Source organism: Salmo trutta, chromosome 20, assembly GCF_901001165.1.
Source record: "Salmo trutta chromosome 20, fSalTru1.1, whole genome shotgun sequence".
Lineage (NCBI taxonomy): Eukaryota > Metazoa > Chordata > Actinopteri > Salmoniformes > Salmonidae > Salmo > Salmo trutta.
The window spans coordinates 41,487,863-41,599,179 of NC_042976.1; the positions used below are offsets into that span (position 1 = coordinate 41,487,863).

Below are 111,317 nucleotides of genomic sequence, written 5' to 3' on the forward strand. Positions count from 1 at the left end.
CTTCTCAGAAAGACAGAGAGAGGTCTCAGTAACTACAGGGCAACAGGCAGTGACCGTAGCTGAAGCAGAGAGTAGCTTTTCAAAGCTGAAGCCATTCAAATCCTACCTGAGGTCCACCATGTCACAGGAACACCTTAGTGGGATTGCTGTCATCAGTATTAACCATGCAATTGTTGGGGCAGATTTCTTATGATGATGTAATTGATGACTTTGCATCACGGAAGGCAAGAAAGGTCAGAGTTTAGATGGCAGTTGTGCAATTTAGTTTGTGTGTTTCTTGTTTGAAGTGCAATAGTGTAATAATCAGGTTCTCTTCTTTGTAAGTGTGTTATTCTATTATTTGTGTATTTGTGTGATAGGATTTGTGCAATTTCGTTTTATTTGTTTTTTATAGTTTTAAATGTTATGATACATTTTGGTGGGGGGGTTCGCCCAGGGAGCCATACACGCTAGAACCGCCACTGACGTGACAAATATACGTTGAAACGATTTATAAACTAGTTTATAGATGGTGAAATGGGAAAACAAAATATTGCATATATTGCTTTTTTTATATAGGCTTTTATCTTCGATGTTTGACTGGTGACAATATTGCTGTACTGCAAGGCAATATTGTCTTCTGAAATACCCAAATAGGTAAATGAGAAAAGGAGAATGCAGCTGATTGTGGTGCCAGATGCGAAGGTGGGTCATCAGTCCTCCACAAACATGTTTTAATTGTACTGCTATGATTTTTTGGGGGAAAACCAAGCACAGGACAATTTATAAATGGTAAAGTTATTGAATGTAGGCGCCAATTTTGGTTTATGACAGACAAGTGTGCTCCACGATTAAATGGTTGCTATTGACATGGGCTATAGACGACAATTTATCAGACATTCGTCAGTTAAGGGGCGTTCGTATCTCATTCGCATGTCTTTATCAGTGGGCTGGAGCGCTAATCCCTTTACATTCTAGTCGACAGAGGCGGAGCAAATCACCCGACTGCGTATTCAGTTCTCTCTCTCTCTGGTTATTTAGAGTGGAGCAATGCGAAGTGTGCACATGACGGATTTACCACGAAAGTAATGATTTACTCTAGAAAAACGGTATAGACAGGCGTCCGCGAACCAAGCAGATGGTGCACCTCCTGCCATGACTCGTACCAGGCTCCCCACGGTTGAAGCGGCATTGATATTTCTATCTGTCGCACAGCTGTGCACAGGTAGGCTATATGACAAACGTTCTCTGGGTTTCTTATTTAAACTGTGCGACCACTGCATGTATCGTGGGTTGTTTAGGCGGTAATTGTAGGCTCCTTTGCTGTGTCCTATGCTCAGTGCTTGACGGGCAGGAGCTCACCGGGGTACTGGCAAACGTTATACTGCTCGAGCTCCTGTTCCTTTTATAGAATATTAGCTCAAAAGCATTGTGCCACCCCTGCAACTAAATATAAACCGTACCGGCACCCAAAATTATCACCGGGACCTATTTCAGTCCAAGTCGAGTACTGCTTATGCTTGTAACGTTCGTTAGTTGGACTTCAAATGTACAGCCTGACAGTTTGAGTAGACTTAGTAATTTTGATGACGGCCGTTCATGTATGATAACAGTTCGCTACATATCTTTTTGTGAACACATTTTGTGCCCTGAACGTTATGCAATATCTACACTGTGTAATCATCTGAAAAATAGCTCTTGTCAAAAGATCAGTCTAAAATCTTGGTTTATTTTGAATCAACGTGATAGACGTTCACAGGTTCATGGTCAAAATGACTTGCGTCCGTTGTAGGCTGCTATGTCATAAACCTAATTTACTCTATAGTGTTACAATGAATTGTATTTTTCCGAGGCTCAATTTGTCCCACCTTTGTAAAATGAACCAAACACAAATGTTAATAACTTTTACATGTTTATTTATTATTATTATGTTGCTTTTAAAACGTTTTATTTACAGTACTATGATGAACGTATATTCTCTATGAATGGGTAGATGTAATGTTAACTCATGAATAGAGGCTCTTTACATTCAACAGTAAAGCCCCTGATAAAGTAGGAGTTTTTTTTTCTTACTTAGGCCTATTTACATAAAAGTTAGATATTACGCATTCATCTTCACTCATTTTCAAATACCAAACATTTTCAAAGGTTTTGGTTGGACCATATCCTACCACAATGTTGTATGGTCTGTGCCTTGATGGTGCAGACTGTTTAAGAGACTTTACAGAAGCTATGTCATATTATAGTGTAATATGATCTAAAAATCCAGGCATTGGCACTTATTCTGCTGATGGCTATGTCGAAGAAGGGTCTACTTGAGTAAAAGACATCACGGTGCTTGCTTAGTGAGTACCGCTCCTTCTTTTGAATCGGGCCACACGAGGCTCGAACCCAGGACCTCTGCATTGCTAGCACACGTGAAGATGTTTCTGAACACGTTTACATTTATGTGGATGCTACCATCATGAATGATGAGAGGGTAAGAGGGACAAAGGTTAGCATGTTTGGTTGTAGCCTCTGTAACTTTCTCACTCATCATTATTAATGAATTATTCATAATTTTTCTTAGTCATGGCATCCCCCATATAGCCTAACACTCACATATTTAGTTTTTCTTCTTCTTGTGATACTTTTTTTTACATTTATAATTAGTAGGTTTTATCTGTTTTAACAAACCATTTTTATTTTTGTACTTATATATTGAATATTGCACTGGAGGCTGATGAGGGGAGGACGGCTCATAATAATGGCTGGAAAAGAGCAAACAGAATGGCATCAAACACATGGAAACCATGGAAACCATGTGTTTGATGGATTTGATACCATTCCACCTATTCTGCTCCAGCCATTACCACGAGCCCGTCCTCCCCAATTAAGGTACCACCAACCTCCTGTGGTATATATATATTTTTTTTTTTTGTGGTGTGGTTTTCATATAAACCCTTGAGCTTCCAACCACACCTTCACACTGTTAAAAAAAATAATTATAAAGTTTTGTCTGTTGTTTTATAACTTGTTTTCTTTTGTGCAAATAAGTTAATCTTAAAGTAAATACTAAACTTTTGACTACTTTAATACACTATAAGTGAATTGTCCAAATATACTTATGACTTCTTCAAATAGGGGGACTAGATATAAGTGCTTTCATTTCTAAACAGTGAAACAGATATGAATGAAAATACCCTCAAATAATAAATAAAATTACGTGTTTTGATCATTTTAGTATTTTTGTCTTCAAAATTATTCTTAATTGTTTCAATTACAATTTATATCAAATGTTTGGTCAGTGTCAGGTAGCCAGACCCATTTGATGCCTACTTCTGCAACAAAAAGGTTGCTTGCTTTGTCAGGAATGGGCGCAATCTGGGAAACGGGCTCAAAGACTTTTGTGACAGTGTGTGTATATATACAAAAAAATTAATTCATACTCTTATTAAAAAGTGAAATTCCAACTTAGTGATGGAGGAAGTCACCCAGGAATCTTGTAAAGGCATATGTAAAATATGGACAAGTGAAGTCATTACCACATTTCACTGTTTTGAACACAACATACATTTGGAATGGATTAGTCTATTCATCTTCCCATCAGTAGTGTTGGCGGACATCTGATATTCAGAGAAATCGAGCTTCGCTCAGACATGTAGCAGGGACCTGAGAGAATGATCTGAGAGATTCCCTACAGGTCCAACCAGGCAAACCTCTGTGCCCTTACAAAAGATGGACACCGACCGATAGTATAGACCTACCTCCTTATAAGTAGGAGAGCCATGCTGTCCTCATCGCTTTATCAAATCAGGACAGGAGTGGGTAGAATCTCCAAGAAGAGCACAAGATTATCTGGGGGTTAATATCTGGGTTCTAAATGAACAGGCATTATACTTGTTTCCCCTGCCACGGAATTGATAAAAAAAAGACTGTTTTCCATGCTGTAGCTGAGATGGCTTGTCCTAAAACACGAGTTATACAGTAGTTCATGTTCTTCAGAAGCCTGGCAAGAAAGGCTCTAGAAAATCACAAATGTAGGAGTGTACTAAAATCAGACGTCTGGTGATGTCCCCCTGTTGTTTCAGCTCTGAAGTGTGTGTGCCAGCTATGTGCCAACGACACCTGTGAGACGGGCGCGGACGGGGCCTGCTGGAACTCTGTGATGCTGATCAACGGGAAGGAGGAGGCCGTCAAGTCCTGTCTGTCCCCGGCCGAGATGAGGGGACAGGTCTTCTGCTACAGCTCCCGGAACGTCTCCAAGAGGCACTGCTGCTTCACAGACTTCTGCAACAACGAGACCCTGCATCTGCACCCAGGTACTTATGAAGCTGTGGTAGTTTAGTTTCATTTGTTAGCGCTTTTGGTGCAATTTTTGCAAGTATGTGGTCAATTTTCACAACTTTTAGTCAAATTCAAAACAGATAATCAGAAAGGCAATTGACTAAGTACAACACACAATTATAGACTCACTCTTCACCACTGCTTTCCTAAACTTGCATTGGCCAATACAGCACAGTACTACTGTAATATATGCCATTTACAGTCCACACATTTTGGTATGTGTCCCCAGTGGGAAAACTGGTGTTGCTAGTGCCATGCTCTTATGAACTGAGCCACGTACAGGACCACTACAATACATAAGTACAATAAAATACAATACACAATTACAATACAGGTGGAAGATGTATGATTGCCATCCCGATGAGCGTACCACCCTGCTTCAGGCCGTGGGTGAGGCATGCAGTGATTTCAATCCAAACCTACAGTGCCTTCAGAAAGTATTCACACATCTTGGCATTTACCACATTTTGTTATGTTACAGCCTGAATTTAAAATGGTTTACATTGAGATTTCTTTTGTCACTAAGCCTACACACAATACCCCATAATGTCAAAGTGGAATTATGTTATTAGATTTTTTTTAAACATAAAAAAAAAATGAAAACCTGAAGTGTCTTGAGGCAATTAGTATTCAACCCCTTTATTACCTCATCTCTGTACCCCGCACATACAATTATCTGTAAGGTCGCTCAGTCGAGCAGTGCATTTCAAACAGTTTCAACCACAAAGACCAGGGAGGTTTTCCAATGTCTCTCAAAGAAGGGCACCTATTGGTAGATGGGTAAAAATAAAAAGCTGACATTGAATATCCCCTTTTCTTTCTTTCTTTATATATTGTTTTGAGCATGGTGAAGTTACTAATTACACTTTGGATGGTCACTATAAAGATACAGGTGTCCTTCCTAAATCAGTTGCTGGAGAGGCCAATGGTGACTTTAAAACAGTTAGAGTTTAATGGCTGTGATAGAAACTGAGGATGGATCAACAACGTAGTAGTTACTCCACAATACTAACCTAACTGACAGAGTGAAAAGAAGGAAGCTTGTACAAAATAAAAAATATTCCATAACATGCATCCTGTTTGCAACAAGGCACTAAAGTACTGCAAAATAATGGGGCAAAGCAATTAACATTTTGTCCTGAAAACAAAGTGTTATGTTTGGGGCAAATCCAATACAACACGTTAGAGTACCACTCTCCATATTTTTAAGCATACTGGTGGCTGCATCATGTTATGGGTATGCTTGTATTCATTAAGGACTGGGGAGTTTCTCAGGATAAAAAAGAAACGGAATGGAGTTAAGCACAGGCAAACTCAGAGAGGAAAACCTGGTTGTCTGCTTTCAACCAGACACTGGGAGATGAACTTGCCTTTCAGCAGGACAATAACCTAAAACACAAGGCCAAATCTACACTGGAGTTGCTTACCAAGAAGACAGTGAATGTTCCTGAGTTAGAGTTTTGACTTAAATCTGTTTGAAAATCTATGGCAAGACCTGAAAATGGTTGCCTAGCAAGGATAAACAACCACAAATTTGCCAGAGCTTGAAGAATTGGACAAATGTTGCACAGTCTAGGTTTGGAAAGCTCTTAGAGACTTACCCAGAAAGATTCACAGCTGTAATCACTGCCAAAGGTGATTATAACCTGTATTGACTCAGAGGGTTGTATAATTATCTAACCAAAATATAATAGTGTTTTATTTTCCATATACAGTACCAGTCAGAAGTTTGGACACACCTACTCATTCAAAGGTTTTTCTTTATTTGTACTATTTTATACATTGTAGAATAATAGTGACAACATCAACACTATGAAATAACACATGGAATCATGTAGTAACCAAAAAAATACATATTATATTTGAAATTCTTCAAAGTAGCCACCCTTTGCCTGATGACAGCTCTGCACACTCTTGGCATTCTCTCAACCAGCTGCATGAGGTAGTCACCTGGAATGCATTTCAATTAACAGGTGTGCCTTGTTAAAAGTTAATTTGCAGATTTTTTTCCCTTCTTAATGCGTTTGAGCAAATCAGTTGTGTTGTGACAAGGTAGCAGTGGTATACAGAAGATAGCCCTGTTTGGTAAAATACCAAGTCCATATTATGGCAAGAACAGCTCAAATAAGCAAAGAGAAACAACAGTCCACTCACTCACTACCGGTCAAAAGTTTTAGAACACCTACTCATTCAAGGGTTTTTCTTTAATTTTACTATTTTCTATATTGTAGAATAATAGTGATGACATCAAAACTCTGAAATAGCACATGAAATGGCACATGTAGTAACAAAAAAAAAGTGTTAAAACAAATCAAAATATATTTTATATTCTTCAAGGTAGCCACACTTTGCCTTGATGACATCTTTGCACAGTCGTGGAATTATCTCAACCAGCTTCATGATGAATGCTTTTCCAACAGTCTTGAAGGAGTTCCCACATATGCTGAACACTTGTTTTCCTTCACTCTGCAGTCCAACTCATCCCAAACCATCTCAATTAGGTTGAGGTCAGGTGATTGTGGAGGCCATGTCATCCGATGTAGCACTCCATCACTCTTCTTCTTGGTCAAATAGCCTTTACACAGCCTGGAGGTGTGTTTTGGGTCATTGTCCTGTTGAAAAACAAAAGATAGTCCCACTAAGCGCAAACCAGATGGGATATCGCTGCAGAAAGCTGTGGTAGCCATGCTGGTTAAGTGTGCCTTGAATTCTAAATAAATCACAGACCGTGTCACCAGCAAAGCACCCCCACACCATAAAACCTCCTCCGTGCTTTACGGTGGGAAATACACATGCGGAGATCATCCGTTCACCCACACCGCGTCTCACAAAGACACAGCGGTTGGAATCAGAAATCTCAAATTTGGACAGATTTCCACCTGTGTAATGTCCATTTCTCAGGTTTCTTGGCCCAAGCAAGTCTCTTCTTATTATTGGGGTCCTTTAGTAGTGGTTTCTTTGCAGCAATTCGACCATGAAGGCCTGATTCACACAGTCTCCTCTGAACAGTTGATGTTGAGATGTCTGTTACTTTGGACTCTGAAGCATTTATTTGGTCTGCAATTTCTGAGGCTTGTAACTCTAATGAACTTATCCTCTGCAGCAGAGGTAACTCTGGGTCTTCTATTCCTGTGGCGGTCCTCATGAGAGCCAGTTTCATCATAGCGCTTGATGGTTTTTTGGACTGCACTTGAAGAAACTTTCAAAGTCAAGGGGCGTGTACTTTCTGAAGGCATTGTATGTCAGGCTTAGACCCGTCGTGACAAAAGGTTTTCCCCCAGGTTCATGAACAATGAGGATGTTTACTGAGCTTTCGATGAGCACCTATGGCCAAATACTCAAGACAGGCTTGATGCAAACTAGTGCCTGCTAAACATTGCCTCTTTTAATTTCTTTCATTTGATTACATTGTGAATGATGTCTTCTTTGATCACACATGGGATAGAAATTATGGAAATGTGATTTTCAGTCCAATTTTAATTGGTAGTGCAAGTGTATTGCCTAATGTGAAACGGTGTAATTTAGCATACTACATTCAAAGGGCTATTTTTAAACATGTATCTAAAAAATGTTTGCTTTTGGATTAACTGGTTGTTAAAATAACTAAATTGCGAAGATATCATTACGTTGTGTTTTGGTGATTTAACCAAAGTCCTCATCATATTTCCCAGTAAATCTATATTTTGGATCAATAGGTTGTGTGGTGAAAGATGTCTACAAACAAAATGTATGCACAATGAAGGTTTTGAATGTAAGACTGGCTGCCTTACAAGTGTTACTTTGTGAAAATGGTACCAAAGCTATTAAAACAAACATTATGAAGTTATGATATTGCCAAATACTGTTCGAATATATTACCATGTCATTATGGTTTCAATTCCTGCTCAAGGTTTCGAGAGATTGGGCAAGATACCCTGTGAGAAAAGACTATGGCCATGTCCGAATACAGGTACTTGCATTCTAAATAGTAGGCATTTTGGGAATGCAATTAAAAAAAAAAATTATAGTATGTGAAATTTCGAAAAATGTATTGTGCTTTAAATGCCAGGATGTCATACTCCTTCTGGATTTTCACGTAGTAGAATTCGCTGCACACTATTGAGGAAGAGAATCATATTTTGAGGCCCATGTCTGTCTGACAATAGTTGATAATCAGCTGAGGGGACGCTCTGTACCTAAATGAACGAATGGCGGGAATCAACGCAATTGCGTATTAGATGACACATTCTCAGAAGGAGGAGCCTAGTATGCTGTTATTTATTGCCTAATGCATTAAATGTATACTAAACAGAATGTTATAAATGGTATGTAGTACGATTAGTACACAGTATGCATTTTAAGTAGTAGGCAAGACAGATTTCAGAATATTTTTTTTTGGAATCCCTAAATAGCCCAATATCCTAGAATAGATCTTGTACTCTTCATATCCTCTGATTTGACATATCTGACTTGTTCTGTACAAGTATTATATACAGTGAGTGTCATGAGGCGCTTAGAGTAGTTGAATCAGGTGTTTTAGTGCTGGGCTTGAACATCCTTTAGTTCTTCAGGTCCAGGGTTAGTAATGAGAATCCAATATACATGTAAGTACATCACATACCAATTATCATTTTAGACCCTGTTGTTTTATGTGAAAAATAATCAAACGCATAGAGAAAGCAACATTCTCCAAAGTAACATCCATCAATTGTTGATCCCCTTTGGCTATGAATGGATTGGATTAGGGTGTTGAATTGCCTGCTGATGTTTTGGAAAATAAACTGTACACTTGCTGAGGCCGCTCAATTTAAGAGATGTACTGACTACACTCTATCCTCTATTCATCAGTGCCTGTCCTCAGCCCTTAATAACAGTTCCCCTGGTTACCAGATTGATTATATGTGCTGAAGCAGAGCGGTCCAACTGCTTCCGAATTGCCCGAGCTCAGTGGCAACCCGTCATTTATTTATGTCTGTCCCTCATTTTAAGGTCAACCCTGTTATGTGAACTAAACTCTCATTTTAATATATTCCTTTTTAAATATTTTTTTTTCAAACGAGACTTTGAACATCTAATAGTCAAATCATAGTGTAAAAGCAGGTGAGCTGATTCTACCATTTTTGGTCATTTTCTGATGCTTTGTGGTGGGAAACTGAGCGGGTCGAGCATAACATGTCAACCCTGTTACCCATAGGCTAGAAATATTTGTAATTATTTTTTTTGTTAAGCTTGCATTCAATTGCCACTCCCTGTTGTACACAGCAAGCTTCCATTCCCCCTGTCACAAGGGGGTTTATGGCTGATTTTAAGGTGAAATGGTCAACCCTGTTACCTTTATTTGGCACATAATAGGCACTTACTATAGTACATTTTGAGATGGGAAAACTAGTTTTTTTATGAAGTTGATAAGCAACTGCTTGCTAATGTTACGATTAGGGGTAGGTCTAGAATAAGGGTTAAAGAGGGTAAGTTTAGGGCTAGGGTTAGTAAATGGTTAGTTAAAATGTTACTATTCAAATAAAGTGTTACTGCTATGCAGTGGAGGAAAAAGTACCCAATTGTCATACTTGAGTAAAAGTAAAGATACCTTAATAGAAAATGACTCAAGTAAAAGTGAGTCACCCAGTGAAATTCTACTTGCTTAAAAGTCCTGAAGTATTTGGTTTTAAATATACTTAAGTATCAAAAGTAAATGTAATTGCTAAAATATACTTAAGTAGTAAAACAAAAGTATAAATAAATTCAAATTCCTTATAAACTCAGCAAAAAAATTAACATCCTCTCACTGTCGGCTGCATTTATTTACATGTATGTGTAAATATTTGTATGAACATAAGATTCAACAACTGAGACATGTGACCTACGGAAATTGAATAATGTGTCCCTGAACAAAGGGGGGGGGGGGGTCAAAATCAAAAGTAACAGTCAGTATCTGGTGTGGCCACCAGCTGCATTAAGTACTGCAGTGCATCTCCTCATGGACTGCACCAGATTTGCCAGTTCTTGCTGTGAGATGTTACCCCACTTTTCCACCAAGGCACCTGCAAGTTTCCGGACATTTCTAGGGGAAATGGCCCTAGCCCTCACCCTCCGATCCAAAAGGTCCCAGATGTGCTCAATGTGATTGAGATCCGGGCTCTTCGCTGGCCATGGCAGAACACTGACGTTCCTGTCTTGCAGGAAATCATGCACAGAACGAGCAGTATGGCTGTTGACATTGTTATGCTATGACACACCGCCCCAGACCATGACGGACCCTCCACCTCCGAATTAAGCCCGCTCCAGAGTACAGGCATCGGTGTAATGCTCATTCCTTCGACAATAAACGCGAATCTGACCATCACCCCTGGTGAGACACAACCGTGACTCGTCACTGAAGAGCACTTTTTGCCAGTCCTGTCTGGTCCAGCAACGGTGTGTTTTTGCCCATAGGCGACGTTGTTGCCAGTGATGTCTGGTGAGGACCTGCCTTACAACAGGCCTACAAGCCTTTAGTCCAGCCTCTCTCAGCCTATTGCGGACAGTCTGAGTGCTGATGGAGGGATTGTGCGTTCCTGGTGTAACTCGGGCAGTTGTTATTGCCATCCTGTCCCGCAGGTGTGCTGTTCGGATGTACCGATCCTGTGCAGGTGTTGTTACACGTGGTCTGCCACTGTGAGGACGATTAGCTGTCCGACCTGTCTCCCTGTAGCGTTGTCTTAGGCGTCTCACAGTACGGACATTGCAATTTATTGCCCTGACCACATCTGCAGTCCTTGTGCTTCCTTGCAGCATGCCTAAGGCACGTTCACGCAGATGAGCAGGGACCCTGAGCATCTTTCTTTTGGTGTTTTTCAGAGACAGTAGAAAGGCCTCTTTAGTGTCCTAAGTTTTCATAACTGTGACCTTAATTGCCTACCGTCTGTAAGCTGTTAGTGTCTTAACGACCTTTCCACATTTGCATGTTCATTAATTGTTTACGGTTCGTTGAACAAGCATGGGAATCAGTGTTTAAACCCTTTACAATGAAGATCTGGGAAGTTATTTGGGTTTTTACGAATTATCTTTGAAAGACAGGGTCCTGACAAAGTTTATTAAGCAAACCAGTTGGCTCCATATTCTTTTCTTTTTTTAAGTTACGGACAGCCAGGGGCACACTGCAACACTCAGACATAATTTACAAACTCAGCATTTGTGTTTAGTGAGTCCGCCAGATCAGAGGCAGTAGGGATGACAGGGATGTTCTCTTGATAAGTGTGTGAATTGGACCATTTTCCTGTCCTGCTAAGCATTCAAAATGTAACGAGTACTTGGAGTAGAAAGCACATCATTTTCTTTAGGAATGTAGTGAAGTAAAAGTTGTCAAGAAATATAAATAGTGAAGTACAGATACCCCAAAAACTACTAAAGTAGTACTTTCAAGTATTTTTACTTAAGTACTTTACACAACTGCTGCTATGTTTATGGTTCTTATTGTAAAGAGTAGATCACATGACTGAAAGTGCAAAGTGCAGATGAGATGACGTTAGCCCATTACAGTTGGAATGTTAGACGTTTTATTTTATTAGGATCATTTTTAGCCCACCTAGGGCTGGTCTTCAAAGAGTCCTTTAGAAATGTAAAAACATACAGAAAATCTATAGTAACATGTCTCTGTGCGTGTAAAATACTGTATCTGTCTTGTCAGAATGACTGCCTCCATGTTGAGGCAAACCATTGGAGCCGTCTGTGTTTTGGGGAAAAATGAAACAAGGTACTCTTTATTTCAAACAGCTGACGGTGATTTCTATAAATGTGCTTACTTTCATGCCATCTCATAAATATTGAGATAGAGGTATTGTGATTTGGATATGAACGTTTTGAATTTGTCAAAAATGATGAATGACTCGAGATTGCTTCCCGAACACATGCCGCCCCCAAAGTAGCCTCCCAACCTTAGACAAAAAAGATTAGTGGCCTACTTAAAGCACATGGGGAAGTAGATATGTCCCAAGTGCATCCAGCTGATATGCATGTTGGAAAAACATTCCAGTATCTTTTAACCAGTAGAGCAATGGAGGTTAGAGGCTGATTTCCTGTTGTTTTGCACTTTTTGTTGAGTGATTTTTCTTTGCTCTACTGGGACATGTGGTAGAATAGGCTTTTAGGTAAAAGGGAAAGACATGTTATGAAATACTGGACTTGGGTTGTCAACTTGTGTTCACATATCTGACTCTGTGTACAGTTCTCACTCTGTCGATGTTGCAAGACATCTTACTAGATGAGGACACAAAGACTATTGCTGTAATGGGGATAGCTAAGACCACCAGGTCAAACAAACATGACACCACTTAAGCTTTCGCCTGGGGTCACACAAAGCAACGTCACACAATTTTAGTTGCATTTATTACCACAAGCCCTTCCTCCCCAATTAAGGTGCCACCAACCTCCTATGGTTGCAAGTGACATCATCTCAAGCAACTTTGCTGTTACATGAAGCAACTCATTTTTAAAAATGTAACCTTTATTTAACTAGGCAAGTCAGTTAAGAACAAATTCTTATTTACAATGACGGCCTACCGGTGAACAGTGGGTTAACTGCCTTGTTCAGGGGCAGAACGACAGATTTTTACTTTGTCAGCTCGTGGATTCGATCCAGCAACCTTTCGGTTACTCGCCCAACGCTCTAACCACTAGGCTTCCTGCTGCAACTCAAACGCGATTAAAATTGCATGCACGAGCCAATCAAATTGAAGCTGCTTGTTTGAGAATTCTAAACTCACCCCAAGTCATCTGCTGCATTACATTGTGGTTATTTGTTTATCCAACCATTTAGTTATTGTAACAGCAAGGATATATAAGACATGCAGCCTGTAAAATGTTGCTAGCTAGCCAAAATGACATTGCAAACACTAAGACAGCTAGCTAGCTAGCAACAAGCTAACCAAACTAGCAACGAACTAAGATGGCTAACACAGTTAACAGTTCAATTAGCAGAATGTCAGCCAAAATCCATCTCAATACAGTCAAGTCCATCTTCACCCATTGCCGGCCAGTGGGTTTCCTCTCACTACCACATTTGGTAGTGAGTGGAAACGCCAAGCGGATGCTTCACATCTATACATCCGGTGAAATATCTGTCTCATTGTTCTATCTGTGGTGCTAGTCTCTGTTCTGTCAACGCAGATCGTGGGTTGTGCTGCACAGCACTGACAGCTGTGTTGACATGACAACTTGGTCAATTCTGAACCTTCGAATGGATCATGTGACAAAAGAGTTTGTTTTGATTGGCTGTTGCTTGCAATTAGTTGCGCAAAGTTGAAGTTTCATCTGGATGCATCCAAGTTGCAGATGAGAAGCTTATTCGTGTCAGGGGGGTGTCTTGTTTTGCACGCTTTGAATAAAATGCAGTACGACAGGATCTTTATAAAACACACAGCTCTGTATTAGCTAGCTATAACTGGCATGTTCATGTGTCTTCGGTCATGATCAACGGAAAATAACCTCATGACCTGGGTGGTCTTAACCAATCATAGCGCAGTATGATATGACGGTAGAATGCAACCAATTACAATTGAGTATGTTGACACAAATGAATATTACAGGGGGTGTTTCACAAAGCAATAGAAAATAAACTCTATTGCGAGCAGCTAAAATTACGCGCAAGTTGTGTAACAGCAGCTCTACGCTGAGTGCAGTTCCTGTATTGTTGATATTAAGCTATACAGTGAAAAATAACTGTTCAACATAGAAAGAATAATGCTTTAGAACATTATTTTGTATTACTTTATTATGACATCATTTTGTATTACTTTATTACACTAGTATCTCCCATGGTAATTCCAGCATTCTAATCAGTGGAAGCAAAATAGCGGTGGAAGCAAAATAGCCCCATATCGTCAAAGATACGCAACCATATGTGACCTTAAGTGCTTTTCTGCACATGCTTCCATTTTTCGACGCCAGACTCACCACTGGTGTGCGTGGCCAAAGAGCTCTATTTTCATGTCATCTGACCATAGCACCGCCTGGAGTTTGATAAAAAACATTAGCACTTGGATTGGAAACGGTGCTATGCTTATCCTTACAAGGGGAGTGTGTTAGGGTTGAAAACAAGGGTGCCAATAATCCCCTGTCATGACGTTGCCCTCTTTGGACACTGCGAGCACCATCCCCCGACCTCTATACTTCTGACACCAGGCTCTGTAAGAGCGGTCGTAAATTCCTATGAGGAGACCCTCTCCTCATGGCCCCAGTATAGAGAGAACAAAGGAGTTATTCCACCTCACAGAACTGGAGAACCGAACAACATTTATGTTCTGGAGAAGGTATAAAAGATCGGTGAAGAATCCAGCTACGAACTGGTCCATTTGGTACAATTTTGTGAAACTCATGAGAGACAATACCGCCACATTACCATAATCATGTTTATACAATAGCCTCAGCTATGAGACTTACATCTAAATGGTTGTATAAAATGAATGAATAAGGATGGAACTGTTTGTGAAATTGTGTAATGTGATTTTGGACTGTTTAATGAAGGAAACTCTAATTCCCTTTGGAGTCTTAACTAAATCAGAGGACCGCCCATGAGCACACTTATGGTCTGGCGTCATAGGACAGGCCCTTTTCTGCTCTTCCGAAGAAAACCAAGGTGGGGGTTTTATATCACCAGACCGAGCTTACCTCAATTACGAGATGGCTAAAGGTTGGAGACCAGCTTACCTCGATAACGAGAGGGCCAAGGTTTGACCATGCATTCCTCTTTCTGAACTTTTAACCATACCACGTGGTTAAACTTTTAGACTATCGATACCGACAGAATAAGAACAAGTCTTTAATATTAATTACTAGTCTGCAGCTAGGAATTCGGTACTGAACGCGAAGACCGACAACCGCCGAAACATCTGCCCTATAACGACATTAATGAATGTCACTCTGAACTACCCATTCTAACCACGACAGAGAGGGCGGACAGACTCTCCAACAGAAACAAACTTTTCAACAGAGATCCCGACGACACACTGAGCGTAAATATATATATATATATATATTGATTGCAATTGTTCCCGAATGAGTGAGTGTTCAAGTGCAAAAGATTAGTATTTCAATTGTTATAATTATCAACTCTGTAGTGCCTTCTCAGCTGACACCCCCCACTCCCCTTTTGTCTAACAAGCCGCCATGCTGGTTTAGCCCACTAGGGCACATTCCTCTATCATTTCTTTGTAACGATATCTACTGTTTGTTATGCATTTCTGTGAATTACCTAGTTAGTAAATAAATTATTTTAAGACAATTGATGTATGGATGACTCATAGTGAAGACTGGGTTCGTGCAGATAACCAACAATTTACAACGTTTGGAATGAGACTGACGAGGTAAAGAATACGTCATTAATCAGAAGACTAAGTGATCAGATATTAAAATATTTGAAAGTTATATTAGGAAAATTATAACTTTAATCTGAATATTTTCCTTGGTGGCCCGACTTCCTAGTTAATTACAGTTACATGATTAATCAGGTTAATCGCGTAATAATAATTAGTTATTTGATAAATATGTCTTCAGTTTAATGATGCCAAAGACATGACACCCCTATATATTTTTTTATCTTTATCAAGGGTGCCAATAATTATGGACCTGACTGGACATAGCACCAAGATGCATTTTGAGTTGTCCTTTGCAATGCATGACTCCATGGTATGTATTGTTGGCAAAACAAGCTTCACCATCAGGATGCTTTGCTGTTCCCCCCACTCGGTTTGGCTTGTGCTATCGAGTTTTGGTTTTCGTCCTTGTTTTTATTACTTGTGACAGTGTACCAACCTGGGCGGTACTCGGTTTGGTCTACCAGTATTGCGGCGCTGAGGGTTTGTCTTAGTTGTCTGTGTAACTTGTCTGTCCACCGGAATCCTCCCAGTTATAGCCTTCGGGTTTGAGGACCGCGCCTACCCCGCAAGATTTGGAGACTATGTTTCGCTCCAGCAGGCTTGCAGTTCTTCACTGAGTGAACTAGGTGTCGCGAGGTGCACCACGTTTCATCTCTCACAGGGCGCAGCCATCTTGCCTTGACTCATGTGTGTACCACGGTGAACCACGGTGAACGAGCTATGCAAAGTAGCTAGATTAACGAGAGGTGACCATTGCAGGACTAAGCACTGTTATAAACACACTTCCCCTTAAGTCCTGCCAACAATGTACAGTTGAAGTCGGAAGTTTACATACACTTAGGTTGGAGACATTAAAACTCGTTTTTCAACCACTCCACAAATGTCTTGTTACCAAACTATAGTTTTGGCAAGTCGGTTAGGACATCTACTTTGTGCATGACACAAGTCATTTTTCCAACAATTGTTTACAAATAGATTATTTCACTTATAATTCACTGTATCACAATTCCAGTGGGTCAGAAGTTTACATACACTAAGTTGACTGTGCCTTTAAACAGCTTGGAAAATTCCAGAAAATGTTGTCATGGCTTTAGAAGCTTCTGAAGTCAATTGGAGGTGTACCTGTGGATGTATTTCAAGGCCTACCTTCAAACTCAGTGCCTCTTTTGCTTGACGTCATGGGAAAATCAAAATAAATCAGCCAAGACCTCACACAAAAATGGTAGACCTCCACAAGTCTGGTTCATCCTTGGGAGCAATTTCCAAACGCCTGAAGGTACCACATTCATCTGTACAAACAATAGTATGCAAGTATAAACGCCAATGGGTTCACGCAGCTGTCATACCGCTCAGGAAGGAGATGCGTTCTTTCTCCTAGAGATGAACGTACTTTGGTGGGAAAAGTGCAAATCAATCCCAGAACAACAGCAAAGGACCTTGTGAAGATGCTGGAGGAAACGGGTACAAAAGTATCTATATCCACAGTAAAACGAGTCCTATATCGACATAACCTGAAAGGCCGCTCAGCAAGGAAGAAGCCACGGCTCCAAAACCGCCATTAAAAAAGCCAGACTACATTTTGCAACTGCACATGGGGACAAAGATCGTACTTTTTGGAGAAATGTCCTCTAGTCTGATGAAACAAAAATAGAACTGTTTGGCCATAATGACGATCGTTATGTTTGGAGGAAAAAGGGAGAGGCTTGCAAGCTGAAGAACACCATCCCAAACGTGAAGCACAGGGGTGGCAGCATCATGTTGTGGGGGTGCTTTGCTGCAGGAGGGACTCGTGCACTTCACAAAATAGATGGCATCATGAGGATGGAAAATAATGTGAATAAATTGAAGCAAAATCTCAAGACATCAGTCAGGAAGTTAAAGCTTGGTCGCAAATGGGTCTTCCAAATGGACAATGACACAAGCATACTTCCAAAGTTGTGGCAAAATGGCTTAAGGACAACAAAGTCAAGGTATTGGAGTGGCCATCACAAAGCCCTGACATCAATCCTATAGAAAATTTGTGGGCAGAACTGAAAAAGCGTGTGTGAGCAAGGAGGCCTACAAACATGACTCAGTTACACCAGCTCTGTCAGGAGTAATGGGCCAAAACCTATTGTGTGAAGCTTGTGGAAGGCTACCCGTAACATTTGACCCAAGTTAAACAATTTAAAGGCAATGCTAACAAATACTAATTGAGTGTATGTGACCCACTGGGAATGTGATGAAAGAAATAAAAGCTGAAATAAATCATTCTCTCTGCTATTATTCTGACATTTCACATTCTTAAAATAAAGTGGTGATCCTAACTGACCTAAGACAGGGAATTTTTACTAGGATTAAATGTCAGGAATTGTGAAAACTGAGTTTAAATGAATTTGGCTAAGGTGTATGTAAACTTCCGACTTCAACTGTATATAGCAAGAGATTAGCTATAAACATAGCGTGAGTTAAAGCCGACCCACACATAAAGCAAGAAATAAGCTATAAATGTGTGTCAGGTAGAATGCCCTGCCTCTTCATGGTCAAGCAGTTTACACTGTTGGCTTAATTATTTAAAAAAGCTACAGCCATTCATGTCTCCTCTCCTTCATTCAGATAGTGTGTGTGTGTGTGTGAGACAAAAACTGATACTGGGTCCGTGATAATCTTTACTATTTTACAGTATTGCACAGTGCTTACTGCAAACAGTATATTCAGAGCGGCTTGTTATAATCCAATCGTTGCAGCAGGCTCAACCGATACCCCGCCCATTTCTTTACAGACAGAAGAACTAGCCAATAGTTGTTTATAGCACACAGCACTTCACACTGAATGAAAGGCACATGCGTGCTGGCAGCTGAAAATCACGATCATGGATAATTACAAAACATACTTGTGTAAAAATCGTATTCGGAGAATTCCCCATATCCGTTACTACTGTGTACTCATTTTGTCCGAATCCTCGGCACTCCCCTACTGTACATGTAAATAGGGCTGAAAAGTGACTGGTCGCAGGAATATATACTGTAAATACTGTGCCTTCAAAGTATTCACACCCCTTGACATTTTCCACATTTTGTAGCGTTACGAAGTGGGTTTCAAATGGATTTAATTGTATTTTTTTGTCAACAATCTACACAAAATACTCTAATGTCAAAGTGTATGAAAAATTCAAACATTTGTGAAAAAGAAAACACTAAAATACAGTATCTTGATAAGTAATCAACCCCCTGAGTCAATACATGTTAGAATCACATTTGGCAGCGATTCCAGCTGTGCGTCTTTCTTGGTAAGTCTGTAAGAGCTTTCCACACCTGGATTGTTCAACATTTGCCCATTTTTTTATTTTTTATTATCTTCAAAATTCTTCAAGCTCTGTCAAATTGGTTATTGATCATTGCTAGACAACCATTTTCAGGCTTTGCCATACATTTTCAAGCAGATTTAAGTAAAAGCTGTAACTGGGCCACTCAGGAACATTCACTGTCTTCTTGGTTAGCAACTCCAGTGTATATTTAGCCTTGTGTTTTAGGTCATTGTCCTGCTGAAAGGTGAATTAATCTCCCAGTGTCTGGTGGAAAGCAGACAAACTGGTTTACCTCTAGGATTTTGCCTGTGCGTAGCTCCATATAATGTATTTGTTATCCTGGAAAACCCCCCAGTCCTTAATGATTACAAGCATACCCCTAACATGATGTAGCCACCACTATGCTTGAAAATATGGAGAGTGGTACTCAGTAATGTTTTGTATTGGATTTATCCCAAACATAACACCTTGTATTCAGGACAAAATGTTAATTGCTTTGCCACATTTTTGCAGTAGTACTCTAGTGCCATGTTGCAAACAGGATGCATGTTTTGGAATATTTGTATTCTGTATAGGCCTCCTCATTTTCACTCTGTCAATTAGGTTATTATTGTGTAGTAACTACGTTATTGATTCATCCAAAGTTTTCTCCTACCACAGCCATTTAAACTCTAACTGTTTTAAAGTCACCATTGGCCTCATGGTGAAATCCCTGAGGGGTTAATTTCCTCACTAGCAACTGAGTTAGGAAGGACGCCTGCATCTTTTGTAGTGACTCTGTGTATTGATACACCATACAAAGTGTAATTAATAACTTCACCATGCTCAAAAGTGAAATGATCTCCCAATAAGTAGATGCCCTTCTTTGCGTATCATTGGAAACCTCCCTGGTCTTTGTGGTTGAATTTGTTTGAAATTCGGTGTATGTTGTAGACCCTATTTTATTTGTTGTGCCCACCATCGGTTGAGACACTGCATGCTCTTGAATACAGGGTGGGTGTCATGTTTTGTTTGATTTAATGTACTAAAATGTGAATAACATTTTAATTTCAACTTTCAAATAGTACCACGAAGATGGAGGTCAACACATCAGCCACTGTTGATTTGAGTGAGAATATATATTGTTTTAAATTAAACTGTCAATCTTCCATAGGAAACCTTTTGAAATCATAGAAATATAGATGATAGAATCGACATTCCCATTCAAGTTTAAATGAAACAGAGGGTGGACCGGTGGCCATCTTTCTGGTAGTAATTAGGGGTTCACAGAGAAGTTATGAACCTATTGTTATCCTTAGATTATAATTGGCACACAGAAACTAGATGCCTATGAGTTACTTGGTAAAAAAGAGTGGCACCGATTGGCCAATAGGTGGCGCTTGTATAAGCAGTCTCTCTTAAACCCTCATATCTGCCCGTGTAACCTAGAGACTTGAAACTATGTATGTAGGTGCGGAAGAAATTTGCATCAAGAACCCGTAACGTCTATCAGGATAGATTTTCCTCCATCTTGGACATTTTGGAAAACCTTAGAAAAACATCTTCTCAAAAACCATAGGACCAAATGGCACCAAATTCTGAATGTAGACCCATGATACGTATTAACTTAGTTTGGGTAAAAAGATGGCTGACTTATCTACAAATCAAAAATATGATTTTTATGTGTCCATTTAAATCCACTCCACAGTGGCGTATCAACTTGAAACTTATCATCGCTATCATGGACATCCCTAAGATGAACCACGCTGAATTTGATATTTATGTAAAAAAACAAAAACAAAGCAGGGAAACTATTAACACATTCTTTGCATATGTAACGCTAAGGCTGAAAATCACCTGCAATCATCTTCTCCTGTACCATACGTCAGATTCACCACATATTTTGTATTCAGACTCACTAGATCAGTGTTTAATGGTTTTGAGATTTGTTTTTGCTGCATTCAAATATGGCCGCACTGTACCTAATAGATGCACATATGCTAATGAAAAAATGTATACTTAAAAAATATTTCATGAACCATCAATCAGATTGACTCAATTATACTGAAAAATATATATAAACGCAACTTGCAACAATTTCAAAAATGTTCATGAGTTACAGTTCATATAAGGAAATCAGTGAATTGAAATAAATTCATTAGGTCCTGATCTATAGATTTCACATAACTGAGCAGGGGTGCAGCCATGGGTGGGCCTTGGAGGGCATAGGTCCACCTACTTGGCAGCCAGCCCCCCCCTCCCTCCCCCCAGATGATCCCGCAGGTGAAGAAGCCGGATGTGGAGGTCCTGGGCTGGCGTGGTCTGTGGTTGTGAGGCTGGTTGGACGTACTGCCAAATTCTCTAAAACGACATTGGAGGCAGCTTATGGTAGTGAAATCAACATTCAATTCTCTGGGAACAGCTCTGGTGGACATTTCTGCAATCAGCATGCCAATTGCACACTCCCTCAATGCTGGAGAATGTGTGGCATTGTGTTGTGTAACAAAACTGCACATTTTTAAAGTGTCCTTTTTATTGTCCCCAGCACAAGGTGCACCTGTATAATGACATGCTGTTTAATCAGCTTCTTGATATGCCACACCTGTCAGGTGGATGGATTATCTTGGCAAAGGAGAAATACTCACTAACAGGAACGTAAACAAATGTGTGCACAACATTTGAGAGAAATAATATTTTGTGCGTATGGAACATTTCAGGGACTTTTCATTTCAGCTCATGAAACATGGGACACTTTACATGTTCCATTCATATTTTGGTTCAGTGTAATTAGCCTCTAATGAATTTGAGAAGGATTAGTTGCTGCATTCAAAGTGGGCCACGCTATACACCACTAGATGGCACCATATCACACCAGGGATATAAGAACTGAACCGATGGACATGGGGACAAGAAATTTGGTATGTAAACCTTATGTATATGTCCTTAGAAGCTGTGTGAATATAAATTCGCTGCAACCTTAGCTGCACCAGACCAGTTGGTGGCACTATAGATTTAATTGGCACCAGTGGCACCATAGGATACTATAGCAATAACTATAGATCAAGTAGACTGTCTCATGCAAATTAATGTTAGATTAAAATTATGCAGATGAACAATGTGAAACATTTTGAAAATAACACTGAAATATTTCCTAAATCTTATCATAAACCATTAGTCAAATTGACCACAGAATTGGTATATAAACTCAATACATTATAAGTAATGATTTGAACAATGATTACCTGCTAGACTAAACTTCACTAGACTTTACTTCACTAGCGTCATCCTTGTGGTATTGCGAGATAAACATGGTAATGCTTCCGCTGATTGTAAATAAAGGGAGGAAGCGCCTACATGCTAGAGTTTGTCCTTTCTGTCATCCTGTGAATCCTGTTCATTGCTGCCCACAGCTATATTTAGAAGTTAACATTTACATTTAATTTATATTTCAATAGTGTACCGGCTAAATTGCAGTGGTCTGAACTTGTGATAAGTTTGTTCTACCGATGACGGGCACAACACGGACACCACAGATGATGTAAAATAGGTTCTTCGCTACAACATGCGCGTTTACACTTTTTTTCGTAAAAAAAGATTTTTTTGTCGATAAATTATACAACTGTTTGATAACCCTGTTTTGTAAGCTTTCAAATGGTATAAAACTCAACCGTTTTTCAGTGATGACGACATGGGTGTGGTATGCAAAATGGTTCAACTTCGAGCGCCTCTATTTTGGCATTCAGGTCATTTGCATTGACCCATTTTTGCACTGACTCGATGCACACTCACTGGACTCTGCCCACACACTCAGACATACTTACGCTGACACTCCAACAGACAAACGCGCACACACACACACACTGCTGCTACTCTGTTTATTATCTGTCCTGATTGCCTAATACATTTGAACCCTTACCTACATGTACGTATTACCTCAACTACCTTGTATCCCTGCAGATTGACTCGGTACTGGTACTCCTTGTATATAGCCTCCTTTTCTATTGTGTTACTGTTTTCTATTTGCTCATTTTCTTACATTTGAAAAAGAGCTCGTAAGCATTTCAGGGTAGAGTCTACACCTGTTGGATTCTGCGCATTTCACAAATACAATTTAATTTGTTTTGGTAGAGATTTCAGCTTCACATTTTGATCACAAGCTGCAACAGCATGTAACGACTACATTATTGGCAGTAATGGGTTAATTACTAGTGGTTGGAAATCACCACTAGAGGGCATGGGAATAATGAGAAGTATTAGCCTATGTATGATTTGGGTTCAGGAAGTCTTTTTTTTATCCCTAATGTAAAAATCCCCATCCACCTTTTTAAATCTTATATAACACATGTGTGGGCCATTGCACATTCATCTACTGATCAAGTCTTGTTATTGCATAAGACCCTCTGTTTCTTACATAGTGTGTAGTGTACTTAGAGTATGTTGCTGTGTCTGTGTTGTGTAGGCTATGTAGAGAGGCCTTCGGAGGAGGCCGGCTGGGGCAGGCTGGAGCTGGCAGCAGTCATCCTGGTGCCCTCTACCCTGCTATGTGTGAGCATCCTGCTGGGTGTGTGCGTGGTGCAGGGCCAGCCCTGTGCCTACAACCGGGCCCACAAGAATGACGTGGAGGAGCCCCTGGACGACCAAAGTCTTATGTCCCCCGATAAGTGTCTTAAAGACCTCATCTACGATATGAGCACCTCCGGCTCAGGCTCCGGTAAGAGAGAGTCTATACGTGTATGGTTCAATGTACAGTCATAGAAACATAATCACTAGAATGGGTGTCCCCCATCAAGTCAATGGGTCGCTAATGGGGATTTCTATTTAGGCATGCACCAGAGGAGAGCAGGTAATGGTGCTCTGATAGATTGGACCTCATCACGAATTTAGCATTTTAAATCAATTTGATGTTTTAATATTGAAAATTGGGCAGCAAGTGAGAGTAACAACACACTGAGTTCAGAGTTTATAATTGGATTATGTTCCTGACAGAGCATTTGTAACAGATTTTTTTTTTTTGTTTTACAGGGCTACCACTGCTAGTACAACGGACAATAGCTCGGACCATCGTGCTGCAGGAGACCATTGGGAAGGGCCGCTTCGGGGAGGTGTGGCGAGGGAAGTGGCGAGGGGAGGACGTTGCGGTGAAGATCTTCTCATCCCGTGACGAGAGGTCCTGGTTCAGAGAGGCAGAGATCTATCAGACCATCATGCTCCGACACGAGAGTATCCTGGGATTCATTGCAGCTGATAACAAAGGAACTTATTGACATATTTGGTCCAAATGGCACCCTATTCCCTATATAGTGCACTACTTTTCACCAGAGCCCTATATACTATATAGGGAATAGGGTGCCATTTGGGAGGCATCCTTGATATAACTGCCCTTGATATGCTATTTTGACTATGTAGCGACTTAAGCAGGAAAAGCTCCTGGCCCTAACTACATTTCATGTCATGTACATTGTTTTAATGTGTGACTAGAAGCGCTCTCAAGTATGACTGTACACGTACACTAACCCTAGGTGTGTGACCATGCCCTTTTGCTGTCTTCTGCAGATAACGGCTCTTGGACCCAGCTGTGGCTGGTGACAGAGTACCACGAGCACGGCTCCCTGTTCGACTACCTGAACAGGTACACAGTGTCTGTGGACGGCATGATCGTTCTGGCCTTGTCCATCGCCAGCGGCCTGGCACACCTCCACATGGAGATCATTGGCACGCAGGGTGAGGTGTTGGCACCGCACATCCTTTCAGCCTAGATCTTTAACTTCCTGTAATGGGAATTTAAGACGACTATCATTTTTAGATTCAGAGTGATTGATATAATGTAGAATATTTAGAGTCTTATTTGTAGTGTGGTATAGGCTTCAATAACAATAGAAAACCTGTGTATCTGGCAGTCTAGTTTTGGACTGATGCCATTCCCACTTTAGATATTCTATTGAACATCCCACAGGATTGACATGTATTCTTGTAGTGGAAATAATGATTCACCAAAGGTCAGAACTATAATTACAGGGACTTGGCGAGGGCCTCCTTTTTTATAACAGAACAACCATAGAAAATCCTCTTTCTAATCTTAGAAAAGCTACTTTCCAAAGCACACTTCTTTATGTTGCTAGTTACTTGCTGATGTGAGCTTGTTGCATTCACAACGATAGCCTTATTTCTATGCAAATTGTTTCTTCTGAATTCTTTTTTTTTCTGTCACGTTTGCACAGTACTACTGTTAATCTATTGTTAGCATCTATTTTGCAAGGGCTATATAACAGTTACAACAAACATCTACCCATGTTAGCAAGTTATTGAATAGACATTAAATATAACCAGGGTTGGGGAGTAACAGATTACATGTACATGTAGTCCGTTACATGTAAGGGATTACAAAAAACTGGTAACTGTAAATATTGTAATCAGATTACAGATACTTTTGAAAAACTAGATTACTTTGAGGATTACTTCGCAGATTACTTCGCGGATTACTTTTAAATTCGGTAAGGATGTTTGCGAAAAAAAATCTTTGACACTTCTCTGTTTTCTCAATGACATTCAAATCAGCATTGAAAGAAGGTCCAAGTTTAAATTTGTTCCATCCTGAGTGAGTCTGACCACAAGTCAGAGACCACTGTGATGACACACCAAATGTGTTTGATGGATCGTGGGAAAAGCGCAGGAATAGGCTTTTGTAGGCTACAGTCCATGCTGTCTTCCAATGGTGCAACTGCTGTCGGCATCCAAAGATTATTCAACTTGAATAAACACTTGGAGGTAAGGATGACAGCAGTGGTGTAGTCTACGGCAATAAGTATATCACTTATTATTGATATCTACATAGTGCATTGATGTGAATCACACTGCTGCTCTCTCATTTAGCTATTTGCGCCTTATGGATTGTGGTTGTTGTGGATGGCTGTTCACAAATCTGAATGTGTATTTGAACCCAATAATGGTTGAATTCAAAAAGTTTAAGCTGCCTATCAATCATTGTTTTTGAAACCAGTGGACAGCCAGTGAAATATGTGCTCTTGCAACAGCTGCATAGTGTTGCATAGTGTGCATAGATCCCAGCCTATGGAATAAAAGTGGGGCTTTTACTACTCAATCTAATTCATGCTGATAAAAATCAATAATCCATAGGCCTAATGAACACATGCTCAAACTCACACACTTTTGATAGACTTAAAGGGGCAATCTGTAGTTGCTACATCCATTTTTGGACTTATAAATGATATATACATTACCAGTCAAAAGTTTGGACACACTCATTCCAGGTTTTTTCTTTATGTGAAGACATCAAAATGATGAAACAGTACATATGGAATCATGTAGTAACCAAAAAGTGTTAAACAAATCAAAATATATTAAATATAATATTCAAGGTAGCCACCCTTTGCCTTGATGACAGCTTCGCATACTCTTGGCATTCTCTCAACCAACTTCATGAGGAATGCTTTTCCAACGGTTCCCACATATGCTGAGCACTTATTGGCTGTTTTTCCATCACTCTGCGGTCCAACTCAACCCAAACATCCCAATTGGGTTGAGGTCTGTGGAGGCCAGGTCATCTGATGTAGCACTCCATCACTCTCCTTCTTGGTCAAATAGCCCTTACACAGCCTGGAGGTGTGTTGGGTGATTGTCCTGTTGAAAAACAAATGATAGTCCCACTAAGTGCAAACCAGATGGGATGGTGTATTGCTGCAGAATGCTGTGGTAGCCATGCTGTTTAAGTGTGCCTTGAATTCTAAATAAATCCCAGACAGTGTCACCATCAAAGCATAATCACATTATGGATGGTCAGTCCTTGCATCCATAGCTCCGACTATTAATCTGAGAGTGGTTACATTTCTCCAGGCCCATCCCTCAGCTTTTTACCAAAACAGGGACGACCATTTTGTTATTGTTTCATCTGTGGATTTGCCCTTTTTAAACAGCTGTACATTATCAAGATATCAAATTGTCACCAACAAATATGTAAACAATAGGCCTATAGCATATGGCATTCGTTTTTTCACATGAAAATAGCACTATTCTTGAAGATCAAGGGGTATAACATTTATTGGAATGACTGAAATTCTGATAGACTTTGGTTTTTAATGTAAAGATATAATGTAATCGTATTATTATATGTAGTAGAAAGTGATGGGTTAGAAGAAGCCTACATAAACCAACCCATAAAGTAAAATTTAACATCCGTATATGGCCAGCTATGTAAACTTTAACATTGATTTATCCTGCAATAAATGTTGTTCAATTGGTAATATAAATGTTTGTCTTCTTCTAATGCCTCTTAAGGGGAAAGTCATCTAAAAGTAACTGAATGTAATCAGATTATATTACTGAGTTTGGGTAATCCAAAAGTTACGTTACTGATTACAATTTTGGACAGATAACTAGTAACTGTAACAGGTTACATTTAGAAAGTAACCTACCCAACCCTGAATAACTATGTTGTAGTGTGTGCATCCATTCTTAGCACTAGACATGTATTTTGCAAGGGCTATACAACAGTGACAATAAACCCATGTATCACTTTAGCAAGTTATTGAAATTACATGTAATAAAACTATGAGTTGTGATGTGTTTTACAGGGAAACCTGCCATTGCCCACAGAGACATGAAGTCTAAAAACATTCTGGTGAAGAAGAATGGGACGGCTGTCATAGCAGACCTCGGATTGGCTGTGAAACACGACTCCAGTACCAACATCATTGATATACCGTCCAATCACAGAGTAGGAACAAAGAGGTAACTAGGCAGCTTTTAACTGAGAGAAAAGAGCATGGGCATGTCTATTGGCCACTTTGATGGACCTTTTTCAATTATTAGTATTTAATCTTTTTATATCCTTTTAGAGAGATGGAGGGAGCAGTATTGGCTGACGATCAGGAAGGTCTCACATTGACTTTGAGTGTGTCCAAAATGCCACAGCGCTAGTCAGAAATGGCGCACTAGGGAATAGGGTGCCATTTGCGACGCATCCAAGTCTTTTACATCTCCCTTGCCCTCGTTTGTTTATGAAATTGATGGCTAGCCGACAGGTATCCTCTTCCACGTGCTACCTTCATCATTCAGAGCTCCTGTTTTTAGGACACCGTGTGCTGTTAACTGTTAATATAGTGATGGGACCGCTGCTCACACAGAGCCCTGTCTTCTGTCTATATAATAATAATAACATGTCTGTGTGCCTGCTGCCTGTCTGCAGGGTGGGAAATTAACTTTTTGGTCCAGCAGCCACTGGTGGAACATTCTTTTACTTGCCTAAATATGTTTTTCTCCATAATTACACCACAAATCACCCCCCCCCCCCCCCCAAAAAAATGTATTACTACTAAGAAGTAATGGGTTATATTTCTTAATTTCATAACATTTTTGTGACCTGCGTCTTTTAAGCAATGTATGTTTAAAATGAATCATTTCGATCCAATAATAAAAACGGGTAAACAGTTCTACAACTGAACATCAAGAATCAACAAAGTGCCTGCCCTGCCACAAAACGCTGAGTGATACAGCTTATTTATTATTATAGTTCAGGGCTCAATGCTGACATTTTTTACAAGAAGTACATGATGTTCTCATAAGTAGAAATGTAGAAGCACAAAAATAAATCAAGGAGAGCAATGACTAAAGGTTAATGAATAAACGTTTTTGGGAGTGATCCATCCTCAATCAAGCACAGTCACTAGGTGAGACAAAAATGTTCAGCTGGCCCTTTAAGGGACCAGCTGTGGCAACTAAGGCACTCGCTTGTCAGTGATGGAAAAAAAATCTCAGACTGCGATGTCTTCCTAGCAGCGGGCAGTTGCAGCAAACTCAAACTAACTTTGATAAACAACCTAGCATGTGAACAGAACGATCTAACTGTCCAAGAAACACAACGACAAAGTCACACTTTTAGTAGCCTTTCTTGTCAGTTCGACAAACCACTACATGTGGGCTTTGGATGGGGGAAAAAACAGTTCCCAAATGCTCTGTGTGACCACCCGCCAACATGGCTGGTGAAATATAGCTATAGTACATTCTTACCCGCCGATGACAAACTATGCTCTCATTTGGCGGGTGGATGGTGATAATTTCCAACCCTGCCTGTCTGTGTATCTCTGCCAGGACATTGAGTGCCTTCAGATGCATCAGTGTTGACTCACTCACCCTAATACCCCGTTGGTTAGTAGTTAACGAGTTCTTCCTCCCTCGGCAGGTACATGGCTCCAGAACTGCTGGATGACACGATCAATATTGGCAGCTTTGAGTCATTCAAGCGGGCAGATATATACTCCCTGGGCCTTGTATTCTGGGAACTGGCACGGAGGTGTTCCATCAGGGGTACGTCTTTTTAAACTCTTAGTACAAAAGCAACCGGAAGCAAATACAATGGAAGGCTACTAGAAATGACAGTATTTAAAGCTGAAGCTAATATTGTATTCCCTGTATGCACTATAGGGTGCCATTTTGGGACACCTTCAAGTTATTTAATTCTTAGTACAAAAGCAACATTAAGCAAATGAAATGGAAGTCGGGAAGTCTGGTCTGTTCAGCTAATGCACTCAGAGAAATGACATTGGAGTAGTGATTGATGCAGTTATTGGTTTATTGGGTAGGCGATGCATATACTTTATTCAGTGATTCATCATTTAATGAATATTAATGAGTCATTAATTTTACCACTGATATTAAGTAAACACAATTTCTCACATTGCCATGGAACTGATGAAGGATGGTACATTTGTGCCAGGGAAATGAAGAAATGTGCTCGTTTTTCTCCCCACACAGGACTTCAAGAAGATTTTCAGTTGCCTTACTATGATATGGTGCCTTCAGATCCTTCTGTGGAGGACATGAGAAAGATAGTCTGTGACCAGAAACTGAGACCTAACATTCCCAACCAGTGGCAGAGCTGTGAGGTGAGATACATTTTTTTTGGGCTGTGATAGGGTTGAAACTTTCCCAGGTTTTCCAGAAACCCCGGTTGGAAGATTCCTGGAATCGGTAGGGAATAAGCAGGAACTCTGTGAATCCTCAGAACGGGAAGCCTCGGAATTTTTGGACAAATTTTACAACCCTTGACTTAAAAAAATTAAATGTAGCTTCCAGTATATTGCCATAGGGCCGACTGAAGTCAGATTGGGAATACAATATACTTATTGTATGTTAGCTTGGTTAGCATTTAGAATTGTACCTCTGTAAATTGAACTGCTGTTTTTGAGGAAGGTTTTACTTGCAATGACTGATATGGGGTTGTCTAACCTACCATATTTGAATGCACTTACTGTAATTCTAAGTTGCTCTGCTCTGGACAAGAGTGTCTGCTAAATAGCCAAAATGTACCTTTTTGACCTGTTGATTGAACATGATCCTTCTTGATTCACCAGGCACTGCGGGTGATAGGCAAGCTGATGCGTGAGTGCTGGTATGCCAATGCTGCAGCTCGCCTCACCGCGCTGAGGGTCAAGAAAACTGTCTCTCAGGTGACTGTACTCAAGGACATCAAAGATTAGCTAGCCCACTGGCTGGCGCACCTGAACGTCCTGTCATTGGTCTGGAGCAAAGCATCCTCAAGACCACACTGAAACAGGAAACGCTCAGCTGGGTCGTATTAATTAGAAACCAAAACAGAAGAGAATGGGGAGGGACTACCTAAACCTATCCAATAAGACATTCTCATTACAAAATGTTTTGTTGTGGTTAGTAAATGTAGGTTTTAGCACGATGTTCCAAATGCCTGTATCGCAAGAATCAAGATTTTTGTTTTGTTTTATGAGCGTTCATGTCCGCATGTTCTCATGAAGTCTTTTTGGTCTCATCTCCTTCGCTCCTTCTGTGCTGTTTGCACCTTCCCACTTGCACACACACACACACCAAGCCTCTCCCCATGCCACTCACATCGAACATTAAAGATCACTTCTATTTGCATTTGAGGGTTGGTCCAAAAGAATTGGTCACATGGACACCCAAACACATTGAGACATTATTTTACTGTAACAGAGGAGAAGTTAGCTTTTCTAACGATACCCTTTTTATGTCTCGACTCCCAGACCGTCCTAAAACTGGAGTATCAATGAACATGATTGTGGAACATTTATGCACAGTTTCTGTCACACTGTGACAAAAATGCAGTACTTGGTACCAAGTACCGCTAGGAACATTTTATCCACATACTGTTAATGTGCTAGCTGTCTAGTCTGTGTTTTTATAAATGTGCAATGAGCATAAGAAGCATTTTATATAAGGTAGGCCACTTGATTCCAACATCTGAACAAAGTGGACAGGCTAGCATGCTGTTTAAACAGTTGGAGACGGACAGGAGCTTGTGTTCAGAACTGTTCTAGCTACCTTGCTAGCAAGCAAATAGATCCAAATTGGCTAGACTTTAAATGTAGAGATTAGCTGGCTACTCACTAGCATTTGGGCTTGTGCTTGAGAGAATGAGACCTGTTTTTAATTTTCTATAATGCCTGTTAAGACAAGTTGGTCATTATTAGTGCATGGTTCGGGTAAAAAAATAAAATAACAAAAAGGGCATTTTTATAGACAGACTTGAAAGCCAGATCAGTGATTATTGCAAACAAGCAGGTTAAATACTATTTGATAAAACAATGTAATTATTAGTGGGTGTTATGGTTGTGGAAGGCTTATACTTACCCATATGTATAACTTTAGAAGCCCTGAATTCATTTGATTATTCCTGACCATTTGAAATGCGGTGTATTGACCTTTAGTTGTGCAACAAAGCTTATTTAAAGAAAACATGAAGAAAAAAAAATCAAGATGTGAATCGGCCATAGGATCGGAAACATTTAGATGATTTTTAGGCCATATCGCCCAGTCCTACATGGTGTGCGCTAATGAATACGACCCAGCAGTGAGCACGCTCAGCTTGTGATGCCAAAAGAGCCTGCTGCTGTTCAGCAGGGAACACTCCTGTCCTGCGCTGCAGTGTGTGTGGCTGGAACTGGATCAACCAATCCAGAGGAACGGGACACGAAACTGACCTATCAGAAGAAGATGGATGATTTACAATGTACCGATTTCCTCTGCTACCTCAAGATGTTTTTAAGTGCCCAAAGCTTGAAGTTGCACATTGAACGCTTCGTGCCATATTATACTGTATGTAGTGCTAGGCAACATGCAAAATGACTGTAAATGTTACTGAGTAACGCACTCACTGCTATGCCTGATTTGTACAGGAAACACAAGGTCTATACCCATAAAGATAATTGTTACTTGAGAGCTCCTCCTCCCTCCCCCAACCTATTATATTTGTCATCTATATATATTTTTTTATATAAGACTTGAAAATAATGCCTATTTCAACTACACTATGTATTTAAGTCAAACATAGTCCAATATGTTGTATAATAAAATAGATCATTTTTAAAGGGGCAATCTGCAGGTTTAACAATAACAAAGCCGGCACCCCACCGCTGTTTTTGTCAACAGCTGAGAGATGGAGAAATGTAACTACTCTCCAATTCATAGACGGGTGTGGATGCAACGACTGATCATCCATGATATCAAAATGATAGTTTTCCACCATGTTTTGAGGCTGTACAATGCAAACGATTGCATTGTTTACAAACAATGGAGTAAAACAAGCTTGCATTTTCGGTTCTGATGTGGTACGACAGTCTTACTAAGCTCATGACAAAATGTATAAATGATGTTCTTCAAGAGTCAATGGGTATATATCATCAATTGAATAAAAGTTAAAAAACAACTACGTAGCAAACACAGATTCTCTTTTAAACACAACCGTACACAATGTATGACTTAGAAGTATTTTCCCTAACAACCGCATCTTCTCTGAGAAGCACAACTTTTGTGATATTACAGAAAAGAGAACTACACCAAACAAAAATGTACATGCCACAATTTCAAAGATTTTACTGAGTTAGAGTTCATAGTAGGAAATCAGTCAATTGAAATGAATAGATTCGGCCCTAATCTATGGATTTCCCATGACTGGGATAATATATATGCATCTGTTGGTCACAGATACCTTGGGGGAAAAAAGTAGGGGCGTGGATCAGAAAACGAGTCACTATCTGGTGTGACCACCATTTGCCTCATGCAGCGCGACACATTTCTTTCGAGTTGATCAGGAAACATGAGGTGATGGATGAAGGGCAAGACAATGGGCCTCAGGATCTCGTCACGGTATTTCTACATTCAAATTGCCATTGATGAAATGCAATTGTGTTTGTTGTCCTTAGCCTATGCCTGGCCATATCATAACCCCACCGAAACCATGGGGCACTCTGTTCACAACGTTGACATCAGGAAACCGCTCGCCCACACAATGCCATCTTCCCGGTACAGTTGAAACTGGGACTCATCTGTGAAGGGTACACATTTCCAGCCTGCCAGTGGCCATCGAAGATGAACATTTTCCCACTGAAGTCTGTTACGCCCCCGAAGTGCAGTCAGGTCAAGACCCTGGTGAGGACAAGGAGCACGCAGATGAGCTTCCCTGAGATGGTTCTGACAGTTTGTACAGAACATTCTTTCGTTGTGCAAACCCACAGTTTCATCAGCTGTCCGGGTGGCTGGTCTCAGACCATCCCGCAGGTGAAGAAGCCAGATGTGGAAGTCCTGGGCTGGCATGGTCTGTGGTTGTGAGGCCGGTTCAACATACTACCAAATTCTCTAAAATTACGTTGGAGGCGGCTTATAGTAGAGAAATTAACATTCAATTATCTGGGCACAGCTCTGGTGGACATTCCTGCAGTTAGCATGCCAATTGCAACGCTCCCTCAAAACTTGAGACATCTGTGGCGTTGTGTGACAAAACGGCACATTTTAGAGTGGCCTTTTGTTGCACCTGTGTAATGATCATGGTGTTTAATCAGCTTCTTGATATGCCACTCCTGTTAGGTGGATGGATTATCATGGCAAAGAAGAAACGCTCTCTAACAGGGATGTAAACAAATTTGTGCACAGAATTTGAGAGAAATATGCTTTTTTGTGCGTATGGGAACATTTCTGGGATCTTTTATTTCAGCTCATGAAACGTGGACCAACACCTTACATGTTCCATTGTGTTTTATATTTTTGTTCAGTATATTTAGATGTTTATGGAAACACTTATTTCATAGGGATATATTTATACTGTATATCCAAAGCCTTTAATTGAATGCTGCACGATGTAGAGACACTATGAAAGGCCAATGTGAAAATATATACATTTTGTACTTTATTTTTATATATTTTTTCATTTAGATCATTTTTTCATGCAGTACATTGTTGGTATAAGTTACTCAAGCAGTACACCCTTTACCCAAGATAATATACATGACTGAACATTTTCAAATTGTTCACATGAAGTAGTTTAACTAGAGCTCACGTGTTATCAACAAACACGGTCGCTTTTTATTGACATTTGTTAATCACCTGGAAAATGATGAGCCCCTTGTATGTTTTTCAGTCCAAAATGTGTTTTTAATTCATTGTTGGTTATCTACTAAAGAGGGATTTTACATTGAGTCGTCAGCACAGCCGTAAGTTTCAACAAGGACTGTGTTCAGGCTGCTCATGTGAACACTAATACCATTGTGATACCTGGCTTGAGAAACCCTTGCCATAACAGGCTTAGGAATGGAAATATTGTGTGGGTGTCTACTGTACACCACATGGTAGGCCTGGTGCTCTGTTTGTTTAGGCCTGAAGCATGTTCAATCAGAATTACAGCACAGACATGTTGCCAATGTACATATGTATTGTCTGTGGTGTCATTTGACTTAAAAACAAAGTCTCCAGTTCATTACAGAGATTGTTTTAAGACGAGTGCTGTTTAGAATAATACACTTTACTGATCCATATCCACCCTGGCTTTTAATGACTTGTATGTAGATTTACTCTTATTGTTGCTTATGCAACTAAGCTTTTTAACATGTTTTTGTTCTGTCTGTGTAGTGTTGTGGATGGGATGGTGGCAGTACAGTATCTATGAAGCATGGTCAATGTAGCCTCTGTAGTTGCTTCATGGGTGTAAATGACCGGTTCGCTGCTCTGCTGCACATATAACTGTATCATTTAGTCAATGTTACAATGACATTTTGTATGTAAAAACAATGATTTGTTTCACTCAATATCTGTGTAATTATTTTACAAATTATGTAACAACAGAAAAAACTCAAATATATATTGACATTGCAGTATTTAGTGCTCTGCCTGTATCCTGTGGACAAACAAATGTTATTTGTCTATGTTGGAATTCAGTCATGCTTTTGTCATGTGTGGAGGCCTACAGTCGAGTCAGTTTCTATGGCTGAGTTTACACAGGCATCCCAATACTGGTATTTTCTCCCACTAATTAGTCTTTTGACCAATCATATCAGATCTTTTCACATCGGCTGTTTTTCAGAGCTGATCTGATTGGTCAAAACACCAGTTAGTGAAAAAAATATCAGAATTGATTTGCTTCTGTTAAGACCATCAGTCATTCCAAAGAAAATATCATCGTTTTGTAATTCCCGTTCAAATATCTTTTTTGAAGATTGTGTATGACACGATTGTACGTTTTGCCTGCTCTGGGAATGTGATGTTACTTTTATAAAGAACGATTAATACTGGGAAATGTCATCCTCCAATCAATTAGCATCGTTCTTTCTGTTGACAAGAGTAACTAGTAACTGGGGGCGGCAGGTAGCCTAGTGGTTAGAGCGTTGGACTTGTAACCGAAATGTTGCTAGATCGAATCCCCGACCTGACGAGATAAAAATCTGTCGTTCTGCCCCTGAACAAAGCAGAACAACAATTTCACTGTTCATAGGCTGTCATTGTAAATAAGAATGTGTTCTTAACTGACATGCCTAGTTAAATAAACAACGATTTAGTGTTGTGAATTCAGATATGGGTCTCTTGTCAATATGATGTGTCTTTCCGTCTTATACTATTTATTATAAATACGTGACAACAGTGAATCAATAAACAACTTTTCATTGAACATGAGATTTTTCTGAGTAGTTTAATATTTCATCATGTTTACCAAATGTAATTCCCATGACAGATTATGATATAATCAGGGCATGATTTGATCTTCCTGAATGAGAGCATTTTCGTTAGTTTACCTCAAATGACAATTTATTGTGTATGCCATCTATTTTTCCCTGCAATGATTCATAATTGTACTGTGGTTCAGAAAGCACTACAGCATACTTAACAATTATAGAGATTTTTGTCCGTTAACTGGAGGAAATAAGCCATGCCACCTTGGCTGTTTGCAGCACTACTCAGATGAGTCAGGCGCTCCTGAATGTGCTGTGCTTGGGTTTAACTGACTCTCCATTCGATTCTACGGCACAGTGACTGAGAACATGGACAGTCATAACGTGTTCGTTTTAGATGTGGCTTTTTTTTTTAGACATTTCAGAACTCAGGCTTGGTTTTTCTCAATGGTGAAGTGACTTACTGAGAAAAGTGTTAACGTGCTCAAAATAATTGATTTGAATGTTCTGCAGAGTTGAGATAAAACGTTGTCATAAAACCCCGTCCAGTAGTACACACACTGTATAAGACTCCACTGCTCCAGTCTCACACTGAAGGGCAGGACAGGAGTGAATCTCCAACTAGGCAAGCCTATTTCAACAACTGACTGTAAACTTCCTACATTCAGATAATCGGTCAATTAATATCCCAGCAACTTAAAGCCGATCAGCGTCATCTAAAATTTGAAACATTAGTGAGGATATGTTGGGAGTTTTTTTTTAGTTTGTTCTACACATTTGTCTTGATGGTGAGGTATTGCAATATGTTAAGGGTGACAACCATTATAATTACATTTCTAATTGCAACTCATGGGATGCGTCGCAAATGGCACCCTATTTCTGACTGAGGCTGCGTTTAGACAGGCAGCTCAATTCTGATTGTTTTCCCCCCACTAATTGGAATTTTGACCAATCAGATCAGCTGTGACAAAGATCTGTAGTGAAAAGATCTGATGTGATTGGTCAAAAGAACAATAAGTGGAAAACAATATCAGAATTGGGCTGCCAGTGTAAACAGCCATAGTGCACTACTTTTGACCAGAGCCCTTTGGGCCCTGGTCAAAAGAAGTGCACTATATAGGGAATAGGGTGCCATTTGGGAAGATCTCCTTGTCTGTACACAGTGTTACAGTGGAGGGAGATTCTACTGGCCAGACAGTCCCGTGGGAGCTTGGTCGCTGGCACTGCTAAGGGCCACGCATGTTCAATGGGCCAGAGGGGAATGCAGTGAGGCAACACTGCTGTTCATTGGTCTGTTTCGTGAGGAGGGTATTACCAGGGGGTTCATATTGGGCCTGTCCCAAATGGAAACCTATTCCTTACATAATCCATTACTTTTGACCAGAGCCCGTCCATAGGGTGAACTTCATAGGGAATAGGGTTCCGTTTGGGATGGAGTTTTTTTTAGGTGTGGGACATTCTGATGTTCCTATTTGACTAATTCCTAATTCATTTGTTTTGTGTCCCAAACACAAAGTTCTGGGGTGCTTGAATGGATAAGTACTGTCTGTACGATCATAAAATACATATTGTTTATCTTGTAAAAAATACTTCTATCAAAGAACAATAGAAAAATTGTCAACACATCACATATCTGACATTGATTTTAGCCTTGACTGTTGGCCTGTGTGTGATTTCCTCTCGGATCAAACCCCGTCCGATGCCTTCTAGCCATTGACCCATGCTGTGTGTTTGTAAAGCAAGTCTCTAGCCCCGAGCGAAAGCCTGCTTTCGTCTGTCCTCACAAGACAAATCTCTTTGCTTGGCGGACCAGAGAGGCTCAGGTTGACTCCAACCCATTCAGAAAACAGAAAGTGGAGTGAGTGGAAGCAGGTGCTGATGCTAGTCTAGACCACAGAGGTGGCAGTTTTTCATGCATTGCTGATTTCTGACAGACCATAAATCAAATCGCACAGACGGCACAAAAAAAAGGGGGCTGTTTGAAAAGAGAGAGAAAAAAGTATGCCGATTTCCTTTTCCTGGCCACAGCAGAGCAGACAAACGGTACACAAAAAAAATAAAAAGAAGGGTGAAAAGAAAATAAGCAAAGGGCTGTGATCCGCTAACATAGGAGCATCATAATCGCATGGTGTGAATTTCCGCTTTAGCACATTTATTTTAAGCTGCACAGCAGTGGCAGGGACACACCACATATACAACACATGCAGAGTTACTCTACTGTACTAGCTGTACCAGAGCTACACTATGGCGCTGTGAAGAGAGAGTGAGCTCCACTCCACCATGCAATCCACCACGAACTTCAATGGGCTCCTGCGACAGGGCAACCAGGACAGTTACATTACGGAGGGCTCTCTGAGGAAGAAGAGTCATCTATGGTATCGGCGCTCTCTGAGGGGACACCATGACAAACCCAGTCAGAATGGGGGGACTACTCCCGGGACTCTGCCAAGAGGCTGGAAACAGGTAAGCGAGAAACCTCGGAGAGAAACAGGAAAGAGTTAACAGTTTCACTGTATATCAATTGTCATGTAAGCTATAAGTATTCTTAGAGGTCATTGATGTCAGTAGAGACGACATAAGACGGTTTCAGAGTGGCATCAGAGAGGTTTGCATTAACATGTACTGTACAACCACAACAAAACCGAGAACGTGCGATGACAAAAAGCCTTTTGACAAATACATTTTTTTTTTGGTTGACATAGGAGACAAACTAGTTCACTAGCAGGAAAAATACCTGGAAACGTAGTGTGATGTATATGTTTACGATGAAAATATGTCAAATTTCTTACCGAGAATATAAAGAGACTGGTGTCCATCTAGTCTATTTTGCATGGAATGAAATACATGTGCTGTGACCAGATTGAGAATAGCTATTTTCAACTGTTGTAATTCATAAAATATATACTGTACAAATATATGAAATATACATTTAACTTTCCAGTCCAACAGAACCCGCTCAAACTCCTTGGTGGATTACTCTGACCCTCAGAGGTAAATACAAGCCTTCTGTCATTTGTAATAACATTCACACTGTTAACACTATGATACATACAACGTCTGTGCTTTAATGACCCAAGTTAGGACAAGTCTGTAACCCCATTTCCCCTGAACATATAGGACTACTGTTATAATGCAAAAACAAGACAATGAGACGTTTGGATTTGAAATTCAGGTAAGACATTTCATCCGTTTTCAAATTCAATTCTGTTTAGAATTTATGAAGAAATCCGTTCTTCAACAACAACAAAAAAGTGCTTTAACCGCGTTGTCAGTCTTGCCGAGTGACCGTGTGACTCCTCTTGTTGTAGACATATGGTGTACAGCTGAAGAACAGCACTGCGGTGGAGATGTGCACATTTGTGTGCAAGGTGCAGGACGATAGCTCGGCTGAGAGTGCAGGCCTGACCACCGGTGAGACACCCACCCACTTCCTCTCCCTATGACCCAGACTCAGCTTCAACGCTGTGCAGTATGGTTTTCACACAGAGAGATGTCCTCGTTACACTCATTACAAAACACCTAACTTTCACATATAGAAACGGCCAACAAGTCGACGCCTAACTAATCACATTCTCTGTCTCTCTTTAGCTCTCCCACGCACATTTATTGTGGTCGACGTTTTTCGTACAATACCTTTACCGAGAAATAATAATAAAATGCTGATTTCGGGTCAGTCAAACTCCCAGCACCGCAGCCCGAGATTAAGATTGGTTGTTTGCGTGTTAACCCTTTGAACATATCTCCCACGCTCTCGCTTTCTCTCTTTCTATCTTCCTCTCGCTGTCGTTGTGCATGTAGGTGATGTTATCGTCACCATCAATGGGGTCAGCATTGAGGGCTTGAGCCATCAGCACATCGTTGACCTGATTCGAAAATCCACCAACTTTCTACAGTGAGTAAAACCAAGGGGTTACTGCCTGTAACTCCGAAGAATGTGAGAAAAACATTGGAACATAGAAGCATTTTTTATAAAACCTTGACATTGGCATTAACCTTGGTTTCAACCTTGGTATAGTATACTGAATAGCTTTCTCTAGGAAACATAAAGCTACTCTATTCTCTAGAAGGGTCAGTATTATCCGTGCTTGTGCTCATCTTGCCTCTGTGTAATCCCAGGATGGAGACGGTGTGTGGGACGGTGGTGAAGAGGATTGAACTGGAGAAGAAGATGAGCTTGCTCAAGGTGTGTCTCTCTTACAGGGCGGATGTTTGGCTTCAGTAACACGTCATAGTGGGAAATATGGGTGGTGTGCACTGTGCAGTACCACATAACCCCACCCCACAAAAAAAAGAGCACACATTACAAAACTATAGACCGGTTCCCCATAGCTATTAATAAATTGGGTTGTGCAAGCCCTGAAGGCTGATTGGCTGAAAGCCATGGTCTATCAGACCATATACACCACAGGTATAATAAAAACATTGCTTTTTACTGTTCTAATTACGTTGGTAACCAGTTTATAATAGCAATAAGGCACCTCAGGGGGTTGTGATATATGGCCAATATACTGTACCACACGTCTAAGGGCTGGATCCAGGCACTCCGCGTTGCGTCGTGCTTAAGAACAGCCCTTAGCCGTGGTATATTGGTCATATACCACACTCCTGGGCCTTACTGCTTAAGTATACTACACAATTCCATGCACAAATCCTAATGTAGATGAATTGGGTCACAGGGAAACACTATAATAAAGGCTATGTTAAGTACTGTATAGCTGACCTCAATCATGTCTAATGAATAGTGGAGTCAATCATGTTTAATTGGCATGTCATTCTATGTTTTTTGTCCACACAGCATACCCTGGGAGAGAAATGGGTGGAGTTGCAAGCGCTCACATTACAGGAAAAACGCCTTACGCGAGGTGAGGGGTTTTGCCCAGCTGTGAAACCACACAACTTCCTGTCTCATTAGCTGATGTGAAAATGACAAGTAAAACGCTGAGCTGCATTAACGAGCTTCGTTTACTGTCTTTGTGACGCATTAACTGAGAAGTAATTGATATAAAAAAAATGTCCTGTCAAATCAACCACATCCGTTACAGTGCACATGAATACTGCGTTTGTTGAAGTCAACTAACTGCCCTTCCCTTGTCTCCAGGTAACCTGAATGACAGTTCTCTACACCCCTCTATGGACTCCCTGATGTCTCTACTGTCTCCGTCTGGACACAGTGACCACTGTGGCCACCGTTTCTCCAGTGACAGTAGCTGCCGGAGTGGGATGACAGAGGACAGTGACCTGGCCAGTGTGTTTGGGGACCTGAGCTCTCCCAGCCCCTGCAATGTGGCCAGTCCAGATGATAGCTGCTTCTTCTCCACAGACTTCCCCCAGGAAATGCCCAGGGCCCCGGCCAGCCTCAGCCGTCCCCGCAGCGATAGCCTGGCTGGCAGCAGTGGCTCCCTCGCCTCCCCTTCTTGGGACCCCTCCAGAGCCTCCTCCTCCCTGTTCGGGACACTCCCCAGGAAGGCTAGGAGAGCCAGCGTCCGGAAACACATCCTGAAGTTCATCCCTGGATTCAACCACTCAGTGGAGGAGGAGGACACCTGACCTGAGCAATGAACGAACACTACAGTAGGTCTGTGTCTGATGTGATGTTCAATACAAACATTTCCTGCTGAGACTGAAGCATTGCCAATATGGACACCGTGCCCCTGGCTCAGGAGTAGCCACTCAATTAACATTATTGGGATGAGAAGCATTAGGAGGTAAAGAGAAATCTCCCTTTGTCAAAGGCCTTCGGTTATCTATAGATACTGTATACGCGATGGACTGCTTATGTGGCTGTCTGGCTGTTGCACAATTTCCATAATGAGAAAACAGCATTAATCCTTATAACGGTAACAATTATTTGGAATATAGAACACGGGAACTCCATGTGTGGGCAGACATGGCAACAAAGATTGTGCTTGCCATTTCTAAAAATGTTATCATTGTATGTAGGGTGATAACTATGCATGAAAAGCCATGATTTCCCTCAATTCAATATTTTGCTTGTATATAACTTGAGAAGTGTTATGCTTTGCATATTTGATACATTTGATTTTAATTTCACCTTTATTTAACCAGGTACATACATGCAATGAAAGAATTTACCAGCAACAGTTTGTCACCTAAAAAAGTGTGAGGTCTTAACCAGGTAGCTAACTTCATAGTTCAAAACAGGATGTGGGCAGAGAAGGAGCTACTTTCGTACCCATACCCAAGTTTCAGGTTATCTACAACTTACTTTCAGTCTTGATAGTTATACTACAAATAAGAACCGCCTTTGCTCTAATTCATGGTATTTTAACAGAGTGCCGTGGAATGTTACTCGACTGTTTTGAATGTATGCTTGATGTGTGCCATTTGCTGCTTTCATTGAGATTCAAAAAGACGTGTTTGAAATTCCCTGAAGACAAGTGACTAAAGGTTTACACAAATAAAAGTGTATAGTGACAGTTTAGGAACCAACTATTTACATATTCTCTCTCTCTCTTACTGCTTTCTATTATTTAAGTACATCTCTGTGAGAGTGAAAAAAATAACTGGTGAACAACCACTAGATGGCATTAAATGCTTAGGACTTTGAATTATATCGGAAGATATGGTACAATGCCACACTGTAAAAGGAGAATGAGGTTCACAATATCTTGCCAAATGTGATGCCAGTGGGGTTCTGAAGTGGGGCGGCAGGTATCCTGGTGGTTAAGAGCGGTGGACTAGTAACCAGAAGGTTTCTGGTTCGAATTCCCAAGCTGACTAGGTGAAACATCTTTCATTGTGCCCTTGAGCAAGGCACTGAACCCTATTTGCTCCTGTAAGTTGCTGTTGATAAGTGTGTCTGAGATATAAGTAGGACAGTTAAAGGAAATGTACATATACTGTTGACCTACGCCAGAAGATTGGAATCCCAAAGCACAACATTGGGGCACTCAGGGGACTCGTCTGAAGGTAACCCCTAGTAACAAATAAGGGGTTAAATATGGAGAAAAAAAAGTTACACACAAAGTTACACACACACACACTTCCTGAGCTTTCTTATATTTCCTAGATATTAGGACAGACACTTCAAAACCTTATTCTTCATGATTTTGTTTTTGTTGCTATTTACGAATGTTATTCAATGCGATTCTATGGGCTATAGTAGTAAAGTCCAAATTATTTTAATCAAATAACTTTAAAATATATATTTTTTTTTGGGGGGGGGGCTAAAGGGGTCTTAAATTCAAATAACGAAATGATCCAATTCCATTTGTTAACGTAGAAGAGATGGGAGGGCACTAACGGCTTAGACTGAGGTTAACAGGAAGGTCAGCGCTACAGCTCTATAGTGAAAAAGACTATCCTTCCTTTCTCTTATGTTCTCCGTTAGCTTGGAGTCAAATGAGAAGACAGTAAAAAGAGCTGCTAAAAAGAGAATTAGAGAGGGACAGAGCATACAGAATGTAAACCTTATTCTCTTTTTACACCGCTATATGATAACATATCCCATTTAGCAGACGCTTTTATACAAAGCGACTTACTGCCATACGTGATATGATCTGATGCAATGGTAGGTGTTCTTGTTGCCATCTCTTAAGGGACCCTTAAGCATGCAACATGTGCTCTCTTAACTCCGTAGCTTACCCTGCTTTCCACTTGAGTAAACCTACAGGAGAACGTTCATCTGGTCTCAGAATGGCACAGGGAGGTGGTCACTCAGGATGGATTATACCAAACAATCAGTACACTTGTCCAAGTCACACAGACAAAGAGCCATTTGTTGGTCCAACACAAAACCTCTGTTCTTCATTGGCTCAAACATGCTTAAAAGAATTACATCGCACACTAGCACAAAAAAGACAGCTCGGCCTCACATCATTGATTAAAAATGCAGGATGGTACTCTCCCTTACCAGCCAACGGGATAACTCGGAACGAGAATGAGTATTTTGATTGGATGACTGCGGTGGGTGACCGCATTGGCCGGCTGAAGACGCTCGAACTGTCTGGCAACTGATACGACAAAATGCTCGTCGGGAAAAATCAAAAGAGGTGGACAATTGACGAAGTCAGAGAAGTCTGATTATTTCAGCACCACAAAAACTATTTTGAACAAACAAAAAAAACATGGACAGAGAAAAGAGCATTCCTCCTCCACTGGACCTGGACGGGACGGAGGGGAATACGAACAGGGTGGCATCCCAGGTGGTGGAGATCATCAGTGGGATGAGTCTGGGAGCCATCCAGTCTCTGGAGCAGGCTGTGGAGAGAGCTATGGAGGAGGAGGAGGAGGGAGATGACTCTGTGTTCTACGATGAGGGTGATGCTCCATTAGATGGGGAAGGAAGGTCTTGTCCCTTGCTCCGTGAGTCCACAGAGAAATCAGCTCAACCACAGAATGGGAAGGTGAGCCTACTCAAGGCTGAGACAGCCAGTGTAGTCATGGAGAATGGAACAGGGAAAGATCCCATCACGGACGGAGGAGACCGCCGGAGCGCTGCCCTTTCGGGCAAGGGTGATACTGGGTCACATCAGCACACCGACAGTGGCCTAACTAAGCCCCAGACAGTCCAGACAGAAACATTGGCACAAATCCCAACTCAAACACTTGCAGAGCCACAAAAACATACAGGACAGGACACAATGATGAACAAAGGTAAGGAAATCGGCATTATACGGAGAATATTCTATACAATCAAAGTAAAATTGTCAGTATCGATAATCCAGCATTCATTCCACAATGAATATTTTTGGTAAAATTACCATATAACCACATTTATAAGCAGATTTTACATTATTTAGTACACTACAATGAGAGAACTCAGAATATTAAAAATTGTTCTGAGAACAAGTAACAAAATGTGTACTTCTGCATTTAAGCTTCTGCTTCACACAAGATGGAGGTGAAAGATACACAGGATCAGACACCTGTTCCCACTCCTGTACCTGAGGAGGCTCAGCTATACAGGGAGGCCGAGGCCCCATGCTCCTCTGGTGACGAGCCCAACAGTGCGAGTCAGGATGAGGAGGACACAGATATAGGTTCCCAGGATTCCCTGGCCTGTCAGGGTACAAGTTCCCAGTCCTCAGAAGGACAGAAGTCTGGCCAGCCCCGTCATAAGAAATCCTCCGACCACAGCGCCAGCTCCAAATATAGCACTGTCTCCTACAGGAAGATACGCAAAGGTAACACTCGCCAGAAGATCGACGAGTTTGAGTCCAGGATGATGAATCTATGACGTTACATCAAGTTAATATCTGGAAGATATTGCAGCTTTACTTCAACTGCATGGAGCTGGATGGGGGCACGCTAAACCAGTCGCTATGCACATTGGAATAACAATCACCTGTCGTCATTGGTTGCGTCTCTGTCTAATACACAATCATAACAGATTTTTCAGTGTATCATATTTCAAATGTTGACATTTCACTGTAACGTTAAGTCCCTGCTGAAGCCAAAAGAATGATTGACATGAAGAGTTCTCACAGACTTGGAATGACTACTGAGAGGAGCTCAATGTGCATAGTAGTATTGTTATTTAATTTGAAAATTAGTGGGGAACATTTGATTATGTAAGGCAGGTATTTGATAAGCAGATAAAAAAGAAAGGCTTGGACCTAATAATCCTACTACTAAACATTACAATTTGCATCCCCCAGGGGCCCCTGGCCTGTAAAAAGATTTCAATACACTTCGCTAAGCACTGCAAGTATGAATTTCAGGTGATCAGCCCTATATGTGAAGTTCTGCTATTTAAAATGTACACACACACACACCCCCCTTAAGCTATAAGAACTGAACCAACTAATAATGTTAACCCCTAAAACGCTGTAACAGACATACCTTTCATACTGTAATATTTCCATGAGTACAGTGTACATGTTCTCGTGAAATATCTGTTGCATAAATGTGGAAAAAGAAAACAGAATAAAATGATCTTTAATATCTATTCATTAAAGGAAATTAAACATTGATGTGTGTGAATTTGGAGAAAGAAAATCCCATCGTTCATCTTTGGTATCAACAGTCCCCTCTATTGTTAAAGAAATGTATATACAGTACGCACTAAACCTACAACCATAGTAAACAAAAAAAACAAGCAGCTCTTATTATACCAGGCGAGCCATATAGTGTAGGGTAAAGCTTCCCCTAGACACTGATCTTGGGTCAGTTTGAAATGTCCCCCACTAATCATTGAAGTTAGAATTGGGGAGGGGAAGCTGATCATAGATCTGTGCCTAGGGAAAACTTCAACCCGGAGCTGACTCATAATACAATTCAATTTTTATCTCAATAAAGAAATGTCAGATGTCTTTAGCAAAGCTGTGATATGTAATGCCTACACAGACTCATGCACACTGCATGCATTTAAATTTGTACATCAAATGATATTTCAAACAGTAAGAATGGTACAAGGACAGAACAGATCTATTTACATTAAATCAAAGTGGCATAAAATATCCAGCCATCTGGCACTGAAACAGAAAGAGATATGGGCAATTGTGCGGTCAAATGGAATGCTAAAATACAGTTGAAGTCAGAAGTTTACATACACCTAGGTTGGAATCATAAAAACTCATTTTTCAACCACTCCACAAATTTCTTGTTAACAAACTATAGTTTTGGCAAGTCGGTTAGCACATCTACTTTGTGCATGACAAGTAATTTTTCCAACCATTTTTTAGATAGATTAATTCACTGTAACATAATTCCAGTGGTTCAGAAGTTTACATACACTACGTTGACTGTGCCTTTAAACAGCATGGAAAATTCCAGAAAATGATGTCATGGCTTTAGAAGCTTCTGATAGGCTAATTGACATAATTTGAGGTGTACCTGTGGATGTATTTCAAGGCCTACCTTCAAACTCAGTGCCTCTTTTGCTTGACACCATGGGAAAATCAAAAGAAATCAGCCAAGACCTCAACAAGTCTGGTTCATCCTTGGGAGCAATTTCCAAACGCCTAAAGGTACCACGTTCATCTGTACAAACAATAGTACGCAAGTATAAACACCATGGGACCACGCAGCTGTCATACCGCTCAGGAAGGAGACACGTTCTGTCTCCTAGAGATGAACGTACTTTGGTGCGAAAAGTGCAAATCAATCCCATAACAGCAAAAGGACCTTGTGAAGATGCTGGAGGAAAGAGGTACAAAAGTATCTACATCCACAGTAAAACGAGTCCTATATCAACAACCTGAAAGGCCACTCAGCAAGGAAGAAGCCACTGGAAGCCACTGCTCCAAAACCACCATAAAGAAAGCCAGACTACGGTTTGCAACTGCACATGGGTACAAACATCATACTTTTTGGAGAAATGTCCTCTGGTCTGATGAAACAAAAATAGAACTGTTTGTCCATAATGACCATCGTTATGTTTGGAGGAAAAAGGGGGAGGCTTGCAAGCCGAAGAACATCATCCCAACCGTGAAGCACGGGGGGTGGCAGCATCATGTTGTGGTGGTGCTTTGCTGCAGGAGGGACTGGTGCACTTCACAAAATAGATGGCATCATGAGGATGGAAAGTTGTGTGGAAATATTGAAGCAACAGCTCAAGACATCAGTTAGGAAGTTAAAGCTTGGTCGCAAATGGGTCTTTCAAATGGACAATGACCAAGCATACTTCCAAAGTTATGGCAAAATGGCTTAAGGACAGCAAAGTCAAGGTATTGGAGTGGCCATCAAAGCCCTGACCTCAATCCTATAGAAAATTTGTGGGCAGAACTGAAAAAGCGTGTGTGAGCAATGAGGCCTACAAACCTGACTCAGTTACACCAGCTCTGTCAGGAGGAATGGGCCAAAATTCACCCAACTTATTGTGGGAAGGTTGTGGAAGGCTACCCGAAACGTTTGACCCAAGTTAAACAATTTAAAGGCAATGAAACAAAATACGAATTGAGTGTGTAAACTTCTGACCCACTGGGAATGTGATGAAAGAAATAAAAGCTGAAATAAATAATTCTCAACAATTATTCTGACATTTCACATTCTTAATTAAGTGGTGATCCTAACTGACCTAAGACAGGGCATTTTTACTAGGATTAAATGTCAGGAATTGTGAAAAACTGAGTTTAAATGCATTTGGCTAAGATGCATGTAAACTTCCAATTTCAACTGTATACAGGACATCTGCAGGAAACAAATACTTGGTACAAGTCCTCATGTAAATAATCAAGGCACATTCGTGATTGATTTGTCAAGGCATGAGAATTCATTTTTTTTGCAAAGCTGGTGAACATGCATGTAAAACCAAAGACCTCAAAAAGTGAGAGCAACAGTATACTAGTGAAAAGCATGAGCTGGCACACACACAAGTTAGTGGAGGTGTTGACTAACGGCAAGTAAACTGTTGGCTATAAAGCTAAAGAGAGTCACACCCTCTATATACAAGCTCACAGTAATTTGAGTAAACCACAGAGCTTATATACACATACATACGTACACACAGTGCCTTGTAAAAGTATTCACCCCCTTGGCATTTTTCCAATTTTGTTGCATTACCTGTAATTTAAGTGGATTTTTATTTGTGTTTCATGTAATGAACAGACAAAATAGTTCAACGAAAAAGTGGTGCGTGCATATGTATTCATCCCCTTTGTTATGAAGCCCCTAAATAAGATCTGGTGCAACCAATTACCTTCAGAAGTCACATATTTAGTTTTTTTTTTAAGTTCAACTGTGTGCAATCTGTGTCACATGATCTTAGTGTATATACAGGATATATAGACACACGCACACACACACACACACACACACACACAGGGTTGGGTTAAAAGAAAAAACTGAAACTTTGAACATCCCACTGAGCACCATCAAATCCATTATTAAAGAACACGGCACCACAACAAACCTGCCAAGAGAGGGCCACCCACAAACTCACAGACCAGGCAAGGAGGGCATTAAATCAGAGGCAACAAAGAACCCCGAAGGAGCTGCAAAGCGCCAAAGCGGAGATTGGAGCATCTGTCCATAGGACCACTTTAAGCTGTACACTCCACAGAGCTGGGCTTTACAGAAGAGTGGCCTGAAAAAAGCCATTTCTTAAAGAAAAAAAACAAGCAAACATGTTTGGTGTTCACCAAAAGGCATGTGGGAGACTCCCCAAACATATGGAAGAAGGTACTCTGGTCAGATGATACTAAAATTGAGCTTTTTGGCCATCAAGGAAAACACTATGTCTGGGGCAAACCCAACACCCCGAGAATACCATCCCCACAGTGAAGCATGGTGGTGGCAGCATCATGCTGTGGGGATGTTTTTCCATCGGCAGGGACTGGGAAACTGGTCAGAATAGAAGGAATGATGGATGGCGCTAAATGCAGGAAAATTGAGGGAAACCTGTTTCAGTCTTCCAGAGATTTGAGACTGGGATGGAGGTTCACCTTCCAGGACAATGACCCTAAGCATTCTGCTAAAGCAACACTTGAATGGTTTAAGGGGAAACATTTAAATGTCTTGGAATGGCCTAGTCAAAGCCCGGACCTCAATCCAATTGAGAATCTGTGGTATGACTTAAAGATTGCTGTACACCAGCGGAACCCATCCAACTTGAAGGAGCTGGAGCAGTTTTGCCTTGAAGAATGGGCAAAAATCCCAGTGGCTAGACGTGCCAAGCTTATGGAGACATACACCAAGAGACTTGCAGCTGTAATTGCTGCAAAAGGTGGCTCTACAAAGTATTGACTTTGGGGGGTGAATAGTTATGCACGCTCAAGTTCTGTTTTTTTGTCTGTTTCACACGGAAAAATATTTTGCATCTTCAAAGTGGTAGGCATGTTGTGTAAATCAAATGATACAAACCCCCCCATAAAATCCATTTTAATTCCAGGTTGTAAGGCAACAAAATAGGAAAAATGCCAAGGGGGGGGTGAATACTTTCACAAGCCACTGCATACGAGTATGCAACAATTATTTAGTTGTATAGCCTACACCAGTAAACTATGCCACCAAATACAAACCTGTAATTACACAGTGTAACAGCTGTCCTTTCAAATCATTCCGGGGCCCTCAGTCATGCAAAAATTCAAAATTCCAAGTGAAGGTCAATCATGATAAAAAGGAGAAGTAAAAAAAAAAAAAAAAAAAGCATTGCACGTCCCAACACCACCCTCACACCAGCAGCACCATGCATATCCCATTGCAGAAACACACTGAAAACATCCAAATGCATACAGTACAGTCAAGTTCTTTAGTGTCAATCTCTAATGCAGGAACAGTGCTGTAGTCCTGTACTCCCATCACACAGTGTGGTAGTGTGTGAACTGCCACTTCTGGTAGTGACTGGTAGACTCGCACTCCTTCAGCTGTATGCTGTCATCCAGAGCCCCAGCCTCCAGGCACATACGCCGGGGACTATTCTCCGCTATGAGGTGCTCCACCTGAGCAAAGAGAACACAGGGGAATACCACCGAATCACCATCTGCATAATGGCGACTTTCATCCAGCAACTGAAAGGAACACTGCTGGCTACCTCCCGCTCCAACCAAGGTGTCGTGAATTCAGGTGCTAAACCCTGATGAAAGCTACGGGCCGAAAATAGTTGGTTTCAACCGTAAAAGACACCGTTCTCAACTTCTGCCATCCTCCAAGAGTTGCTGAATTTCCTCCTCGCACACTGTAAATATGCCGCATGCAACGCCGACACTTATAAGCGGCTCGGCTCAGGAATGACTTAACACTCTCCTCAAAACCAAGATTCAGAAAACCACCATTGTAAAGTGAACCTACCAGAGCCGAGTTGGTGGCCTTGTGGAGCCAGCGTAGCTGTGGCTTAGTGTTGTCACACGGCTGCAGAGCCAGACTGGTCCCTTTGCCATGAGCAGTGACGCAGACATCCTTCTGACGAACGTGCCTCATCCAGGTGTAATTGAAGTGTTGACTCTGAGGTTTAGGGACAGAGGGGAAGAGTTTGCCATTTGGGATGCAGGCTCTCTTATTACCTATTTACTGCACTGCTTTTGACCAGGGCCCGTAGGGTAGGGCACCATCTAGGGAATTGGGTTTAATTTGGGACGCATCCTTAGTGTCGGTCATATAAATCAGACTTCATGACAACTATGGGGGTTTTCAAGACCGGTTGGGTGTGTGTTGAATTAAAACAGGAATTCCATAGTGAGCACACATCTGGAGCTATGCAATGTGTTATAGCCATAAAAAAAAAACATTTCCTATCAAATGGGGGAAGCTGTGAGTATTTACCAGCTTGCTGAGATCACATATCTCAAAGACAAGGGAGCCATCCTGCAGAGCGAGGCATTTTCTGACTCCACGATTGAAAACCTAGCAGAGGAGGATCACAGGTATAACATTACATGACAATGCCTAGAGCCGTCATAACATTTGCTTTACATAGGTAGTGTCACTGCGCCATATTGACAGTAGAAAGGCTTCTCTTTTCTTTCACTCTGCCTTCAACAAATGCTGACAGAACTGTCACAAGCCTGACGAGACAGTCACTCTTTGTTCAGATAAGAGGACAATTGACATCTCTGTCTGAGTTGCAGAGGCATTGAGAGGAGACAAGAAAACAACCCCCCCCCCACCACAGGAAAAAAAGTACAATTGTCTCAACATCAAGATGAGGGATAATTTAACTGGAGATATAAACAAAGTAAGAGTAACAATTGTTTGCCAGAAAAAGAGAAACAATGCGATATATTCTAAGGGTAAACAGCCTAAAAGCAAAAACTGGATTCCTATTGATGAATCAATCAATCGCTTAATAAAGACAATGATTAGAAGTGTGTCAAACGTAGTTATAAACTGCAGCAATAAGGTACATACCATGTAAACCCTTTGAGCATCTGGAAAAGCACCATATACTGTAAATCCAATCCATCCATTAATATCATTTATTACTGTAAAAAAGTACACCTACCAGCCCCTCAGCTTTGACCAGCGGAGCGACCATGTCTGGGTACACGTTGTCCAGGTACCACTTGAAGCTCTTGCACTCAAGCTTCTTCCGGAGTTCGATCTGGTCTGTGAGGTTGCCGATGTCGATGACACTCCTATCCAACAGATGGAGGTATCCATGGCCGTAGAACAGGTCCCTGTACTCATCCAGCCACACCTCTGCCACCCTGGCCAGGTTACGCTCAACCGTCTTCTGCCTGTCCTTGGGAAACTTGTACGGGTTCTCGCCTCGGAAAATATGCCCCACTCGGGAACACGGGATGATCTCAATCTCACCTCCACACATCCAAATCTGCAACAACAAAAAAATCATAAAATCAACAACGTAAGGTGTGATCAGATCATTTGAGAAGCATCCCAAATGGCACCCTATTTTTGCTCATAGGGCTCTGGGCGAAAGTAGTGCACCATGTAGGGAATAGGATGCCATTTGCGAAGCAGCCTTGATCATGAGTCAGAGTTAAGGGCAGAGCTTACGGTGTAATCCTAAACCAGGTTGTCGAATATCAAACCTCTCGTTCAAATCGATCTGCAAACAGACTAATCTCTAATAAAACACGGGAAAATGTGTCCCAATTACTAGAGCTGGGACGATAAACCGGCAATTAGACACATTTAACGCAGTCATTTTGCTGATATCGTTCATTACAATAAGAAGCAGTATAACAAACTCTGGTTTAAATTACCATTAAAAAAAACAACTGGGGTGCACATTAATGTTAATATCCTTCCATTTATCGTTATCGCATCAATTCAGGCAATTTATCGCGATATGGATTTTTGTCCATATCGCCCAGCTCTACAACTTACCTTAAAAGAGATTTCCATGTTCTCTCCACCCCATACATCCAGGCCAGGATCATAAGAGCCCAGTTCATAGAAGTACTTCTTATCGATGGAGAAAAGGCCTCCTGCCATGACAGGACATCTGAGGAACAAAACACAGTCCAGGGTTGTATTCATTAGGCACCAAACAGAAGAAAATGGACTGAAACAGGGAAGGACTACCTGAACTTGTCCAATTAGAAACACTTGTTTTCATTTTCTGTTGCAAAACATTTTGCTACAGTGCACACTAATGAATACAACCCAGTTAGCACAAAGATTGAGAAAGTGAAGAACACAAAAACATTCCTCCTAGGTCTTATCAACTCTCACAAAGGAATCAGGATATGAGTCAGACCTTGGCCCCTTCAAGTAATCTCTGATCTCATTTGGTTGGATTGGTGAAAGTAATAAGTAAGCGTAACCTAGCTTTGACCTATTCAATCATGTATAGATCGATGATTACCTCAAGGAAATGGAGGAGGAATGCATTCCTGAAGTTTTGGAACAGGGCCCTTATGTTGTTGAACTCATCCGCAACCATCACTATGTGAATGAACAGTCACGAGGGGGTGTAATGAAATACAGCACTACCTGATGGGATCTGAATCCTTCATGTGATTCTTCTTGATGGTGTCCTTTGATAACGTGCTCCACCCAAACACCAAGGGCCATTTGAACACCCCTCTTTGGAAGTTGTCAACCAACACATAGCTGTAAAAACACAAAACATAATTAACCAAATGTTACATTACTGGAGGAATAATGCATGTGGGAATTAAATGCACAAAACTCAGATGAATCTGATTAAATCACACAGGAGCCTGAAATCAACATTACAAGGACTGACTTCCAGTAAACAGGATGTTGCATCAAACCTGGATGTATCAAAAGAAGCTGAGAACTGTAGGGTTATCAGTTTTTCTTTTAAACACCAGTGTATACAGGTAATTCCAATATGAACCCTTAGGGTCAAAGGTCTGTTGAAAACGTGTCAGACGGATAGCTGTGAATCGAAGCGTTCTGATGATATGTTACGTGTAGGTAACACACAGAAAGCTACCATTGCTGTCGCACATTTAGCAACACTAGGGACATTGTCAGCTAAGTGAGCTTTGTCCGAGCGAGAATGGCCCACTAGGTGCATAGACCTTTAGAAATATCACCATGAGACATTGTGCCCCCCACAGGGTACCGACAGACCAAAATTTGGACAATGAGGTTGAATAATAACTCAAACTGGGACCATAAACCGAAAATGATCAACGCCGACCGAACCAACTACAGAGGACATTATACTCATAATTACGATAAGCAGCCTACACCAGAGAATGGAATAAGGCTGCTAATATGGGCTGCTAATATGGGATATTACTAAATGGGACAATTGATAGCTACAACATTCAGAGGCACCTAGAAAAGTAACTGATGCACGTCAATGTTATACATTTATCGCTCAACTTATCATTAGTTATGATAATTCAGTCAATTTATCCTGATATGCATTTTTGTCCATATGACCCAGGAGGCGTCCCAAATGATTCCCTAGTCCCTATATAGTGCACTACTTTTGACCAGGGCCCATGGGGCTCTGGGACGCAGGCATAATGTATAAGTGGTAATAAACACATTACCTCATGTCCTTGTCACTGATGACTTCGATGACTGGGCAGGCCACTTTCCTCCGGTCCATGTACACTCTCTCCAGCAGAGGTTCCAGCCAGCCCACGTTGCATTCGATATGCGAGTCAAGAAAGGTCAAAACGTCACCTGTGAGAAATGCAAACAAACCCGCTGGAGACAAACTCAAAACCACCGGGACGCTTGGCTGCCACATATATGGGAGGACAGGATTGAGATTATTTGTATAGGATATTTTGTTTATACAGCAAACAAATGTATGAGATAGCGGTGACAGCAGGATGTGGTTGGTTACCTTTGGCAATGGCGGCTCCTGCCAGCCTAGCTCGGATCAAGCCCTGCCTCTCCTTCAGACGGACGATCCGTACTTTGGGATACTGGGACATATACACGTCCAGATGGTCCTTGAGATATTCTGAGAGAGTGGATGAGGGCAAGTAAGCTTACGGCCTTGAGTTTATCCTCCCGACCATGAAACCTGGCCAGGAAAAACTCCAGGCCCTAATGGTAAGCTATAAGTCATTTGGGCAGAGTGCGACATCATCTGTTCAGGAAAAACTCTTAGGATGTCTCCAAGACTAATAAAGTTTATATTTAATTTATAGCGATTAAAGAGAATGAACAGGATTTTGAAAACCTCGTCTGTATTTTTTTTTTTAAACCTTATGTTTTGAACTCCATGTGTACAGAACTCCACTCTACAATGTACAGTTCATACATGCATAACAAAACATCTGTAATCGTCGCCTGGTGGAGAAAGCCAAGCAATCCTTACAATCAATACTTCAAATATTTTGTTCAATTGAGTTGCACGCTCATACCTTTCATAGTGAAAGCACTTAGACATTTGTAAAATATTGTATAAATTGGAATTGGTAACAGGTCATACGAATTGCTGGACGTAACATATACGAAATGGATGACATCGTACACAATTTTCAGGGACCCGTTTTGGCTTGTGAGCACTACTTTCAAAACTACTGGCTGAAAATATACAAACTTCTATAGAAAAACAACACTTTAACACAATGTTAAGCATATTTATACAGTTCCCCTTCCTGTAAGACATAATTTCCAGTGTTCTGTTTGTGAAACTCAAGGTGCGGGTTGATGGTCACTAGACTTGCTGAATGTTAAGGACTATTCTCTGTAGTATCTCTTGATAATGATTGACGCAGACTGGAGGTACAAGGACGGAGAACACACTGATTTTAAATGCACTTTATTTTAGTCACTGACTTTGTTGTGGACTTCCTACACTCTTCTCAGGCTGGTGTTTGCAGAACATTTGGTGCTGTCTGATTAGTATATAGAAAAGGGCCTGTCTCCAAGAGGCCAGTTAGACATTTGCTCTCTTTCGGTTTACCAGGAAAGCCCCTCCCAAAGACATCCTATTAAATGTTGTGTACACACACAGTCAAAAGTTTGAACACACCTACTCATTCAAGGGTTATTTTATTTTTTACATTGTAGAATAATAGTGAAGACATCAAAACTCTGAAATAACACATCATGTAGTAACCAACTAAAAGTAAATAAATTGTTAAACAAACCAAAATATATTTTAGATTCTTCAAAGTAGGCACCCGTTGCATTGATGACAGCTTTGCACACTCTTGGCATTCTCTCAACCAGCTTCAGGAGGTAGTCACCTGGAATGCATTTCAATTAACCGGTGTGCCTTGTAAAAGATAATTTGTGGCATTTCTTTCCTTCTTAATGCGTTTGAGCCAATCAGTTGTGTTGTGACAAGTTAGGGTTGGTATACAGAAAATAGCTCTATTTGGTAAAAGACCAAGTCCATATTATGGCAAGAAGAGCTCAAATAAGCAACGAGAAACGACAGTCCATCATTACTTTAAGACATGAAGGTCAGTCAATCTGGAACATTTCAAGAACTTTGAAAGTTTCTTCAAGTGCAGTAGCAAAAACCATCAAGCGCTATGATGAAACTGGCTCTCATGAGGACCGCCACAGGAAAGGAAGACCCAGAGTTACCTCTGCTGCAGAGGATAAGTTCATTAGAGTTACCAGCCTCAGAAATTGCAGCCCAAATAACTGCTTCACAGAGTTCAAGTAATAGACATCAACTGTTCCGAGGACATTGTGAATCAGGCCTTCATAGTCAAATTGCTGCAAAGAAACCACTACTAAAAGGACACCAATAATAATAATAATAAGAGACGTGCTTGGGCCAAGAAACACGAGCAATGGACATTAGACTGGTGGAAATCTGTCCTTTGATTTGAGAATGACATTTTTGGTTCCAACCGCTGTGCCTTTGTGAGATGCAGAGTAGGTGAATGGATGATCGCTGCATGTGTGGTTCCCATTGTGAAGCATGGAGGAGGTGGTGTGATGATGCTTTGCTGGTGACACCGTCTGATTTATTTCGAATTCATGGCACATTTAACCAGCATGGCTACCACGGCATTCTGCAGCGATACGCCATCCTATCTGGTTTGCGCTTAGTGGGACTATCATTTATTTTTCAACAGGACAATGTAAAGGCTGTACAATGGCTATTTGACCAAGGAGGAGTGTGCTGGAGTGCTGCATCAGATGACCTGGCCTCCACAATCACCCGACCTCAACCCAATTGAGATGGTTTGGGATGAGTTGGACCACAGAGTGAAGGAAAGTGCTCAGCATATGTGGGAACTCCTTCAAGACTGTTGGAAAAGCATTCCAGGTGAAGCTGGTTGAGAGAATGCCAAGAGTGTGTAAAGCTGTCATCAAGGCAAAGGATGGCTACTTTGAAGAATCTACAATATATTTTCATTTGTTTAACTTTTTTTGGTTACTACAAGATTCCATGTGTTATTTCATAGTTTATAAGTCTTCACTATTATTCTACAACATAGAAGACAGTGAAAATTAATTTAAAAAAAATCCTTGAATGAGTAGGTGTCCAAACTTTTGACTGGTACTGTATATCTAAACAATTGTATAGCTTTTGCCCATTCTTACCTTTGGTACTAAAGTCATCCACCAGAATGATCTCTTTGAGAAGGTGTGGTGGAGACCGGTTGAGGACACTGTGGACAGACCGGAGCAAAGTGGACCATACCTCGTCCACAAAGCAGAAGATCACACTGGTGGTGGGCAAGTAATCATGGACCACACTCTCAGAACACCTGCAGAACAACAATGGAAAGAGAGGTTACTTCATACTAACCATTAGTATACTGTACGAGTGAGGGAGTGAGTAAGTAATCATGGTGTGGTCCAGGCAACCGTTTGACTCACGTATGAGGTCTGGTGTCTGGGATGGCTCGGTCCACAGGGATCTGGTCACTCAGGTAGACGTTGAAATGGCCCTCATTCCAACGGTTCCTCACCTCCTGCTCTTTGTCACTGGGCACCATGGCTGCTTGCCCAAATTGCCCAATTGCGTTGACATCTCTAGGCGCTTGGGTCATGTCTAATGCCAGCACTTTGTGGACGCCTGTGTTTCGAACAACTGTAGAATTTGTGGGGACTCCTTGTTGGCGTTTCAGCTTTGCTGTAGGTGGTAAGGACTCCTTTAGGGCTTCAGGGTTACCTTTATCAAGCTCATTGATCTGTTTGTCCTCTTTGTTGACAATCACCTCTTCTCCTTTGAGTACATCCTTTTTGACAGGTTTAACTGTATAGTCCACTGCAACCTTGTCTTTAATAAAGCTTTCTTGTTTGCCAGGCTCAAGTGAGTTTTTCACTTTCTTCTGTGTCTTGGAGTCAATATTTTCTTTGCCTTTTTGCACTAGGCCTATATTTCCCTCTTGGTTCTCTCCTGTATTTTTTGAGGCAGGCGTTTCAACATGTTTTCCTTCCTGAACACCAGGTGGCACTTTGGTAAAGTTCGAGCCCACTGCTGCAGGGAATGCCACAATCTTATCCCTCTCCGTAGGTCCTACTTTCCCATCCTCCAGCACCAAGTCCACTGCCTTTTTTGACACATCTTTGACGGGCAAAGGATCTTTGACAGGTGCTTTCGTATTCAAAGGCACACTCAATTGTACTGTGACATGATGCACAGGCTCGATTTGGTTATGCTTAAAGATGACAGCATGTTCTAACTTTGGTTGGGCATTCCCTCCTTGTTGCTCATGCGAGTTCACGTTGTCCTTAAACTGTGGGTCATTTTTGACAGCGGGTCCTCGCTTCCTGTACACTTCAAGGACTTTATTGTCATTCTGGAGTGGATCTTTATTACCTGCCTCGTCCAGGTCCAAGTCTACTCTCTGTACTGGATGTTTAAACCCCCTATGCACTAACTTCGTACGTTTCGTGGCCTGCTGTCTGACAGCCTGCCTTTCCTTTACTACGCTTTCTTTTAAAAGTTGGCTGTTAACATCATTTAATGACAGGCGAAGCGCTGCCATATCGAACAGCAGCCAAATAATAGACGCAATGAAAACAAATGCAAGTACCCTCCCACTACCCCGAAAGTATTTCCTTATCTTTATCGCCCTCATTTTATTTGGCCTAAAATCTAGATATGATGTCACAATATCTTATTAATGCATTCGCGGGTCATAGCCTACTTATCAACCCCCATTCAACTTCGTTTCTTTAGTTTGGGTAGTAGTATAGTAGTACTAGGCTATTGCCTGCGTGGCATTCCACGCCGAGAAGATTGCTTTGGCCAAACTACTTTCGGAATCTTCTGTCAAATATCCTTAATTGAACTAGTGTGCATCTTGTAGCAAAAAAACAACAACATTTAAACAATAACGCAAAAATGTATAAGTAAAACTTACTTGTGAAATTCCATGCTGTCCATTTACTTCCCTGAATGTTACAATGTATCAAGTTGCTTATCCGTGCGCTGTCCACTTTTCTGGGAATGCAATGCAAGGATCTTGCATTTTGTTACTTGCCCTCTACTAATGTCTTTTGAATGGGAAATGAAATGATTTCCTTGAAGAGAATGCGAAAACCACAGACATCCATTCAATTCTTAGCCACATTTGCCCTTACTCTGTCGTGGAAGTACCTCCCGTCTACGACATATTTCAACTTTGCACTTTGAGAGCACACACAGTGATTGGACAGATAGCTTAATTGTATGCAAACCGTTTCAGTGCACAGGAAAGGTGGCGTGGAAGAGGGTGTGGCCCAGGTCCCAGGTCCTCCTTGCCCCCTTCAAATAAAATATTGAAATATTCATTTGTTTGACCAAGACGCGCCCGGACAGAAGAAAAAAAGCATACATCGCAGTTTGAAGCATGCGAGTGAGCGAAACAGCGCCTCTCTGTCTCAGTATGTTTAGACCATGTATCTGATGCTATCTGGACCAAACGATTATGGGATGTCATACTAATTCTGTCCAGACAGCATCAGATACATGGGCTAGCGGTCTAAGGCACTACATCTTAGTGCTAGAGGTGTTACTACAGACCTGGTTCAATTCCAGACCGTGATTGGGAGTCCAATAGAGCGGTGCACAATTATCCCAGCGTCCGGGTTAGGGTTTGGCCGCGGGCGGCAGTCTTTGTAAATAAGAACTTGTTGTTAACTGACCTGCCTAGTTAAATAAAGGTAAAATATAATCTCATCATTATATACAGTTATCTGGTTTTAACCTCTTGTGAACTGGAAAGTGAATTTAGCGGGTGCACAGTGCACTGTTAGGATGCTGGATTCCCCTAAAGTAAATTGCTTCAGCATGATTTAGCCACAGAGGGTCATTAGCTTCTTTAAACATCTGTATAATTCTAATTGTTTTAATTCATGGACTTCACCTTCCCTATACCTCTGATGAATATAACAGGAAACCTGTTTTTACATTTTAGTCATTTAGCAGACGCTCTTATCCAGATCGACTTACAGTAGTGAATGCATACATTTCATACATTTTTTTTTCTTCTTTTCCTGTGCTGGCCCCCCGTGGGAATCGAACCCACAACCCTGGCGTTGCAAACACCATGCTCTACCAACTGAGCTACAGGGAAGGCCATCATCATGCACTGATCATGATGCACTGCAAAATCACTCTGGCTATGGATACGGAGAACATCAACACATTAACATCAACAAGCCAGAGGATATACCCATTGGACTTGGGGCTCTGCTGGGAGTTTACCTCATATTTTGATGTTTTATTCTGCTTTGCCTCTAAAATCATAATAAACACTGAGAACTAAAATATTGTGTTATTGTTGTTATTGTTATGCATGTTATCATTAATAATAATGGGGGGGGGGTAGTTAAAAAATGTACCTCAAAAGGTTTTTCAAATGTTCTTCGAGGATCCATTAAAAGGGGTCCTTTTAATTATTTCTGAAAAATGTATAGGGGTTTCAATTTGAAGAACCCCTAAGTGGTACGCGCAATGCCGTCGGAGGTACAAAATTTAAAAAATGTGATTCATTTTCTGGGTGATGTTTTTTCTCGCCTGAATGAGCTGAATCTAGGATTACAGGGACTCTCCGCAACTATATTCAATGTGCGGGACAAAATTGAGGCTATGATTAAGAAGTTGGAGCTCTTCTCTGTCTGCATTAACATGGACAACACACAGGTCTTTCCATCATTGTATGATTTTTGTGTGCAAAGGAACTCAAGCTTAGGGACAATGTCAAATGTGATATAGCGAAGCACCTGAGGGAGTTGGGTTCGCAATTACGCAAGTTACTTTCCTGAAACGGATGACACAAACAACTGGATTCGTTATCCCTTTCATGCCCTGCCTCCAGTCCACTTACCGATATCTGAACAAGAGAGCCTCATGCAAATTGCAACAAACGGTTCTGTGAAAATTGAAATTGATCAGAAGCCACTGCCAGATTTCTGGATTGGGCTGCGCTCAGAGTATCCTGCCTTGGTAAATCAAGCTGTTAAGACACTGATACCCTTCGCAACCACGTACCTACAGTATGTGAAAGTGGATTCTCGGCCCTCACTAGCATTAAAACTAAATACAGGCACAGACTGTGTGTGGAAAATGTTTTAAAACTGAGACTCCAATACAACCCAACATTGCAGATGTATGTGTATCCTTTCAAGCACACCCTTCTCATTAACCTGTGGTCAGTTTTTATATGTAAAATGGTTAAATAAAAAGCAAAATTATTGATTATTATTATATTATTATTTGTGCCCTGGTCCTATAAGAGCTATTTGTCACTTCCCACAAGCCGGGTTGACAAAAACTCACACTCATTCTTATGTTTAATAAATGTTTTGTATAGTGCGTGTGTGGCAGACTGACAATGATGGCAAAAAACAACATTTGAGAGTGCGCTGACCCTAGTGCCAGAGGGGGTATGCAGCTGGAGGTTGAATGTTCGAAGGGGTACGGAACTATAAAAAGTTTGGGAACAATTTCCCTAAAGGATCCTCCAGGAACCTTTACTTTTTTAGAGTTCAAGCGACCTAAGGTTCTTCGAAGAACATTGAGGAGCTTAGAAGAACCTTGTTGTGTCAGGTTTCACACCCTATATTTGCATATGGAGTGACGTGTCTATCCAGACAAAGAATCGATTTGTCCTCCCTCGGAGCGACGGAGCCGGTCTAGTGAAACCAGCAGCGGTGGTTTCAACTCGCTGTGATATTCTTAGCCGGATTATGAGCTCCCAACATGAAAAAACACGAAATCATTTTGTAGCATTAAAACACAACCACTTTCTCTTGGTCACAACGGGACGAAATCATTTCTATCGTAAAGTTGAGGTTGTAACGAGTCCACAGGCATTCACATAGTGTCAGTGCGTCACTCAGAGGAGGCTTGGCAGAACATGCTCTGTCATCAGTTATATGAAATGGGGCCAAATTTGCAAAATTTCACTAAATATGATCATATAATTTTTTTTAACAGTTATAAGAAAGATACAATCTTATAGTAAGGCGTTTATAAGTTGATTGCTACAATGTTTAGAAAGCATTTCAGTAATTTCAAGCCCTATTTCTTCACTTTTGTTGAATGGAAAAAAATCATATTTGATTTTTTATATTTTCATGATTTTTGCACTTGAGCTTGTGTCCTCAAAAGTGATTACACCTAATACATTTATATAAATTTTTATCAGAAAGGTGAGTTCCAGACCTTTCTAGAACTATGCAGCATTACTAGATATTGTTTATGACCATCTCATGAAAAATAATAACTTTTGGGTATTATAAATTTCCCTTATTGTTCAAATGAGAGTTAGCACTTCTTCAGCAGGCATCACTTAGGAGCCCTATTGGGTCCATCCAGAACATTAAGTGTCACCAACATTTGGAGAGAGAGAGAGAGAGAGCGGGGAGGCAGGCGGGATGGGTGTTGTGTTGTCTCCCCTGGTTGCTGCTCTTAGCAGGAGCGGACTGGGACAAGAATTCGGCCCTGGCATTTTTATCCACACCAGTCCACTTCACTGTCTGTCTGCCTTTCTGCTTAAGATTTATACGTTATAAAAGGCAAGGTAACGACTTTGGCTATATTGCAAATTAGTGCCTGTCATACGTTTTCCCCTGAATCAACACCTCCTGTAACTGTTGATTAGTACAGTGCTCCAGACTAACATTTTCCCTTGGTGTCACTGGTGCCACTCACTCTTACAGTTGGTTGCACCAGTCATATCATCTTATATAGTAATTTATAGTGCTTTATTAAGAAGTGTAATAAATAAACTGTTGAGGTATTCAAGACATAAATTGTTTAATCTTACACATCCAAGCACGAATGCATGACTCAACACATTTTGACGTGCAACTTAATCCAGTGATTGGCATGCATTTTAGGTTGATAATTAGACTATAGTTGCTATATTCTACTCTCGAAATAGGACTCCAGAATTTCCAGATTTTTGTTCTGTTCAATAAAAATGAATGACATCTTTATGTGCACTAACTAATATCATAGGCTAATTCCTTTGGGGTTCCACCCCTGAGGAAGTGGAAAATCAGAACTCATGAACTAGATTGCTAAATTTAAATATAATGGACTACCCACTGCTAGTAGCCATGTATTCATCCAACAGTAAATGTAATGTCCTAAAAACACTTTACAGTTGAAGGCTACTACCCCGGAGATCTATAGGCCTATGCCCACGCCGCTCCATATCTCAAAGCCATATCATATCTTTGTTCTTATATAGTTGCAACTGAGCTGAATATTGAAAGTTGAGAAATAAAAATGATACCTACAGAAAGCTATGACCCCCTCTCTTTGACAGAGACGAGGGGAAGAAGCTTCCAAAGCTGTGTTTTTCCCAAAATTGCATGTAGAAATGTTATACGATCAGAAGAACCCATTTTTCTATTAAGCGCATGGGGAAAAGGAGAGTGGCTCGATCATCACAGCGAAACAGGCACAGGGGCAGACACTTTCAGTTCAAGAATCATGAGGATAATGCACTCTGATGCCGCAATTGACTTTGAATGTAAGTTTGCGTGACCTCAGCTCAGGCTATCAGAATATCAGGCCGGCTCATCCTTCCATTTCCCACTGATCAAGAAGGGTCAATTGCACTGATCAGCCAAAGTCTCACTGTCGATTAGTATAACAGAGAAATGTAGCATATTTTTAATATTTTTTACAATGTTTTTTACATAGTCTGCCGGCCATGACACCGTTTTCATCTTTTATTTTGATATAAAAAAAATATTTGTGTGTCTGTTTCAATTTCGACCAGACCACCCAATTAAAAAATGGTCCAGCCCATCTGGCATTTGCCAGAATTGCCAGATGGCCAATCCGCCCCTGGCCCTTAGCCACAGTACATGGGCTTTCATTAGTGGCTTGGCTAAATGATTGGTCCCAGGAAAGCCCTGAAGCCTCACAATGCATGTGTCAGTTTATATGTCCTATTCATTGGACAAGTTATTCATGTATTCATTATTATTTTTTATTGCGGCACCCACAAACATGCAGTGATTATTGGGGGATAGATTGGCCTTTTGGTTCAAGGTGAATATACAGTCTATGTTGTGTTATAGGGAAAGGTACAGTACTAAATTCTGGATATGCTCTAGGTTGTCCTTGTTTACTGGTAGGCATTTTCTTTAAAACTGAGAGGGATTATGCACAAAACATTACTGAAGCTCTTAATTTGACACTGGCATGTGTAAAAAAAAAAATAGTATGATATCTTTAGGACATGCTAATCAGACCTTGGAATTAAAATGACAACAGTTGGTCTCTGTAATTTACATAGAGGTCATGTTTTGCTAATATGTCTCTTGTTGAAACAGACAGCGAGTAAGAATATGGTTAAGTCTGACCCATTGACATTTTCAGTGCCAAATTATGCACAATGTGTGAATTAAATTAATTAGAGAATTCATTAAGAAATATGGCTGGGGGAAATGAGTGTAATATTTAGTTATGTGATGTAATTTTCTTTCATTGTTAAACCTAATTTGTTTCATAACAGTTCTTGCAGTAGTTTCTCCCTGTGTTAACTATGATGTATGTAATTTGCTAGCCGTTTAATTAATTATGATTAGATTTACTGAACGTACAGCTTGTTTTGACAGATGGTACCCATCAGGGAGACCTTTGCACAATTAATTTGAAATCAATTACTTCCCTTTTTTCTCTTTGTATCATCTTTTCCATTTGTGTGAAAAATGTACATGGCACATGCATCAACTGGGTTTTTACTCCAGCTTCATTTAATGGTCTATTATCTAAAATTCCCCTAACAATGTACAAGTCAGATAAATGATCCAGACTAAATTTAAGTTAGCAGTTTATCTCTTAACTAAGCACTGAGATAGTTGACTTAATGACTGTCAACTCAAGAGATTGTAAATCTCCTGCATCTCTACCACTACAGTGGTTGTCTGGCTTTAATCAACCTTTAAGCATTTCATATACACTGAACAAAAATATAAACGCAACATGTAAGTGCTGGTCCCATGTTTCATCAGATGAAATCTATAGATTAGGGCCTAATTTATTCATTTCAATTGACTGATTTCCTTATGTGCAATATAGGCCTTCATAATGATGAAACTAGGCCTTCAACCAGGTAGAACATTGTCTGCCGTATCATTCACAACTCACATGGGCCCATTACATATGCTAACTTTTTTGCTCCCGGGGGGATATTTGATTCCCCGTTAATTAGCCGAATTCATTTGCATTAATTGTTTTTGTTCTATAAACATTTGAAAGGGGGAGGTTCCTTACAACACTTTCAGTTTTTTTAACCTCTCCTGCACACATGCTCTTTTCGTTCGTTTTGTAATTTCTTGTGTGCAAGAATATTATCATTGGTATCAGGTCCCACAATAGTTTCCTGTACTCAATCTCACAGCTTGATATGAACCAATATCTTGCCTGCATGTAGTATTTTTCCACTTGCTGAATACTAATAGTTCTAATAATTATATTATCAGAGGCTTAATATAGTATCCAGACTACTCACAGTAGTATCCCCTCACAATAGAGTATCTGAGAATGTAGCCTACTGGTTTGTTCTGACGTTCCATTCTCATTTCACACCACAAGATGGCGCTTTTGTGCTTTTCATGTTCTTTCTTTTGGTTGAGTGGTCCAAAATCCAACCCCTACCTTTTATGAGAAATTCCAGCACTTTGTTAGACAAATCATAGTCCCATTGTACCCCATTAAAATATAAAAATGAAGGTGTTTTCAAAGAAATCTGTCTCGTTCTCTCGTCTCAGTCCTCTGTCTTCATATGAATAGTTGGACTAGTTTCAAAATGTAGAATGGTCAAACATATTCAATATCATTATACTTAGATGAAGATGATGTAATTTAAGATAAAATAGGTTATGCCGTCAGAGGAGAAACAATTACATGTATTTTTGTTCATTAGTTTTCTTATGTCTCTCTTTTATTTCTCATTTTAGAGGAACATCATCACATTTTACTCAGGTAAAGTTGAACAACTTGTCAGTCATATTTTAAAAAATGAACGTTGAACATTCGGTCGCCTCCTTACAAAGATGAGTTTTAACGATACATGATCGCTTAATGTGCATCTATAGTTTATTGCTTGATTCTATAGGGTTTGTCACATAACAGAAGGAATTTACCATTCTTAGGGGCTGCTTCCCGGACACAGGGAATGTGGCTGATAGGACACGTATTTAGTCTGCTTATGTGAATAAAACTTCACATACATCATCCAGAAAAGGAGGCAAGAAGCATAACACCATGGTCAAATCCATTTCCTTTAACCAGGTGATATGAAGGTGATGCAAATGTGGCTCCCACTGGACATGAGTTAATGTGTGACATAAAAAATAACTACATAATTTGTCTCAATCCAGTGGGCTGACTTGGCATGGGCAGCAAGTCCTAAATGTCAGGCTGTAATGAGTTCTGGCCAAAGGTACACAGTTAGGACATGGAGCCTGCTGGCACCTGGGATGCCCACTGGCCAGCCAGCCACATACCCCTTAGCCGTTTGGACTCCACGTGCATCCAAACAAAGTTTTAGCCAATTCGGGGAGTGAGTTTGGTTTAGGTTTATTTGAACATACTGTTACATAAGCAGAAACATCATAGGATGTGATGTCATACAATATAAAACACAAGTAAAAAGACATGATCTGCCTAAATATATGGACAGTGTATCATAAGTACTGCTAAGTATTTCCAATCATATGCATAAGGATATATAGACTGATTTCTTAAAGGCCCGGTGCAGTCAAAAACTTGATAATTCTGTGTTTTATATATTTCCACACTATAAGGTTGGATTAATACTGTGAAATTGAGAAAATTATGATAATGCCCTTTTAGTGTAAGAGCTGTTTGAAATGACCTCCTGAAATGTCAGCCTGTTTTGGTGGGATGGAGTTTTGGCCTGCCTGGTGACATCACCAGTTGGTAAATTAGTTAATAGACAAATAAGAAATAGAGTTCCAAATCTCTCTGCCAATAACAGCTAGTTTCAGTTTTCCCCTCCCCAATAAGAACACTCCCAGACAGTCTTAGCTACATTTTTTGCCTGAGAAATTGTTGTTTGTTAAAAAGCTATTTAGTTTATTTTGGACGATTTTAATTGAAAACGATCACAGTAAGATATTCACAATATTTTTCAATCACTTTGGCACAATTTTCTTATGTAAGTGGTATATTTTCAAAACTCAAAGGGGTCTATTCTCATTGACGAGAATGAAAGAGAATTTCTCGAGAGATTCTCGATAGGTATCGATTCTCGAGAGACATTACTGTAATGTAAACTTGCGTATTTCTCAGGTCTCGAAGGCTACCTCCAGTGGTCGCGCACGACACTACTCTGACAGTTGCTCCCCTCTAAGCAGAGCAGTGTAAACAGAATTGTCTCGTTGAGCCCAACATTCATACAGTAAAAATACGAATAGGAGACAACGTTTTTGAAACTGCTGAAATGTATAGACATTTGAATTATATTTGAGACTTGAGTTTTCACCTGAAATTGCAGTAAGAACCTGAAATTGTCGCCATAGTTCAACAATCCCTTGGTTGCTCTAAGCCACCGCCCAGGCAAATGCAGCAAAAAGCTGATCAACTTAGGGAAAGATCAACGTTTTCAGTCACAATTTTGCGTTCACCTCATATAATGACTTCCATGATATTGATACAATTAAGTCTGGTTTGTTCAAAGGTAACTTTAATATACTGAAACTGTAGTTTTATATTCTTATGAGAGGGGTAAACGTTAATGCTTCATATACTAACGTATTTAGCTAGCATGCTACCTGCGTTATTACCTTGCAAGCTACATTTAGCTAATGTGTGTGAACAAGAAAATAAACCCTTTAATTGTCTGCACCTGCATGTGAAATGTTGCATTATTCAAGAGTGTGATATGGTTTGGTTGCATTAGCTCATATGTTTTAGAGGAAAAGTTGCTCACAGTGTTGAATAGTTTGCGAGCTTAAAATATGTTAAATAAAGCTTAAATAAAAATCAAATGTTACTAGCCAGTCAATGGCTACTGATATTTACGGTAAATTTGGAGCTGCAAAGCAAGAACGTCACGTTGCCAGCCACAATGAAAGGTAAGGCAAGGATGTCATGTAAATTGAAAAGTTTATGTACATACTATATCAATTGAAATCTCGTCGCGCTGCCTCTCCTTAAATGTTCATCAATGAGAAGTGCAAAACTCTAAAGTGATAACACTTATAATATCCCCTATCTTATGTTCAGAACCTTTGCTTGGGCATAGATTGGCGTTGCCACATCTTTCACCCCTGAGTCAATAATGCAAAATCAAAGTTGTCTGTGAAATACAATGACAACATTTTGTTCTAGTAACTAATACATCGGATAATGATAGGCTCACCATTTAGTCATTTCCACCAACATTACCATTTAATCAAATAGCAAAAAATACAAGATACACATTTCAAAAGTGTTCTTTTTGAAGTGCTGGTTGAACAATATATCAGTATTACAGTTTCATTATCCTTATACAGTACATACGTAGGACAAATCATCAGAAATTGGGTATTGTAAAGCGGTTGGCTACTGTAAAAACGTAGCACAGTGTTGTATGCTATTTCTGCCCAATGCAACATTGTACAAGATTGCCTTTTCTACTTGACATGTCAACTGATCTGTCTCCTTGAAATTCATCAGCTTACAGTGTATCAATGAAATTCACATAATGAGTGGAATATTGTTATATACAACCCAGGTATTTCAGCGGTGCATTGTACATTACATTATAATTCCAAATGGTAATTCATAGTGACTCTTTCCACTTTGTCCTATTGAAGCACACTGGCTGATGGAGAATGATCTAGTATTTACAGCCACATCCATTATGGATTTGGTTTTACCTTCCAACATAAATCGATGTCAAATTGATACATTTATTTATCAATTTACAGTGTTCAGCGGTTATCAAACTATATACACTGCTCAAAAAAATAAAGGGAACACTTAAACAACACAATGTAACTCCAAGTCAATCACACTTCTGTGAAATCAAACTGTCCACTTAGGAAGCAACACTGATTGACAATAAATTTCACATGCTGTTGTGCAAATGGAATAGACAACAGGTGGAAATGATAGGCAATTAGCAAGACACCCCCAATAAAGGAGTGGTTCTGCAGGTGGTAACCACAGATCACTTCTCAGTTCCTATGCTTCCTGGCTGATGTTTTGGTCACTTTTGAATGCTGGCGGTGCTTTCACTCTAGTGGTAGCATGAGACGAAGTCTACAACCCACACAAGTGGCTCAGGTAGTGCATCTCATCCAGGATGGCACATCAATGCGAGCTGTGGCAAGAAGGTTTGCTGTGTCTGTCAGCGTAGTGTCCAGAGCATGGAGGCGCTACCAGGAGACAGGCCAGTACATCAGGAGACGTGGAGGAGGCCGTAGGAGGGCAACAACCCAGCAGCAGGACCGCTACCTCCGCCTTTGTGCAAGGTGGAACAGGAGAAGCACTGCCAGAGCCCTGCAAAATGACCTCCAGCAGGCCACAAATGTGCATGTGTCTGCTCAAACGGTCAGAAACAGACTCCATGAGGGTGGTTTGAGGGCTCGACATCCACAGGTGGGGGTTGTGCTTACAGCCCAACACCGTGCAGGACGTTGGCATTGCCAGAGAACACCAAGATTGGCAAATTCGCCACTGGCGCCCTGTGCTCTTCACAGATGAAAGCAGGTTCACACTGAGCACGTGACAGAGTCTGGAGACGCCGTGGAGAACGTTCTGCTGCCTGCAACATCCTCCAGCATGACCGGTTTGGCGGTGGGTCAGTCATGGTGTGGGGTGGCATTTCAGCCCTCCATGTGCTCGCCAGAGGTAGCCTGACTGCCATTAGGTACCGAGATGAGATCCTCAGACCCCTTGTGAGACCATATGCTGGTGCGGTTGGCCCTGGGTTCCTCCTAATGCAAGACAATGCTAGACCTCATGTGGCTGGAGTGTGTCAGCAGTTCCTGCAAGAGGAAGGCATTGATGCTATGGACTGGCCCGCCCGTTCCCCAGACCTGAATCCAATTGAGCACATCTGGGACATCATGTCTCGCTCCATCCACCTACTCCACGTTGCACCACAGACTGTCCAGGAGTTGGCGGATGCTTTAGTCCAGGTCTGGGAGGAGATCCCTCAGGAGACCATCCGCCACCTCATCAGGAGCATGCCCAGGCGTTGTAGGGAGGTCATACAGGCACGTGGAGGCCACACACACTACTGAGCTTCATTTTGACTTGTTTTAAGGACATTACATCAAAGTTGGATCAGCCTGTAGTGTGGTTTTCCACTTTAATTTTGAGTGTGACTCCAAATCCAGACCTCCATGGGTTGATAAATTGGATTTCCATTGATTATTTTGGGGTGATTTTGTTGTCAGCGCATTCAACTATGTAAAGAAAAAAGTATTTCATAAGATTATTTCTTTCATTCAGATCTAGGATGTGTTGTTTAAGTGTTCCCTTTATTTTTTTGAGCAGTATATGTTAACTAGCCAATACATAATTTTGGTTCAGAAGTTACTGAATCAGTTTTGAGCAGTTTGACTAAGTGATAGTTCATTGCATTGTTAACAAATTACAAGAAAATCATATCAAAAGTAAAGGGAATATTGCATTTTGAAAAGCAGATACTTAGAATGAATTTGCATCCAGATTGAAAGAGTGATTTGGTGCAGTGAACAAGTGACTTTGTGGATTTGATTTGTTGTACTTAGTCAATTGAAAATGTGCTTAGTTTTAGATTTTTGTGCTTAGAGTTGTGAAAATGTACCACATACATGTGAAAATTGCTCCAAAGTGATAAAAAAAACCTGAATTGTTAGCCAGAAGATTTGATATTGAGGTAAAAATGGCTGCATTGGACTTTTATTTAAGGCTGTCCATCAGTGAGAGCGTTAAATGAAGTTTTGCATCCTAACTAACTTTTACCTAAATCGTGCACTGACGCTAATAAGAGATTTGCACCAGACGGGTTCTTGCCAGTGATCACCCAACGTTTTGAAACGTTTCGCACAGTCACAATGCTCGGGAAATGAATGCGCGGAGACGGCGGGTTTTTGAGGAACTTGACTCCTTTTGTTAGATTTGTATGAGACCTATTGGCAAACACGCTTCTTTATTATCTCACGACGGCAAAGAAGATGAGGGAACACTGTATCTAAATGAACTTTTTCTATTTCCCGGTAAATGAGCTCAATTCCATTCTTTATGTTACTTTTCATCTGCCTTTTGTCTTGTTGCGGAATCTTCTCTCTTTCTCCCCCGTTCATCTGTTTTGCCCTTTCCTTGATCTGATAACATTAAACATATAATTAAGTCATAAAGGAGGGAACTGATGAGTGTAGCAGATGGTAATTGCGTCCTACATTTGAATGAGATGATATGCATTGCAACAATTTACAGCTTTCGCCTCATATTTTATTCAGCAGCCTTTTATCTCTTTTCCTGCGGAATTATTCTGCAATACATTTAGACATCTTATCAATAGCTGGAGTGATAGTGGGAGAAACATGGGAAAAACTGAGCCTCCAACATTTGACGCTGTTTAAAATAATTTTCCATAATAAAGGACTTATCAGCCTTGCTCTATCACAGTGGAGGGGCGGATAGTCCTATTTCTAGAAGTCTCCCTTTGGTTTGTGGACAAGCTGTCGCTCTTCTCCTGGTATCCAGAGGAAATGCAAAAAGGACTGAAGAAGATAGTTTCGGGTTAAGTTCAGGCAAGGCTTCTTAACATGGTCAAAGGGTTTTATTTCAGTTGACCTGGACAGATAGTATCGAGAACATTGGACAGCTTTTTACTAAGGATGGAACAATTACACCACAGTTCTTCTCAGGCACCAGGCAAAGGCACCTTCTATGGCGTCATGTCAACCAAACGTGTCATTTCCTGTGGTATAGTCTGTATCTCTTTGTTTACAGTATCTGGATCTGTCTTTAAGCTCATTCAGGTATTTAAGAGGTCATGATCACAAAGAGTCCTATGGAATTTCATAAGAATGTCAACTGAATCATGTTTTTATTGGATAAAACTCACCCCCAACCTTTGAGTTTTACTAGTACTGTATGAATGACTTTGATACTACTGATATTTGGGTTGAACGGCTTCTGTTTGTTTAGAAGAAGGGAATGAATGCATTTCTGGGCTATGAGCCATGGTTGTACTGAAAGAGGGGGGGGGGGGGGGGGCACCCAATAGTTGAGAAGGCTGCTTTAGTGGGGTTACAGAACAACATCATGCTTTCCCCTGTCTGGTCAGTGCAGTAGAGGTGGCAGAGGGTTTACTGTAGCAGTTCAGAACGTTGGTAATGAAAGGATGAAATGCTAAGCCTGTTAGTGACAGGAATTATGGAGAGTCACTATTCCCCCTCCTCCTACGGTGTTTTTGGAGAAACCATTACCTGTCCTGCCTGTGCCTTTCCAGCAACTCTACCAGCACGTTTGCCCATGAATTAGAGCACAAATATTAGTTATGGTCTGATGGTTCCATCCATGTAATCCATCTTTGAAAAACGCTTGTGAAGGATGTGCAGTGTACACTTTCTTATGAAAACTTTATGAACAGCTCAGTGAAGCTCTGCCAGGATGGACTATTCATGTGTACTGTTGACATGCTTTCATCCCACTAGTCCCTTGTGAAGTGCTGGACTCCACTGATATTTGAGAACTGGTAGCTGGTGCGATATAGGTTTAATTCTCATGTTCCTCCCCCAACCTGCCAAGCACAGCAGCATGCCAGCTGGAAGGCTTACACAGTGGTGAGAGAGAGATATTAGCAGGGGCAAAAAGAGAGACAAACAAACACAAGTGTCTGCAGACAGACCTTGGAGGTGCTACAGAGCTGCATCCTGTATCCTACCTCGAGCACTTAACGTTTAGTCATGATACAGGTCCATTACCTTTAAGTACAAGTGCTTATGTTTGGCCCCCTGTTTTTACAGCCCTCTGGCTGCAGAGGGAATCTATGCTGGGTGACCAGGCTATATTTATTGATGCCTCTTGAGTTTCCACTTGCTAGTAATAGACTGGGGAAAAAACAGATAATGTGTTCGATCGATCAGCGTGAACTAATTTCATTTGTTGGGATCAATAACAGTTTACAGTTGACAGAGCCAAAGAACTATGTTCATTTGAGCTTTTTTGATTGAAGGTGTCTCACTTTTACAGAGAGTCGGCTATATGAAGCAATCCTGGCTGTGGTTTGTGTACCAGACAGAGACCCCTCTGCTGTGTTATTGCCAGCAATCTGTATTTAAAACTAATATCAGTGTGCGCTGCATGGCTGCGGGCGAAAGGCGCCAAACCAATCTGATAGATGTGTTTCTTTTGGGTTCCTTGTGATGTGAATTAGAATGTGAAAAATAACAATTCCCCCACATTCCGCTCACCGGCTATCCATTTTTTCGTTTGAGGGTAATGATTAGATTTTGTGAGCAAAACAATGATTTGTATGATGTTGCCAATGTGGCTGACTCATAATAGAAAAGTGATGTGGAACAAAAGGGAAAAGGGAAAGGAAATGGACTGACGCGCAGGAGAAATACGGTCACCGTGCTCAACCTTTTACCATCTGCTCCATGTTTCTCCTTTTCATGATCATGCTCTGTGAAACGCCCTGAAGACATGAGAGCCCTTGCTCTGTGTCATATGGTTATCAGCCACCCCTTTACCTTCAGCACAGAGAACAAACAGCATGAGATGGGAAGTCTACATGGATAAACATTTACGGTGGAAGGTAATGCTCCGGGCAAACGCAATTCAGAGGGAATTTACTGTGTATAAACCTGTATTATGGCACTAGCACTTTAATGTGTATAAACCTGTATTATGGCACTTTACTGTGTATAAACCTGTATTATGGCACTTTACTGTGTATAAACCTGTATTATGGCACTTTACTGTGTATAAACCTGTATTATGGCACTTTACTGTGTATAAACCTGTATTATGGCACTTTACTGTGTATAAACCTGTATTATGGCACTTTACTGTGTATAAACCTGTATTATGGCACTTTACTGTGTATAAACCTGTATTATGGCACTTTACTGTGTATAAACCTGTATTATGGCACTAGCACTTTACTGTGTATAAATCTGTATTATGGCACTAGTACTTTACTGTGTATAAACCTGTATTATGGCACTTTACTGTGTATAAACCTGTATTATGGCACTTTACTGTGTATAAACCTGTATTATGGCACTAGCACTTTACTGTGTATAAATCTGTATTATGGCACTAGTACTTTACTGTGTATAAACCTGTATTATGGCACTTTACTGTGTATAAACCTGTATTATGGCACTAGCACTTTACTGTGTATAAACCTGTATTATGGCACTAGCACTTTACTGTGTATAAATCTGTATTATGGCACTAGTACTTTACTGTGTATAAACCTGTATTATGACACTTTACTGTGTATAAACCTGTATTATGGCACTAGCACTTTACTGTGTATAAACCTGTATTATGGCACTAGCACTTTACTGTGTATAAACCTGTATTATGGCACTTTACTGTGTATAAACCTGTATTATGACACTAGCACTTTACTGTGTATAAACCTGTATTATGGCACTTTACTATGTATAAACCTGTATTATGACACTTTACTGTGTATAAACGTGTATTATGGCACTAGCACTTTACTGTGTATAAACCTGTATTATGGCACTTTACTGTGTATAAACCTGTATTATGGCACTAGCACTTTACTGTGTATAAACCTGTATTATGGCACTTTACTGTGTATAAACCTGTATTATGGCACGAGCACTTTACTGTGTATAAACCTGTATTATGGCACTTTACTGTGTATAAACCTGTATTATGGCACTAGCACTTTAATGTGTATAAACCTGTATTATGACACTCTACTGTGTATAAACCTGTATTATGGCACTTTACTGTGTATAAACCTGTATTATGGCACTTTACTGTGTAGAAACCTGTATTATGGCACTTTACTGTGTATAAACCTGTATTATGGCACTTTACTGTGTAGAAACCTGTATTATGGCACTTTACTGTGTAGAAACCTGTATTATGGCACTAGCACTTTACTGTGTATGTACCTGTATTATGGCACTAGCACTTTACTGTGTATAAACCTGTATTATGGCACTCTACTGTGTATAAACCTGTATTATGGCACTAGCACTTTAATGAGTATAAACCTGTATTATGGCACTTTAATGTGTATAAACCTGTATTATGACACTCTACTGTGTATAAACCTGTATTATGGCACTTTACTGTGTATAAACCTGTATTATGGCCCTCTACTGTGTATAAACCTGTATTATGGCACTTTACTGTGTATAAACCTGTATTATGGCACTTTACTGTGTATAAACCTGTATTATGGCACTAACACTTTACTGTGTATAAACCTGTATTATGGCACTAGCACTTTAATGTGTATAAACCTGTATTATGGCACTAGCACTTTAATGTGTATAAACCTGTATTATGGCACTTTACTGTGTCTAAACCTGTATTATGGCACTTTACTGTGTATAAACCTGTATTATGGCACTATCACTTTTTAAAATGTATTTTAACCTTTATTTAACTAGGCAAGTCAGTTAAGAACAAATTCTTATTTTCGATGACGGCCTAGGAACAGTGGGTTAACTGCCTTGTTCAGGGGCAGAATGACCGATTTTTACCTTGTCAGCTCGGGGATTCGATCTTGCAACCTTTCGGTTACAAGTCCAACGCTTTAACCACTAGGCTACCTGCCCCAGGCGGCAGGTAACACTTTTCTGTTGACACTTTACAGGTACCACTTTACTGTGTTTAAACCTGTATTATGGAACTTTACTGTGTATAAACCTGTATTATGGCACTAGCACTTTACTGTGTATAAACCTGTATTATGGCACTAGCACTTAACTGTGTATAAACCTGTATTATGGCACTCTACTGTGTATAAACCTGTATTATGACACTAAACTGTGTATAAACCTGTATTATGGCACTCTACTGTGGAGAATCCTGTATTATTACACTTTACTGTGTAGAAACCTGTGTTATGACACTATACTGTGTATAAACCTGTATTATGACACTTTACTGTGTAGAAACCTGTGTTATGACACTATACTGTGTATAAACCTGTATTATGGCACTTTACTGTGTATAAACCTGTATTATGACACTTTACTGTGTAGAAACCTGTGTTATGACACTATACTGTGTATAACCCTGTATTATGGCACTCTACTACGTAGAAACCTGTATTATGGCACTTTACTGTGGGGAAACCTGTATTTTTACACTATACTGAGTATAAACCTGTATTATTACACTATACAGTGTATAAACCTGTATTATGGCACAATACTGTGTATAAACCTGTATTATGGCACAATACTGTGTATAAACCTGTATTATGCCACTCTACTGCGTAGAAACCTGTATGATGGCACTAGCACTTTAATGTGTATAAATCTGTATTATGACACTATACTGTGTATAAACCTGTACTTTGGCACTTTACTGTGTATAAACCTGTATTATGGCACAAGCACTTTACTGTGTATAAACCTGTATTATGGCACAAGCACTTTACTGTGTATAAACCTGTATTATAGTACTTTACTGTGTATAAACCTGTATTGTGGCACTCTACTGAGTATAAACTTGTATTATGGCACTTTACTATGTATAAACCTGTATTATGGCACTCTACTGTGTATAAACCTGTATTATTGCACTTTACTATGTATAAACCTGTATTATGACACTTTACTATGTATAAACCTATGTTATGGCACTCTACTGTCTATAACCTGTATTATGGCACTCTACTATGTATAAACCTGAATTATGGCACTTTACTGTGTATAAACCTGTATTATGGCACTAGCACTTTACTGTGTATAAACCTGTATTATGGCACTTTACTGTGTATAAACCTGTATTATGGCACTTTACTGTGTATAAACCTGTATTATGGCACTAGCACTTTACTGTGTATAAACCTGTATTATGGCACTTTACTGTGTATAAACCTGTATTATGGCACTTTACTGTGTATAAACCTGTATTATGGCACTTTACTGAGTATAAACCTGTATTATGGCACTAGCACTTTACTGTGTATAAACCTGTATTATGGCACTTTACTGTGTATAAACCTGTATTATGGCACTAGCACTTTACTGTGTATAAACCTGTATTATGGCACTTTACTGTGTATAAACCTGTATTATGGCACTTTACTATGTATAAACCTGTATTATGGCACTTTACTGTGTATAAACCTGTATTATGGCACTTTACTGTGTATAAACCTGTATTATAGCACTTTACTGTGTAGAAACCTGTATTATGGCACTAGCACTCTGTGGTATATTTGCTCCATTTTTACTAATTCTGTGGTAAATGTGGACAACATTTATCCCACTACAGTGTGAGTGCTATGCTGTAAGTGTGCATTCCGTTAATAGTATACTATATGCTACCAAATTTAGGCGAAAATAACTTTGCACTCAATGCTTATTAAATCTGCCCATAGCATTGTCTGATGTAAACAAATCCAACCAGAACCTAATTTCCAAAGTGTAAAAACTGGCATCATGTATCTTCTGTATCAATGTTATTGCTGGTTGGTTTTATTCGGAGGGAAAGACTCAAACATGTTTGGAGGACATTTGGAAATAGATTGCTGGTCCCCATGTCTTGTGTTTGGCACAGGTTAGGGAAAGGCCTGAGATGCATATTGTTTGTGTTCATTTGAATAAGGACAAATGTCAGATTTCCATGGCTGCAGGCAGCGTGCATGTTAGATGATCAACTCTTTGGGGCCCCTGGATGTGGGGTCATCAGTACTGCTTCCAGGTCATTGTCACTGCATGGCGGTTTGGGGCCATAATTGACCTTTTGACAGAGCGCAGGGAGACAGCCGTTCTTTCAAGGCTGGAATAATCATGTTAGATTTTCTGGGAGCGCTCATCCAAAGTCATTAAAATGTTTGGTCACAGATTGGGTTGAAAATAAGTAACATATATATAAAATGGATTACTTTATTTATTACACAACAAGCTCTGTTTGTATGTTTCTAACTGTATCATTCAACTGATATTCGTCTGTAATGAACAGAATGTTGAACATTTTATGTGAAGAGTGGGAAGGCGTACTGTGTTCAAAGTCAAATACCTGTGTTCAAGTTACAGAACTTAATCTATTTTCATATGTTGTCTTATCATGTCGGCTGTATTGTTTTCTATTGGTATGTTACTGCTTACTTTCCCATCACGCACATGCATTTATGAGAGTATATGAAATGAGTCATTACTTAAGCAGTAAAGAAGTCACATCTGTTTTGGGTGCACTCCGTGAGACTGGAGAAAGAGAAAGGTTGAACACAGCCCATCTCCCAATACCCCAGGGCTCCCCCAGGGCTCCTTCCGGTTCAACCTCTCCACACATGCGTGCTTTTTACCCTTCACTGTTTTTGTTATTCCTCACAATTTGGCACCCACGGCCATGTCTCCGTGTTAATAGCCCCAGACGTTAAGTTACTATCACACCATGCACTTCTGGTTTTCTCCTCTCCTCCTTTTTCTTTCTTTCATTCTCTTCCTTTTTTTAATCCTTCCTTGAGTTTTTCTTGTTCTTGTTGTTGTTGTTGTTCTTCTTCTTCACCCTCCTCTTCCTCCCACGGAATATGTCCCTGGGCTTGCTCAATGCCCGCATCTTGTAAAGAAGAAGACAAATGTGCCTTTTCTACATTTTCATCAATTGCCACTGTTGATTTATGGGGCTAACGCAGTTTGTTGTTAAAAAACGACTTCCCATTTGCTGATACGTCTTGTAGTCACAAAAGAGTCAGAGCTCATGGTGTTATAGATCACAAGCAGTTTGCATGGGGAGAAACTGCCCTGATTTTTTCTTTCTAGCATCTTTGTTGGTTTACAAGAAAAAAAGAAAAAGCAGCTCAGAACGCCACAGGCCTAGCCGTTGAGAATATGGTATTACATTATTAATTAAAATACAAGTCGCCCTGTAGCCCATGGGTATACATTGTAGCACACTTGATTGAATCAGGTAGTGGCAGCCTAGGCTTTTTATATTTTGCGCTTGAAGGGATGAGAGAAATTTGAGCTTGGCCGTATTACTTCACATGAGAATAAAATGTTTTCAGGAAAGTGTTTTAAGCTGTAATGGGAAGTAGCAGAGTTAAAACTCTGTTGAATTCTCTGACAGAAATCAGATTTGTTCCATGGATGAACATCCTATTTCACTTTATTTACAGCTCTAGGATTGTTAAATAGAATTGTATGTAATGCGATGATTGATACAAAACCATTGCTGAGGTTTTGCCCCATGGTAGAACATTTAACTCCTCTGTCCTCGCTAGACTCAACAGCTAACCCTATAGTGTGCTTTGGTACTATCCTTTTCAGGTTTCAAGTTTTAATGTCACATGCACAAGTACAGTGAAATGCCTTTCTTGCAAACTAACAATGCAGTAATCAATAACAATGTTCTGGCCTCTGATTTCGTGAGCACATAGTTCATTAGCAACCTATAATTTATAATTTTCCTAAATTAACTGGAAAATATTGTGTCTCTATTTCATAATTGATATCAAGGGGGAGATACTGCAGAGGGGATCTGTTGGATCTGGATCACAGTCAGATACAACAGCCGGATGGTCACTACAATGCATGCTGGCTCTGACCTCACACTTACACTCAAAGTTTTGCTCCCGTTCGTCTTTTGAAATCGTTGAGCTTGAACGTTAAGCTGAGGTTGAAGATTAGCCCTTGAGCACTTTGAGTGAGCGTGTACCCTGCTCTTATTAAATCTGTGTATCATTTGTATGGTGCAGGTACAACATTTGTATCATTTATTTCTTGGCATTCACATGCTTTCATTCCCCCAGTTTTCTTGTTGTGACATATCTGTAGTCTTCTGATAGACGCTGGCTTAGACCCAGAGTAGAGGGGATCTGTTTCCTTATCTCCACTCCCCCCAGCTCATTATTGCTCATAGTTAATGTCATAAAAAAGGGAGGGAAAAAAACGACATTAGTCTCCCTGGATCCTCATTAAAAGGCTGTCCTACAGAGGTGTGAACAGGTAATGTTCTAATACGGACTGTGACACAATGAAGGTGCTTCTAATGGTTTTAATGCTGGGGAGGGAGAGGTAACAGAACACAATACTGGACAAAGGTGTCTGTAATGAGGCCGCGATGTGTCCGGTGTCTCCCACATCTCTCCCATACTGCCACCACAGGGGCACGAGAGACGGAGGAGGGAATCTTTAAGATACTATTTCTATCGTCCGTTCGTTCGTTCTTTCCCCACTGCTCACACACTGGTTGAATTGACGTCTGTGCCCAGTGGGTCGACTGTTCGTTTGTTCTTTTTAAAAAAAAATGTGTTCTTTCTTTCTTTCTTTCTTTAATTCTTTCTTTCTAACTTTCATTTGTTCTTTCGTCCTTTTTTATTTTCCTTCCACCCCTCCTCCTCTGATTCCCATTGACCTCCAGTCTAGGTCTGTTAGATATAGTCCAGGTCATAGCAGACGAACGGCTGAAATATCAAAGCCTGCCGAAGGCCTTTGCTTTTCTGTTCCAGGTAGTCAGAGTGGGGAGATCAGCCGGGATAGGACAGTCTTCTTCTCCATGTCTTGTCTTCACCACGGCCCCCCATCCTCTGTAGAGCTGAATTCAGATGCTTCATTTCTTCTGTCACAAGCAAATCTCAGGGTTAATTAGCTCATAATCTGGAGTAGCTACCAATATATACAACGGTGCATTCTCTAATGGGATTTAATTAATTGAAATAGTGTTCAGTCAGATAATATACGAGCCAAAAGAAGCCCAGTGCTTAGGCACGGGCCTGGCCGATCCATTTGAAACAGATTAAAAAAAGAATCCATCTGGAAAGAAAGGATCTGTCAGTGAAGATGCCCAATTGTGTGAGATCATGGCTGGCTGTTCAGCATGCGAGGTTCTGAAGTGTATCGAGAGGCACAGCTGAGTGACTGGAATAGTCTGTGTTGTATTGATAACTAGCAGCCTGTTTTAAAACCCTGGCAGAACAATGAAACCAAGGCCTGCTGTGCTCTGCTGAGTAACAATACCTGTTTTCACTGGAGGGTTCAAACGTGACAAACAACAACAACAAAAGAGCTCTTTTCATTTTATTCTGGCACATTTGGATATTAATATTTTGTTTGAAAAAAATATTCATTCCCAAATGTTGTACCTGCTTAAAACAGTTAGGCCTATATAGGCTATATAAGAATTGAAAACCTAGACTCTAACAAACACAGCATAATAAATCCCAGGACAATAGCAAAAGCTTTGAATAACAATAAGAAAATCACATTGTGCTTGACCACACACTCAGGTCTCCCGTTCCCTCCTTCCCTCCCTACCTCCTTCACCCCTCTGCCTCTCTCTAGCCGTGTATGTTGTGCTGAGAGAGGGGAGCAGCCGTGGCGTGGAGTAGAAGGAGACAGTAGCTCAGAGCTATGGTGGAGTGTAAACTGTGTTGATGTGGATGGCCTCTGGTCAGGAGCCAGAGCCTGGCTGTAAAAAGGCTTGGTCTTTTGTGCATCAGAGGCATGCTTGCCAGTCCCAGTCCTCCATGTCGCTGGGGGTAGGGAGGCATTTACTCACCACATGCATTCATTGCAATGGCATGGCTTGATGTGGGGCTAAATGGCATTGTTACAACGCGCCTCCGAGAAGTGTTGACGGGTCCATATGCTAATTTTAATGAATACAACAGGGCTGTGAATTTATTTACCTCAACTCGGCCGCAGAATGTCTATCTGTACCCAGACTACAGATATAATTGCAGCAAACTCAAATTAGCTCATTAGGAAATGTATTGAATTTACACGTTATTTCCAGTAGTTAAGCTGAATTATTTTCCCTAAGGACTCAATTACACACGAATTTGTGACTCAGGTAAATGCTGTTCCATTGACTTCCACCACGGCAAAATTGAAGTCACTGAATAATTTGTAAGAAATATGGAGTACAGGCAAATCTATTGACATTCATTTGTGTTAAAAATTCAAAATAAAAGAACAGAAGATGAGAAACCAATTGCTTTTGTTCTCCTATTCAGTTAGTTTGGTTCACTCATTTAAGATGTTGGAATGTCTGAACATACTCTACATGACCAAAAGTATGTGGACACCTGCTCGTCGAACATCTCATTCCAAAATCAAGGGCATTAATATGGAGTTGGTCCCCCCTTTGCTACTATAATAGCCTCCACTCTTCTGGGAAGGCTTTCCACTAGATGTTGGAACATGCGCTGCGGGGACTTGCTTCCATTCAGCCACAAGAGCATTAGTGAGGTCTGGCACTGATGTTGGGGGATTAGGCCTGGCTCGGAGTCAGTGTTCCAATTCATCCGAAAGGTGTTCGATGGGGTTGAGGTCAGGAATCTGTGCAGGCCAATCAAGTTCTTCCCACAGATCTTGACAAACCATTTCTTTGTGCACCTCACTTTGTGCACATGGGTATTGTCATGCTGAAACAGGAAAGGGTCTTCCCCAAACTGTTGCCACAAAGTTGGAAGCACAGAATTGTCTAGAATGTCATTGTATGCTGTAGCGTAAAGATTTCCATTCACTGGAACTAAGGGGCCTAGCCCGAACCATGAAAAACAGCAACAGACCATAATTCCTCCTCCACCAAACTTTGCATTTGGCACCATGCATTGGGGCAGGTAGCGTTCTCCTGGCAACCGCCAAACCCAGATTAGTCTGTCGGACTACCAGATGCTGAAGCGTGATTCATCATTCCAGAGAACGCGCTTCCACTGATCAAGAGTCCAATGGCGGTGAGCTTTACAACACTCCAGCCGACGCTTGGCATTGCGCATGGTGATCTTAGACTTGTGTGCGGCTGCTTGACCATGGAAACGCCTTTCATGAAGCTCCTGATGAACAGTTCTTCTGCTGACGTTGCTTCCATTGGACAGACGATTTTTACGCACTTCAGTACTCGGCAGTCCCGTTCTGTGAGCTTGTGTGGCCCACCACTTCGTGACTGAGCCGTTGTTGCTCCTTGACGTTTCCACTTCCACAATAATAGCAATTACAGTTGACCTGTGGGCAGCTCTAGCAGGGCAGAAATTTGACAAACTGACTTGTTGGAAAGGTGGCATCCTATGATGGTGCCACGTTGAAAGTCACTGAGCTCTTCAGTAAAGCCTGTAAAGTACTGCCACTGTTTGTCTATGGAGATTGCATGGCTGTGTGCTTGGTTTTATACACCTGTCAGCAACGGGTGTGGCTGAAATAGCCAAATCCACTCATTTGAAGGGTGTCCACACACTTTTATATATATAGTGTACAGTGCATTCAGAAAGTATTCAGACCTGTAACGTATACTCTTGGAATCAGGAAGCAGAAGGTAAAATTAATGATAAGATGGGTAGATAAACAAAAACAGGAGAAGAAATACTGAACATGACAAAACCCAATACTGCCTTAACACTGAAGGTACTGAGGGCTAAATAAAGGGAGAGTAATCATGGTGATGATGAGGTCCAGGTGTGCGTAACGATGGGGAGCAGGTGTGCATAATGATGATTGCCAGGGCCGGTGGTTAGTAGACCAGCGACGTCGAGCGCCAGAGCGGGGAAGCGGAAGAAGGCGTGACAAGACTCCTTTCCTTTTTCCACATTTTGTTATGTTACAGCCTTATTCAAAAATGTATAACGTTTTTTTTTCTCATCAATCAACACACAATACCCCATAATGACAAAGCGAAAAACTGTTTTTTAGACATTTTTGCAAATGTATTACAAATAAAAAACAGAAATACCTTATTTACAGAAGTATTCAGCCCCTTTCCTATGAGACTCGCAATTGAGCTCAGGTACATCCTGTTTCCATTGATTATCCTTGAGATGTTTCTATAACGTGATTGGTGTCCACCTGTGGTAAATTCAATTGATTGGACATGATTTAGAAAGGCACACACCTGCCTATATAAGGTCCCACAGTTTACAGTGCCTGTCAGAGCAAAAACCAAGCCATGAGGTCGAAGGAATTGTCCGCAGAGCTCCGAGACAGGATTGTGTCGAAGTACAGATCTGGGAAAGGGTACCAAAAAATGTCTGCAGCATTGAAGGTCCCCAAGAACACAGTGGCCTCCATCACCATTCTTAAATGAAAGACATTTCTAACCACCAAGACTCTTCCTAGAGCTGGCTGCCCGGTCAAACTGAGAAGGGCCTTGGTCAGGCAGCTGACCAAGAACCAGATGGTCACTCTAAAAGAGCTCCAGAGATCCTCTGTGGAGATGGGAGAACCTTCCAGAAGGACAACCATCTCTGCAGTACTCCACCAATTAGGCCTTTATGGTAGAGTGGCCAGACGGAAGCCACTCATCAGTAAAAGGCACATGACAGCCGCTTGGAGTTTGCCAAAAGACACCTAAAGCCTCTCAGACCATGAGAAACAAGGTTCTCTGGTCTGATGAAACCAAGATTGAACTCTTTGGCCTGAATGCCAAGCATCATGTCTTGAGGAAACCTGGCGCCATCCCTACGGTGAAGCATGGTGGTGGCAGCATCATGCTGTGGGGATGTTTTTCAGTGGCAGGGACTGGGAGACTAGTCAGGATCGAGGGAAAGATGAACGGAGCAAAGTACAGAGAGATGCGTGATGAAAACCTGCTTCAGAGCACTTAGGACCTCAGACTGGGTCGAAGGTTCACCTTCCAACAGGACAATGACCCTAAGCACACAGCCAAGACAACGCATGAGTGGCTTCAAGACAAGTCTCTGAATGTCCTTGAGTGGCCCAGCCAGGGTCTGAACTTGAACCCAATCGAACCTCTTTGGAGAGACCTGAAAATAGCTTTGCAGCCAACCTGACAGAGCTTGAGAGGATCTGCAGAGAAGAATCTCCCAAAATACTGATGTGATAAGTTTGTAGCATAATACCCAAGAAGACTTGAGGCTGTAATCTCTGCCAAAGGTGCTTCAACAAAGTACTGAGTAAAGGGTCTGAATACTTAGGCAAATGTGATATTTCATAATTATCTTTTTTATACATTTACAGAATTTTCAAAAAAAAATTCAAAAAAATTGTTGAGGGGAAAAAATGCACTGTAGCTGTGCAGCAATGCTCACCATCCAACCTGACAGAGCTTGAGAGGATCTGCAGACAATAATGGGAGAAACTCCCCAAGTACAGGTGTGCCAAGCGTGTAGCATAATACCCAAGAAAACTTGAGTCGGTAATTGCTGCCAAGGATGCTTTAACAAAGTACTGAGTAAAGGGTCTGAAAACGTATGCAAATGTAATGTTTCATTTTCTCATTCTTTATACATTTGTAAACGTTTCTAAAAACCTGTTTTTGTATTGTCATTATGAAGGTATTGCATGTAGATTGATGAGGAATGTACTGTATATCTGTGGAATGCTTCATTATTAAATGTCTTTGTTCATAACCACAACATTTGGTGTTTTTATAAAGCCGGAACCAGGTGGTTGTTGACTCTCTGTGGTGATATAGCTAGCATCATGTTGAAAGCTTGATGCGAGCCATTTTCAGGCAATGAAAAGGACAAAAAAAAGCGAAGAGGACCCGAAAACACCACAACACAAAGCAGGAAACGTGAGTCATGGCTCAACATCAGTGATTGTTCATGCATACAGGAGTCTGAAATGAAAGTGAATATTCATGGACAGATTCACTTGTTGAGCCATGTCCTCCTGTGCGACAACGAGAAGATTGTTCAGAGGAACGAGATGGCGTGGAAACTGTGTGAGAGAAAGGAGTGTCAAAAAAATCTAAATAAATCTGTGTATGTCCTTGTCTGATATTTGCTGGAAAACAGCTAGGAATTTTGGATGGCTAAGCATTCTCATTCTGTACTTTCCACAACGCTCTGCATATTCTTATGGTAGATGACCTAAAATGACACTGGTCATTGGCTTTGTTCCAGTATGCAAATTGCACCACTGTTTCACTGACTTGTGATACAGTTCAGCATTTAGTGTCGACTCGTTGTGTGCTGTAATGGTGCCTAATGTGACTGTGATTGGTTTAGGCCATTTATCATTCTGGGATGAGCTTACAATATCTTGCTTAATGCATATTTATTATTTTAGTTAGGTTCAATTATGCTTTTCCACTCTCAAGCCACTTCAAGCCGCTTTAGGCACTTCACACGAGTCAATTTAAGAAAACTGATATGTTCTGCATCCATTTAGTGGTATGTGTATTTGCGTGTCTGTGTGTGACCCTAACAAGGCCATTTTAATTTTGTAACATGTTTTACAATATCTTTCTTTCTTGGCCCTGATAAAGACCCTTGTATTCATAGATGTGGTGTGAGTGGAGGATGGAGGAGGGGAAGGTTGAGGATGGAGGTTGTCTTGGCCCATGGTGTGCCCATAGGGCAACTGGGACCAGGCCCAGTCCAGTATGCATGCTGGGGTCCAAACACACATCCTCCTCTGCGTTGGACTGTAAATGCCAATGACAGCTAGTGGCACACAAGTTACTCGTGCTTAACAAATTACTGGCCTACATCAGGGGTGGGCAACTTTGATGGGGTTGGGGGCCACAAAACGTCGGAACTCATCATGAAGGGCCGCAGTAGCTCGCAATTCTACACGTTTTGCCATAGGTTGGAGAGAAATGCTTGCAGTTTTGAATATGATATCTGAGTGAGCGTGACTAACATAATCAATTTGACCATGATTACTTACTTACTAAGTTTAGATAGCTGTTCGCAAAAGGTATTTTTATGTGAACTACGTCCTCACGCACAGCCTTCAGTCACAGGTCTACACAGCAAATTGGCCAGTGTTACCTAGTGTTGATTTTTCAGTGTAACATTTCTAGTGTTGACTCGGTAAGTGATAAATTAACACTCATTGGTGTAAAATTATCCCCAGAGTTGGTGTTAATAATACGCGTTAAAACAAAACCATGCCCATCATTATAATATTTCCCAGCATGCTCTATTGCAGGTTGATTTTTAGAAGTGTTTGTTTCAATATCAATGTTTTTGCATGTACATTGATTGATTCATTAATCTTATGCTACTCAAATATAAATAACATACATTTTTCTAAACTAATCTCATCTGTTACTTGGACTTAGGGAAATGGTTTCTCCAGTTTAGATATGTCACGCCCTGACCATAGAGAGCCTTTCTATTTCTCTATTTGGTTAGGTCAGGGTGTGATTTGGGTGGGCATTGTAGATTATGTATTTCTATGTTTTTGTATTTCTATGTTGGCCTGATATGGTTCCCAATCAGAGGCAGCTGTCTTTCGTTGTCTCTGATTGGGGATCATATTTAGGCAACCTTTTCCCACTGGGTTTTTGTGGGATCTTGTTTTTTTATAGTTACTTTGTAGCCTGCAGAACTTTACGTTCGTTTTGTATTTTTTCTTTGTTTTGTTCGGTGTTCCTCTATTAAAAGTAAGATGTACACTTACCACGCTGCACCTTGGTCTCCTTCTTATGACGGACGTGACAGAAGATCCCACCAAAAACCGACCAAGCAGCGTGGCCAGGGTAGTTGGACATGGGAAGAGATCATGAGGGGAGCAGGATCCTGGATGCGGATTGGGGAATATCGCCGTTCAAGGGAGCAGATGAAGGCAGCAATAGACGAACGGCGACGATACGAGGAATGAGCACGGCAACGACGGAAGCCCGAGAGGCAGCTCCCCAATTTTTTTAGGGGGGGCACACGGGGAGATTGGCGGAGTCAGGGTGTAGACCTGAGCCAACTCCCCGTGCTTACCGTGGGGAGTGTGTGACCAGTCAGGCACCGTGTTATGTGGTGATGCGCACTGTGTCTCCAGTGCGCATTCACAGCCCGGTGCGCTCGTTGCCTGTGCCCAACATTTGTCATGCTAGAGTGGGCATTCAGCCAGGACGGGTTGTGCCGGCTCAGCGCTCCTGGTCTCCAGTACACCTCCTCGGTCCAGGATATCCTGCGCCGGCTCTACGCATTGTGTCGCCAGTGCGCCTTCACAGCCCAGTGCATCCTGTGCCAGCGCCCCGCACTTGCCGGGCTAAAGTGAGCATCCAGCCAGGACGGGTTGTGTCAGCCCTATGCTCCAGACCTCCAGTGCGCCTCCACGGCCCAGTATATCCTGTGCCTACTCCACGCACCCGGCCTCCAGTGCGTCTCTCCAGCCTGGTAAGCCCTGTGCCTGCTCCACGCACCAGGTTTCCAGTGCATCTCCCCAGTCTGGTGAGACCTGTTCCGGCTCCACGTACTAGGCCTCCAGTGTGTCTCCCCAGCCTGGTAAGCCCTGTGGCAGTTCCACGCACCAGGCTGCCAGTACGTCTCCTCAGTCCAGTGAGACCTGTTCCGGCTCCACGTACGAAGCCTCTAGTGATGATCCATGGTCCGAAGCCTCCAGTGATGATCCATGGCACAAAGCCTCCAGTGATGATCCATGGCCCGGAGCCTGTAGTGATGATCCATGGCACGAAGCCTCCAGTGATAATCCATGGCCCGGAGCCTCCAGTGATAATCCATGGCACGAAGCCTCCAGTGATGATCCATGGCCCGGAGCCTGTAGTGATGATCCATTGCACGAAGCCTTCAGTGATGATCCATGGCCCGGAGCCTGTAGTGATGATCCATGGCACAGAGCCTGCAGCGACGGTCAACAATCCGGAGCCTGCAGCGACGGTCCCCAGTCCGGAGCCTGCAGCGACGGTCCCCAGTCCGGAGCCTCCAGCGACGGTCCGCAGTCCGGAGTCTCCAGCGACGATCCGCAGTCCAGAGTCTCCAGCGGCGGTCGGCAGTCCAGAGCCTCCAGCGGCGGTCGGCAGTCCAGAGCCTCCAGCGGCGGTCGGCAGTCCAGAGCCTCCAGCGGCGGTCGGCAGTCCAGAGCCTCCAGCGGGGGTTCCCAGTTCATATCCTCCGGCGACGATCCACGATCCGGAGCTTCCGGCGACGACCCCCGAAATAGAGTCGCCACCGAGGATGGCGGATCCGCGAGCAGAGCGGGGTCTATGTCCCGCACCGGAGCCGCCACCGAGGCTAGATGCCCACCTGGACCCTCCCCTATTGAGTCAGGTTTTGAGGCCGGAGTCCGCACCTTTGGGGGGGGGGGGTACAGTCACGCCCTGACCATAGAGAGCCTTTCTATTTCTCTATTTGGTTAGGTCAGGGTGTGATTTGGGTGGGCATTGTAGATTATGTATTTCTATGTTTTTGTATTTCTATGTTTACATTTAAGTCATTTAGCAGACGCTCTTATCCAGAGCGACTTACAAATTGGTGCATTCACCTATAATATCCAGTAGAACAACCACTTTACAATAGTGCATCTAAATCAACCTATGTTGGCCTGATAGTAACCTATGTTGGCCTGATATGGTTCCCAATCAGAGGCAGCTGTCTTTCGTTGTCTCTGATTGGGGATCATATTTAGGCAGCCTTTCCCACTGGGTTTTTGTGGGATCTTGTTTTTGTGTAGTTACTGTGTAGCCTACAGAATTTTATGTTCATTTTGTATTTTTTCTTTGTTTTGTTCGGTGTTCATCTATTAAAAGTAAGATGTACACTTACCACGCTGCACCTTGGTCTCCTTCTTATGACGGACGTGACAAGATAGTCTCATCTCTTAGTCTTCCCAACCCGGCAGTCATTCTGAATGTAGGTTGCGGGTGAATAAAAGTTCTAAATGTTGGATATCCCCATTCTGTCTGGCTTACAGGCCTGATGTTGCCTGTAAACCATGAGTTTCAGGCCACTGTATTAGGGTTAAACTAGGCCCTCAAAATAAGGCCTCATGATAATGTGTTGTATTGTGTTAAAGATTTTTATTTTAATGATAACCTATTCTCTTAGGATCTCACTTGGTGAAGGCCACAGAACTGAACATGGATGAATGCAACAACCATGTCTCTGTCACAAACAATTACAGTCATGGGTGGTAACTTAACAATTCACTCGAAAGGCAAGTCACTCTGGACAATATGCAAATAAGGCTTTACAGTAAGCAGGTTGTTAATTTAACAACAAAAAATTGTGGACCCGTATAGGTACTGGACCAGTTTTAAATAAAACATTCTCAGTGTAGATTTAACATTGGAGAATTTGCTGTGTAGGAGTCTAGGAGTGTTGAGTTGGAGGCATGTTTTGACACTGCATTTGACAAAATTTCTAAATTTGAAATGTTATTGTTTTTTCCCTGCGTACTCTAATGTACTTATGTGTTTGGCGTGACCTAATTTCTGCTCATGATCGGTCCTATGGACTCAACACAGTGGCAGGTAGCCTAGTGGTTAGAGCGTTGGGCCAGTAACCGAAAGGTTGCTAGATTGAATCCCTGAGCTGACAAAGTAAATATCTGTTCTTCCCCTGAACAAGGCACTGTTCCTAGGCTGTCGTTGTAAATAAGAATTTGTTCTTAACTGACTTGCCTAGTTAAATGAAGGTTACATTTAAAAAAACACATCTGAGGTTTGAGTGGTAAAACACACAAGAAGTTTGATGGATAAACTTGTTTGATCCCACACATTTCTAACTCATAGTCAACATCTCCCACACAGGACTGTGTTTGGAGAGATAGGAATTATCAATGTTACCTTTGAGCTCCAAAGCCCGCCTGGTGTTCATAGTATCAAGCATAATGACATTCAGTGTCGCCCAGATCACATTTATGATCGCATATTTGATACAGTTGTAAACCAGCAAAGAATAAGCCTGCCTAAGAGAATAAACCATTTTTTTTTGTTTAAACACAATCTATTTTCCAGTGTAAATCACTTGTCACTCTATTGCAAATGTAACTGTTACAATCTGAAAGAGAAGGGGGAAAAAAAGATAGAGAGAGAGCAAAGATTATCTTCTTGACCATTTCCCAGGCACCGGTGCATGACAGAGACTGACAGGTCTTTGAGATGACTGACAGGTGTCCTTTGAAATGCCGTTGAACCAGCTTCTGTTCAGACTGTTGAAATGCATATTTGGAGCTCTTATCATAAAGCCATGGATGGCCCAGATAGGTGCCGTTAACATTGCAAATGGCTCCGGAATTATTCATTGTCGGCGTGGCTGGGAAGAATAGGAGGGGTAAGTTTGATTATTCCGCTCACACAATGGCAGGGTGCTTAATGATTCCTCTCCACCTTGGCAGCGCTGTGTGCCGACTTCAGGCAGCTAGCAGGGGGTGACACAGGTCTGGCCAAGTGTTAGAGCAAGATCATACGTCCAGGCCCCATTTTAATTTCTAATACATTAATCTTTCCCGTGCAGATCCTCCATGAATATTCCGGGGCTCCTTGTTTGTCGAGGAAGCCTGTCTCGCTTTCATCTATTCAGGTGGTTTCATTCACTGTGAAAGGCGGCTAAATGGGCCCGATCAGTCAATGACAACTGTGGCACAATAGAGCCCAGTAACACGTCCCTTTTCTCCTTTCAGCCTTCTGATAGACAACTCTGACACCTGGTCCTCGGGGATGCCCGCAGCCAAGTCACCGCGCCGCTGCTCCTTGAGAGACTTCCCGTACTTTATCGGCCCATAAAGGATTGTCACAGGTGAATGTATCAGCGGCGCTGTGGAGCTGCACCCCCTGACCTGCCCGGCGCCAGTCCGGGTCGGGCTCGGCGGCAGCCATTGCACCGTCTCTGCATCACAAATGGATTAAGGTGACTTAAACGCTGTCACACAAGCGGGCTCAATTTTTGAATCCATTGTCTCTTCATTCTCGTCCATTAATTAGCATTGTCTTAAGTTCATTAAAGCAGGGCTTGTGTTGTTTCTAATGAGGCGGTGTGGCCTTCATACAACGTTCTGGGCTTTGTAGCGTCTGACCTAACACTGACTCTGTACTTGCATTCCTGTTCGCAGTGAAATGACACACACTGAGGGATGCTGTAACCATAGCCACAGGAAGTAGGGGTGCTGAGGGTGCTGTAGCACCCCCTGAAATATCTGAATTAAAAAAGAAACATCAATAAAAAAATAGATATACTGTATTTGAAAAAATATTTAGTAGTACACTGGGCTTTTTCTAGTCCTGTATTAGTGGACCAATGTAGCCTTCTGTAGCTAATTTTTACACTCATGGATTTGGAAATCACCACCATTTTTCAAGTTCTGTTATTAGGCCTACATTGATTATAGGTACATTATGTTGTTTGTTGCATTGTACCTACTGAAGAATGTTTTCTTATACAATCCCTCTAGTGGCTTCCAAGTTGAGTAGGAAAGTTTCTTCTCCTCTTTTCTTAGGATATTTCAGAACAATGTGGTTGTGCTTAATCCAATTGAGGCTATCACTCATAGCACTTCGTTCTATGGCTAAATGAGGCTCACAGGAGTCTGCTGCATTCCGGGATGGCTCCACAGAATACTATAACTCAGCAGAGAGAACACCTTTACGGGTTGAACTTAAATGTGCAATGGCATATATGGATATTACAAGTGTCAAACGTAGTGATGTAGATATGGTGACATTCATAATTATGATATCTGATTTGGACTCAAAAGGAAGCTCTACAGGGAGAGGCGAAGGGAGAGCACCAATATTTTAATGCAGAGGAGACAGCCCACTCCCTCAAGGAACATCTCAAGTGACACTGGCTGCTGGAATATTGGGATTTATACTTCCTGTTTTTTATTAATATGGAGATGAATACAGGTGTTCTGTGTCGTAAAATTTGTTTAGCTCTCACAAATTTCAATTACAAGTGTTGAGGAGGGGAAATGATCTCTGTGCAGATTCCCAGGCAGAGAGAGGAATATAATATTCAGATTTAAAATGGAACATAATAATGGTGTAATTTTGTCCTCTACCCCTTCAGCCATGTTTGGCAGCCATACCTGTTTTTTAGGGTGGAGGGGGAAGCAGACTTGCACGCTTCGCCACGCTAGTCAGCCACAGAAAATGCACAACAATTAAGCTGTGAAACATCATCCTCTTCAAGGGTGAAGACTTGGGAAGGGTTTAAAGCCCCAGGAAGTCATCCAAAAATCCTCCATTCTGTCTGTCCTCCTGAGGGGCTTGCGGGAGGCATTGTGGCGAGGAAGCGGCGAGGAGCTCCGTTCTGAATTTAGCAGTAAGGTGAGGCGGGGCTGGGGCACCAGGGCTGGGTGACAGCCTGGATGGCTTATGTTGCCTGGTTGAGACTGGCTGAACCCTCCGCTTGGACAGTTTGCTCCCAGTCACTTCCTTTCTACTAAGGATCAAAAGATGGAGAGTGGAGCTGACCTTGAGTTAACGTGGCCCTGTTTGGGAGAGTCAGTTTCAGCACTAAGACACACCAGGCAGGCAGGAGTAAAGAACTGCTGAATCTGTCCACCCACAGTATCTCTGTAACCCCTCTAAGCAATCAGGATCTCTGTGTTGATAGATTCATTACTCATTGCCTTATTGTTACAAATAAGTCACCTGAAAATAAATTACTCAAACCCATTGTGATGTAGTAGGCAATGTGTTCAACATGATATTGAATCACTGCATCTCTTCATAGTGTTCCGCAGGGATACAGTGCCCTGCAAAAGTATTAATCCCCCTTGGTGTTTTTCCTATTTTGTTGTTTTACAACCTGTAATTTTAATGAATTTCTATTTGGATTTCATGTAATGGACATACACAAAAAAGTCCTAATTGGTGAAGTGAAATGAAAACAATAACTTGTTTAAAAAAAATTATAAAATATAAAAAACAGGAAAGTGGTGCGTGCATATGTATTCCACCCCTTGCTATGAAGCCCCTAAATAAGATCTGGTGCAACCAATTACCTTTAGAAGTCACATAATTAGTTAAATAAAGTCCACTTGTGTGCAATCTAAGTGTCACGTGATCTGTCTAATGATCTCAGAATATATACACCTGTTCTGAAAGGCCCCAGAGTCTGCAACACCACTAAGCAAGCGGCACCATGAAGACCAAGGAGCTCTTCAAACAGGTCAGGGACAAAGTTGTGGAGAAGTACAGATCAGGGTTGGGTTATAAAAAAATATCAGAAACTTTGAACATCCCACGGAGCACCATTAAATCCATTATTAAAAAATGGAAAGAAAATGTCACTACAACAAAACGGCCGAAAGAGGGCCGCCCACCAAAACTCATGGACCAGGCAAGGAGGGCATTAATCAGAGAGGCAACAAAGAGACCAAAGATGACCCTGAAGGAGCTGCAAAGCTCCACAGTGAAGATTGGAGTATCTGTCCATAGGACCACTTTAAGCCACACACTCCACAGAGCTGGGCTTTACTGAAGTGGCCAGGGAAAAGCTAGTGCTTAATAAAAAAATTAAGGAAACACATTTGGTGTTTGCCAAAAGGCATGTGGGAAACTCCCCAAACATATGGAAGAAGGTACTCTGGTCAGATGAAACTAAAATTTTGCTTTTTGGCCATCAAGGAAAACGCTATGTCCGGCCCAAACCCAACACCTCTCATCACCCCGAGAACACCATCCCCACAGTGAAGCATGGTGGTGGCAGCATCATGCTGTGGGGATGTTTTTCCATCGGCAGGGACTGGGAAACTGGTCAGAATTGAAGAAATGATGGATGGCGCTAAATACAGGGAAATTCTTGAGGGAAACCTGTTTCAGTCTTCCAGAGATTTGAGACTGGGACGGAGGTTCACCTTCCAGCAGGGCAATGACCCTAAGCATACTGCTAAAGCAACACTTGAGTGGTTTAAGGGGAAACATTTACATGTCTTGGAATGGCCTAGTCAAAGCCCAGACCTCAATCCAATTGAGAATCTGTGGTATGACTAAAAGTTTGCTGTACACCAGCGGAATCCATCAAACTTGAAGGAGCTGGAGCAGTTTTGCCTTGAAGAATGGGCAAAAATCCCAGTGGCTAGATGTGCCAAGCTTATAGAGTCATACCTAAAGAGACTTGCAGCTGTAATTGCAAAAGGTGGCTCTACAAAGTATTGACTTTGAGGGGTGAATAGTTATGTACACTCCAGTTTTCTGTTTTTTTGTCTTACTTCTTGTCTGTTTCACAAGGAAAAATATTTTGCATCTTCAAAGTGATAGGCATGTTGTGTAAATCAAATGATACAAACCCCCCCATAAAATCCATTTCAATTCCAGGTTGTAAGGCAACAAAATAGGAAAAATACCAAGGGGGGTGAATAGTTTCACAAGCCACTGTATCTTTAGAGGGGGAAAATAGTCCACTGAAATTACAATTGCAAATGTTCAAAGCTCTAGTACTCTCTACAGTTACCTTTTGGTCATTTAGCAGACGCTCTTATCGCTCTTATCGCTCTTATTATGCATCTTCCTCTAAGAGCCCCAATGAGCAAAACTGGTTGAAAAAACGTCATTTCAACCAGTCTTACCGTTGAAACAACATTTTCATTCAAAAGAAACACCGTCAGTACCATTTACCTTGCAGAGGGCATGCACCTTCCTCATTCTCAACACAGCCAATAATTGAGAGGCTCTTGTATTAAGGCAATACATTCATTCACTGTGTCAACCTGTCCCCCTGGAATATTATGATGCTAAATACATTTAATTAGGAGCTGAGACTCTGATGGGAGAAAGTGCATTGTCAGTAAAAAAAAAGAAGAAGATTTGGTTACCTTTGAAGCTTGCAGGCTGGTGCACTCGCTTACTCACTCAGAATGATATGTCAACTAAACCTAACACACAGATAATTCGAATGACCTACTTTGTGGTGTGAATATTATTAAAGCATCATAGCTTGAGACAATTACAGCATAGGCGCAACCATCAGAGGCTTATTAACAGCTGTCATGTATTTGGTCACCTTCGTGAATGAGCAATCATCTCTCGATACAGAGAAAGGTTAGAATACCGTTGCCTCTTTCAGCTAAGAAGTCACCAGGTCCTAAAGATCTGGAGGAAAATGTACACAAATGTGAGCATGTGAATTGTTTCTTAGAGTTTTTTTTGGAGTCTGACTGAAATGACTGAAATTGGCATTTGTCAACAAAAAAAACACAGAGATTGTATCAGTAACAAATGAGCAAACCTTGTTAAGTTCACACTAAAATAGGCAAATAATAAAATGGCCTTGTAGATTTCAAATGGGAATGCAACGTTGAGCATAGAGGGAGAGATTTGAGGCACCCTGAGGCTGGCTGGAATATAGTGAGACATCATGTCTGGCTCTGATAAAAAATAAAAAATGGCTAAATAATAGCCAGTCTCCATCTTGACATCTGTCACGCTGGTGGAAATGGATGGGGAAATGACCAGCTCTCTATCGCCGTAGCACGCAGACGCCCGGACCCTGTATCAGCAACTGAATGATGCAAATAGAAGATAATATCTTGCTTTGCTGAATGACATTACACCAAATCTAATGTCATTAAAAGAGTGGGTATGAGCAGTGCTTTGGAGGTGGCGTGGGCAGCCTGGGCTTGACTGACACACAGATTAAGTGCGCTGACAGGGCGCACAATAAAGTCATCAGAAAATGTGACATGCCAGTTAGAGGGACGGAGGGATGAATTGTCACTCTGTCAGAGCCGATACACTTTCTTATCCCTGATGGCCCATACACCACCGTGGGAAAATATGACAGCATATGCTTTTTATCCAAATATTCAGATAGAGGACAAGTATTCTCACTCACTCATGTTTTGTTGGCTGTACATTTGCTGTGTTCTTACCTGAAGAGGAGCAAAGGATGCTTCTGATGAGAGCTTAGCAGGCTATTTTGGTTTTAAACCCTCCAATGGAAACTACTGTTTTCAAGAGGTTATAGTAGTTTGAGGTGTAGAATATGAACATTTGTTATGGTACAGTATGCTCAATACATACACTTTGGAAGTTGAACGTTTTATTCAGTTCTACAACAGCCTGTGTTTTACAGTGTTGTCTCTGATGAGTGAAATTAAACTGGAATATGAGTATGTTTAGATATGACATATTATATAGCATTTAGTCAAATGTAAAGAATATTTAAACATGTTTTTGTAATTTGTTATTTATTCCCAGTTCATAAACAAAAAAACATAGAAACGTAGATTAGCATTGGAAAATATGATTAAACAAACATATCCCAACAGTAAAGTTTGATCCAATTTTCCCCTAATACGGATTTTTATCTCTTTGGCAGACAAACACGCCCCCTTTAAATGCCTTAGTGTAAAAAGTATAACAAATCCTTGGTTCTCTATAGTTCTTTCAGATCTCATTATGATGAGAAATCAGGCCTCGGTCAAGGCTAGAAAAACTGATTTGGGAGTTGATTGGCAGCTCTTCATGTAATAGATTAACTTCCTCAATTAAGAAATCTAAATCAAGCTACTTTCTAATTTCTATCTCAGACTCTGCTGGTGATAAGTAACATTTTGGGAAACAGTTAATACACTCTCCTTCCCTGCCTAAGCAAGTCGTGTCCGACTCTGGCATCATTACTGATATTTTTTGTTGTTGCATTTTAATCAGTATTGTTTCTCGGCAGACTTTTTATTTAAAATATATGGTGGTTCAATTGACCCTTGTCAGTCACGTTGACTGCCTATCCCTCTCTCAGCCTCCAATTCGCTCAATGGAAGATCCGTCAACTTCTACTAAATCCTTGTTTTCATTTCAACAACTTTCTACGTGTGATGTGCTATACGCCTTGTTTAAGAGGAATGTAACAAAAATCCACTGGGGCTGATTTGCTCGAGGTTTTCTTGCTGCAGCTTTCTGCTCTCCTGCCTGCGTAATCATTGACACATATTTTTTACCTGACAATTATATCGGGTGCTATCCCCAGGATGTCCCATGTATTCCCTCTCCACGAAGGTGGTGACCCCTACGGCCTGGATTAGGCGTCATGTAATTGGTTAAAAAATGACCTGACAGACAGGACACAATGTGTATTTTCTGATGGTGTTAAGTCAGGTTTCCTTGATATTACGAAAGGGGGTTGATTTTTTATTATTATTTTTTTAGATTTGTCCCTGTAGTTTTAACTGTCTGTAGAGGGCTCTACAATGCGACCATTTTACTTGCATATGCGCCTAAGTATTTTGCGACTTGTAATGTTTTATTTAGGAGCATCAGTGCGCCTACAAAAATGAAGGATTCTAGCTTTATTACCTCAAGTAACTTCTATTGTGCTCCTACATTTTTTTTGTGCTCCTACATTTTTTTGTGTGCGCCAATTCTTTTTGACTTATACTTACACACACTCCTTCTAAAAAAGGTCAGTATAGAGCCCTGCTATAGAAACAATATTGGTCTATCTGCAAAAAAAAATAACATACACCGGTATGCAGAAGTATGCTATTGCCCCCACGGATGTTCAGGCTCATACGGAGCTACAATCTGCCTTTATTGCTTTGCACAAAGCCTTTGTTGAACTGAAATTGGTACTTAATGCAGGTAAAACCAAGTATACAGTATGTTATTTTCCAAAACACCAACAAAAATGTATCTGATGATTTATGCATATGTACATTAGATGGGGACCATGTCCCCGAGTATACATATTGGAGCATCTGGATTGACGAAAAGCCAAGTTTCAAAAAGCATATTGATGAGCTAATTAAAAAGTTTAGAATTCAAAACGGGCTTCCTTTATAAAATAGGTCATACCTTTCCTTAAATAGCAGAAAAGAAATCATTCAGTCGACTTTCATACCGGTTATAGATTATGGTGATATCGTCTATATGAATGCAGCTGCCACTGTATTGAAGTCATTGGACGCAGCCTATCATAGCGCACTACGCTTCATTATGGGCGACAGGTTCAGTACACAGCACTGCATTCTGTATCAGAAAGTAGGTCTGCCCTCTTTGAAGTCTCGTAGATCGATGCAATGCACTTTTCGTTCATAAAGCCATCTTGTCCAAATTCCGCCGTACCTTACGTCATTGTTAACCTACAGATGTAGAAGCTACCAGACCCGGTCTCAGGGATGGCTAACTCAGGACATCCTTTCCATCTCCACTGAGTTAGGTTAATCTGCTTTTAGTTTTTTTTGCACCTTGTGGAATAATCTCCCCAAACTCTAAAAACATTCATGATTTGATGATTGTGTTTTGTATCTCTTGCTTTTCGAAACTTGATAGGAGAACCATTTTTGGTTCCAGGTAGAACCCTTTTTGGTTCCAGGTAGAACTATTTTGGGTTCCATGAAGAACCCTCTGTGTAAAGGGTTCTACATGGAACTCAAAAAAGTTCTACCTGGAACCAAAAGGGTTTTACCTGGAACCAAAAGGGTTCTTCAAAGGGTTCTCCTATAGGGACCGCGGAAGAACCTTTTTAGGTTCTAGATAGCACCTTTTTTTCTAAGAGTGTGATTGATGTGTATAAATTTGTTTTTGATATTTTTGTAGGTACAGGGTTCATATGTAAAATAAACCTTGGTCTCAGCATGACTCCCTGTCAAAATGAGGTTAAATAAAAATAACAAAAATAACAGAAGCTGTCCCTGGACCTTAGCACTGCAACATCCCCGGATTTTAGCCTCCACCGGTATACCTGGGAGCCTAGAGTACACCAGCTGGCCAAAAGATGGCAATGTTGCAGTGCTGAATTCCAAATGAGCCTTCTACTGCTTGACCCTCCCCTGTATACTGATAGACTGGCCACAGCCTACCCCTGCAGCACACACTTCTCAAAACTGGCCCAAAAATCTGCCATACAGGCAGGGTTACAACAACTGCACTGGAGAAATAGCATGACAGTCAACTACCAAAGATCCTTACATTTTGGAATAGCTTTTAAGACAAATAGAAAACAATCATTTCACATCAACTCCTAAAAGAGAATTGTGGCAGAATGTGTTGAAAATCATTTCTGAACACACTATAAATATATCTGATTGGATGATTGTATTACTATTTGAAGTGGTTCTTAATGTGTTTGTCACAAAAGGATGGTTTGACAAAGGAAATTATGTGGTAACGCTTCCAATAACTGTGAGAAAATAGTGAAATTATATAATAAGTACATTTTTTAGCATCCAATATTTTCCACAGTGCACAGACCTTGTATTCTGTTTTCACTACACTGTTTTTTTCTGTAAGTATTCATGTAGGCCTAAAGTTAACATATTACACTTCATGCTTTTCACATCACTTGAAACAATTCACCGCTATTTCAATTATTCTTTTACCAGAAACAGGTTTTATCCATACTAAAGTTTAGGCTCAGAACTTCCTTTCTCTCCTGAGTGTTCCTGGGTAATTACAGCTGGGAGGAAGGCATTGCGATGATACGTTTTAGAGCAGCCAAAAGGACACTCAGCAGGCTAGCAATTCGCCAGCTATTATAGGACAAAAATACCTGGAAATGTGCTCATCTTAATGGATTACGGAGCCATATCCTACAGTGAAAGGGTTAACAGAACAGGGTCTGCCGAAGATAAATTGCCACTCTCAACTAAATTACATCCTTCTGAGATGCTTGCAGAGGTGATCGAGAAAAACTGAAAACCCGAAAAGACTTCACGTTTTCATTAATAAGGGAACGGGTGGGAGCTTTGAGTTCACAGAAAGCCCGGAATGACATCACTTTAACTTTTGGAGCCGATTACGATGGAACTAGAGTACCAGAGTTTTTGCTTTGTTGTCTTGAAAGCAACAGGAATAGAACTCGCTCCTGTCCCCACGGCCAATTCACTTTACTGTGTTACAGGCCACATCAAGCTTATTGCCTCTAAACTGTCACCACTCAGATAGACCGGGGTGGTTCTCTCGTAGCATCCTCCTCAGGGACGTAGAGACCTCTGTTGGCACCGGTGGTGGCTCTCTCCACTCTGTTGCATGTGTGGTCTGCACTGGCAGGTTCATTACCCAGCGCTCTGACACTGCTCATTCACACTCACTTACACACTCGCTCAATGTCTACCAAGTCTCCACCATACAATGATCTACGTTCAGCGTTGACCCCCATTGTACAAAAGAAGAGGTTTAATCTGCATAAAATGCTGTACGATCTTGAACCATACAATAATCTGACCGGACGGGATCCTTCAGAGTTGAACTGGTGTGACCGGCCCCTGCTTTGAACTGTTCCTCAGGGGTATAGATTGCAATGTACAATAGGCTGTGGATGTTTTACCGCATAAGGTCAACACATATGAAGAACACAAGAGCTGAACGGAGGCAGGCCGTGCCACGGTCAGGTAGTCAGCCTCTCTGCCTCAGGCTACACCAGCTATTTATTGCTTATTGTATGTGAGGGAGACTAGTGCCAAGCGGAGATTCAAATAAAACTCTACGCAGGGAGATACAATGGCATAAATATTTATTTGAAAACACATGTTTACGCATTTTGGTTAATTGCATGAGAAACATCCTCATCATCTTCCTAACTCGTGTCGAGTATTGTTTTTCAGTGCATAAATGCTAAGACGTACAAATGTATATGAATTGGGGATAATTGTAGCCTTTTTGTAGTGAAAATAATGACTTAAGTCACTTGGAGGAATGGTAATGCGTTGATTAGAAATGTAGAGAAATCCAGAGATTTAGTAGGAAGCTCTGACTTTCTGCTCCTGAACCTAATCCCACTGTTCTCCCACCTCGTCTCCCTTATGCCAGTCACATTTTCTAATTAGCTTTCCCCGTGGAGGAAGAAGATGGATTATATTTTAATATCTGGGGCCTAAAATTAGTTTATATTTTAGCGAGTTAGCAGTTCTTAGCAGTTGATTTACTCTTGAAGCTGTAAAACCTGTGAGCTCGCAATTAATCATGTTCTCTGCTCTTATTCTCAGGGAAAGAAGAAGAGGGTGATTCAGTGTCACTGGCTGGATCACAATAGGTAAACATGTAATAATTTACACTATTTAGAAATCACCACTCCAAGTATTGCACATCATGTTCCCCCGATTGTTCTCTTCTCTCTCAGTTATTAATTACACTACACCTTGAACAAAGCGACATTGTCTATGACTAATCATCGACACGGCATGATTAAAGACGGACTCGCCCCCTTCTTTTTTTGTTGTTGGAATTACTCGGTTCTACGTTGAGCTGTGTTCATTCATGAGCCACATGGCTACACAGGGTTTTTTCACGTGGTCAAGAAGTCAGTTTGCTGTTATCCGATTACGGGCGTCCTAAGAGGCTTTCACAGTCCCATCCATCATGCCTAAGGGCCTGTGGGAGAGCATGGACATGGCTGGCACAATGATGTAAAGCACTGGGGGTCTCCACACTGTACATGCAGAGCAGACCAACACCATTTATTTAGAAACGACATGCAGTACACCATTATCTTTTACTCTCCACGTTGTATGTGTGTATGAAGGGCTGGCTGCCTTCGTTTCTCTCACCGGGATGACTTTTGACCCTTATGGAAACACGCCCCCTGTATTCCTGTCAACAGCATTAGTTGAACAGGTTCATACCGCATGACAAATGTACAGCTGTAGACTTCATGAATACAGTACACAGTGTACGTTTTTCTCACAGACAAAATATGATGGTGCCGTGCCCCACTCATTTTTCATAGCCCCCCGTTATGACCAAATACACCAGATATACATAAACCATACATAAAGATTTTCCAGCGATCTGGAAAAGAATCATGATTGATGATGATAGACTGCAGGAGTGTGACTGAGGAGCAGGTGTATTGTGATGTGAGGCAGGTACTGTATGGTTATGTTGATCTTCACTACGTGGTGTTTAGCCCTCCGTTGCAGCAGCAGCCACACAGTGAGTGGAGTAGATCTGTAGAGCCAGTAAGCTTGTTTGGTGGCCTGGGATGTGCTTGGGCTGTGCTGGGGGATCCTCAGTCTCTCTCTCTCTCTCTCTCTCTCTCTCTGAGGAAGACAACTGTGCAAGGTCAATTTGATATGCGGGCCTTGGCTCCTGGGCCTGGGTGGAGGTGGGCTGGTTCCACCCAGTATTCCAGCTTCATTAATCATCCCACCAAGGCTTACCGGCAACCCCCCTCTCCGCCCTCTCTCCCCCTCTCCTATACAACCCCTCGGATTACACAGAGCCGGTGAAATGTCAGCCCAAATCTGAGTCTTGATGCAGATAATCATTTCAATAATATTTCTCAATTTTTGCCCTGGATGCCAGGGGAATAGAGCTTTTCCACTGTCAGGTAGCATAAGACTACAGTTGGTGGGAATACTTGACTCTGAGCCAGACGACTTAGCCGTGCTTTCAGCATATGTTCAACAAGCAGGCCTGTGCCGAGCAAACGTCAGAGTTTTATTAATTTGAAGTAGCGAGGGATGCATATATATTTACCCCCCCCACACTCTGTTCCCTATGGGCATATCTAGGTGGGTAACGGTAGAGAGGAAACCTGTGACAAGGGAAAGAAACCCATTCTTCTCAGTGGATCACTGGCTGCAGTCATACATGACAGATTAAAGTGAATTCATTGTGAACCAATCACTAACTTGTGTTATCCAATATGTCTCCAACATTTCCGGAACCCCCTCCCATAGTTACTCGGCCTGATTTGCTTAATAGAGACACATGAATGAACAGTGTGACCTGTGATGGATTCCCTTCTCTGAAATGATAGATTTTGGATATGCATAATTTAGCCATGCATAATTTAGCTGGCATAATTGAACTAATTGTGGCATTAGTTTTTATGTAACAAATTACCCCACCACGGATGCATGAAGTGCGGTGATGGTGAACAGGGGGGGGCTCCAACACAGAAGAAACACTCCTGCAATCTGAGGGCAAATGTCGCCATTATCTCGGAGTTGAAATTCCTTATAACAGCTTTCTGTTCCCCGGCAATCCTGGGACTCCTTCTCATCCCTGTGACTTATGGTGTTGTTGGGGGAAGGGTCGGCAGCGTTCGCTAGAGCAGCCGAAAATGTCAATAGAAATAGTAAGTCTGAGAGGGGAGGCTTGCCTAATTAGTGCCCATTTAGATTTTATGATGGCTCCGAGATCTACCTCTCCTGACAGAGAGCACTATATTTACATATTGTATTAGCCTGAGGGAACCATAGGAGATTCACGATTTATTGGACCTATCATACCAGCATATTTCATTTGCCATTATGAGATGCCATCTCCCAATGATGCCGGATTATTTATTACAGATTAAATCATAGGACCTAGGTGGATGAGAAAGACTCCCAGTGTATCATTTCTCTTACTTCTTCATTATCTGGCTGAGGCTGGCTATGTTCAGAACAAGAATCCCCTCTCTGCACATGTGGAATAAGCAAAGATGGTCTAATTCCATGCTATGCCTTAAATGTCTCTTTTTCACTCAATGTATGATATCTCTTAGCCTGATTTGATATTGTCAGTGCAGCCTTATAAAGAGAGTAGGGTACTTGTATGTCAGTAAACTGCTTTTGTGCACAGCACTGTGTTTTCCTTGACTTTTTATTGCAAGCTATAAGCCACCCTATGTTAATGTACTACTGTAAAACATTTGATTTGTGATTTTATGGAGTTACTTGCATTTTGTGCAGCTTGGTGCCCGGAATGTAACCTGCAGCGGTGTATTTGTATGTATTTGTATGTATTTGTATGCGTATTTCATAACTCAAAGTCAGACGGCACAGTACTTTATGTTACTTTATGCAAGTTTTATACAACTCATAGGGGGACAATATGCATGGTCCGATAGATGTTCTGGATTCACAAAGAGATGCCGTGCTTTGGTCCCCTCACTTCTGTGAGGTTTAGCTATCCCTAATCCAGTCTGATGGAAAATGCCAGAGAGGAGAGGTGAATTGCCTTTTCTTTCTATGTTATGAAAACCAATAAAGTTCATAAAACATATTGCAATGCCCGTGTATGTTAGGATATGCTGTGGGATCATGATAAATACATTCTAAAATCAAGGCAAAGAATATGCGCAAGTTGGTAAATGTGCAATGTGAAATATCCAAATGATTATTACCTGATATCGTTACGATGAACAGTCAATTTAATATTTCAATTCATTATAATACAGAGCATTGTATTTAATTCCCAAGTGCATGTGGCTCCTTAAGATAAGCATTTAGCTCGTTGGGCGTTATAATCTCTATATAAGCCTTGGGATGCCATTGAAATGCGAGGCAGTCCTACCTCTGGCCCTGCCCGAGACACTGCAGACGCTTCAGTGTTTTCATTTCTGTTGTATATTAGGTAATGTTTATTTACGATATCTCTTAAACCCTTATATGTTGGTATTTATCCCATTTACACATCAATATTACCTCTCTATGAAGGCCATGAGAGTGACATTTAAGTAGTTGTGTAGGGGTGGTATTAAAATGCACTTCATACTGTGAGGGGAGCACGTGTGGGAATAGCCCGGCCCTGGACTCCCATTACCCAGTATAAAAGTGTCAGACACTTTAATTACATTCATGCCTTCCCTCCTCAGTCCTCCCCTTTTACTGCATCCATTCGCAATTGCATTTCGTGCACATCTCAACTTCCCATCTCAGCCGTTTAGGCAAATGAGGGATTTGGTAGCATTGTGCCACTAAGTTCTCTAGCGTTCTCTTATTCTTCTTCTATAACTCGGATTTTCTCCTTCTAATATTCTTCATTTCTTTTTAGATTATGATTTTGTACATTTCTTTTGAAAACCCCTAGAAATGCCATGCCAATTGGACGTGAGTCACTCTCTTACTTCCTTTCTCACTGAGCTACTTCAGCATATGTTTAGCTGTAATGTCAACAATACCCTACAGTAGATATCCACATGAAGCCAATCAGAGGTGCTATAAATATATAGCTAGATATATAGATTCCTTTGCTGGTGGGGGGAGTGACAGAAAGGATGGTAATGGATCTTCAATAGCACGCTGGATGCAGCCTGCAGACTTTGTATGTGTCTGGCTCCTTAAATGTGAATTTGAGTGTCTGTCTGTTGTGTTGATGATGTTGGCATTCTCTGCCACCAAATATCAGTGCACCCTACTGAGGGGAGAAGGGAGTGGACACAGGCCACCATAAGCCACCACAGGGAAGGTCACCAAGGCTTGCCGGGTCAACTCCAGCCGGTCACTTGCTGTTTCATGGACAAGCTGCGTGACCTTCTGGGAGTGAAAGCGCGATCCTCTCCTGTTTATACTCGGCCATGGATCAGTGGTTGGAATATGTGTACATCCTCTCAGCCAATTTCACACAGAGGAGGAGTAGGGCGTGGGCGTGCGGCGAGCGGGCGGACACAAGCGGCTGCTTCCTTCCTCTTCCTGGCTCTGAAGCCCATCCCTCACAGCCATTCCCTCTGACTGGAGCTAGAGTTAGTACAGTGCATCTTCACTGGCGGTCACTACACTGATCCCGTATTGCTCTGCTCCACTGGGCCACACAACTAGCTCTTCCCCTGGGAGGGACCCATTCTGGATTATACTGACATGACTGTGGCTGCATCCCGAATGGAAGGCTATTCTCTATGTAGTGCACTACTTTTGACCAGGGCCCATAAAGCTCTGGTCAAAAGTAGAGCAGTATATAGGGCAGGGATCGTCAACTAGATTCAGCTGCGCGATGATTTTGTCTTGAGCGGATGGTCAGGAGGCCGGAACATAATTACAAGTCATTTGTAGACTGCAAATTGACAGCAAGAAGCCCAAACAGATATAATATTAGTCTAAAACATAATAATTTCAAACCATGCTGACATTTGTATACTATCACATACAGTATATCTCTCTATTATGCTTGGGAATACTTTGGAACAGACTTCCCAAATTAAAATTACTTGGAGATGATTTCCTGATGTTTTTACAGTCTTTTATGTCCAACAATAAAAACTAAAAAAATGAAATTGGCTCAGAAAACTTGGGGGACCTCCAATTTGCCCGCGGGCCTCTAGTTGGGGAACCCTGATGTAGGGAATAGTGAGCCATATGGGCCCTGGTCAAAAGTAGTGCTCTATATAGGGAATAGGGTGCCTCTTGGGATGTAGACTTCGTCCCTGGGTAATTCTTTTGCAGAGAATGGGTTGATTTTTACACTCAACATCCTATCATATATTTGGGGCTGGGTTAAAATAATGCTGTACTAGGATGTTGTTTTGTTGTATAATTTTTTCCTCAACACTCAAAATGGATGCAAAGTGGCCACAGTGGAATTATATTCCGTAACATAAAATGCTGGAAATATATCCTATTAGAATCCCGGCTGAAAGATATCACTGTTGAAATGATCCTCGAACAGAACCCTGCTTAAAGTAATTGAATCGCACAGTGTGGAGACATAAAGTACTCAGGTGAATTATCAGAGAAGTAATGAATTACCTTGAATGGTTTGATCAGGACAACCACGTTTGCCATAAAAGCTATTTATGATGCACATTAAGGTCAAGCTTTTCTTAATGCTGATATCCACAGAGACATCCGTCATTTCAAAATAAACACAAACAGTTCCGGGGACCTCTAATTAGAAAACAAGGGATTTCTACCGAGTGGTCCATCCAATTCTGCGTTAAAGAATACAATTGTAATCAAACTGTACTCACTGAGCCTACTTCAGACACTCCACTCCTCCTGGATGAAGCCACTTCACTTCACGCCCAATTGATCTAATTACACTGGGAGAATTCTCTCTCTCTCTGTGTGTCGCGTTGCAGTCAGAATTCTGCTGTGCATTTCATTAAGTCTCCATTTTAATCACAGTTATAGACCATTCAGCGTATTTCGTGTCTTTCAAGACTACACTCCTCAAATGCTTTGTCTCTCTTCATTTCCTAAATCGCCACAGCTTTGTGGAACTTCCTTCCGTCTGGATCATGGAGCAGTGCTCTCGCCTCGCAATCAGCGACCCCTGTTCCCCAATTATGGGCCTGTGAATTTGGGCTCTTGGGATGACCTTCTCCGAGTGCTCCTATCACTGACCCTTCAAGGACATCTCAGCCTCTTCTCCTCTGCTTTGTGTGTTGCATTGCATTTTTCATTTTGTGGGATCTTTATGAAGGATAAAATGAAAGGGACTGGGTCGCCCTGCGTGGTGTTTCGGCATCTCTCCACTTCAGAGGCAGTGCTCAATAGCGGCCCCGTGTTTGCTTTGATTCTGTGTAGGGCTCCAGCAAGTTAAGGGTCAGAGGGGAGAAAGCGTCACTCTCATGTAGTAGGCAATCACATCCAGCTTCATGCTCCCTGTACTCTAACACACTCAGGGTGGCAGCTGAAAGGCTGGGGGCTTGTTTCAGGAGATATACACCACACCAAGGCAGCATATCCCTGCTTCTGATACAGACAATCCAGATCATCTGCTCTAGTCCGTCAGCGATCCATCTCTGTTGAATTTGGAAGTGGGGTATTTTCAACAGCAAAATGGTTTCAACCCTTCCACTCCTTCTCAAACGTCCTCTTTAACTCAATGTTGGAGGATGACATAATTTCTAATGCAGGGGTGGAAAAAGGGGATCCAACAATTATGCCTATTTACGGAATTATCTATCTTCCAGACCACTTTCACATCTTGGCATATATTACCTTTGAGCCGGAATTTAAAGAGCGATTGCTCAGAACAAGGAAGTTAAAGAGGCAATTACATAATGAAATGGGCCATCAATTCTCTTCTCAGTCTTTTTCTGTTGGAGCAGAAATGACACCAGATGTACCTGGTTTGGATGACCCTGTGAAAGTAAAACAGTTTGCATTGCAACTCCCCTTTATCAAGTAACCCTCAAAGGCTGCATGGGTCTGGCTTGCTATTTCCATCCCATAATTCAGTTTCATAATTACCTTTGGTCTCCGTGCTGCTGCAGCAGTGGCCATTGTATTTACGGGGTTTCCATAGTGATTTCAGCCCATTTATATGGTTTGTGTCAGTATTTAGGACCTGTATTCAAATAGGGTCGCTCTAAATCTAGCCGTGTCTCATAAATTGTGGGCTTATTATTGGAAATAAAATAGCTCCTAAACAGACAACATTAGATGGAAGAAAATGTATATTTTGCACCACATTGCAGAGGTGTGGAATCACTATCGCTCTCCTTGCTCAACAGTCTGTGAGGCAAAGTAATTATCAAAATAAGATTTCCATCACACTGAACATGTTAAAAAACTGTCATTTGCAATTTGATTTGTCACTACACTTTACAAAGGACTTCACATCCTATAAAACAGAAAGTGATTATATCCGTATCTATCAACAGTTTCAACCCCAGTTATTTTCCATCTTGTGTTTCAGGTATCAAACAGAAGTGTGGATACTACGCAGCAAGTTTCTCCACATAAACCCAGTTTACACCCCTGTATCTCAGCACTAGCCTACTTTGTCCTTCTCCTGATGAGAGTCAGAGACAGTGCCTCCTTGGCGAAACAGAGCCCACACCTTCTGTCACAGCCTCTAGCCCTGGGCCCACGGCAACCTGCTGCCAGGGCAACGCTCTGCCAGTTGTAAGTTTTAATTGGCCATCTGGGGAAAGCTGGATCTAGTGGCTGGATATTAATCAGTAAATTAACCCAGCCATAATACAATTTTCCCAGTGGAGGCCCGGCAGCTGTGTGCAGACAGAGCACAGAGCCGCCTGGGCCGCAGTCACCTGGGCCGCCATGTTGCTGGAGGACCTGCACTGGGACTGGGAGACTGGGAGCCCCCGAATGGGGCCGGCCCCTGATTGAACATCTCCTCTGCGTCTCCTGCCGCTCCCCTGTGTCGGCGCACCAGTGACCCCCAATTTGTCTGACAATCACATTATCTCAAACATGTCAGCACAGATGTCACAGGTATTCTGGTTGTTTAAGGACAAAGCTAGTAATTCTGGGGGAAACTCCTTCACTTTGGCCAAGACTAAAAGCTGTACCGAAAGCTGGGACGATGGCATATTGGACGATGACATATACAGCACTCTACAGTACTCTACAGTACTCTACAGAAGTTCAGTAGTGAATTAAGTTAATATGCCTTGACTGGTTAAAATGTTCCTCTGTGTGTATTCTTCTCAGTATACCATTCAGTGTGTTGGTGTGTTTGACTGACTGGAATCACTAAGCACTAAGCCAACCAATTAAATGGCTAATGAATATACAACAGCTTATTGGGATCAATTAACAGGCCAAACAACAGCCAGCAGTAGCTTTATGTCCACTAGCTTAAAATAGAAGGATATGTACCCACATATATTTACATGGAGCATAAGAGTACAACACTGTCACGGTTCATGTTTTTCAAATAAAGTTCAGAGATCAGATGAATGCAGTTGTGTACGTGAGACAAAGAAAGATGGTGGGTGGTGCTTGTTTTGAGTTATTTTTATTTCACCTTTATTTATCCAGGTAGGCCTGTTGAGAACAAGTTCTCATTTACAACTGCGTCCTGGCAGTTGTGCTGTATTGTCAGAGTTAGCTCTATGAGGGGGGACCCATTGACCCGAGCAGGTTTTCATAATAGTTTTCATAATAGTCTTCATATGAGTGATGCTTTTAAAAAGCTTTGAAGACCACGATCGGTGATTCTTCTGCTGTAGCCTAGCAGCTTTTTCTCTGGAACGATCTATGAATAGAGTACTTAGTCTATGAAAGCAACTCTCCTCGTAGATGAGTGCATTTACTTTAATTATACGACATGCAGTACAATAACATAGGGGACACATTGTGCCAATGCACCAGTTTCATTTGTAGGGCTACAAAGCTGACTTGCAATGACAACAGTTGCCCTCGACACTGTTCCTTTCAAAACATATTTTTTTTACATCATAGAAAAACAATGGCAGCGATTAGGACCCTAGCTAGCCTCCGCTCATGAATAATAAACACAAAGGCTTGGATGCACGCTGCTTATGCCAGCTGACCCTGTTGCCACATTTTATGAAGTGATGTCATCACGCTCCACCATCATAAATGAACTGCCTCACATTTCTATCTGGGGGGTCAACACATTTTGAGGGGGCCTCGTCTCCATACACCACATGTCTCTATTTACCATATGCGCTTACTACGACGGACAATAAATAATTGCATTGCAAGGACACGTTTTCCTTTCTAATTTTAAGGGTCAACAGCATTTTAATAACATTTTAAACACATACCCAATGTATTTTTATGGTGCATGTACAAGCGGCTTTTGATAGCTAAACCAGCCAAGCGTGGTTAAGGAGAGCTCCGGTTGCAGCTGCTTCCAAGCCCCACTTAATTTAGCCTTGTGACCCCGTCTCACCTGAGACTGCATGGAAATCATAATGCAATTCAAGTGTGAAGAAAAATGATATAGTGCGTATTTACACAAAATATTTATGCAGGACCTACTAACAGTGATGCTTGCTCCTAATAAAAAGGACAACGTTGCCTTGTAGCTTCCGTAACGCTAGGTTGCAGCCACACTGCCCCAGGCCATTGCTTTCAACATTATGATTTTCATTGGATGCAAAACAGTGCAGCATTTTTGGAGTTTACATGTCATGTTTTATAGTGTGTTGTACTATATATACTGAA

The 111,317-nt window shown here is 41.3% G+C and overlaps 4 protein-coding genes across 4 annotated transcripts; 3 read left to right on the forward strand and 1 right to left on the reverse strand.

Moving 5' to 3' along the window:
- The first annotated feature begins 912 nt into the window (after window positions 1–912).
- LOC115156084 (activin receptor type-1C) lies at window positions 913–32,618 on the forward strand. Its single transcript, XM_029703360.1, has 9 exons — window positions 913–1,204; window positions 4,050–4,280; window positions 23,360–23,611; window positions 23,923–24,153; window positions 24,454–24,621; window positions 27,489–27,645; window positions 29,096–29,220; window positions 29,668–29,798; window positions 30,267–32,618. The coding sequence occupies exons 1-9, from the start codon at window positions 1,135–1,137 to the stop codon at window positions 30,390–30,392; spliced, it is 1,491 nt and encodes a 496-aa protein (XP_029559220.1). The 5' UTR covers window positions 913–1,134; the 3' UTR covers window positions 30,393–32,618.
- Window positions 32,619–37,604: 4,986 nt separating this feature from the next.
- LOC115156085 (cytohesin-interacting protein) lies at window positions 37,605–42,295 on the forward strand. Its single transcript, XM_029703361.1, has 8 exons — window positions 37,605–38,303; window positions 38,782–38,831; window positions 38,958–39,012; window positions 39,149–39,251; window positions 39,639–39,732; window positions 39,957–40,023; window positions 40,636–40,702; window positions 40,939–42,295. The coding sequence occupies exons 1-8, from the start codon at window positions 38,121–38,123 to the stop codon at window positions 41,385–41,387; spliced, it is 1,068 nt and encodes a 355-aa protein (XP_029559221.1). The 5' UTR covers window positions 37,605–38,120; the 3' UTR covers window positions 41,388–42,295.
- Window positions 42,296–42,879: 584 nt separating this feature from the next.
- Window positions 42,880–45,791, forward strand: ermn (ermin). The gene is made up of 2 exons (XM_029703362.1): window positions 42,880–44,456; window positions 44,681–45,791. The coding sequence occupies exons 1-2, from the start codon at window positions 43,928–43,930 to the stop codon at window positions 45,037–45,039; spliced, it is 888 nt and encodes a 295-aa protein (XP_029559222.1). The 5' UTR covers window positions 42,880–43,927; the 3' UTR covers window positions 45,040–45,791.
- A 3,816-nt stretch (window positions 45,792–49,607) lies between these two features.
- On the reverse strand, window positions 49,608–59,208 carry LOC115156087 (polypeptide N-acetylgalactosaminyltransferase 5). The gene is made up of 10 exons (XM_029703363.1): window positions 57,435–59,208; window positions 57,156–57,322; window positions 54,481–54,600; window positions 54,179–54,314; window positions 53,139–53,258; window positions 52,530–52,647; window positions 51,682–52,011; window positions 51,003–51,083; window positions 50,532–50,684; window positions 49,608–50,182 (listed from the first exon to the last, which is right to left on the reverse strand). Exons 1-10 carry the CDS (start codon window positions 58,640–58,642, stop codon window positions 50,042–50,044), a joined length of 2,574 nt encoding a protein of 857 aa, XP_029559223.1. The 5' UTR covers window positions 58,643–59,208; the 3' UTR covers window positions 49,608–50,041.
- Window positions 59,209–111,317: the final 52,109 nt, after the last annotated feature.

Excerpts from the sequence above, each read along its gene's own strand:
- LOC115156084 (XM_029703360.1), top strand. The coding sequence starts at position 1,135 with ATGACTCGTACCAGGCTCCCCACGGTTGAAGCGGCATTGATATTTCTA. Across the intron at positions 4,281-23,359 it reads GACCCTGCATCTGCACCCAG|GCTATGTAGAGAGGCCTTCG; the intron begins GTACTTATGAAG and ends TGTGTTGTGTAG. Across the intron at positions 29,799-30,266 it reads ACCAGTGGCAGAGCTGTGAG|GCACTGCGGGTGATAGGCAA; the intron begins GTGAGATACATT and ends TTGATTCACCAG.
- LOC115156085 (XM_029703361.1), top strand. The coding sequence starts at position 38,121 with ATGCAATCCACCACGAACTTCAATGGGCTCCTGCGACAGGGCAACCAG. Across the intron at positions 39,733-39,956 it reads AAATCCACCAACTTTCTACA|GATGGAGACGGTGTGTGGGA; the intron begins GTGAGTAAAACC and ends GTGTAATCCCAG. Across the intron at positions 40,024-40,635 it reads AGAAGATGAGCTTGCTCAAG|CATACCCTGGGAGAGAAATG; the intron begins GTGTGTCTCTCT and ends TTGTCCACACAG.
- ermn (XM_029703362.1), top strand. The coding sequence starts at position 43,928 with ATGGACAGAGAAAAGAGCATTCCTCCTCCACTGGACCTGGACGGGACG. Across the intron at positions 44,457-44,680 it reads GGACACAATGATGAACAAAG|CTTCTGCTTCACACAAGATG; the intron begins GTAAGGAAATCG and ends TCTGCATTTAAG.
- LOC115156087 (XM_029703363.1), bottom strand. The coding sequence starts at position 58,642 with ATGAGGGCGATAAAGATAAGGAAATACTTTCGGGGTAGTGGGAGGGTA. Across the intron at positions 54,601-57,155 it reads GGATGACTTTAGTACCAAAG|AATATCTCAAGGACCATCTG; the intron begins GTAAGAATGGGC and ends CCACTCTCTCAG. Across the intron at positions 51,084-51,681 it reads TGGTCAAAGCTGAGGGGCTG|GTTTTCAATCGTGGAGTCAG; the intron begins GTAGGTGTACTT and ends CTCCTCTGCTAG.